The sequence below is a fragment of the Cibotium barometz genome, chromosome 5 (genome assembly GCF_041138505.1).
Source record: "Cibotium barometz isolate CiBa-2024 chromosome 5, ASM4113850v1, whole genome shotgun sequence".
Taxonomy (NCBI): domain Eukaryota; kingdom Viridiplantae; phylum Streptophyta; class Polypodiopsida; order Cyatheales; family Cibotiaceae; genus Cibotium; species Cibotium barometz.
Window position 1 is genome coordinate 13,777,174 of NC_141050.1, and position 144,179 is coordinate 13,921,352.

The window sequence follows — 144,179 nt, forward strand, 5'->3', positions numbered from 1 at the left end:
ATAGTTTGGTTAAGATACAATGATACGCTGATTTTAGGGGTGGTATTAGGTGTTGTGGGCCATCACACCTAGATCTTTTTAGCTTTCGGAGTTGTGCAAACAGTAAAGTTTTAGGGCCCAAATGGATAGGTTCCCTTCATAGAAGCCCCAAGCTTCTATGCTTGATGGAGATCCAATAAGGCTTGAAGTTTAGGTAGAACATTATGGCATGGGGCTCTTGTTTGGTGGATCTCCCTACTCCTCACGGTTGGGCTTTAGGCCAAATAGTGGCCCCGCTACGAAGTTTTTGCAAGGGCATTGTATTTTTCCTAGCTAGCCAGGGTACTCTTGGGTACCCATGCTTCTTGCTCAATTCCTTGAAGGGTTGCTAAGCTTGAGGTCAAGGTTTGTGTGGTGGTCTTCATCTTTAGCGCGACGAGGTTTTGGCTCTCCCATTGGGTTGGAGGGGGTGGTTGATGCAGTGAGGCAAGAATGAGGTGTAATGATAGAGGTTACTTACTATGTTAGTAGCATGTAAGTGGAGATGAGGCTTGGGATGTTAATAGTTTCGGGGTGACCTCATTCTCACCAGAGGTCTAGTAACCATTCCAAAGGGGATCTCGAGTGTCACGATCCTTCTTTGCCTGCTGTGATGATGTAATCCATGGGTGTGATCAATCCACTCCCAAGGATGATGCTCTCTTTTATTTAATGTACCTATGGGGATCACATAAAAAACTTGCACGATACAGGTTTGGATCCAATAAGAAAGTACGCTTCAAAACAATCAACAGTTAGAGTTGGGAATTGTTTACGATGGTAAGGTGTAGAGTGGGTGGCCTAACGAGGTCCATGTCTCTCCCAAGATAAAACATTGTGGTTAGTCCTCGTGTTAGCTAAGGTTGGCCACACTTGGCTACCATCTAATGTCTAAACCTAGGAACTCCTGGGTGCTCACCATAATGGCTATTCTGAATAGTGCACAAAGTCTTGTTTGTGCTTTCGTCGTGGTCATTTGCTTATGGGTAGTAGTGTGTTGACTTTATGTGCACCATAAGGAACCCCTTGTGCAAGAACTCTACCACTTCATTGATAAAATGTGTGCCACGTGATCGCTCACTATTTCTAGTGGGTTTAAAAAAATGGGTAATCACATTCTTGTAGAGAGGAACTTGGCGGCCCATCTGCCTTCTGCATTGCTTTGGCCTTTGCCCATTTTATGAAATAGTTTGTGGGGCAAGACAATGATAAAATGCGTCTAGGTTCCCTTAGAAAATGGGCTAATGGGACTCACCGAATCTAAACCCATTTCTCAAAGGGCTATTTCGAAACTACTAGGGTCAGGGGCATTTAAGGTCATTCTTGGCTACACCTCCAAAGAGTATAGGCCACTAAAGACTAGCCTAGAGAACCTTGTAATAAATATAAGCAATTGTGTCCCCCCTGGTAAAGTGTCCTCCATCTATGCTAGAATGGGATTGCTCAAGAACGGTGTGACAAAGTCATCTTCATGAACACACTTCCTCATGATGTTGTCTTGACCCTTCTTGTAAAGCATGTCCACTATCAATTGATAGGGGCCGCCTTCCTAATTTGGCTCTATCCTTTTTGATAGGATGGTTGATGGGAAATCTATTGGCCACCAGGAAGTGGGCCATGTCGTCACTCCATTCTAGTATGTGGTCAATGTGGAACAATGGAGCACCAGTAAGATCATCTTTCACCCCTAGAGCAGGATCTCTATTTAGAATTCTGGAAAGGTGGTTGGCATGGACATGCACAGACCCCTTTGGCACACGATGATGAAAAAATCAAACTCCAAAAGAATAATTAACCATCTGCTAGTGATGCCCCCTATGGTGCAAATACAGCAATTGTTGATGGTCAACAAATACAACAATGCTTGATGGTTAACAAAGAACACAAATGTGGTAGCCAGGTAATGCATGCATTTCTTCATGGCATATTCCATGTATAACCCCTCTCTTTTAGTGGTGGTTTTGAGTGGTGGTGTAGTTGTGCTCAACATCATTAAGTTGATAGCTAGCAAAGGCCATAGGGAAGCCCATCTTGTGCTCCGATTGTGCTAACACGCATCCAATAGCAAAGGCTAAAGTATCTATATGCACATGAAAAATTAGATCCCATTTGGGGGATCTTAGGATGGATGTGCTTGCTAAAGCCTTCTTCAATTTTTCATACACCTATTGGTGTTCATATGTCTATTTGAAGACAATACACAACTTACAGAAAGGTTTGGCATATATGGCATACATGAAGATGAATCTTCTATATAATACCCCTACATGTCCCATGAATCTGTGCACCCCCTTGTAGTTGGTAGGTGGTGTCAACTCTAAGATCATGCAAATCTTGTTTTTATCAGTGGAGATACCATTCTTGGAAAAATTTTATAACACCATGTTTAACCTAGAATTGACATTTGAGTGTGTTTAATAAGATGCGGTAAAGTCTGCACCTTTCGAAGAGATGCTCCTTCCACTTGGAGTGCACACATATGTCATCAATGAATATCTCTAAGATCTTTTGACAAAGATTATTGAAGGTTGTAGACATCAAGTGTTGAAAGGTGGCAGGGGCATTGGTCAGGCCGAATACATGATGTGTGTGTAGATTCCCCATTTTGTAGCAAATGTTGTCTTGTGTATTGGCTAGTTGGGTCTATCGTCACATGGTTGTAGACCTAGAGAATTCATCCGAGAAGTTATAAGCTTCTTCTTTGGGCAATTGTTTCTAGCATATGGTCTGTGTAGGGCAAGGGGTGATTATGAACTGTGGTAGCATTAACCTTTTTGAGGCTAACTATTAACCACATATTAGTTAACACATTCCTACGACAACTATGTTCGCACACTTATGTAATGGGCACTGTTACTATATTGTAAATCTTGTCATTTGATGAGGGAAACACCCTAAAGACTCTCCCAAGTATTGAGCTTTGAAGGACAGACAAGAGGATCTTGGTCAGTTGGCCAAACCATAGACAAAAGCCTTGTAACTATGTTTTGGGCGCCTCGGGGGGTCACTTACTCTCGGGCAGCCTAGTGGGAAAAGTCTTGGAACTATAAAAGCCAATTTCTTTTGTTTATAACTCATTCTTCCATTTGTGCAATAGAAGTGGAGTGTTCTCTCTCTCCGTCTCTCTTGCAACTCTAATGTAGCATGTGTGGTGTGCTTAGGATTAGGGTTTGAGAGTGATTAGTGCTAATCACTCGTTCTCTCTTGCTTCCCTCTTACTTGAGTGATTAGGCTATCATCGCAATCATCTTTTGTCGAGATCTCACACAATCTTCGGCGAGAGAGTTGCAGCACCCGTTGGATTAGAGCAACCGCCTCGGTGTGATAACGAGTGCGGGAGGCTACGAAGATAAACAGCTACGGTGGAGCTCTTGAGTCTAGCTCGAGCTCGACGGATAGGCAACTTACCACGACACGTTAGGATTCCTTAACATCTTTGTGTTGCTGCCTGGGAGCGCCAATCCGCTACTTAATTAAAGCCATCTTTGATTCGAATCCAACGGAGTCTCCATAGCTCGGTGCTAGGTAAGCTCTTTGGCATGCATATTTTTTTTAATTTTTTGATATATTTTGATGTTTTGTATGGTTGTTTTCGATGTTTTTGGTTGTGATTTATGCATAGCTTTGTGTTTAGAGTAGGATTACTACTTGTTTGAGTGAAAAAATTTGAGATTTGGGTGATTAGAGAGCCTAATCAAGAGGATCTTTACTTAAAGCTAGACTATTTTTCTTAATTTTTAGCTTAATCTTGTTTCTTTTACTTAATTTCTTTGCATAGCTAGGTTAGCATTGTTAGATAGTACCCTAATCTATCAAAAAACTCCCCAAAAAAACCATAAACTATCTCTTAATTTTTATTAATTATCAATAATCTACTAGTTAGTGTGATTAGTGAACTTAAAGAGAGCAAAAAATCAAAAAATTGAGCCTCATTGCTTGTAATTAGACTAATTAGAGTGACATTAGTGTTCTAAACACTTGTCTTGACCCAATTCCATGTTTAGTCCACTCCCATTAGGCCTTCATTAGTAATAATTAACACTAATTAGGTCTCATTTACCTAATTGAGTGGGTTAATTAGAGACCTATTTAGAGGGATTAATTAGGGGTGATCACAGCCTAAACATTGCCAATCCAGCTTCAAATCCCCATCCCTAAACTCCTCACCATTTAGGAGTAATTAGAGGGCAAAGAAGAGGGTTAAAAGGTGATTAATTATGGGATTAAGAAGATTAATCATTAGTTAAGTTAGATTGCCTCCAAATTAGTAAAAAACCACTAATTTAGAGGTAACCTCTAACTTTAGCCTTTTCACACATACCTTGCATTAACGAGGGGATCTTAGTTGTCTCCTACACTCACTTCCCTCCAAATTTGAAATTTAAATTCAAATTCAAATTTCAAACTTGCCACGACCGTTCACACCTAAGGCCACGAGCGTATGCTTCTAATAAGCGTACAACCATACCAACCCAAAAAAAAATTATGGCTGTACCTTCCTTAGCCACACGGTCGTACCAACCTTAGCGATAGGTGTAGCAACCTAAAGCATATGGCCATACCATCCTAAGCGTACGGATGTACCGTCCCCAAAAAATTTTAAAAATTGCCATGATCGTGCCTTCGTAAGTGTATGGTTGTACCTTCCTTAGCCATGATCGTGCCTTCGTAAGTGTACGGTTATACCTTCCTTAGCCATGACGGTACCAACCTTAGCCATAGGTGTACCAATCTAAAGTGTACGACCGTACCAACCTAATTGTACAGATGTATCAATTTTTTAAAAATAAAATAAAATAAAATTGTACCTTCGTAAGTGTACAGCCTAAGCGTACGGGCGTACCAACCTAAGCACGCACCGTTGAAGCTTTTCTAAGCTTCCCTGCACACCATGGACACCTTTTGGTCATGGTTACATGCCCCCAATGCCTCCATTCCATTCGACAGCACCCCCGGCCCAATTGCACATTCACATGTCGTCGCCACACCAAACATGTTTGGCTGTGAGGGCGAAACGATTTTTGAAGAGCCCTCATCTAGTGAGGCCCCTCCATACATGCACCCCAACGTGGATAGACGCTCTCTATCCACGGATCTATACCCTTCGCCCTTGCACCACCTCCCCTTGTGCCACAACTTGACATTCCGAGCTTAGCACAAGCTCTACGTAGGGGAGTGTCACAACACTTGCACCTAGAAACATCACATATAAAACCTATGTGGGCGAAAATTTTCAAACTTCTACCAAAATTCCCTAGAGTTGGAGACCCTGTATTCCACATAGAAGTCTTTAACCAAATCTGTCAAACATTTGAAATTTTTGACGATGTAACCAAGTCCATCTCCTTGGACTTAGCCTTGAGGGGGCAAGGCAGTGCAATGGTTCCAATCCTTGGACCCTCGGCACAAAGGCGCTTTCAAAAAAAGTAGTGAGAGAGGCCTTCATTCTTGGCTTTGCACCCTACGGGCCCAAATTGAGCCCCATCATCCAATTGTTCCAATTGGAACAAAAACCAGAGAAAACCTTACGCGACTACATCGCACATATCAAGTACCTTGATTCGCGTTGTGAAGAGAGGGAAAAATTTGAGTGACAAGCACTTAATGGACTATTTCCTCTTGGGCTTGCACAACCAAGACTACACGACCACATGTTGGTCAAGGACCCCTCCACCTTTGATCAGGCCTCCAAATGGGTGATCTTTCTCAAGATAACATGTGAGAAAGCTATTCCACGAAATTGGCCACTGTGCCAATGACAACCCAAAGCTCATTTGTAACATTACCTTCCTCTCCTCTTGGGCCCCAGGCCTTACTGGTGGCACCACCCCAAACTAATTACTCACACAAAGCGCCACCACGACCTTCTCCAGTGTCAATCTTTCCATTCCAACTGTTGCCTCTCCAAGCAAACCCTATTGTTCATGGAAAGATTCAAACCAGGTCCATTGCTAAACCTGTGGATCCCTTGTGCTCCACCACATCCTCCTCCTCCACGAGCGATGATTGTGTCGAACTGCCACTCCCCCATGCAACCCCCCAAAAACTCACAAAACGAAAAAAACGGCTCGCCGCATATCCCAATGCCATCCTTAAGAAGCAACGCCTTTAGGAGGCCCAAGCACTAGTAGAGCAATACCAGGTTCAACTTGAACTGCCACCTATTTTTGTAACCTCTGACCTAGTGCCTACGTGCGCGCCGTCCCCCATAGAACCTGAACGTTCGCACCAAGTAAGGCAAGAGCCCCCGCTTACGCTCAAGGCCGAGGACAATCCATTCGCCCAACATGACATTGACAAACGGCTATCTTTCCCCACATGTGTCTCCTACAGTGCCTACTATTCCACATGCAGCCAAGCCCAAATCCCACGTTCACATCGAACAACTCGATGCGAATAGTGACACAGAGTCCGACAGAGACTCGCGAGGTCCCCACACCAAATTTGCTGAGGTATTTTATCCTCCTATGGCAACCAAATCTTTACCTTCACCCTTTGTCAAATAAGGACCACAATGAACTTCCATATACTCTTGTTGGTCCACCTTATGATCAAGGCCTCATACCTGAGGAAGCTTGTGCGCTTTTGCCGCACGTGTTGGAGCTAGGGACTTGCCAAGCACCGTGTCAGAGCTAGGGACTTTCCAAGCATCGTGTGCGAGCCACGAATGGCTGTAAGCACACAACCAGGGAACCAGCAAGCTCAAAACACGGAGCAATGGTGTGTCACTCACCGCTCAGACCGCTGTCCTCGTGAAGGATTCTCGCGCCATGATGAAGAATGAGCCACCGCCGCCGCTGCTCTACCGCCTCGCCGCCGCCGTCGTGCCGGCACACAATGCTCGATCGCTACACACACACACACTCTCTCTCTCTCTCTCTCTCTCGCACACACACACACACACACACACGCTGAAGAAGGAGATGGAGAAGATAAAGCAAGAGCACTCCTTGTATTCAACACTTAGAGAATGAGAGGTTTTAGCTTACATTTGACTTTTATATGTGACCTGGCCGTTAACACATAGGTGCCCACACATGGCCGGCCGATCCTAACCCTTATCCTGATGATGAAATTCGAGGTGCGCCTCTCATCGGCGATCACCCAATCCCCTTACCCTTTACACGTGGTGCCGACAAGCCCGGCCCATGACTCAGAATATGTAAAATAATTATATGACGTAAAAAGTAATACGTCTCAATGTTCGCGATAGGTTAACATGCCCCCTTCTTGATGTAGATTCCGTCCTCGGAAGCTATGGTATGGTAAGCTCGATAGGGTTTGCTGTGGTAGGCTGTATCTGCAAAACAGGGAAGTAGAGTGAAAGCATGCTTGGTCCTCAAAAGATATAGAGTGTATCAAAAATAAAATCAAGCATGTTAGACCACAATGGAAGTATGTCATGAGAACCTAGTTTAAAAGGTCACATTAAGGAGCTAGCGTAGCAAATTAAGAGGAGTTTAAAACTATTGAAAGTAATTCAAGAGTTAGCAAGGTTTCGAAGGTTAATCAAGGTCTATAACTGGCCTAAGTCAAGGAAAATTATCAAGCTTAATAAATAAACAGATGACCACAATGTGTCTATTCTAAGAACAAGCTAATCCCAAGAGCCTAAGGACACAAGAAATATCAGAGTTATAGGAGCCTTTTGCTTTAATTTCTTTTATGCACGTGACAATTTTACAAACAATGGCGACCTCCCTAAAGCAAAACTAGAATCGATCCTGGTGCCATGTTTACCACAAGGCCTTCTCCAGGAATCTACTAGCTCACCTCAGGCAAGGCTACCCCCTACCAACCCAGGGCATCGGCGTGGAGTGGAATACTTCTTGCCTACCAAGTGTCAATAGGGCGATAGGCCGACATGAAAGCACATAACAGACATACATTGCCATTTTTTGTAGGCCTTTCTTTTTATTTTTTATTTATCTCTTTGGTTTTTTGCTCCCAAATTATCATGCGTTCTTACATCCTTTCGACAAAGGGATAGAAGCTATGTCTTAGAGGTCAACACACACGGCCAAGTTGTTCAAGCATTAAGATGGTTTTAACCCTAGACCTAAGACAACCAAGGTTAACTAAAGACATCATGCATTCCTAAGAATTTCTAAAATAAGGTTAAACTCAATTAATGATTTACACTAACACCTTAGGCAACTTTAAAAACTAAGCAGTGCTTGACAAATTCCAGGTGGTCATGCATTATAGTTCATGCAATTAATTGAATAGTAAAAATGAAAGAGAGTGGGCATGGAAGAATTACACCTGTATTTTGGAGATCTCCTTGATTCGATGAGAAATGCCCGTAATTTGATGTAGATATCCATGTATGAACATTGCGACAGTCCCAGGACTATGAAAGCGAACCCACCTCAAACTTTTCAACCTATACAATTAACTAACAAGCACTATACCTCTAGAGGCACATCAGTGGGAAAAAATAAGGACTCGTTTAAGGACACAAAACTAGAAACAACTTGAAAACACTAACCTACCTACTACTAGTCTCACCACACTAATACTGAGGATCAAGGTAAGAGAATGTTGTAGAGTCCTAGCTGTAGCCCTAAGGCTATAGCCAAGACACAAAACTAGAAACAACTTGAAAACACTAACCTACCTACTACCAGTCTCACCACACTAATACTAAGGATCAAGGTAAGAGGATGTTGTAGAGTCCTGGTTGTAGCCCTAAGGCTAAGCCTCTATCCGCATCATCCAAATAAATAAAATCAGCCTCGGTAGTGCCATGAGTCTCATCTGTCCATTCATCATCAGATATATCTTCTTCGTCCTCCCATTCACATAGGCTCATCAAGAATGTAACTATGTGAGGATAGTCATCCTGTGGAAAAGTAAGGACTTGGGCTATCGGGGATACGTCCTCTACAGAGTAGGGGTCAGTCGTGGTCAATAGGCGAATTAGCCATTCTAATTCCTCAACATTTCCCTCGCTGGCTAGTACATCTATATGACCCTATTCGGTTTTAATTACACGATAGCACATGTGAAATATCTGAGAAAGGTATAGATGATACCTCTCACCAAAGGTGGGAGTGGATGAAGTGTGTGATGCTCGTGCATTTGCCATATCTGCAAACACAGATATAGCATCAGTAGGTTCATGAAGACAGGTCAATCTTGTTTCTAATTGTGTGCAGATAACTCTCCTCTTAATGTGCTCTTGCTCTTTTTACTATATATTTTTTCTTTTCTTTTCTTTTTTGTGTATGAAGCTATATATATACATTCCCTCGAATTTGGAAGTTACATGGTCAGGGGAGAAGGTTAGGGAGGAGGCAATAGAATGTCAAACGTGAGTACATGCTCCCCCCTTCCTTGGGTAGATCATTTTTTTTTTGCAAATGATGTTGTAGCTCCTTGGAACCAATTTGTCCAGTGGGTTATAGGTGGTGATGTGGGCAGATAGCTTGCAGAGATGGTAGTGTACGCTCCCATGAACGAACGGAGGATATGGTTTTCGACGATACATTTACAAGGGGAGACGTAGACTCATTGGTTTCTTGGTGGGTATTGACAAGGGTAGGTGTAGAGCGTGCAGAAACTTCTATATCAACGTGTGAATGGCATGAGGAGCTAGAAGCTTCCCCCGTTCCTGAGCTAGGTGGTATCGATCGATATCGTTTGGGAATCCAAACTAGCTCTGGAGGAAGAAGTGATGTGGAGTACTCTGTTACCTTTCCCTTACCACGGTCTTGAATTGTCGTTGGGGTGGCAACATTTGGCTTACAAGATTTTACAGTCGATGCAGAGGAATTCAGCTTATGTTTAGGGACCCAAATCTGGTCATTTCCTTCGTAGTACCCTTGGGCTGCTAATAATATTTTAGGAATCCAACGTGATGTTACCTTGCCTTTTTTAGGGCGGGTAGCTACTTTCCTACTACGAGGCTTCTTGTCTGAATGAGATTGGGCAATAAAGGTAGCCGTTAACGAAGCTTTTGGGACCCATTTGTATGTACTCTTCGGTAAAGTAAGTGGAGCCTTGGGGACCACATTGCCTATCTCCACTCTTGGCGTTGAAGCGTTAGAGGGGTGGCAAACAATCAAAGATGGTGTAGCCACTTGACTTTGTGATTTTTCCTTATCTAGCATTTTGTCTAGAGTTGATGGCTTAGGTGCAGGACCCTGAGTGGTCAAGCTGAGAATTGGTTCTTGCATTGTAACTCGCCTAGTTGCCCAATCAATATTGCACTTGGAAGCTAACATCCATTTGCGCCCTAAGTTTACAGTTCCCTCCATGGTACTAACAGGCATAACCAAAAAGCATTGAACCACAGTCCCCTTGTCATAGGCAACAGGAGTGTGTAGAATTCCCGAGACAGTGGTTTTCTTCTTATTAATACCCTGAACTTGGATGGTACTCTTGGATAAGGGTGGTTTTCCAAGTTGACACCACACTCCATATGACTGCAAATTGTGTTGAGCTCCCGTATCCAATAATGCATTATATAGCACCTTCCCCCGTAAGGACTCTGTAGCTCAATTGGGTATCGTAGAGGCGGGTCAAATTCTAGTGAATCCTCTGCCTCCTCGAAAAATGTTTGCGTAATCCCCATGAATACGGCAAGGGGTAATGATCTCTTCTGGTGGCTGCATTAACCTTTTTGAGATCAATGCACACTCTGAGTTTCCCATTCTTCTTTGGTACAATGACTATCGGAGAAACCCATTCTGAGTGCTCAATAGGGTATATGAATCCACATTTTATAAGCTTTTCAATTTTCTCTTGTATAATCTGCATACTTAGGATTAGGATTCATTGGGTAGGGACGTTGCTGGACTGGTTTAGCAGTGCTAATCATTGGAATTGTGTGTTGCACCACATTGGGTGGAACACCCTTCATATCATGGTATGTCCAAGCAATTATGTCCTTGAATTCATTAAGAAGCATCTTAAGTGTAGCTTCTTCCGTCTTGGTGAGGTCTTGAGCAATAAAAACTAGTTTAGACTCTAGATTTAAAGACTTACACATACTCTCTTTTACCCCCCCCAGTCAGCTACTACAAAGAAAAGCTATTTAGAACTCTTGATCATGATGGAATAGTATGGCATCATTGTGGCGATTATTAAAGCTAAGCTCGCACTTTGATGGTTGTGAACCCTTAGAGCTAGTTTACCTACCAACACCCGGCATGCCCAAGGGATGGATCCCACGCCTTTACATCCTTATTTTGTTTGTGGGCTCAAAGCCATTTCCGAACAAGTTTATGTTCTATCCCAGCCAAGGTCCTCTTGATCGTTTCTTGTTTTGCAGAGACAAACTGCATTGGTTGGACTATACCTGGGGTTGTATGCCATTGGCACCCTTTGGGGGTTAGTTAGGATGGTTCCTTATGGTAAGGGGCCCTGACTGTACAACTCTTTGCATGAGCTTCTATCACCTCACCTAGGGTTAACCGTTAGGAGGTGAAAATGATTACCTAGACTGTCTTGGAGCTGGTAGCTTGGTCCCTTTTAGGTGGATCCTCTAGATGACCCCGTCTCATTATTCCAAATTTTTTGATCTAAGCTCTTTCATTCTCTTCCAAAAATTCTCTGATTTCCTCCTAGTGATTCGAGGTTGCCATTCTAGCTTTCATTGTGTGGTGTGCCAGGTCCCGCTATCTAAATCTTCTCATCTGCTTTATCCTTGGTTCTCATTAGGTCTATAAAATTAGTCTATTCTTTTCCTCCCTAAGTTCCCTAAGTCCATTCTGTATCTCTTGTTCTTTGGTGAACCACTCCTAAAATTTATTTTTCAATTCATCCTTAAGTTGTTGTATCTCTGTTTTTTTTTGGCCAGCCCCACCCGAACTCGTGTGAATTTGGCTGTTTGCTCCTTAGTAGCTTCTTTTTCCTTAGCATTTGTTCGGGACAACCTAGGTGGGTTGTCCTTTGACTTCTTTTTCAACTCTTTAATGGCCTATGTGTCTTTTCCTACTCTGCTTCTCTTGAAAAATCCACCCAGCTCCTCTTTGTGAGTTCAGAGTGCTTGTTCTTTGTTTATCTTCTCTTCTAGCCATCATGTGCTCCCTCGGCTCCTTCTCGAGTATGTTATCTATTAGGGTATCTATCCCCCCTGAGCATTAGCTTTTTCTCAGGTATGTTATCTATCGGGGTATCCCCTTACACTCCCTCCTGGAAGTCTTTTCCTATTGTAGGATTGCTTTTTTGCCTTCTGCTTTTAGATTCTAAAATTTGTCTTTCCAATCCAGCACTTCTTTCTATAGCTATTCATTCTGCTCTTTGAGACCATCAGGGTTTATGGACTCAGACCCTCCTTGGAGATTGGATGCTTGATTATGACCAAGTCCTTCTCCTACCTTGAAGTTCTCTCATTATGATGTCTCTCTTTGCTTGGCCTCCTTTGCTTTGGTAGTTGCCTCAACTAGGCCCTCCTTGATACACAATCACCTTGAGGCCAGCTAGCCCTTTGGTTATATTTTTGTTTCTTGCAACCTTGCTACTTGTGTTCCTTGAGATTTTTTCCTAGCCAGTTCAACCTTCGCCATTAGTAGTTCTGCTTACTATTCTTGAGCTCTTTTTCCTTCTATTGTAGGCTCATTTTGAGGTTGTGAAGCTCTCCAGTGCTTTATGTGCATATTTTTCATCATTGTGCTTAGAAATATAGAAGCCTTGGTGATGTCACCCACCACAGCTTCAGATGTTGTGCATGTTGGGAAGGGAATAGGTACTTACCTGGCCCTCTTGAGGGCCAAGAGTCCTTACACTATATCTAGTGATGGGGGTACCTCCCTCTCCTGTTATTGTATAGTTATTGTTCTACTTCCTGCTAGGTAACCTGGTTTCCTTATCTCTTTTAGGATTGTCTAGAGGAGGGATTCCCACCATAGTGGTGGCGACTGGAGATATCACCAATATGGGATCTAGTTGGGTTTTTTGCTAGTTGTCATGTTCCTCTGGTTGGACCTTCTTCTGTTTTTCTTACTCCCCTTCTCCCTGGGCGGCCTAGCTTCCTTCTCCCATGACCTCTTGATGTTCTTGGTCCGAATTGGGTATCCTATTTTTCTTGTTGTCCTTGTTGGTTCTCCGACTTAGTTGTTCATTGTGGAAGAGTTCTTTTTAATGAGCCCCTATCTTCATTTTGTTGCTGCTTTTCTTGCTACCCTTGTTGGTTCTCTGGCTCAGCTGGTCCTTGGAAGCGTGCTTTTCAATGAGCCCCTATCTTCGCTTTACTACTACTTTTCTTGAAGTTGGCTATTTCCTCTTTCAAGCTATTGCAAAGAACCTCTATCCATGTGATCTTGGCTCCTAACTCACCTACCTGGATGATATCATAGTCTCTCTTCGAGACATGCTAATAAGGTTTATGTACTAGGTTGATCATTTCTATTATAAACCTCATGTGCTTCTGCCTATCTTCGTCTGGGTTTCTTGTGATCTTGTATTCTTTTGATGTTTTTAATGCCCCAAATTGCCTCACCAACTCCCTTTCCTTTGTGGGTGGTATGTCTGTCATGCCCTCTGCATGGAGTTTGAATACTTCCATAACATAGTTAGCATGACGAATGGTAGCTTGGTGTTCTTCCTCTTCTACAGCCTCTCTGGCTTTTCATCTACTTGGAGATTGATTTGGAGTGGTGTTCTACAATCTCCTTCAGGCCAACTTGTTCCATGAATAAAGAAAACAAGTAGGGTATGTAGGAGGTGACATTGTAGAGAAAGCGGAAGTAGTTAGAAAGCACACAGTCACAATGAGGGGAATGGGTTTGTCCACTCACACTAGAAGGGGTTTTTTGATGTTGTTGAGACCGTTGGTCTTTGGGCTGTGTGCTAGCACTCAACACTTGGATTTCCATGATTGCCCACAATCTTTTCTTTGCTCGAGATTACTGCATAAATGGCACAAAAAGTTATGGAAGTAATGAGTGGATAGGGATGGGCATTAAATATTGATATTTCCTTCCCCACCCTCTGAGAAATTATGCATGCAGCCTCCCCTATTATTGGCGTTGCCAGTCTGACGGGCACTCGTCTCTTTTTGGGCTCTTTCTTCTTTTAGAAAATTTTCAATTTGGGTAGCATCTAAATTGGGGTTTTCGGTTCTCTTGTCTAGTACAAGACTGTGATGTGGCTTGAACCTATATCCATTAACTGGCTTGTTGAGGGTTACCCCATCCAATGTCTATAGCTCAAAGGTTCTTATCCCTAACTTCGTCTGGATTCTATATGGCCTGGTCCACCTCATCTTCAATTTGCCAAGATGTGGCCCCATTCTTGAGTTAAATAATAGGACTATGTCTCCTTCTATAAAACTTGTTGTTCTTATCTACTTGTAGCTTCCTCCTCTTTTGCACTATCTCAATGGTCCAGGCATTAAACAACCTTTCTTCATCCAGTTCTAGCAATTGCTGAATTCTATTTTTCTCAGTCTTTTGGACTTAATCTTTCCATGAATATCTATTTTGAGACTAGGCAATAAGAATTCCATGTGCACTACTGCCTCCAAACCATACACCACGCTGAAGGGTGTAAGGCCACTCGTGTTCTTGTAGGCTATCCGAAACGCCCACAATGCAGAGTGAAGTTTCTTGGCCCAGTCAGTCCTGTTCTCGTTCACTCCTTGATCAGAATTGCTTTCAAGATCTTGTTGGTTGACTCGGCCTGGCTATTTACATGTGGATAATATAATGTGGATTTCTTATATATGACCATGTGATATCCTATTAGTTTCCTTATTACTTCATTTAGGAAGTGGGTGCCGTGGTCATTTAATAGCTCAATTGGGTATCCATGATGACCTGATGTAGGAACTTGGCAACTAAGTGTGCGTTGCAATTCCTTTTGCCTTTACTTTCACCCATTTAATGCAATAATATATTTCTACTAAGATGTATTTGTTTCCTAATTTTTGAGCTCTATTTTTTGGGCTGTTGTAGGTTTGAATGGTCCTACTACAAAGTCCAAGCCCCACATTTGGAATGGTTTTAGAGGTAATATTGATTGATGAGGCATCATGTCTACCACTACATTGGGTTGTCCCACTCTCTACCCTCTAGCACATGTCACATTATTTTGTAAATGTGTGAGCATCCTTAAGGGCAGTGGTGGGCCACCATGGTTAAGTCAACAATAATCTATAACCTTGGTGGAAATCCACCAATCGTATGGTCAACCTAGAAAATATGAATTATAGGATGGCAAGTGTAAGATCTTGATGGGAATGTTGCTTGCAAGTCGGCCACCATTTTTCCATGTAACTCTATAGAGTGGAGTGTGTATATCCATTAATATATATGGGCTAACCCTCTTTTCTATGTAGTGCTAGTGGATAAAGGGACTAGTAGAGAGACTAGAGTGTAGAAGAGACTTTATCTTAACAAGTACCATGTCATACCACTCCCTCCACACCCACCAAACATCCTTTTGAACTCTTGAGGAGTCTTATGGGGACCTTCATCCCGAGGAGTCTATTGATGAGTACCTCCAAAGGAGTCTTGCAAGGAGTCTCCTTTTGAACTCTTGAGGAGTCTTATGGGGACCTTCATCCCGAGGAGTCTATTGATGAGTACCTCCAAAGGAGTCTCCTTGCAAGGAGTCTTGCAAGGAGTCTCCTTGTGAGGATGAGGACCCTCATTCCAAGGAGTCTATAACAATTTAGCTAACAGATGGTTAAAGATAACGTAGATACATTTGGTACACTGTCAAAAAAGATAGCATGCAAGTGTAAATTGATATCCCCATATCTAGCCACACTAAAGATTGAAAAAGGTATTCCTTTGATACCTCATCCTCATGTTGTAGATCTCAATTGGACATTTGGACATCAAGACAAGTCTAGATGGGCTTGGAAGTAATGTTTTTAATTGGGAAAAAATATCACTTTTTAGACTATGAAGCAATATCACATGTGGGGTCTTAGCTTTAATAATATCCCAAAATGTCTCCAATGTATATATGATCACCTAGGGTTGTTCTCAAATAGATATTTAGGCTATATGAGGTCACCAAACCCTCATTTCATTGGGTATAAAAAGTCTTGAATTTTAAAGATAATTATAACCCAAATGATGGAAACCTCTAAAAACTTGATAATGTACAAGGTGTAAGGTCACTTTAGCATTGCATGCTTTGGTTGGATTCATGAAATCTCATCATGCTACATGATTCAAAACAAATATTTAACTATATAATATTCTAGTGTGGCCTAAGACAGGAATGTTTAGAATATTTAGAAGGATCATTAAAGTAAGCTATCATTTTATTTAGAAAAAAAGTACTTTTTGGAAGTTGCACCAAGACCATAGGACTATATATCTTATGTGTAGTCTTACATAATCCAAAGTTGCTTGTTTTTTAATATTAGTCTCCATCTTTGTTCATATACAAGTTTTGCATGTGGAAAACTCTAGTGTTGTGTGGACCATAATATACAATTTCTTGCACACGAGAGGTTGCCTATCTAAGAGAAGATAGTGAAGTTTATTTGGATCATTGAACTACCCATCATCAAGTAAATGGGATTTTATCTTGGAAAAGCAATAGGGAAATGGTTTAGAAAAAGATAATTTGGATTGCTTCCATGCTGAAGGTTTTCATCGATTGTGGTTAAGTGAACTCATTGAAATTTGGAAACATTTTTAAATGTAAGGCTGAAAATTAGGCTAATTTGCATCAAATTGTGTTATTTTGGTTCAAAGAAAACTGATTTTATTTATTTTTTTGTTTGGATTGATTCAATTGGGGGTGTGAAGTACATGGATTGATTGGTTGAGTGTTATTGAATTGTGTCATTAGAACGTATATGAAAGTGAGTAAATAAGAATAAAAGAGTGCTCATGAATTGATTGGTTGAGTGTTATTGAATTGTGTCATTAGAACGTATATGAAAGTGAGTAAATGAGAATAAAAGAGTGCTCATGAATCAATGGAAACATTATTCCTTGTTTGTACAATAATTTGAAAGAGATATTAAGAAGGATATCCTCATAATAAGGGTTTATCCCCCAAAAAGGAATAATATAAGAATTATATTCATGTTCATAAAAAAGTGTAAAAGGATATCATAAACTCTTCTACAAGCTCTAGTAGATGCAACCAATCTCTTCTACAAACTCTACCCTTCTATGACAATCCATGGTAGAGGGCTCTCTCTCTCTCTCTCTCTCTCACACACACACACACACACACACATACACACACAGCCTATGGTGGGTGCCCTTATGTGACAATCCATGGGGGAGGACGAGATTGCCTGACAATAGTCAGAATATCTCAGGATTGGGACAGATCACATTGTATATTTCCCTGTCGGAGATCTCTCTCTCTCTCTCTCTCACACACACACACACACACTCACACACTCACTCACACACCCCATGCAAATGCATCAAAATCACTTATATACACGACAAAAACATGTCATTTGATAAAACATCAAAAGCATGTTATAGCATGTAACAAGCCTTTTTGAGATATATAAGAAAAACTTCATTGCTGCTTAACTTTGTACAAGGACTGAAAGTCTACATATACCTTGATCTCGGAAAAAACACCCCAGATTTGTGAAAGAAGTACTGCTATGCTGTATAGATTTATAAGATGTCCTTACCTTACTGTCCTGTTCAGATGAGTTGAGGTGGCCTCAATGACAGTACACTTAGGTTAAGCAATGTATGCAGAGATACAACAATGTTTTGAATAATTAGCTAAGCATCACTTGCTTCTTAAGCTCCTATGAGATCATATTATCAATACTAATTAGGGGATTCAGACAGTGCAAGAGGATGAAATGGCAGGATAATATTGGCACAAAAGGCCTTTCTTACTTTACCTTCCTCACACCCCAAAAGGCTGGGAAAGGGTTCTACAACATGTCCTTATTCATCTTCACAGGGCTCCATTATCACATGATTCACTCCCAAAATCACATACTAATCTTTGGTATATTTATATTGGTGACCTTCACATGGCTAAGCAAACCTCTACATCATGTGATTCATATCCAAAATCACATCCTCATGTGGGTCATTACAAATCATAATCATCATCACCATGTGATTCATCACATCCTGATGTGGGTTTTTGACACAATCAATCGGCAGCTTCATACTGAGGAAACACTACTCATGGAGCGTCTCTGAGATCTCATGTTGAACACTTGATAACACGGCTCAATCTCCTCATTGTGGCCACCGCCATCTCCGTCGTCTCTATCTTTCTCCACATCCACCACCAACACATCGCCATTGGGGTCATCAGAGTTGTGATCACTCTCTGTGCTTGTGCGACACCCAAAAGCCAGTGAGGTTAAGAGAGGCAGCCCCATTTCTTCACGGTCGCGAAGTGCCTGCCATGCCTTCTTCATGGTGGGGCGCGCCGCAGCATCCTCCTGCATGCAGCAGAAGGCCAGTTGGATCGAAACTCTGACCTCGTTGTGGTCAGCTTCAAGCAACAATCTGCCATCCAGTGCATCCTCATACATACCTTGCTTGGCTTGGAGATAAATCCACTCCAAGAAGATGGGGTCATTGGATGCAGTCAATGCATCAACAATGTTGCCCCTCCCAAGGACCAATGATAACAAGACAAGCCCAAAGCCATACACATCAGTAGCAGCTGATGCCTTGAAACTAGATAGCCAAATGGGTGACAAATCACCACCACCCTCATCCCTGGCATTCTTCCAAGCTATTATCCTCTCTCTTACACAGAGGTCAGCTAGCCCAAAATCTGCCAGCTTAGGGCACAAATCTTCACCTAGCAAGATGTTTTCCAGCTTCACATTGCCATGAGCCAGGCATTCTCCACACTCCTCATGCAAAAACTGCAATGTCTGGGCAACCTTCATTGCAATACCATACCTTGCATTCCAATCAAAGGCCTCTGCAGCTTTCAAGAGCACCATATCCAAGGACCCAGCTTCTACATACTCATGAACAAGCAGCATTTCAGCTCCTTCAAGGCAGAATCCAAGTAGTTTAACCAGGTTGGGGTGATTAACAGAGCTTGCTAGGTGCACAGATGCAAGGAAACCATCTCGCCCGCCGCCTTTGGCATCCACTTTCTTGACTGCAACTGGGGTGCCTTGAATCCACCCTTTAAAGATGGTGGAGTTGGGCTTCCTGCCGAGCTGCTGGCAGAAGTTGCAGGTGAAGGACTGCAGCTCTTTGAAGGTGAACCGTTGGAGGGGGAAACTGTTTCCTTGTAAGAGGCTGAAGGTGGGGAGCAGCTGGTTTTGTGTATGCCATCTTCTGACAAAGAAGCTAACAGCAGCCAGGAGAAGGATGCCTACAACGACAATGCAGGAGAAGGCACCCAACACAATGCTTGCGACAGGAAATTGCACATGAGGGGAAGATGACGAGAGGAGGTATGTGGGGGCTTGAGCCTGCTGTTGAGCGATCTTCTCCTGTGTCGGAAACGAGCAATTCTGCAACGGCTCACAAGCAAGGGCAACAGAGTGGAAAGAAGCCGAAATGAAGAAGCCTGCATAGGCCAGAGGCAGCAGCACTACCATCGGTTGCAGAAACATGGTGGGCTGCATGCATGCACAGCCCAAATGGATGGTTAAAGAGAACCCCATGCTTCGATGTGTGTGTGTGTGTGTGTGTGTTGGGCGGGGGGCAGTTTGCAAACGCGGACAACATTTAAGGATCTCTTTGATGAGTTATATACTCACACTTCTCACTCCCCCATTGCATATAAAAGCAACCCTATGTCATTGAGGCTCAATCATACCATTAAATGCCACCCTTGTGGGGTTTCTGGGTACATGCCTTCTCACACTCTTCCCTTGGTTGCCAACCCCTTTGGTAGTTGGTTGGGACCCTTTTTAGATTTTAAGTAGAGCAACCGAAGGTTCCGCTGCCCGAAACAAAAAAGTTGCCCATCCCACTGCCCATCGGTTTCCAACCGCAACCGGTTGGCAACAACTGCAAGTGTGTGAACAAGTGCCACACTGCTATTGCTTTCTCACACTCTTCCCTTGGTTTTGCCAACCCCCTTGGTAGTTGGTTGGGACCCTTTTTAGTTTTTAAGTAGAGCAACCGAAGGTTCCACAGCCCGAAACAAAAAAGTTGCCCATCCCATTGCCCATCGGTTTCCAACCGGTTGGCAACTGCAAGTGTGTGAACAAGTGCCACAGTGCTATTGCTGACCTTCTCACCATCTCTAGAATGCAAGTATTTTTTGGGTGACTAGATAGTTTCAAACAAACACTAAAAAATTAGGAGAGTCGCTGTGCCGCGAGGTGGAGGGGCTCACAAGGGGTGTCACCGTTTGTTTAGTTTCAAACAAACACTAAAAAATTAGGAGAGTCAGTGTGCCACAAGGTGGAGGGGCTCACAAGGGGTGTCACCGTTTGTTTAGTTTCAAACAAACACTAAAAAATTAGGAGAGTCATCAGTGTGTAAGTATTACAAAAAAGGGGATTTTCAATCACAAAAAAAAACCTCATGACAAATGGGATGATTAACCTACATAAGCCAATAGAAGAATAATCTATGTGTGCACGTGCATATGTGTCACAAACACGGGATATGGCAAAGGTGTGGCCACAAGGAGAGAGAGAGAGAGAGAGAGAGAGAGAGAGAGAGAGAGAGAGAGAGAGAGAGAGAGAGAGAGAAGATTTAGCTATACACAATAACAATTTGAGAATAATTTTCAAAAAGCTTCAATAAACTTTCAATAAAATGTAACATGAGTAGTAACCACTTGTGTTACTATCACAATTGTCTTTACAAAACAAAATAGAAAAATTGCAAACTTGGTTGCTCCAAAGCAATTCAAACTTATATTCTTTTTCCTCCCAAAGCACCACAAGCATTTTGTTTTGAAATAATCCTTTTTTTGCTTCACAATGCCAATGAAATTGCTAACAAACAATGGTTTGTGTGGCAATGTTTGAAAGAAAAAATTTGTTGAACCTTACATCAATCCTTCTAAGTATAGGTATAAAGAGGAAATGGGTGAATTTGAATAAGTATTTTATTCATGAATCAACTGATTATTACAACTATTTCTTTGAAATTGATATTGCTTCTCCTCTCAATTTGAGATGGATTTTTCATGAGTTGAATTGGCTCTAGGATAAGCAAGCCAATCTTTTCTCGGGTGTGCATCTTTCTTTAGTAAAAGTACTCATAAGAAATAATGCCTATAACCGAAGGCCAATGACATTGCCAATATAAAGTGAAGTGCATTTGAAAGTGTGGGTCCAATAATACAGCAAATGCCTAGATAAAGTGAAGTGCATTTTAAAGTGTGGGTCCAAGAATACAACAAATGCCAAACATTACTATGTTATATTGTTGTTGCTCATCCCCTCCTTAATGGCGAGAAATGAGCTTCTAACCACTTGAACTAAGTATTGAGTGCCACTTGTGGTTGAATTGGGCATACCTTTTCGTAGAATCATATTTAATCCTCCCTTTATGTTTGCACATGTGTGCATGTGCCTATGGTGTTAAAAATCTTTCTTTTGCACCTTCCCTTTGCTAGGAAGGCATGAAGAAGCACACCGTCAAATCGAATGCCTAGCTAAATTTCTTTTAAGCCATTTGAAAGGCTTGCCATGGTACGATTCATTTTTGCACTTGTTTTCATTTAGGTTTCAACATGTGGGTTGGCTTTATTAGTACTTTTAATGAAAGCTTTGGGGAATATGTGTTGGCTTGACTAATACTCTTGATAAGGCTTTCTTATTAGCACCCAATAAATAAAATAATGAAGAAACTTGAAGCTTTCCCTAAGCCTTGTAATTATACTTTTGTTGTCTTGTGATGGGTGTTTCAATGAGTGCTAATATATAGGGCTTGGCCTTTTTTATCCCATGAGAAGTACTTTCTCCTTTTGATTAGTTTACATTCTTTCTGAAAAAGACCTATCATCTTTTTTCTTAGGGAAAAATAAAAGCTTCAAGATAGGAATAATGTGGTTGAATGGGTGGGTGGGTGATGATTTGAAAGAGGCCTCTCTAGTTGTAGAGAATTCTCTAAACATAGATAACTAACTTTAATTTTTGGATAGGTTGAACCTTCCCAACTAATTGGTTCTTTGAATTGGATCTTTGCCCAATGCCCAAAACTTGGATCATCCCAGCGAATTTTAATTTTCAGATAGATTGAACCTTCCCAAGTGATTGGTTCTTTGAATTGGATCTTTTCCCAATGCTAAAAAATTGTCATTTATTACCAAACATTGAATCTCCTTGCTCTTTATGGATGATGGGTTGTTGGTTACTTAGAATTATGAGTTTGAATACTATCATGAGATTTTTTATGTTTTTTATTATTTTTTGCTCACTTTATTTTTTGGCAATCATAAGAAGGATTACAATAATGTTTATTTATGAGGTTAGCGAGAAGAATCTAAGGCATGTTAGAAATGGAGGAGAAGAGATGGGGGTCCTAAGGAATTTGGAAACAATCATCAAAATGAGAGTGTGAAACTCAATTCCTCATTTGATACATTGAGACGTTAGTTTCTTGGTTGCATGCTCTTGTGGTCGGATGATTGTTAATGAGCTTGAGGATAACTTGTCCCTGCATTCTTCTTCTATCACATCGCCATAGCCACCACCACAGCTCAAGAGGGCAAGGATATCTAGTCACCACCTAGCCATAGAGAAGAATGTGGATAACACCACACTCCATGGCACTTATAGGGGCCTGCCCGCCGCCCATAAGCCTGCCCGGTTGTCCAAGTGCTCCAACTTGGGTGCCTCACCCCTAGACCCTGGATGCACCCGCCATCCACACTCCGGTGTTCGAGCTATGCATCCAGTTGAGCTCCTACGCGCCGTTATAGGCTACGTGACATTACCCCCCTTCTAAAGAGTTTTCATCTGAAAACAAACTAGGAAAGTTGTATATATAGTTGTTCTCACTTGAGACCTTTTCTAGTTTATCCTCTCACTTAACAAGTGTCTAATGATACACAGTAAACCTCGTGTTCCGATCTCTCAACCAGAATTTCAAGGCAAACTACGTGCCCTGGTTTTTGCATGCCACTAGCACAAAGTTAGATATACTTGAGATTTCTCCAGGAACTCAAGTTTGTAGACTACACTACCAACCACTCGTAGACTACACTGCTAAATATTTGTAGACTACACTACCAACTTTTGACTCTTCTCCTTGTATAGCTCTACGGGGCCATAGGAGATCTAGACTAGAGTCCATAAAACAACGTAAATGGAGCAAATCTAGTCATGAACAACAAAAAATAGATTCCAAAGGTGAGAGGTACTCCTCTCCACTCCCTCAATCTGTAGATGGTTGACCTCACTCTTACTTATAGTGATATTTATCCTTTGAAGATTTTCCTTCAAAGATGACTATCAAACTTTCTATCTCTATCCAGCACTATATTGTGGGCACAGGCTATATAGTTTGTAGAGATATTTGACAAAGAGCCTAGTGAGCTCAAATGTTTTCATATCTTTTTAGTTGGAAGAAACTTTGTCAACCTATTTACTCTTTCCTTCAAGAAGAGTTTTTGTTTGCACATTTCAGAAAGTTGTAAACAAGTGTCTATGTGTAGGCCATATGGTCATCTACGCTTGTAACTTCCCTTGATAAGGAAAGAAAGGCACAGATCACATATTTTCCTTAAATACTACGACCAAGGAAACATGCAACACTCGTGTTTCATCTGGAACACTAAACCATAGTTGCCACTTGCACCTATGAAAGATGTTAATAAAACACAAATTGTTACTAAGGCATTGAATAACATCATGCCTTTCGTATATGCCAGAAGTTCCCAAATCCTCAAGAACTTCATAATGAATGTGCTTCAACATTCAAGGAATTCCTATTCATGTTCTATGACATCAAAGATGTTTTTCTCTTGTGGTTAGAAACCACATGGACTTTAACTCGACAAATTTGCACAACTGTTACAAGTTTTAGCACATTGTTCTATAAAGTTGACCTTACACATAGTCTAAGGAAACCTACACTTTCCTCTCTCCAAAAGTTCTTGTGTTCTTCCAAGAACAGTTTACACATCTTGCAACAAAGATGATTTCCACATAGACAGTGTCTATGTGAAGTATAGTGTCTATGCACTACTAGAAAATCAAGAGCAACATGCACCAATCAGAGTACCACTTTCATCCCACGAGTAGATACATGCCTATCCACATGTCTACTCCTGCAACCACTTTGGTTGCTTGGCAATACATGTCTATGTCTCTGCGGCCAACCATGTCTCCTACGAACATGTTTATCAGCTATCTATGGTCATATCCAAAAGCTAATAGCACCATCCAGACACACCTCTACAAGTGTGGTCTCACTGGACACCTCTTTTAGATGAAATAATATCGTAAACCATTTTAATTATGGGAAATGATTTACTATAAAGCAATAAATGAGAAATACTTACCACTTACCCAATACGTATATACATATGCTACAATATGTGGATTCGGTATGTCTCCAACACACCTATACTTTGAGACTATTTTGACATGAAAAACACAACCTCCAATTTATGTTCAATTCCAATATGAAGTTCAACATATAACAAATTTTGTTGCCTCTCATTATAGTGGCACTGCACTATCTACCCATAGGTGGCAATCTACTACCCAATTATAATTGATGACAACAAAAATCAATGGGTCCTTATAAGCACTTCATAAATATATTACAAAACACAAATGTATATAATTATATTCTTTTTCCTAGCAAAGTAAAGAGGAATAATGTCCACTTTACCCTGTCTATCAAAACACCAAATCTCTCCCTCGATTTGTTCGAGTAACTTCATACATTTCTATTAGTAACTTCGTGCTCATAGATATACTCTTCTTGGTTGAAATATCCAAAAGAGCCATTTCTTTTTACAAGATGGCTGAGCCACTTACTACTACGAAGTTCTCACCTCAATTGAAGTAAAAACTTTGGCACTACGGCACAAAGTTAGGGGCATTTCAACACCCAGTCTTTGTTGATCCAATGATATGTAATCAACAACTATGCCAATCTCTGAACTCTACGGTTCAATATTTAGTTTATGAGTCCTCCTAGGTAGTGATAGTAGTGATACTCTAAACTTTCAGTGTGAATAAAAATAGCAAAGTTCTTCAAAAACTTGCCCAAAATATTTTGTGAATCCACCACAACATGGTTACCTGCCATGCTTGAGCATAGTGTAAAAACATTGCCACACCTACCCAACTACAACTAAACACTCTTGGCATTTTGGCCACACCAAATTGACAAGTTTAGGGCTTTATCTAGAATAACAAGCACCTTAGGTATGTGACTTTCCATAAAATTTGAGCTCATTGAAAGTCAACACCCAATATTGATTAAAATACACTATCACTTTTTCCTGATAAATTTTAACACCTCCATTTGACACAAGGTTAAGTGGGCATGAAGGGTCCACCTTTGAGCACTCTGTGGTCTCAGTATATAACCCAAGAGACTCGTCTAATGGCTTTGGATCAACACTCACTCTTCTTCTCGTAGAAACCTCAGCTAATCTCTCTAGATTAACACTCCTTTCTAACAAGGAAGTTGATGATTGGTGGAAAGTGTGTGCACATATAGTTGTATCATGCCTAAGTATAACAAATGATCAAGACAACTCTACTGAGCACCCATGCTAATATTAAGATCAAGATTTGCATAATGTAATCACTCTGGATTATCACCAAATCTATGCAATTTGTCTCTAATCTCTCTAGATCAACTCCAAACTTGGAGTTTTCAATATTCTAATATCCATGTCAAGAGATCTATCTGATCACCCCGGATCAGTATCCTACTTGACATAGTAGACAACCACCAGTAGTCAATCAAATAACATAGATTGTGTGGACATAATCTATGTAGTGACTATGCCACAAAAATCAAAATCCAGGAAAGTTCATTCCTAGTGTTTGCCTTGGTGTCCCATACCACCAAGGTCACAAGAGTTTGTGTAGAGCAATTGATGTGACACAAAAAAAAATGAACCTTCTTTCTTTTGGTTGGATGATTCCACATCCCCAAATCTCAAGAGTGATCCAAAATATCACCATTTGTATAAAGCACAACTTTAACCATGTGTTCACCGTTTAGGAGATTAAAACTCTAATCTCTAAATTCTATAATACTCACTACGGAGTATACTTATAGATGAATCCGATAAATCTTGGGCTACATGTAACTCCAACCACTTGGATGCCAAATTTTATGGGGTTACAAAACAATCATGAGGAAATTCACCACTGATATTTCCCAAGATGACATTGCATGTCATGTACTTCCCAAATTTATCGAACAGATAGAATCTAACCCTATTCCACCTAAACAGGAGCAACTACATACTCAACTTAAGCACAGTAAACCCCAAATAGTTAATGTCATTTTACTTGAGTTATACTTAAATGAAATCCCCTGATTTCGAGCCTAGGATTACTGCGAACCCTCGAATTTAAGATCACCACAAATCTTTAAATCTACTTGACCCACACATCTTTGCAATAAAAGATTTGTTCCACATTGGATCCATGTTCAATTTTTGAACACATTTCACGTTTCTTTTGCAAAACATAAACTGTTTGGCATGTGAGAAGCCACACAAGAGGGTATGAGTCTCTATGGACCACACACACGAGCGCTTGCATCTCTACAGACCAAGTTTACAACACAACACTCAGTTGTCAAACAACAAAACATTGTGCTATACTCCCAAGATGCTTATTTGTTGTCTAGAGATAAGATATCTAACAAGCATAAGACCACTATGTGCACATGTGTTTAGTAACACTACGACTACTCACAAAAAGTGATGTGTAAACATGTATCTGAAAGCATGTGCATCTATGTATACTCGACAATTGCAAATTGCATCACATTTTGCATATTCATAGGAGAATTATGTGGATGTATCCATGCATACACACAACCATGATGGGTATATCTCGAGTTCTATCAAGAATTTCCAAAGTATGTACAAATGGAGAATGGCATTCTTGCCAGAGAACCCATGCATAAGGATGTGCATCCTATGTCCCGCATAAGGGTTTGCGTCTCTATGGACCAAGCGAAGAACACTCTAGTTGACACAACACTACGGTTGCTAAATGACACAATGCCACTATTGTTAATGTACCCAAAGATGCTTTCACGTCATTGTCTAATAGGAATAGTAGGTTTGTTTTGGTCTATGGTGAACCTTGCAAACACATGCAAAGCAACCTTACTTAGGTCCAAGCAGGCACATTCCCTCGGCCATAATTTAGATCCATACAAGCACATTTTCTTGGCCATAATATTTGTAAAAAATAAAAACTAATTGACAAAACTATCTTAGAATAAAGAGACTAAAAGTGCACTAGGATATCCATCCTTCAATTTGTGGAATCTAGGTCCACATACACAAAATTGTAATAAGTCACATACATTTTTTGGAGTAGACCTATTATCCATAGAAGAGCAACGACAATTTCAAAGTGCTAATGCCCACCCAAAGGTGTCGACCGTTGTCGTGGATGTTGTGGGTGAGTTACGGCCCCACTAAAATCTTTCAGTCTATGTCAAAAACTTGCACTTGCTCGCTCGTATTTTCCTGGATACTCGAATGCATGCACATGGGAGGCATGAGTACTCACATCCCACTCAAACCTCGCCAATGCTCGACTGCGTGTGCACGAGTAATAGCCAAGATATGAAAAATTCAATCGTGTGCATGTACACCCACATACACACACGATTCAAACGAGCATGGAAAGCTTGTTTGGGCAACGTGTGGGAAACTCCCCAAATTAAAATTTAATTTTCTAAAAAAAAAGTCAAAATTTTGTAAGGTTTGGATAAGTGATTTTGGGGATTTTGAAGATGAGGAGCTCTCAATTTGCTCTGTTAAGGCAACCACCTCAGCAACCCTATCTTTTTGGCTAGGCTGCGGGGCAACTATTGTTGTTACGTCTACTAGGCAAAGAGAACAGCTTCTACTAGTACCGACTGTTGGTGTACACTCTTGTTCTCCTCTTCTTTGATTTATAGATGCACCCTTGCTTACACGTTTCCTCCATAATCAAAGAATAGTGAAATATAGGAAAAGAGAGAATAATTAAACAAATTGGATAAGGCTTATCTGTTTCATAGCTTGTTCACATTGGGAGAAGAGAGAGAGAGAGAGAGAGAGAGAGAGAGAGAGAGAGAGAGAGAGAGAGAGGAACAATTCTCCGCTCTCATACCAATGTCACATTGCCATAGTCACCACCATAGCTCAAGAGGGCAAGGAGCTCTAGTCACCACCACCCAGCCATAGAGGAGAATGTGGATAACACCATACTCTCGGGCACTTACAGGGGCCTGCCCACCCATAAGCCTGCTTGGCCGTCCAAGTGCTCTGACTTGGGTGCCCTCACCCCTAGACCCCGGATACACTCACCGTTCACACTTCGATGTTCAAGCTCCGCATTTGGTTGAGCTCCCACGCGTTGTTACAGTCTACGTGACATCTTCCCATGCACTTTTTTAATCTTTTAGGTGCACTTAAGTACTCTTACAAGAAGACATACAATGAAGTACATGAAAGTGAGTAACTTAGACTCCTTGCATTCTTATTCCCATGCATTTTTTAAAATCGTTTAAGTGCACTTCAATACTCTTAACCGAAGACATACAATGAAGTCCATAAAGTGAGTTAATTAGACTCTTTGATGTAATAGATGTTGTAGTCGAAACCATTGGAGAGGCACGAAAGAATTAAGTTAACTTTTGAGACTAATGCAAAACATCTTCACCTTCTTGAGAGAGGAATGTGGGGCTCTTATGTGTGAAGAGGTGATTATTGAGGGGCCTCCATTCGGTGAGATTTTAGGTGTCAACAACAAATAGGATATAAATGAATAGTGTCATTGAGGATAACGTATTGTGCTTGCACCTTTCAAGGGAAATATAGGCAATGGTTCATACCATGGACCAACATACTTTTTCCCAATATGCCCTCCCCCCAAATCCAGAGATGCACGTGGAAGAATTTCAATGGACAAGCTATGGTGCATACAAATTTTACACTATTTTATGCATGTGAGTGAGTATATACATGTGTTCATTCACGAAGTAACTATTATAATAGTTAGCCAAATTGAAATAACGTGGTAAGCCATATCACTGCTTATTTATCGTATTGATGGGATGTAGATGATTTAGGAGCTTTGTTGATTGTTGACTTTGATTTGCTCTTGTTTAGGGAGGTTCTTATGGAATTCTACACTTTTTTTTCCAAGCAATATTGCTCCCTTGTTGTGATTTTCACCTCCTTTTGTGAGCAACATGTTCTTGTGTCTACCCTCTTTTTTTGAGAGAGCAAGTCCTTATGAGCAACATGTTCTTGTGTATACTCTCTTTGCTTGAGAGTGCAAATCCTTATGAGAAACGTGTTCTTGTGTCTACCCTCTTTTCTTAACACTTTTTTGTCCAAGCAATTTTTTGTAGCTTCTACATTGTTACGAGAGGGTTCTTCTAGTTTTGTTGTTGTTGCTTTGGCCTACACACCATGTGAGACTTCGGTGCTCTCCTTGTAATTGAAGTTGGTGGTGAGGTGTTAATTTTTCTAATTTTTATTCAGGCACCCATATGATGGAATTTCCATCATAATACCCTTGATCATGGAGTAGGTGCATAAGCACCTAGCTTTTTTGGAGATTGTGGATTGGGAGTTGGTGCCTATCCTATTGATGTTTCTTCCTTTGTGCAGGCTTAGGGGGTCTTGGGGGTTTTTTGAATCCACACTTCCTTTGTGCAAGCTTAGGGGGTCTTGGGGGTTTTTTGAATCCACACTTCAGCATTACCTTTATAGTATCATTGAGCTTGCAATAAGCTTTTGGAACCACGAATTTTTTTTGGGGGGAAAAGAGACTTGTATTAAGTATGAAAAAATATTCAAAAGAAAGACTTCTATTAAGTATGAAAAAATATATAAATGAAAGATTCCAAACCAAACAAGGGAGAAATCTCAACCAATTTGGTATCTTATGCTACCACAAGGTCCCATATGAGGAGTGGGAGTGAAAAAGACTGAGACACTAGAGGGTAACATGTTGGCCGATTGGTTGTTTATTCTTAAAAAACTAGAAGAAGAAATATAAATTGCTATGTAGAATATGTTAACAGAAAATGATTGACGACAAAAGTGTTTGATAATAATCTCAAGGATAAGGAAATCAAGGAGGGAGACCTTGTACTTATGTATCTGCAAACAACAAAAAGAAGAAACTAAAATATACCAATAAAGGACCATTTTGAGTCTACAAAATAACACCTCAAGGTACTATGAATGTTGAAACCCTTGATGGGGTCAAAATTGTCAGCTTCCTTTAGTAAATTCAAAATTATTATGGTCCTCTTACCAAGGAAGCCTTATGGGTTGCACATGATAAGAAGGGCACAAAGGAAAAATCAGAATTAAAGAAAGCTCAAGCTTGACATGAGGCTAAAGAAAAGAAAATCCAACAACAACAGCAATGAGAAGCTATCCTTGGATCTGCACAAGCCTTTGTGGGAGAGGTTGAAGGAGACATAGAGGAGCACATAGCACCTTTAGGAAAACCCATTCAATTGCCTAGCCCTTATGGTAAAGTGCTTCATAATGCATTGCTTGATATGGGGGCAAGTCACAATCTAATTTCATTCAATGCATGGAACTAGTTGGGAAAACCCCAACTCGTAGATACCTCTTTAAAAATGAAAGGTATCTATGGTAGGAATACCAAGGTTCTTAGGCTACTACAAAAACCCTGTGATGACGAGACATGGTAAAGCTTCTATATCACAAAATGTTACAAAACCATTGTTGGCTATCCAAGCTCCAGCCCCAACCCCATTGGTTTCCCTAGAGCGACCCACTAGTACGCAAGTACAAATTGCCTTACCAAGTGTCAACTCCATATCTCATCTATAATAAGGGAGAATCCATAAGCTCGATCTGGTCTTATGAGAGCACTTTACCGCCATTAAAGCTGGACATTAACATGCCACAACAAGTAACAAAGGGCGCTCTTAACCAACAAACACTGACGGAGCATAGTTGGAAGGGATAGTTACAAAAAACCTACAATACCTTTCACGAGGTCAAGGTATGATGGAAAGCAAGAAGGGGGGACTTATGCTAATATCATTACTTTTACCCTCCACGTTTTTCTCCCCAACAAAGTTCACCCAACAAAGTTCATGTCTATATCAAGAGGGAGTTGTTGGAAAAAGCTAGCCCACGACAATATAGCTTGCACCATCATGTACAGCAATTGCACATGTCAAAATAAGAGAATAAATTACGACTCTGCTGTGACTACAAGCCGAGCATGGACTTTTTGTGGATTGATATGAGTGACCCTATCCTGGACCTAGATTGCCTGGAACGGTACTATCAAGGGCAACTAAGTATTCCTCCTTTCCAAACCCATTCACACTATTTTTATGCACCACTAGGGGACGATGTTGTGGATCCACCTTTGTGGACCTATTTGACCTACAGTTTCATCCCCTTGCACCATGTTTTACTTGTGAGCATTACATGTTGTACACAACGTCCTACTTATGTTAGTACTATAGAACCTATTTTAGGCACTATGGGATAGGACTATTATAGCCCATGGTAGGAGAGACACCACAATGACACGTTGATGTAAGTGTACTTTACCCATTGGGAGGACCCTATCAACTAAGAAATGCACATGAAGAGCTTGTAGAGCAGGGGAGGAGAGAAAGAACTTATGGACTTACACCGTCATTCTATGAAATAATGTTACCGACTCCTTGTCTCTTCTAGAGCATGGTGGGTGATTTCCTAGATAGCTTAGCTCACGGTAGCTATTTAGCTCACTTACCTATAGTACCCATGCCATATCAGAGTGAGGATGCACTCAGACCATTGCCTCGTATACCAAAGGAGACATATATTAGAAGCAAACCCAAGTGAGGGGGAAAATCAACCTAGCGATGTCGAATCGGAGCATGCTTACAAGCGATGGCTATCGATGATGAGCTTGCTAGATGATTTTTATTTACAGGTTATTGAGGTGTAGTCATGCAGACCACATCTAGATTTCCAACTTACAGTGGTTGGACATGCAACCTTGATATGGACCGGATTTTCCCACTTGCCTAGGAGTATTCTAAACCCATGCTCAACTATTGCTATTGTTTTCAATTTCAATCTTTTTTATGATTCTCAATTTATAGTTCTAGTTCAATCCTTTCTGAGATCAACCTTTGAGTATGCCAAAGGAGTATGCCAAGTACTCCACCTTCCTTAGTGTGCCCTCTTTAGTTAGAATAGAGCCTTCTAGAGATGAATTGTGAAAGTGAAACTAGTCTAAACAAAAAATAAACAACAAACCAAAAATACCAAAAAAAACACATAAGAAGATAACCATCACCATACGTGATCTAGGTAGGACTTTTGGCTCTTAGTGATGGAGCCTTGGGACCATAGCCTTGATCTCCATGGGATATGACCTTGTGGCTAAAAACCTATCAATAAAGGGCTTTTTAAAAAAAATCATCGCTATAGAGGTACTTAATGGTTCTTAGATACTCTTGTATGAGGTCTGTGGGACATTACTTGGGTCTCTACAGGGTGGTGCCCTACTTTTATAATTTTATCTTCTTATTAAATAAAAAATAAAAACAAAAGAATCAAACCGAATGCATGTAATAATCACTTAGCAGTTTCATTTATTAGGCTGGATAATAGCTAAGATGGTTTCACCAAAGTGATAGTGTGTAGAGACTAAGGTCATACCCTAAGGCATGCTTTTTGCTTCATTTTAGTTTAGATCAAAATTGCACTAGCCCTTAATATTACCTTTATCTTTCTAATTGTGTGCGGATAACTCTCCTCTCAATGTGCTCTTGCTCTTTTTACTTTTTCTTCTTTTCTTTTTTGTGTATGAAGCTATATATATACATTCCCTCGGATTTGGAAGTTACATGGTCATGGGAGAAGGTTAGGGAGGAAGCAATAGAATGTGGAACGTGAGTACATGCTCCCCCCTTCCTTGGGTAGATCATTTTTTTTTGCAATGATGTTGTAGCCCCTTGGAACCAATTTGTCCAGTGGTGGTGGGTTATAGGTGGTGATGTGGGCAGATAGCTTTTTATGACCCTTGTGGCCACATCAACTTGCAGAGATGGTAGTGTACACTCCCATGAACGAATGGAGGATATGGTTTCCGACGATACATTTACAAGGGAAGACGTAGACTCATTGGTTTCTTGGGGGTAGGTGTAGAGCGTGCAGAAACTTCTATATCAACGTGTGAATGGCATGAGGAGCTAGAAGCTTCCTGTGAGTCCCCCCTTCCTAAGCTAGGTGGTATCGATCGATATCATTTGGGAATCCAAACTAGCTCTGGAAGAAGTGGTGTGGGGTACTCCGTTACCTTTCCCTTACCACGGTCTTGAATTATCGTTGGGGTGGCAGCATTTGGCTTACAAGATTTTACAGGCAATGCAGAGGAATTCAGCATTTTAGGAATCCAACGTGATATTACCTTGCCTTTTCTAGGGCGGGTAGCTGCTTTCCTACTACGAGGCTTCTTGTCTGAACGAGATTGAGCAGTAGAGGTAGCCGTTAATGAAGCTTTTGGGACCCATTTGTATGTACTCTTCGGTAAAGTAAGCGGAGCCTTGGAGACCACACTGCCTACCTCCACTCTTGGCGTTGAAGCATTAGAGGGGTGGCAAACAATCAAAGATAGTGTAGCCACTTGACTTTGTGATTTTTCCTTATCTAGCATTTTGTCCAGAGTTGATGGCTTAGGTGCGGGACCCTGAGTGGTCAGGCTGAGAACTGGTTCTTGCATTGTAACTCGCCTGGTTGCCCAATCAATATTGCACTTGGAAGCTAACATCCATTTGCGCCCTAAGTTTACAGTTCCCTCCATGGTACCAACAGGCATAACCAAAAAGCATTAGACCACAGTCCCCTTGTCATACGCAACAAGAGTGTGCAGAATTCCTGAGACAGTGGTTTTATTCTTATTGATACCCTTAACTTGGATGGTACTCTTGGATAAGGGTGGTTTTCCAAGTTGACACCACACTCCATATGACAGCAAATTGTGTTGAGCTCCCGTATCCAATAATGCATTATATAGCACCTTCTCGTAAGGACTCTATAGCTCAATTGGGTATCATAGAGGCGGGTCAGATTCTAGTGAATCCTCCTCTGCCTCCTCGAAAAATGCTTGCATAATCCCCAAGTTGGCCTCTCATTGGCACCTAACACGCTGCTGGCATTCTTTAGCTTCAACTCTCGCTTGTATTTTCTTAAGCTTAGCCTGTTCTTTAGCTGCCTTCTTCTGATGGATTGCATGTAATTCCTCTTGGCTTAGGGGGTCATAGTATCTTTTGAATTTACTCCCATTGAGGAATCCAACGGTTTCAACTCCGTCGTCTAGAGTCTCCACACTCGGATGGTACCTTGCGAGGTACTTTCACATACTCTGTACGATCCCTTACCAGCATATTTTAGCTTCTTCTTTTCGTTACCCACTCCATACATCAAGAATTTATCCCCAACTTTGATGTCCTTGTTTTTCAAGTGGCGATCAAACCATTTCTTCCTTCTATCCTTCTCTACAAGGGCATTGTACACCGCTAATTGTCTTTCTTCGTCTAACCGCTCAAGGATATACAAACGCTCTACTAAGAGATTACCATTCCAGCCCTCTTGTAGCAATACGAAGACTAGGAATAACAAATTCTCACGGCATGACTGCTTCTTGGCCATATACCATCTTGAATGGTGTGCAATTAGTAGCCACTGTGTACGCAGTACGATAGGCCCATAAAGCTGACGTAAGCTTTAGATCCCAATCCGTGCGATGAGCCTCAACTATCTTTGTCAGAATAGAGATTAAGGTCTTGTTGGTACTCTCGGCTTGGCCATTCACTTTTGCGGATAATAGGGAGTATATTTATAATGGGATATCATGAAATTTGTTGTGTCCTTAATCACTTCATTTATAAAATGCGTACCCTTGTCGCTCACAAGTTAAGCGTGTGATTATATTTTCAAAGAGGAACTTGGCTGTTGTCGCTTCAACCCATTTGGTCACATAGTCAATGGCCACAATAATATAGCAAGATTGTGTGTTACAGGCCGCTGGGCTAATTGGATCAACAAAGTCTAAACCCCACTTTTCAAATGGTGGTTGGTTTACTTTAATTGGATGTAGGGACATCTGATATTTCTGCTGGGGTTTCTTGTAGCGTTGGCATTCATCACAACCCTTCACAAAAAGTGATGCATCTTGGAACATAGTGGGCCACCAATACCCTGATTGCAATATCTTTTGCACAGTTAAGTCTCCTGAAAAGTGACCACCAGCTATGCCCATATGTGCCTCTTGCAAAATATATAGATACTCATTCTCTCGGGCGCAACGCCTTAAGAACACCATCCTTTCCTCTTTTATAAAGAGTCCCGGCCATTAGGCAATAGGGTTCGCATTCCTTGATCAGCTTTCGAGCTAGATCTTTACGAAGCTCTTTGGGTGGAAAACCATTAACCAAGAAGTTAACAATCTTCTCACTCCATTCAGGCATTGTCTCCACCATGAACAAGGAAGTGTCAGGTAAGTCATCATCAACTCCCGTAGGAGCTTCACCATTAGGTATGCAAGACAAATGATCAGCCACCATGACATGTTTTTTGCCAGGTCTCACAACAATAGTGAAATCAAACTCAAGAAGAATCAACAACCATCGTGTGATTCTTCCTGTGGAGCATGGTTTGTTCACCAGATACAACAATGCTTGATGATCCACATAGAAAACAAACTTGGTGGCAAGAAGGTAATAAGGAAATTTCTTTACTGCATATATCATTGCAAACCCTTCTCGCTCCGTAGTGGTGTAGTTCATTTCAGCATCGTTCAACTGGCGACGACTGGCAAAGCTAATGGGGGGTAGTCTAGTTTATGTTCTCCAGGTTGAGTTAGTACACACCCACCAATAGCAAAGTTTGATGCATCAATATGCACATGGAAGATTAAATCCCAGTTAGGCATTCGCAAGATTGGAGTAGCCTTCTTTAATAACTCATATGCATGGTCACAATCTTCGGTCCAAATAAACTCGATGAGAATCTTGTACAATGGTCGAGCTATCTCAGCGAAGAATAAAATAAACCTTCGATATAATAACCCACATGGCCCATAAAGCGCTGGACTCCCTTATAGTTGGTGGGTGGGGGCGATTCCAAAATGACATTGATTTTACTTTCGTCGATGGAAATCCCGCTTTTGGACACTATATGCCCTAGAATAACTCCGTGTTTAATCCAGAATTGGCATTTGAAAGGATTCAATGAGATGCGATATAATCTACACCTTTCAAATACTTTTCGTAAACACATCAAGTGCTCGTCCCAAGAGGAATGAACACAAAGATCATCTAAGAAGGCTTCACAAAAGTCCCTTAGATATTCCTTAAAGGCTGTGTTTATCAATTGTTGGAATGTTGCAGGTGCATTCGTTAAGCCAAAGGCCATGACGCGAAAGGCATCTTAAGTGTAGATTCTTCCGTCTTGGTGAGGTCTAAGCAATAAAAACTGGTTTAGACTCCTCACCTGGATCTGCTAGTTCTATCTCCTTAACTACCGCCGGGCCATCGTAGACACTGCTACTCCCATTGGTAGGCGTTCGTTGGGCTTTTGTGTAGACGACTTTACGTTCCCCTATGGTAAAAGATTTGAAATGCTCGGGTGCGGGGTGTAAGTCTACCGGTTCTTATTGTGCCATGCTTTTTTCTTTAATTTCCGCTTCCTTTTGTTGTTGAGCTAACTCTCAGTTTTGATGCCTTCTCGTAGTAGGACTTAGTTTCGGCTTCTCTTCGATTTCTAATTGGGCGATGTCATGAGGTTGCGGACTACACCACATGACACTTTGGAGGTATTCTCCCCAATTATCCACTAACTTCCGATGAGCGTCATATGCTCCTACATAACTAAGCCATTCTCTACAGTGGATTGTTTATTCTAGCTCGTACATTAGCTCGATAGCATTGTCGCTTATGTCTCATCTTCTTCTTACCTAGTTTTTGATTTTTGTTTATATCAGATTCAGACTCACTTGATCGATCTTCACTTGTGCCCCCCTCACTCTTGGATGATCTGCAAAGGTTACGGTCCTAGGCCTTGAGCACGTGGCTTCCACACTTGGGTGAATATTCAATTCATACCCCCTATCAGGCTCAGATTCAGTTTCTTCTTGAGATTTAGACTCGGAGTCGCATTGGTTAGACTTTTCGCTACTTTTAGTGTCAAGGGAGTTTGCCACTTTCTTGCCATCAGAAGTCAAGTGCATAACACCTATCATGTTTACTAGCACTAATGGTGGCATATCTTGCCCCTCAGGTGTTACCCAACTTGTGCCTCTATTTCCCCATGTAGTTGTCGCTAGGTGTATCCAATGTACGTTATCTCACTCAGTCATGCCCGGTAGGACATCCATATAAGGAGAATCTTTCCCATCATCAGTCTCCTTTTTGCATGTATAGCAATACTTTAATGGGGCTGAGTGAATAGTGGTATCCGATCGATTATCAATGATAACCTTGCTTCCTAAAGGATGCGCGCAACCATTTTCAAGATCAACTCAAATGATAGAGTCCTAGAATTGTAAGTAGACATGGTTTTTTGACCAGTCATGCACCATTTGTGCTTCCCTCATGAAAGGACGTCCTAAGATCATTTGATATGACATAGGATGCTTAGAAAAATCCATTACAATGAAGGTATGCCTTACCTTGTATCCCAGAACCTTGATCTTAAGGTCCCTTAGCATTCCAATAGGTTTAGCTATAGTTCCGTTTGCCATCTTAACCACTATGTTTGTGACTTCTAGGTGAGGTCTTCCCATAGATTCCCAGCAGTTTTAAGTCACAATGCTCACTCCAACACCACCATTAAGGATTCCCTTTAGAGTTAATCCCTTGGTAGTAATGGGGAGGGTTGCATTAGATTCGTCACCTTCAAAGTACTGTCCAACTTGTTAACAGGTATTTCAACGACCGAGTCTTCATCTAGGTTGGGCTGTAGATCCAAATGTTCCTCCTCATCTTGAAGCGTGTCGGGTCTATCCATATTTGCAAATTGTGATAACCTCGCCTTCAGTTCTCCATTGAGAAATGCCTGAAGAGCTAAGAATAGCTCTCGATCTTTGTATAACTTGGATATGATCGTGGTTCTGATTTCAGAGGACATGAAATCCATTACTATGGACACATTCAATGGTACTTTTTGAGATATCGACCCTTGACTAGGGACTGGTGAAGATGGAATCACTTCCTCTTCGATGGGGTCAGGAATTCCCTCACTAACCATTCTTCAAGAAAGAAGGGTGTCTGCCCACTTCCTGATGTCCTATCCTCACTTTCTTCCCCAAATGATACTAGGTATAGCTAACTGTTTATGGCTCCTGTGAGGCTGAAGTCGTGTGAAACACTGTGTCTGGGATCTTGATTTTTCTAGGTTCTGGCTCCAGTTCTCTTTGTGTTTCTTCCACCAAACCCCTTAAGTGTTGCACTCGTTCAATCTCCTCTACTGGATTTGGGTAAGTCCCAATCTTTTTCTTTGAGGGTTTTTGGCCCACGTGGCTTGTCTTTGAGAGTCTCAGTCAGTCTGGGTAGTCGAGAGGGTATTGGCTGACTTGGTTGTGGGGCAGGAGGAGTTTCTTTTTGTTTCCCCCGATTTATGTCTTTGCTTGATTCTCCTTCGTTGCGCTCCCGAGTGGGTTTCTCCCTTAAAGTAGTGACTTTGGTCTCCATGGTCTCTATTGAATCAGAATCATCTTCAGGATCATTCATACACATAGGGTCCTCTCTCTTGTCCCTATATTAGTCTTTGAACTAGGTTTGGAGCTTGTGGCATTAAGCGATCTCTTTCGTCGCGTTTTCTTTTTCTTTGCTCGAGCAATTGATGCAGTATCCCTCTCTTCAAGAATGTAGTTTTGATTTTGAAGCATTGACCGTGTGACTACATTTGTGGGTACAACAGGTGTGGCTCCTAGTGCCTCATTGGTGACCTCAACCAAATTCAATGGCGTAATCTTGGGTGCACTTGGATTATGTGGACATTGAGCAATCAAATTATCTATGCCACAACAACGATTACATGTAAGTACCGGCATTCCCAACGTGCTCCCTTGATTTGGTTGCATTTGAGTAGCGATCTTCTGTAGCCTATTAGGGCACTCTGCTACACGATGCGGTCCACCACAATCGTAGCATTGAAGAGGTGGTCTCCTAGCAAAGGTATTAAGGTTTTTCCCTCTTGTGGTGAGAGTAGCCGCTTGATATACAAGCTTGACTTGCCCGAAATGATCCTCCATGTAATACTAGTCATTTCAAACGTATCAATCCCATATGGAACAGTGGGGTCTATATCCTCTTCATAATCCCTACACGCACTATGTGACTCAACCCATCTGGTTTATAGGGGTAACCCTCGGATGCAGAGGTTGTGGTCCTAGCACTGGCGGTGGTAACAGCACAGACTGGACTAAATTTGGGTTCCTTGGAACTATGTGTTGTGACAGTTGCTCGACAGGTGGTGTAGGCATCAGTGCGGGTACTTGAGGAAGTCCCATTGAATTTAACTCTGAATGTGGGACATTCACTCGTGCTATGTGGTCCTAAGCAAACCGAACACCATTGTTGCTCTCTTCTTAGGTACATATGGCTATTTTGAGGAGCTCGATTACCCCTAAAGTATTCTTGGAGAGCCTTAGTAAGGTCAGCTATAGACATTTCGGATATCTTGGGCTCCTTGGCAATAGGTTTTACAATCATTGGCTCGTGCCCAGATACTTGCGAACTAACAGACTTTGTCTCCGAAGACACCTTTTTACCTGCAATCATCAAGTTGTCTTCTAACTGGATTGCATTGGCAGTGACTGCTTCCCACGTCGTAAGACCTCTAATGACTAGGCCATTGTATATGTCCTCGTGGCGCAATCCTCGGATGAATCTATCAAGAAGTTGCTTGTTATTAAAGTGCTCATCGTCGTCGGGAATACAGCAAGAATTTAGATGCGTTAGTCGACTTATAAAGTCTCACTGACTCTCCTTCCTCGCGTTCAGCTTTTTGGAGTTGAGATGCTACACCCCAAAGCACACCCTCACGTATATATTCTTTCAAGAACAATCTCTTGAGAGTGGGATAGTGAGTACGCTCTTCAACCCTTAAAGTTCGATACCAATCTCTGGCTTTTCCACTCAAGGTTAGGCCTAAGGATTTACACTACTTATGTAGCTCATTGTGCTCTTCCAAGGAATCGCACACGTGTTCAAAAACTTCAATGTGCTTCCTAACATCTTCGTTACGAAACTAAAGTTCTGAGTGAGCTTGGCAACTTGTACCGCCTTGCTTCTAGGCTCTCTCTCAAGTATGCCATGCATGTTTTCCGCAATAGATTGTCTGATCGTTTGAGAAAACACTGCTAGATCACCTAAGTGAGCAGGCATAGCTGGTGGAGGCACTTCTGGGATGGCTTGGTTGATAGGAATTGGCATTGGTCTTGGTATGTATGCAGTTGACGCAGGATAAAATATGTGACTAGCGTTAGCTCCTCTTGGATAAGGGTTCTGATAAGGCATTCGTGGAGCATACGCCATTGGCATAACAGGAGGCATAGGAGCTACATGAGCATGAGTAGCGATAGGTACATACGGTCGATATGCACTAGTATGCATTGTTGTAGGTAATGTATGTGAGATCCCTCTGCCCCCTCCGTGCATCGGCCCGGTAGCTGACAGTGGAAGCAACACCCTCATGCGCGGGGCACGGTTTCTCACTCGGGGCCTCGCCCACGAATGTCCGGGCACGAGACTAGGCTAGTGGTGGTCACTCCGAGAACCGAAACCGGGAAATTTTTCCATGCCCGGAAAGCAGGGACGATTCCACCTTTTTGAATTTTCTTAACGAATTTTCTAACGTGATCAATTCTAAGCTATCCTTCAACTGAATAAACCAGATAGAAGGAAACTATCACTGATATAATTTGATCATTTTAGTAAATTCAACGCTTTTTTCTTGATCAAGATCAGGCACAGCCGTTGATCCACTCATTTAAGAAATTTATCAGGGAATTGAGACTAGCTACTCGAATCCTAGCGTAATCCTAAGATTTTTCAGTTTGATTATTAAAACTCCACTGATTCCAGCCTAACCCCATCTGGCCCATGGGTTAGCCACCACCCTACCACTGGAATCGGCGGTGGAACCGAACAAGTACTCACCCACCCATAATTGAAATGCCATTCTTAACTTTAGCTTTAGAAAACAGATACGCACACACTCCTCTTTAAAACTTTAATCTATAAAACAATCCATTGATAAACAATTTACTGGTTACACATGTCATACTTCAAAATTTCCATTGAGTCTTTGTTTCTCACAAAACAGTATCACTCTGAACTCTCCGTTGAGACCAGCGAGTCAACAACGAGATCCAGTGAGATAGATTACAATAACCATAGGTCCATCATATAATATCTTCCTCGACATACACATGGATGTCCTCGGCACCGCGAGCCCGTGCATCTCCTGGTCAGAACCCTCCAGGATCCTCCTTAGGTGTCCTCAGGGACCGCTTCGTCGGCCCTCGTCCATCGTACCGGAAGCGCACCATTTTAACCATACCGAGGCTGGTCAGGACCTGGGCAGGCTTTGCCGCGTGAGCTATCCCTTGAACACTCCCCGCCAGCTGTTGCAACCGAACTTCCCTTAGATAAACATATATGCCAAATGCTCCCTCCAACATTCTGGCGTAAGACAGTCCTTTAAGAAAACAGGGTTTCTTTACAAGTTTTTAGTTTTGATTTTGTTTGAATACCATGAATAAATCTTAAATCCGTATCCCAATACTTCTAGATCCATGTCTGAATTCCAAACAGAATTCCTCGAATTCTGTTAACTTGATCCTTAGATCAAAATCAAAAGTCTTAACTAGTTTCAGATTCGGTGGGTGTTTTGAGTGCATTTTTCCTAAACTGATCACATCATCATTGACGAAGGAATTAGGTCTTGGTCAATAGTCTGAATCAGAGTTTGGGTCTGGAAAGGTTCTTCCTAAACTATCTTTCTCGAAAGGTACTATTTCAATTTCTCTTTTTCTAAATTTCGTTCGACGAATATTTGCTTACACATTTCTAAAACATGGATTTCTTAAGAGGAATAAAATAATCATTTATCTCGATCTCCGACTTCGATAGTTTAATTGAATTTTCTCATTACCATCTTAGTGAATATGAAATGGTAGAATTTCCTCTCACATATTATCTACCTATTTATTTTTCTAATTTTTACGAAAATTAACAGAAGATTAAAGAGAACCCTTATTTAATTATAAAGATTCTATATGCATCTAATTATGCATAAAATCCAATTCTGATGAAAGTCACACTTTTATCATCATAAAAATCATTTATGATGAAAATCACTCTTTTAACATGAAAGAATTTCTTTTATGCATATATTTTTGCATACAAATCATTTATGATGAAAATCACACTTTTAATATAAAATATATATCTTCTATGCATATGTTTATGCATAAAAAGTTTATGCATAAAAATCTTTTATGATAATCACACTTTTAATTTAAAAAAAAAACTTTTATGTACCCATTTATGCATAAAAATCATTTATGATAAAAGTAACACTTTTATAATAAAAATAATAATCTTTTATACATACTTTTATGCATGAAAATCAATTATGGAAAAGTAACACTTTTATAATAAAAATAATAATCTTTTATACATACTTTTATGCATGAAAATCAATTATGATAAAAGTAACACTTTTATAAGAAAAAATAATCTTTTATGCATACTTTTATGCATGAAAATCAATTATGATAAAAGTAACACTTTTATAATAATAAAAATTCTTTTATGCACAAAAATCCATTTTGATGAAAGTAACACTTTCATAATAAAAGAAAATTATTCCTTTATGCATAAAAATCTATTTTGATGAAAGTAACACTTTCATAAAAAGAAAATTATTTCTTTATGCATAAAAATCTATTTTGATGAAAGTAACACTTTCATAATAAAAAGAAAATTGTTCCTTTATCCATAAAAATCTATTTTGATGAAAGTAACACTTTCATAAAAAGAAAATTATTCCTTTATGCATAAAAATCTATTTTGATGAAAGTAACACTTTCATAATAAAAAGAAAATTATTCCTTTATGCATAAAAATCTATTTTGATGAAGTAACACTTTCATAATAAAAAGATTATTCTTTTATGTATAAATAATAATAATAATCAATATGCATCGTCTATGCATGAAAATGACACTTTTAGAGTATAGAATTGATAGGAATTACTCTTTTAGCATAATAAAAGATAATTCTTATTTCCAAAAATTTTACAATAACCTCCTTTGTATGGCTGACCATTTTTTAAATTTTTCTACTTAATTTTGTCTTAAAAATTAACTCTAATTGATAATAAACAATATGCATCTTCTATGCATGAAAATGACACTTTTAGAGTATAGAAATGATAGGGAATACTCTTTTAGCATAATAAAAGATAATACTTATTTCCAAAAAAATTCACCATAACCTCCTTTGTATGGCGGACCATTTTTTTAAATTTTTCTACTTAATTTGTCTTAAAAATTAACTCTAATTGATTTAAAGTAATCTATATTAATCAAAATTCACTTATAAAAGAGAAAACATTATAAAAAGTTTAATTCCAATAATTATCACTTAACTAGGATAAAGAAGGATTGATTCTAAGAAGAGAGAGGGAAAAACCCTTTCGATCAAGGCATAGCATCCATTTATCACTTCAAACAATCATAAACATTAGAAAAACATAAAATCAATAAAGAAAATTACAAGAATCTCTACTTACATAATTTCTTGGAGCTTTCCTTTGGCTTGATGGTTTGAGGGTTCAACTCTTGTTTGTAACAAGAGTGGCCACCAATCTTTGGAAGAGGAAAATGTCAAAAACTAGTGAATTATTAATAAATTCACAATTCTCAGCTTGGGAGGAGTAGAGTAACAGTGCATAAACACTATTGTTTTTCAACAAAGAGAGAGGCTTCTATTTATAGAAAAAATTGAGCTCCTAACCAAACAAACTCATTCTAGAATTTTTCAAATCAGTTTGGTCAATTTTTGACCATTTTCAGTGAGCTAACTTTTTGAAACTAGACTTGAATTAGAGGAGAGATGAAATATCTCAATTTTTGAAGATTTAAAACTCAATTGCACATGTGAAGTAGGTGCCTCATTCATGAGGGGGGGAATCCCCATGCAGAGGTGTCAAAAATGCATCATTACTTCTAAATATCTCCCCTTTTTAACTATTAACCTTGTTCTTAGTCAACTCTTCATCTTATGTGAGTATTTACTCATTTTTGGGAGATTTTTCTTTTATTTCTTCATTTATCTCCTCCCTACATTTGGATGAATCTTATTGGTCCATAGGAACCTTAATTTAAAATTTCGAAAAAATCTTCACCTCAAGATAATGCCTCTTGAACAGATTATACTTAATTTCTAATTCACCTTCTCAAAATCTTTTTGAATTTCTGTTTCGAGAAAACTTATTTTAATAAGGAGAGTTATTTTTCCATCCAAAAATATTCAAAATCTGAATATTCTCTCTCTAGAATATTTTCTCTCTCTAGGCTAAAACATGTAGAAACAAGATCTTTTATATTTCTGAAGAGGAAATTGATTACAGGGGAAGATGCTAGACATCTTGAGAGGCTGGGGAGGAATCTTACATTCTCTCCCACTTGAAAAACGCGAGATGTCCTCATCTCGCAAACTGGGGGTAATCTCGTAATAACAGATCGGCTTCTTTCTCCCAGGTGGCATCTTCAAAAGGATAGAACTTCCATTTGACCAATAATTCTCTCAGAATTCTGTTCCTAAGAATCTTTCTCGAACATCAAGGATTACTTCAGGTTGGAGTTCCATCTGCCCTTGGGTTGAAGAAGTTAAGATTTCATCATCAAGCACATGATTTGGGCTTGGTATATACTTTTTAAGAAGGCTGACATGAAATACATTATGTACTTTAAGATGAGGAGGCAGAAGAAGCTCGTAGGCTAAGTCACCTACTTTCTTTGTAATCAGATATGGCCCACAATATTTGGGGGATAACTTCTTATACTTCCCAAGAGATAGAGAATTTCTTTTGGGGCGTACTCGAATGAAGACCATATCTGCTTCTTTGAATTCTTTGTTTGTCCTCTTCTTATCTGCATATTGCTTCTGTCGATCCTGGGTAGCTTTAATATCTTTACGAATTGCCTGCATCTGCTGTTCCATGTCGTCAAGCATCTGTCTGGACATCTCGACCTAATCAATGAGTTAGACCAAGTTAATGGAGTTAAGCAATCTTGTCCATATAGAGCTTTAAAAGGGCTCATCCCGATACTTCGATGATAAGAAGCATTGTAGGCGAACTCGACTAGGTGCAGATAGCTTAGCCACTTCTTGGGTTCCCTGCCATAGCATGACTGAAGTATATCTTCGATTACTTGGTTTATGACCATCGGTCTCAGGGTGATAAGCTGTGCTGAGATCCAGGAAAGTTTCCACTGCTTCGAAAAATGTAGTCCAGAACCTTGAAGTAAATTTGGGATCTCGATCACTTATTATTCTCCTGGGTAGGCCATGCAATCTGAAGATTTCCTTAAGGAACACTCTGGCCACATCCACTGCAGTGTAGGTTTCTTTTACTGGAATCAGATGGGCAACTTTGGTTAGTCTGTCAACTACCATGAAGATGGAGTTGTAACCTGATTGCACTGAAGGTAATCCAGTAATGAAGTCCATATTGATACATTCCCACTTCATCTGGGGGATGTCCAATGGATGTAACTTCCCAAGCATTTTTACTCTTTCAGCTTTGACTTTCTGGCATGTTAGACATTGATGTACATGATTCAGTACATCCTTTTTCAGACCAGGCCAAAAGAAGCTTTTCTTTACAGACATGTAGGTTTTGATGAAACCTGGATGTCCTGCAATAAGGCTGTCATGGGCTTCATTCAGAATTTGTCCCTTGGTTCCCTCATCATTGGGAATGCATAGCCTGCGATTATAATACATAATTCCATCATCCAGGCTGTACCCTTGAGCTCGGTTCAACTCCTGTGGAGTTTTGCTTTCCTGCATAAGTAGGGTAGCAATAGGGCCAAAGAATCTATCCTGCATGATCTTCTCTCTTGCTTCAATAATCAAAGGATTTGACACTATAGTAATTGCAAGCAAGGAGGTTTTCCTGCTGAGGGCATCTACTACCACATTTTCTTTGCCTGGGCGATACCTGATTTCAAAATCAAATTCCTGCAGGGTCTGCATCCACCTTCTTTGGCGCATGTTGAGATCCTTCTGAGTGAAGATCCACTTTAAGCTCTGATGATCAGTCATCAAAGTGAATCTTTGACCTAGTAGGTAATGTCTCCACAATTTTAGAGCATATACTACTGAAAGTAGTTCCAAGTCATGGACAGCATAATTCCTTTCATGCGTTCTGAGTTTTCGGGATTCATAGGCCACTGCATGACCTTCCTGCATGAGTGCACCTCCCAGGGCAAAACCACTAGCATCAGTTACTACCTCAAAGGGTAGAGAGAAATCTGGCAGCTTCAGAACGGGATTGGTTACCAAGGTAGGCTTTAGCTTATCAAAAGCACTCTATCACCTGGCAGACCATTGAAATGGAATATTCTTCTTGAGAAGATTAGTCAGGGGGAAGCTATGAGAGCATACTTTGGTATAAAAATTCTATACCAACCAGTCAATCCCAAGAATCCTCTGACTTCTTTCACTGTCTTTGGTTCAGGCCAATCTATGACTGCTTGGACTTTTGCAAAATCTGGAGAAATTCCATCTTTTGATACCAGAAAGCCCAAGTATTCAACATGGTCGGCAGAGAAAGTGCATTTGCTCTTTTTGGCAACGAGTTAGTGCTTCCTTAGAATCTCAAGAACTTTTCTGACATGAGCTTCATGGTCAGCTACATTCTTTGAGTAAATCAGAATATCATCAAAGAAAACAAGAACAAAATCATCCAAGTATTCTCTGAGAATGTCCTGCATTAAGCGATTGAATGTAGCTGGGGCATTTGTCAATCCAAACGGCATGACAGTGAATTCATAATGCCCATACTGAGTATTGATGGCTGTCTTCGAGATATCTTGCTCATTAATCCTGATCTGATAATACCCTGATTTGAGATCTATCTTTGTGAAGATCTGGACTCCACTTAGCCTGTCCAGAAGCTCATCAATTCTGGGGATAGGATACTTATTCTTAACTGTCAGTTGATTTAGACCTCTGTAGTCCACACAAAGTCTTAGCGTTCCATCTTTCTTTTTCTGAAAGAGAACTGGCGCACCCCAAGGTGAAACACTGGGTCTTACAAACCCTTGTTCCAACAGCTGTCTAAGTTGTTCCTTGAGTTTGATGGCTTCAGGAACTGGCATTTTGTACGTGCGCATGGCTACTGTGGCTGAGCTCCTAGGGTCAATTCTATCATATGATCTACTTCCCATATTGGAGGCATCTCTGTTAGCTCTGCTGGTTGGGAATAAATCATCATATTCACTTAACCATTCAGGTTCTTTAGCTTTTAACTTTGAGTCTACCGGATTCATTTTGACAAGATAAATGCGCTGTTTCTTTCTAAGTCCTTTTAGTAACTTAGAAGCCTTTACTAACTGCAAACTTGGGGATCCTGAAATTCCGGTTCCTTGAACTTTGTTTTCGTGAAGGTCACAGAAGGAAATGGTTCCATTATGACAGTGAATGTCAGCTTGATTTTTGTAGAGCCAATCCATTCCAAGGATCCCATCAAAAACTCCCAAAGGTATAACTCTGAACTGACAGTCAGTTAAATTCCCATCTAGATGGAACTAAATACGATTTGTCTCAAGGTGAGTGAAATGAATCTTCCCACTTGCCAATTCAACTTGCATAGATTTTCCTGATTTTTGATCTAAGACTAGCTTATGCAAGCATCCAGGGGAAATGAAAGAATGAGTACTGCCTAAATCAATCAAAAGCTTAAAAGGCTTACCCTGATACTCAGCTGGAGTATTGATCACGGAGAACTGACGATTTGGCCCTTGATTTTCAATTGCTGCATAAATCTGGCCTCTTTCTTCTTCCACTACTTCTGCTATTGTGACTGCTTGGTTGCTGCAGTCTGAGAGGTGAAATTCTTTCTCTTTCGTTGCCCCAATTCTGGGAAGGAGTTCTGAGGCTACTCTGGACAGAGGCAGATGGCTGAGTTGGAGTTCTCCTAGGATTTCCCTGATTCTGGCACAATAAGAAGGAGTCCGTCTCGGAACTCTGGGACCCTGGCTTCCTTGGCCCACAGAAGGAGATGGGCAGTCCTTGAGCTGGTGTCCACCAAGACCTTGACATCCCAAGCATCTGTTCTCGCTTCGAAGGTCTTCTCTTTGCATTTTGGAGAGAGCCGGAGTTCCGGAGAATGTACTTCGGGGGAAAGGTCTCCCTTCATTTCTAAAGCTTCCCGTCTCCACATTCTGGTTAGGACCTTGGAGTCTCTTTGGAGGCAGAAAGTTGGAAGAACTTCCCGGTGTCTGAAATCTCTTGAAGGATAAGGGAGCTGGCTTTGGCGGAACTTTTACGTGATGAAGGCTTTGGCAAAGTCCTTCGCCATTCTGAGAGCTTCAGCCACCATGGACACTGGCTTGGCATTTTTGACCAATGTGTTGTTCATTCCCTGAATGAACCTCGCCATGAGTTGCTCTTTAAGAGGTGGTGAATATTTGAGTAGAAGAGCAAAGGCGTGGTGATATTCCTCGATGGTTTTGCTCCCCTGCTTTAGCTCTAAGAATTCGTTCATTTTGGTTTCCAAAAATCCAAGGGGACAAAATCTCTTTCTCAAATAGGTTTTTAGGTCGGTCCAGGACTGAGTATTTTTGTCCAGACGGTTGGTGTCATAGTGGTTCCTCCATGCTACTCGGGCTGTTTCCACTATTTTCAGCCTAGCAAGAGCCATTTTTCTCCTCTCATTATAACCTGTGACATCAAAATATTCTTCCATGGCTTCCACCCATTTCTCCACAGCCTCACCTAGGTTCTCCCTTCTCCTTCCTGGCTGAGTCCTATGAAGAGCCTTATGAACATCAGGGTCAAGCTCGTCATCTTCAGAGAGAGGGTCTGGCTGACGGCCACGGTTTCCTCGTCTCATGATTCTGCCAAAAATTATATATTATTAAATTTTTATATTGATATCGTCATGAGATCCTAAGACTTAAGAGGTTCGGAAATCAATTTCTTAAACAAGACAATGATCTTATTGGAGATCTATGACATATGTCCGATAACAGATTTTTCTTTATCAGATCGTCTATAAACAATCACTTATACAACAGGGAATTTTTTCTCCAAAAAAACATTTCTTTATTTATATATAAGTTGCAACTTTCCAATGTGCAATTGGAATTAACTGGAATTGGGTATAAAGGACCTTAGCCTAAGGGTCTAGATTTTTAGAAATTTTTAGAATATGGTCCAATTAAGGTTCTTGTGGGCCAATAGGATCAATCCATGTGTGGGGAGGAGATAAATCCAATTTTGTAAAAGAAGATACCCAAAAATGAGTAAATGCTCACATAAGATGAAGAGTTGAATATGTACAAGGTTTATTAGTAAGAAACTATGAGTAATATTAAAAATATGAGATATTTTGGATATAATGATTCCATTTTGACACATGTGTAAGGAAGGGGAGTCCCTTCAATGCTCACATAAGGTGAAGAGTTGAATATGTACAAGGTTTATTAGTAAGAAACTATGAGTGATATTAAAAATATGAGATATTTTGGGTATAATGATTCCATTTTGACACATATGTAAGGAAGGGGAGTCCCTTCAATGCTCACATAAGGGGAAGAGTTGAATATGTACAAGGTTTATTAGTAAGAAACTATGAGTAATATCAAAAATATGAGATATTTTAGGTATAATGATGCCATTTTGACACATATGTAAATAAGGGGGAGAGCATTTAATGAGGCGCTACTTCACATGCTTGATTGAGTTTTAAATCATCATAAATTGAGATATTTCATCTCTCCTCTCTCCTAATTCAAGTCTAGTTCCAAAAAGTTAGCTCAAATGACCTAAAAAATGGTCAAAAATTAACCAAACTGGATTGGAAAATTCTAGAATCAGTTTGTTTGGTTAGGAGCTCACTTTTCCTATAAATAGAGGCCTTCCCCTTTGTTGAAACTCAATAATGTTTATGCATTGTTACTCTATTCCACCCAAGCCAAGAACTGTGAATTCATTAATAATTCACTAGTTTTTGACATTTCCCTCTTCCAAAGATAGGTGGCCACTCTTGTTCAATCAAGAGTTGAACCCTCAAACCCTCAAGCCAAAGGAAAGCTATTAAAGTCTTTAGTAAGTTGGTGACTCTTCTTTTTTTTTCACTTATTTCATGGTTTTTATAATTCAAATGATTTTTTATGCTTCATGTCTTCTCTAAAAATGTTATGGCTCATTACAGAAAGGCATTCCCCTCTCTTCTCTAGCAAAACCAACCATTCTCTATCCTTGGTAAATGGTTAATGATTAATTGTCAAGTTTTTATAATGTTGTTTACTTTAGGATAAATTCAATACTTTTGGTGTACTTTTAGAGACTTAGAAATTTGAAAAATGGTCAGCCATACAAAGGAGGTTATGGCAAAAAATTTGAAATTAGTGAAATAAAATTCTTCTTTTATTATAATCCTTATGGTTTCTATATTCCAAAGTATCATTTTCATGCATAGAAGTATGCATAAAGAATAAAAAAAAATTTATATCAAAAGTGTTACTTTTATCATTTTTTATTGCATAGAAGTATGCATAAAGAATAAATTTTTTTATTTCAAAAGTGTTACTTTTATCATTTTTTATTGCATAGAAGTATGCATAAAGAATAATTTTTTTTATCAAAAGTGTTACTTTTATCATTTTTATTGCATAGAAGTATGCATAAAGAATAAATTTTTTATATCAAAAGTGTTACTTTTATCATTTTTATTGCATAGAAGTATGCATAAAGAATAATTTTTTTTATATATTAAAAGTGTTACTTTTATCATTTTTTTATTACATAGAAGTATGCATAAAGAATAAATTTTTTTATATCAAAAGTGTTACTTTTATCATTTTTATTTTCATGCATAGGAGTATGCATAAAGGATAAATTTTTATTATAAAAGTGTTACTTTTATCATATTTGATTTAATGCATAGAAGTATGCATAAAAGATAAATTTTATTATAAAAGTGTTACTTTTATCATAATTGATTTTAATGCATAGAAGTATGCATAAAAGATAAATTTTTATTATAAAAGTGTTACTTTTATCATATTTGATTTTAATGCATAGAAGTATGCATAAAAGATAAATTTTTATTATAAAAGTGTTACTTTTATCATAATTGATTTTAATGCATAGAAGTATGCATAAAAGATAAATTTTAATCGGAGATCGACGTAAATGAATATTCCTCGAGAAATCCATGTTTTTGAATTTGTAAACAAATATTCATCGAAAGAAATTTTAGAAAAAGAGAAACTGAGATAGTACCTTTCAAGAAGATAATTTTAGAAAGAACCCTTCAGACCTAAACTCTGACCAAGACCTAATTCCTTCGTCAGTTTCAATCAATGACGATGTGCCCAGTTCAGGGAAAATATATTCAATCACCCACCGAATCTAAAACTAAGTTAAGACTTGTGACTTTGATCTAAGGATCAAGTTAACAGAATTTGAAGAATTCTGTTTGGAATTGAAAATTGGATCTAGAAGTATTGAGATAGGGATTTACGATATACTCATGGTATTCAAACAAAAATCAAAACTGTAAACTTGCATAGAAACCCTACCTTCTTAAAAGACTATCTTACGCCAGAATGCTGAAGGGAGCATTTGGCATATATGTTTATCTAAGGAAAGTTCGGTTGAAACAGCTGGCGGGGAGTGTTCGAGGGATAGCTCACATGGCAAAACCTACCGAGGTCTTGACCAGCCTCGGTATGGTTAAAATGGTGCGCTTCCGGTACGATGGACGAGGGCCGACGAAGCGGTCCCTGAGTGAAGTGCCAGGACACCTAAGGAGGATCCTGGAGGGTTCTAACCAGGTGATGCACGGGCTCGCGGTGCCGAGGACATCCATGCGTATGTCGAGGAAGATATTATATGATGGACCTATGTTTTTATAATCTATCACTGGATCTCGTTGTTGACTTGCTAGTCTCAATGGAGAGTCTAGAGTGATACTGTTTTGTTGAGAAACAAAGACTCAATAAAAATTTTGAAGTATGACATGTATAATCCGTAAATTGTTTATCAAGATGTTGTTTTTATTAAAGTTTTAATAAAGAGGAGTGTGTGCGTATCTGTTACCCACCACCCTACCACTGGAATCGGTGGAACCAAACAAGTACTCACCCACCCATAATTTTGAAGTATGACATGTGTAACCAGTAAATTGTTTATCAATGGATTGTTTTATAGATTAAAGTTTTAAAGAGGAGTGTGTGCGTATCTGTTTTCTAAAGCTAAAGTTAAGAATGGCATTTCAATTATGGGTGGGTGAGTACTTGTTTGGTTCCACCGATTCCAGTGGTAGGGTGGTGGCTAACCCATGGGCCGGATGGGGTTAGGCTGGAATCAGTGGAGTTTTAATAATCAAACTGCAAAATCTTAGGATTACGCTAAGATTCGAGTAGTTAGACAATTCCCTGATAAATTTTTCAATAAGTGGATCAATGGCTGTGCCTGACCTGGATCAGGAAAAAGCATTGAATTTACTAAAATGATCAAATTATATCAGTGATAGTTTGTTGTTGATGGTTCGAGTCTCTTGCAGAGTGGTGGTTTGCTGATGTGGAGGCTTTTGAGCATGCAACCCCTCTTTTGGCGAGGTTGGTTGATGAAGAGAAAGAAGTTTCCTCTGGGGCTTTTCCCTTGACTTCCTTCTTTGAGATAGATGGTTTCAGTTGGGGATCTTCTTTAGGCATAGCGGTTGATTGCGTGGTTTTGGAATTAGACTTTGTTGGTGAGGATAGAGTGGAAGGGTAGATGCTTTGTCTGAGTTGGTCATTAATGCATATGGTAGGTCATTGTGTACAGGGGCTTCTATGAAGAGGCTTGTAACTTTTTGCGTTTAGCATCATAGAAATCCATTAGGGTTGGATTCTCTTCCATGCAATATGGTATTGTCAACTATGTGTCATTGACCATCATGATGACCCTATCGCTAGCAAAGGAGAGTGGTGCTTGGGTAGCAATAGTCCATTTATGTCCCAAAATCAAAACACATAACCACAAAAACCTTGCAACAAGTAAGGGGGTTAGTTTTAATATACATTGTATGTTCAAAGTACCCCAGACATGGCATGCTCAAGTCCTATGTAAATGGAATTCTTTCAGGATGAGCCATGAGTGTTGGTTGACCTAACAAATCCCATAACTCGAGGGTCATGAGATTCTACTCTCATGTTGGGTAAAGTTGTGCTTGAATTGTGGTTATTTTATTGGAAAGTTCCAATCCAACCATAATTCTTGGGATATTCTCAATAAGATATGTTGGAAGTTCCAACTTCTCCAAGGTCTCTTCCTCCCGTAAGATCAATTGCACAATGCCTGCACAGGAGTGTTCAAGGTGACTGTTTGCATAGATTTATCAAGTGAATATACAACGAGTCACATATCCAAGTTCCACCAAGCACGACATCATACTAAAGGGAATCTAGGATAACATGGAATCTAAATTCCACATCTCCACTGATTGTTTGAGTAGCATAGCTAAAGTAACATGGAACTTCAATGTTTTGTCCATTGGCCTCTTGCAAGACCATTGTCTTTAGGGATGAGTTTAGGTTGCCCCTATCTGGTTTATTCAGTTGAATGATAGCTTAGAATTGATCACGTTAGAAAAATTCGTTAAAAATTTTCATAAAGGTGGAATCGTCCCCGCTTTCCGGGCATGGGAATTTTTCCCGGTTTCGGTTTTTGGAGTGATCACTAGCCTAGTCTCGTGCCCGGACATTCGAGGGCGAGGCCCCGAGTGAGAAACCCTGCCCCACGTATGAGGGGGCAGAGGGATCTCACATTTAACTTTTATATGTGACCTAGCCGTTCACACATGGGCGCCCACACATGGCCGGCCAATCCTAACCCTTATCCTAATGAAATTCAAGGTGCCCCTCTCATCGGTGATCACCCAATCCCCTTACCCTTTACATGTGGTGCCGACAAGCCCGGCCCTACGTAAAATAATTATATGACGTAAAAAGTAATACGTCTCAATGTCTGCCATAGGTTAACGCAAACCAAACCTCCTTGTATCAAAACACAAACCTCCTCAAGCTCACCAAGACTTCGATCACTAAAAGACCAACATTCAGCAGCCAGGTAAGAAGGCTAGACTTCGTATCCACCTCAAGTGAGCAGCTTTGGGAAGAAATGAGCCAATGAAACATAGACGTGAGTGGAGAAACATTGGAACACCTAGAAACATGTGGAAATAGGAGCCGCCATGATCCTCTGAACTCTAAATTCACCAACTGGCTTTTTAAACATCACCTTAAATTTTTAACCACCTTAGTGAAGGTGTGGGAGTAGGACGAGAAACCTTAAAATGCTCTCCCACAGGAAGCAGTCAAACCATGTTAGACACCACGGTGTCTCAATCATATAGTGTTGATCTTGAGCAAACATCACCAGCAAATAGCCCAACAATCGATACGATGAATGAGACATGTCTTTTTCGCTATACCACCAAGGATAAATATTCCACAATACACATAACAGGCACACATAGTGCAAGCAGGAGTCCCGCTCTTTACAGAAAACCATTATAGAAATGCCTTTACCATGAAACCAAGTTCTAGTTCTTCTCCGTTTAGATGAGGAACACATAACAAGAAATGCAAGGAAGGGTAAAGAGCCAATGTAAGGGACTGCCTCCTTACAAAGTGGTCTACAAAGAACATTCATAGAACATGTCCGTGATGACTGCACAATGAGCCAACAACCACAAAGCCGTTTGGACAAGGAACAAGGAATGTGACGAAGGGTAAAGAGACAGTGTTAGGGAATACCTCCTTAGAAAGCAAGATCACTCACTCACAGAACATGTCCTCAGCCATATAGAGGGCCAACAGCCACAAAGCTAGGCTAGCAAGAGGATAAGTGTGGAAACTATGCAGGGCAAGAGATCTCGTACCCTAAAACATATAATCTCGTGTAACCACCTCCTTACATTCCACTACCATGTGAATATGCAAAAAACATGTCGAGGATAACAATCAAAATGGGAAGGGGGGTTGTAACCAACCTAACACCTAGAGACTTTGAGTTGAGCAAAATCAAGCCACTCCACATCTCAAGGATGATGTGACAAAATTTGATGAAACACAAGATCCCATTCATTACCTAGAGAAGTTGGATCAAATTTTGAGGTCATGGGATCCCACCAAGATCTGCTCATTTACACTTTGCCTTGAAGGAAAAGTAGGCCAGTGGCTTAGGTCACTAAATTGACTTAAAAAATCTAGATACAAGGTCTTGAGAATAAATTTCATGGTGGGATTCTCTCCCAGTGGTGGGGAGCGAGATGGAGCCCAATTGCATAAATCTATAACCTCAAGTAGGAGGAAGCAAAAATGATGTAGGACTACATGTATCTCCACATGAGATGTGGCACCTGTGAAAGACTAAATAACTTATCTCTCATTGATTGATTTATGTTTACTCTTAATAGCAAGAGGCTTCATGACCATCTCTATAGGTATAGGCACTACATCTTTAATGAGTGCTATCGTGAGGCAATAGACCTAGTAGATAACCTACAAGACAAGCATGTAGAAGTCATCCACCCAAGCCAAGAGAAAGGGGACACATCATCCAAAGCCTCATATCGACCAAGGATGCCTATCCAACACAATCTAGAGTCCTAGTTAAGGACATGAGCATGGATGAGTTGGCAAAGAATCTGCTTAGCCGTTTAGGCCAATAGTGGTAGAGCCAATCCTAAGGGCAACCTCAAGGTCAAGCCCAGCCCAGCAACTCAAGCAGGACACCCACATATATTCCCATGAAGAGATAATTTTGGTGAGTAATTTTCTACCAAAATCATATAACTACAGAGTGTTCAATGATAAGGCCTAGACAACAATAATATTATGCTCATTGCTAATGCCACAAGAACAATGGCATTACCAGTGCCACGGGAACAATGGCATGCTCATTGTTGATACCAAGGAAACTTAGTAAGGTGGACTCCGACACCATGAAATATGCTCCCTACACCAAGGCAACCAATGGCCTTACTAGCCCCACTAGTCACTACTCAATGTCAAGCTCTCGTGCCTACATATCCAAACCCTTTGCATTACCCATAGTCATTTAGCCAAGAAAAAGGAAACCATATAGGAAGCCTAAGAAGTATCTTTTTCTCAGGGAGATGGATCTTCACTGGCTTTGCTATCTCAAGGCCGTGGATTCACATGAAACCCACACCCAACAGTGGGAAGTCGACTTAAACAAGGTCATGATTCAGACCAAGATAGTGGTCTATAAAAGTGACAAGGATTTATGTACAAGATCGAGCACATCAAGTGGGTGTCACAAATAGTGATCATTCCCAAAAGTAATCAAAAGCTTACAGTGTGCATTAACCTCAAAAAGGTTAATGTTGCCACAATAATTCGTGATCACTACCCCTTGCCCTACATAGACCATATGCTAGAGAGAGTTGCTAGAGCAGAAGCTTATAGCTATGGAATATCGTAGTATTGGGGGTCCCATTATCTATGCAGGACTACGAGGCTCCGCTTGACTTTCAGGTCATGCACTTAGCCAGAGTAGACGTATATCTAGGCAGGGAGTGGCTGTATGGCTTGGGCCCTACTCTAGCTCGGAATTACTTACATAATACGCTATGTTTTGAGCACGGAGGTAGAGTCATTACCCTGCAGGGCGACCGTACTGTCCCTACCACACCACTTATTTCCTCCATGGAGCTGTGTACAGCGGTCCGCAGAGACCAGATAGCAGAGGTATATGCTTGTTACCCTCTTTTGAATTCTGTTTTCGTAGATGAAACGATAAATGATGTTTGCGTAGACAAACAAGGAAAACAAGATAGCCTTGGACGAGACCCACTGTTTGAAAACCCTGTTTGGCATGTATGTGATTCAAACAAGAAAAAATCCAAGGTGAATGAGACATTAAAGAAAAAGTACGTAGATACTTTAATGAATTTATTAGAGGAATTTCAGGACGTTTTTCCTGATGATTTACCAGATGGTTTACCACCATCTAGAGAAGTAGACCATGGCATCGAAGTTATGCCAGGATCAAAACCTATAAGCAAACCTGCTTATAGATTAAGCCACTCTGAAGCACAGGAGGTGGAAAAACAATTGACGGAATATTTGAACAAAGGCTTTATTCGGCCTAGTTCAAGTCCGTGGGCATCGCCTATTCTTCTGGTAAAGAAGAAAGACGGATCTATGCGGATGTGCATAGACTATAGGGCTCTTAATCAAATAACGATTAAGAACAAGTATCTGATGCCACGCATGGATGAGTTGTTTGATCAACTCTATGGATCGAGATACTTTACAAAAATAGACCTGAGATCTGGGTATCATCAGGTTAGAATAAAAGCAGAACATGTTGCGAAGACAGCATTTAGGACCCGTTTCAGGCATTTTGAGTTTTTAGTTATGCCATTTGGGCTAACCAATGCTCCAGCGACGTTTATGACGTTGATGGACAGCATTTTACGTCCATATCTGGGAAAATTCGTAGTAGTTTTCCTAGATGATATTCTTGTGTACAGTAAGACACAGAAAGAACACATAGAGCATTTGCGTCTAGTGTTCGAGTTGTTGCGAAAGCACAAACTATTTGCAAAGAAGAGCAAATGTGAATTTTTTGAAACAGAAATTCACTACCTTGGCCATATTATATCCGTCGATGGTACGTGGATGGAGCCAGAAAAAGTAGAGGCTATTCTTAAATGGCCAGCGCCGAAGAATCTCGTGTCGAGGGTTCTACCGACAGTATGTAAAGGACTACGCGAAGATCGCAATCCCATTGACTGACCAGTTACGGTCAAAAACTAAAAACATTAGTTGGGGGGACGCCCAACAGAAGAGCTTTGATAAGCTCAAGGTGACCGTTGCAGCTACACCTGTTTTGACTATTGTCGATCCAAATGAGCCGTTTGTTTTGGAAACAGACGCTAGTAATGAGGCCATTGGGGCCGTACTTATACAAAGGGGACGCCCAATTGCATTTGAGAGTAAAAAGTTAGATCGTGCGCAGCGTAACTACTCGGCTTACGAGCGAGAGTTACTAGCGATAGTTCATGCACTGAAAAAGTGGAGACACTATTTATATGGTGCTATTTTTGAGGTCCGGATGAACCATGAAAGTCTGAAATGGCTTTCAAGTCAAAATGAAGTGAAGGGTAGAAAAGCTCGGTGGGCGGAGATTCTACAGGAGTTTGACCTTCAGATACGTTACCAGAAAGGTAAGTATAACGTGGTGATAGATGCACTTAGTCGCATGCCACAGATTAATGAACTTAGTTTCACAGTCTTCAAGAATGATTTCTTGGAGTCACTACGTGGTTTATGTGAGCATGATCCATCTTTTACAGAGGTCTGGCGCGCTGTATGCATACGCACTTCTTCACAGACACGACCACCTCCCTCGTTGTTGGCACGTATTGCTAGTCCGGGGAGACTGGCCGAAGGTGCAACGAGAAGGGAAGCGAGAGTTAGTCCGAAGAGACTAGCCGTGTCTTCTGGGTATAGTTTGGAACCGGAGAGCTCTGATGTAGGCCCTTCATCACCTTTGACTGCCACGACTTCAAAGGGGAGTGATAAACTTCGTCGAGGGGGGAAAAATGCTAATTACTCCGTTGACGACAGGTACTTACTCTACAAGGGTAGAGTATGTGTACCAACTATTGGTGATTTTCGGGCCCAAATTCTTAAAGAAAGTCATGATAGTCCAAGTGCGGGTCATCCTGGGATTCAGAAGACCTATGCACTAGTAAAAAGACAGTTTTATAGGCCTAGTTTGTTTAAGGACGTCCAAACTTATGTGCTGAAATGCAATAAGTGCCAGGTCAATAAACATGAACGTCTTAAGGTTGGAGGACTACTCCATCCGCTGGAGATTCCTCAAGGGAAATGGGAAAGCATTTCCATGGATTTCATTACCGGTTTACCCAAGACGAGTCGAGGGAATGACTCGGCGTGGGTGTGGTAGTGGACAGGTTAACTAAAATGGCAAAGTTTATCGCCACGAAGAAAACTGTTAAAACGCTAGAGTTGGCAAAACTCTTTATTGAACGTCTCTACAAACTATATGGCCTGCCCGCAGATATAGTGTCGGATAGAGATAGAAAGTTCAACAGTCATTTTTCGAGGGAAGTCTTCAAAAAGTTGGATACTATGAGTATGAGTACGGCAGATCATCCGGAGTCTGATGGTCAAACTGAAAGAGTTAACCAAATTCTAGAGGATATGTTGCGTTCTTATGTTAGTAAGAAGCAATCTAATTGGGAAGAGTACTTGCCCTTATTGGAGTTTGCCTATAACAGCTCCAAACACTCAGCGAGACTGGATTTACACCATTCATGTTAATGTATGGATTCCAACCAAGATCTCCGATGGCTGTAGGCCTAGAAAAGGAGAAGATTCAATCTGTCAAGGATTTCCTTGAAGATATGAATGATATGCTCAGAGCTGCACGTGAGAGCATTCGTAGCGCTCAGGATCGCGCTAAAACTTATGTGGATAAAGGACGTAGAAAGGTGACCTTTGCAGAAGGTGACTTTGTATTCCTCAAGGTTCCTGCGCAATCAAAAACCATGAAAACGGGAAAGTGTAATAAACTTTCTCCGAGATATTGTGGTCCTTTTAAAGTCCTTAAGAAGATTGGGGACGTAGCATATAAACTTGAGTTACCGGAGAGTTCTCAAGTCCATCCTGTCTTCCATGTCAGTAAACTGAAGAAATTAGTTCACGGGTTAGAGAACGCAGTTTCTCCAGATATTTTGGTGGACTTGATAAAGCCACCAAAGATACCACATGAACCTGAAAAGATTCTACAATATCGTGACAGACAAACCCGACATAAAGTGTACCTGGAGGTACTTGTTAAATGGATAGATAGGGATGAGGAGGTAGCTACCTGGGAACGCCGTAGTGCAATTTCCAAAAGGTTTCCCCAGTTTGTTTTCGAGGACGAAAACTCTTCTTAAGGGGGGGTAATGTCACGTAGGCTGTAACACCTATGAATGATCGACGGCGGGCAGACCGGATGGCCATGTCCGGGGTTCAGTGGGAGAGGACGCCCATGCGAAGTCATGGGCGGCCAGGCTAGTGTGGATGGCAGGCCACACACTATATAGCCTGGGGGATGAGGGGCAATCCTCATTCTTCCTCTATGGCTGGGTGGTGAGCCAGAGGCCGTTCCCTCCTGTGGTAACGCCCGTAGCGACGTTACAGGTATCTAACACTGGTATCGTGACCGGAGCCCACTCAATGGTTTTCAACCATTCATCTTCTCATCCTTATCTCCGCAATGGAGTGTGTGGAGGGAGGCGGCCATTTTGAAGGGAAGAATTCTCTCTCTCTCTCTCTCTCTCTCTCTCTCTCTCTCTCTCTCTCTCTCTCTCTCTCTCTCTCTCTCTCTCTCTCTCTCTCTCTCTCTCTCGGCACACACCAAAGCGAAACGGCAGCAGGTAAGCATTTCGTTTTTTCTACGTTGAAGCTTGTCTGCGAAGCATTTTCGTTTGGTAGAGAGAAAGTCGCCTAGTGAAACGTTGAAGCTATCTACGAAAGACGTTTTTTTTTTCTTTTACGTTGAAGCTGTCTGCGAAAGACGTTTCGTTTTGGTGAAAAGAGAGATGTTTTGGGTGTAAAGAGAGGTCATCTAAGGCGAAGCGAGAGAACAATACTAGCCTACGTTGTGCAGAAACAACACCACAACGGTCGCTTTCTCTCTCTCTCTCTCTTGACTGTGAGACACCGGCTGCGGCAGCCATGCCATACCCGGCCAGCCAGGCTAGCCAGGCGGCGGCGGCGGCCAGCCAGGGGGCGACGGCGCGTATAAATTGACGCCGTCCGCATCCCGCCGATTGAACCACATGGTCCGCACGATTTAACCACATGCTCCACACGCGGTCCCTCTGTTTTCAATACGTGCCCCATCGTAGTTCGCATATCAAATTGAAGGCTGAAAATAAAGCCTTCAATTTATTTTTCAAAGCTTGAAAAATAAAGCCTTCAATTTATTGGCGGCAACCGGGCGACGGCAGCAGCCAGGCCAGGTGGTGACGGCCACCAGAGCAGCCAGCGGCCAGCGCAGCCAGCGCTACCAGCCAGGCCAGGCGGCGACCAGCCAACCAGCGCAGCAGGCGGCCACTAGAGGAGAAGAAGAAGAAGTTAAAAAAATCATTTATTTTTTTATATTTTAATTATTCATTTTTAATAAAAATTAAAAATGAAACTAAATTCAAATGGATCCTCTCTCTCAGTTGGGGAGGGATAATCCAAGCAAGGGATAACCGACTGTTTCAGGCACAGCCTCCTGAACAAATTTATTTTTCTTATGAGTTGCAGGCATTTTTTCTCTCGGATCAGAGCATCCCGGAGAAGCGGCGCTGTCTGGAGGCTCGCAGCGCAACACAAATCGACAGGCGACCGTAAAGGGGGGTGACTATTCTCTCTCCACCATTGCTCATTTTAATAGCGTTTTTTTTGTAATTTTTGAGTTCTCGCATTGTTTTTTTGCAAGAATTAAAGATGTCTACTAGGCGTAGTGTGTCTCCACCGCCTTCTACTTCTCTAGGTTTTTCAAGTCTCTTGTCCTTGGTCATGGGTTTGACCCCGACCGAATTGTCAGGCCATACACGCCCGACCGTTGTCCGGTCCGGAGTGCGCTTGTCGATCACGCGTGATCCGCTAGCGCCCTCCTCGTCTATTGACCCTGCCTTAGGACCCAGCGAGCCTACAGTGGCCGCATTGACAGATGACCCCTTTCTGGCCGATGAGCCAGAGGACATGAACACCGACGTCGTCGAGGGGACCGAGGAGGACCTCTTGGATTATGACGATGACGATTATGACCTATTGGACCCTACTGACGTCCTGACAGAGACGGAGCTCTCTAGTGGACTGTTTAAATATCTTAATGCCAAACTGACCAATATGTATAAAGTCCAGGCTGATTTAGTCACGATGCTACAGAGCATCTCCACACGGTTAGATGCACTGATGACAGCCGCCTCGGCTAGTACTCCGACTCCTCGTGGTAGCCGAGCTCCTGTGACACGGGTGAGCGTAGCCTCGCCAGTGGTTGCAAGAGTACAGGCCGATGCGCCTATGGGGCCGTCCGTAGCGACAGCTTCGTCGTTATTAAAAGACTTAAAGCCGCCTAGTTTTAGTGGCGAGGAGAAGGAGAGAAACAAGGACTCGATCAATATGTTTCTAGCGAAGTGGTCGGATTTGCACGCGCGCTGCGACAGCAGCCTAGCTGGATACAGCCCGTAGAGGCTAGCCTCTCATTAACCGGCAAAGCCTCTCATTAACCGGCAAAGCGTACAAGTGGTGGATGAGTTTGACAACTCGCCCTACCACTTGGACGGAGTTTGAAACGATGTTTCGAAAAGAATTTTTGCCTGTTAATGAGGCAGAGAGAAGCTGGGAGTTATGGGACAAGTGCTCGATGGAGAACAAATCCCTAACTCAGTACATCTCAGACTATAGGGAGATAGTACTCAAGCTAAAGGGAATCGATGCATTCCAGACATTGCAAGGCTTTAAAAGAGGCCTCAAAGACGATTACCTTGAGTACATAGAGCCCTTACAGCCTAAAGACTTAGCAGAGGCAATTAAATATGCGCAGATATTTGATGACATCAAGCGCCATAGTGCGCGTGGTGGTTCTAACAGGGCCGAGGGTAGTGAAAAGAGGACGTCAGGCCTTAAAAGAAAAGGGTTCCGCAGTGATAAACAAGGGGATAGGACGGACCAGGAAGGACAGGGTGGTCATTGGTCTAAAAAACCGCGACCATCCAGGAAAAAAAGAGACAGCGAAATCCAAAAGAAAGAGCAGTATATTAAAGCACGAAAGGAAAATCGCTGCTTTAATTGCAATAATGTAGGGCACACGAAGGCTGAGTACTCGTCCAAAGCCTAAAGCCAGCTCGAGTGGCAATGAGCCCAAAAAAGATGGTAAATCTTCTAGGCAGTTGCATACAGTGCAAAGACTCCCTCTCAGTTCCGCAGAGTTCAGAGAGGTGACAGTGTGTCATTGTGATGAGCATCACGGTTGTTCAGTGATACCAGCGATGTGGCAGCCTGCTGTAGGTCCGCATGACATGGTGCGCATGTATGGCACCATAGGTGGCCGTAGAGTCACAGTTTTTATTGATGATGGAGCTAGCCACAACTTCTTGAACTACTCGTTAGTCAAGAAGTTGGGGTTGACTGAGACCCGGAGTGATCATGAGTAGCCAACAGATATGACAAAACGGTATGGAATACCGTAGTATTGGGGGTCCCATTATCTATGTAGGACTACGAGGCTCCGCTTGACTTTCAAGTCATGCACTTAGCCAGAGCAGACGTATATCTAGGCAGGGAGTGGCTGTATGGCTTGGGCCCTAGTCTAGCTCGGAACTACTTACATAATACGCTATGTTTTGAGCACGAAGGTAGAGTCATTACCCTGCAGGGCGACCGTACTGTCCCTGCCACACCACTTATTTCCCCCATGGAGCTGTGTACAGCGGTCCGCAGAGACCAGATAGCAGAGGTATATGCTTGTTACCCTCTTTTGAATTCTGTTTTCGTAGATGAAATGATAAATGATGTTTGCGTAGACAAACAAGGAAAACAAGATAGCCTTGGACGAGACCCGCTGTTTGAAAACCCTGTTTGGCATGCATGTGATTCAAACAAGAAAAAATCCAAGATGAATGAGACATTAAAGAAAAAGTACGTAGATACTTTAATGAATTTACTAGAGGAATTTCAGGATGTTTTTCCTGATGATTTACCAGATGGTTTACCACCATCTAGAGAAGTAGACCATGGCATCGAAGTTATGCCAGGATCAAAACCTATAAGCAAACCTGCTTATAGATTAAGCCACTCTGAAGCACAGGAGGTGGAAAAACAATTGACGGAATATTTGAACAAAGGCTTTATTCGGCCTAGTTCAAGTCCGTGGGCATCGCCTATTCTTCTGGTAAAGAAGAAAGACGGATCTATGCGGATGTGCATAGACTATAGGGCTCTTAATCAGATAACGATTAAGAACAAGTATCCGATGCCACGCATGGATGAGTTGTTTGATCAACTCTATGGATCGAGATACTTCAAAAAAATAGACCTCAGATACATCTTCAAGGGCCATGATGTAAGGTTTCAATCACACTACATGAAGGTTTGGATGGTTTTGGTGGCGAAGTCATTGATGAAATTGAAAGGTGTCTAGATGCATGATATGTCTTTGCATTGGAGGCTAGCTGAAGACTATTTAAGTTTGACTAGAATGATGAGAAGCCAAATATGCATTGGTTGCATGTGCATACACCTAGAGGTCACAATGTCACGTTTCAAGATGATGATAGTGTTATTGAGGTTGTTCAAAGGTAAAGTGAGGAAACAAGCACACTTACTAAATGGTTTACATGCAATGCACAATATCCTGATGCAACGACACATTATACACTAATTTCCCTCAATATTGGGTTTGGAAAGAAATGGACTAAAAGCAAAATGTGGAAACCCCATAGGTCGTATGTATTTGCAGTGCCTTCTTAGGGCAAACAACACTATGCAAATTTACTCCCAACTATATGTAAAGGATACAAGTCATCCATTCATTCAGTGGTTGTGTCTTCCCTACATTCAAGGTAGCATCATGTATTGCTAGAGGAATACTAGAGGATGATGGAGAATGGGTTTCATGCATGGAAGAAGCAATTCTCTACAATCAGGTTTGCAATTGGGGTATCTATTTATAACAATGTTGTTGTCTTGTGAGCCATCTTCTCCCCAAATATTATGGGAGAGATTTTTGGGGTTAATGGTTGAGGAGTTCTTGCATAGTCTAACAATAAGCATGGGTCTATTTATTGGAATCCAATCTTTTATTGAAAATTATCCATTGCTACATTTAGAAGAAATGCTTCGTGCATTGGGATGGACATTGGCTGACTTTCCTAAAATGCCTCGGCCTAACACAAAATATTTGAAGAGATAACTTTTGACATGATTGAACAATTGAATTTATCTCATGCAATGGAGGCAACATTAGGACCTTCAAGGGAACACGTTGCTCCATTTCCAATAGGTTGTGCCTTTCATAATGCGTTGCAAGTAATTATTTTGGGTGCAGGTGAGGTTTGCTTCCTCGATGACCCAGGAGGATCAGGAAACATATTTGTATAATTGCATATTGGCATGATTACGTGGGGAAGGGCATGTCGCTCTAGCTACTATATCCCCAAGCATTTTTGCTCTAGTCTTGGTGGTTAATGGTCAAACAACACACTCAAGGTTCAATTGGAGAATTATTCAACTTGCAACATCCCTGTGCATGAGATTTTGAGGATTTGTAAGCTAATTATTTGGGATGATGCTCCCATGATGCATCAATATGATTTTAAAGCACTTGATAGAACCTTAGAGATATAATGTGTTTGGATAAGCCATTTGGGATGAGGCTCTCATAATGCATCAATATGATTTTAAAGCACTTGATAGAACCTTAAGAGATATAATGTGTTTGGATAAGCCATTTGGTTAAAAAGTCGTTTATTTAGGCATATTTTGCCTGATGAAGGGCATACGGGTGGATGTGACATCGTGTCATTCCTTCTTCTATAATTATGTAAAGGTTTTGAAATTGATTTTTGAAACATGCGAATAGCCATATGACAGAATGATGCAATAAGTCCAATGAATGGATCATGAATATTGGCAACAATGGAACAAATTGTGGTTGTGATAAAATAACATTGTAGAGCTACCAAAAGATATGGTTTTACAAAGCTTATGAGTGAAAGACTTGATCTATTTGGTATACTTAGAGGTGAGTATCACATCAAATTATGCTACATATTTTAATGAGTGTGCCATCTTGTCTCCTAGAAATAGTGAGGTTGATATTTCAGTGAGTGTGCCATCTTGGCCCCTAGAAATAGTGAGGTTGATATTGTGAGGAATACTACATTGGATGCTATGGTCAGGCTACACAATATTTTACTGTTGATTTAGTTGAGAACTCTTTTCTTTACTCTATTGAGTTCTTAAACACCCTCAACCTTGGGGAAGGTTCTCCACCCCATTTCTTAGACTTAAAACTTGAAGCCCCTATTATATTCCTTTGTAACTTTAATTTGATCCAAGGCAAGGGCTATGTAATGGTACTACTCGACTGATATGCAAGGCACTTCACCTGAAGGTGTTGGCAGCAAAAATCATCACATGTAGTAAAGTTAGGGAGAGAGTTTTTCTTCCTCAAATTACATTTATATGTTTTACATGCCATTCAACATGAGACGTAGGCGATTTCTAGTGTGTTTAGCATTTAGAACGACTATAAATAAGGCACAATGACAAACACTAAGTGTGATGGGGTTGTATTTGGCCACTCCTATTTTTACATATGGGCAACTGTATGTTGCATTATCATGGGCACAAACTTTCCAAGGAGTGAAGATTTTTCTTGTAGACGATTATTTGACAGGAAGATCTTCTTCTAAAAGTGATATGCTCATGAGACGAGTAAGATTGTTTATAAATAGATCTTAGATGATACTAGGTGATAAAGTCAGGTACATATTTTGTTTCTATTTTCATTATGTTGGTAGATATTGTGTATGTGTATTTGTATGGTAATTGGTTGGCAACATAATTGGCATGTGGATGGATATATCAAAACATGATTATATATGTGGTATGGATTTAGAAGGTGTGGGTGTATGGATATTAAGGTATGTAAAGATTTATCTTTTTCCATGAGTATGTTTAATGTATAGTTTTTTGATACATAACATTATCTATATATCTATCTATTAACAAAGGATGGAGAGTGCCATGTGGCATCTCCCAGCTACTCCACATGGTAGCTCCTGCTAGTCTACCTACCACATGGTGGCTCCCCCAGGTGCTCCTCACACTTTGCACGCCCAGGTGATCATGCCATATCAAATCACATCACACTCTCTTCACGCTTCAAATGTTGCCCTTAGTTGAGTGCTCTTGAAAGCATAAACTAGATTATGCTTCTCGCAGTTAGATTAATACTTTTATGACTTAGACATTGATTATTTACCTCTTTCATTTCTTAAACTATAGATATATATGTGATACATTGCCCTTAGTTGAGTGCTCTTGAAAGCATAAACTAGATTATGCTTCTCGCAGTTAGATTAATACTTTTATGACTTAGACATTGATTATTTACCTCTTTCATTTCTTAAACTATAGATATATATTTATTTATCTTTTATGACTTGGAACATTGACTATTTACCCCTTTCATTTTTTGAACTATAGATATATATTTATTTATTTATTGGCTTCGAAGCATGTATGCAGAGTGCTCTCAAAAGTGCACACTACATTATGCTACTAGCAATTAGATTGATCCTTTCATAAGTTATAACATTGACTACATAGCTCTTTTGTTTATAAGGAAAATATCATCATATCATGGGTTTGGTTTGAAGATGAGCTTTATCATTATTTTTGTTAGAAGATATTGTTCATACATGTTTTTGTGGAGAGAGAGAGAGAGAGAGAGAGAGAGAGAGAGAGTATGTGTGTATGTTTTGAGAGTTCACAATTATAATTGAGAAATTCCTTCACAATTATACTGCACGGGTATAATTTCATAGGGTTACTTTTAAAATGCACAAGAAATCCTATGTGTGGGTCATATATCTCTACTTCTATTACCCACGTGGCAACTCCTCAGCCCCCCACTGAAGCGTGATGGGGAGCTGCGACTTTAGCTTCTTCTTCTTCGCGTTACTGTGCATAGCTTCTACTTCGCGTTATTGCGTATTATGTCTAATGCTCTCGGCACCCAACTCTTGACTCCTTGCCTCCTCCTCCTATGACCTTTGGAGAGAGGGTTTGGTCCCATGCCTTCGTCTTCGCTAAAAGCAGAAGGCCTTTGGATTTTTCTCCTTTCGAATTAAGGTTTTGCCTGGCTTTGACATTATGGAGAAGGTTGCATGGGTTACCTGTGCCCTCAAATTTGTAAGTTCCTGCGTAACCCTAACTTTGTTTGAAGGCGAGCTTTGCTTGCATTTATTTGAAGCCTTTCTTAGGTCAGCTCCAATCTCTTCACTTCTCCCTCTTAAATACATTTTCTTTGAATAAAGATTAATTGGCATTATTCACATATCTTTATAGAGAGAAAGAGAGATAAAAATAAGAAATAGAGAAAGTTCATTTTTAAAAAGGCAATATAGTACAAAACAGATACCTAAAGGGAGAGATCGATGAGCTTTGTTTGAGTAAGAAGTCTTTTTAGAAGTTGCAAACAATAATGCTGCAGCAACACGCGTTGACAATTATTAGTTTTAATAGGGATTGAGATTCTATCCTAAATTTGGTCATTATCTACATGCATGCAAGGTATTATTGGTGATATATTTTGCATGACAAATAAACATTAAATTAAAACCAATATTAACTATATGGGCAAGTGTAATATTGACTAAATTTGGGCATTATCTACATGCATGCAAGATATTATTGGTGACATATTTTGCATGACAAATAAAGAAACATTAAATTAAAATCAATATTCACTATATGGGCAAGTGTAATAGAAGTGTTGCTTTCATAGTCCAATTTTCCATGCTAAGGGAAACATAGATTTTAGTAAACTTATATGTGTTTTTTGTTATCGATGCCGCTCTAAAAGAACTTATATAGCAAACGATGATCATTACAAGAAAATTACCCTTTTTATGGCATTGCAACTCTTCAAGATCAATGGGTTTTCAAACGAGATCTTGAAAACTGATGCTATTAATCAACTTTTGAACTTAACACATGAATGCTAGTGAATGGAAACTTTACAAGGCATTTTGAAGAATAAAAATGAGTTCCTCTAAAAATAAACATCAATAATGGCTTTGCATGCCAAGGGATGCATTAAACAACTCATTAAAGAGATCAACTATGTCATTAATAGTTGATGATTAATAATAAATCTAAACTTGGTAGGTTTTAATCATCACCTTTGAACATGGTAGTTTTTTATCATCACCGCATATAATTTTTTAGGTTAAGATATAAACAAGAACACAACTATCACAATAGAACCTACTTTGCAATCTTCTAATAAATAAATAAATATTTATAAAGACGTGAGATTCACTTAGCATTACCTCTATTAAAGCATTGTGAAATATATTTTAATATACATGCATAATAAATATAAAATTTACATGCACATGTGAGAGACAAAAAGTGTAATTGCATAAAGCCTAGGTTTGTTACTCAGAGACAGGTAAAAATAATTAAAATTTACATACACATGTGAGACAAAAAGTGTAATTGCATAAACCCTAAGTTTACTACTTAGAGACATGTAAAAATAATTATGAAAACATGCAAACAAAATATGAATCTTTTATTATTTCCAATTCACAAGTTTTGAGGCATTTAAGCTATACTAGCTACTACAAATCCTTTAAAAAATTTTATAAATACATCCTAGGAGCCTTTTAAGTTGTACTACTTACAAAATTTTCAACACCTTTTAAGTTGTAATACCTGTAAAATTCTCAATGCCTAAAATAAAAAATGGCCAATACACCTTAAGTGTATTACTTTCCTGTCAACACACACGTGTGATACGCACAAACACATAGACATTCTCTCTCCTTCCCTCTCTCTCTCTCTCTCTCTCTCTCACACACACACACACACACACACACACACACATCATCGTCGTCGTCGTCGTCATCTCTTACATCATAATTACATGCTTATTTCATTTTTGTTTTGGAATGACAACCATGTAGTGCTGAAGCTATCTCTCAGCTATCTTGTCCATGTAGTGCTGAAGCTATCTCTCAGCTATCTTGTCCATGTGTGCATGCATGTATGTGCGTGTGGTCGAGTATTTGCTTGCTGATTATGCTATAAAACCTTCCATTGGTTATTACCTTTTTTTCAAGCCCTTCCATTGGTAATTGCCTTTTTTCCAAGGCCTGCATTGCCCAATGGTTGAATAAAACTTAGTGTTTGTGTGCTAATTAAGTCCATAAAATTGATCAATGACCATCATGCAAAAATACAAACAAAGACCACAAAATCAATCAATCACCATCATGCAAAAAATGCAAATAAAGACCACATTAGGGATTGCTTGCTAGTTCATTGCCAAGCTAAACACTATTGATAGTACCTTCGAGCATGAGGCTAGACTTACAAGGACCACTACCATCACCCAAACCTTGATGTGTGATATCACTATAGCTCACTTTCAAAGTGTTTAACTCCGGCTTACTCAATGCATGATTTGGATGTTGATTTCCAAGGAATCCTCCCTATTAAAGATGCCTAATTATTATGAGTAATCCACTCGCTTACAAATGCTTGAAGTTAGTAGTAAAAGCAATAGGTTGCTAAGCCATTTTACAATGAGCCACACAAGAACTATAAACATGATAAAATTCATAAAGCTATTCTTGCCTTTTTTACTCTCTCATGTGAAAAGAGTTTACGTAAATCTTGAACTTGCAAGTTTTCAAACATAGAAAAAGTTGGTAGGGTAGAAAGGTCAATTTCTTTGCCACTAGCTATTCAAGAATAAACATTTGAGGATTTAAGAAAAACTTTGATCTTCCTTGAGTGGGTAGATTTTTCCTTTTGCAGGACATCATGGACAGTGGGAGAATTTTGTGAGTCCTCGATAATCTTTGTGATCTAGTGGTTGTAAAATTTTATGTTTTTTTCCCTCTCTCATGTGAGAATAATCTATGCTGTAAAACTTAAACCTATAAGTTTTTAAACATAGAAAAGGTTGCGAGGTCTAGAGGTCAATTTCTTTACACCCTCTAATACTCTTACATTGGATATTAAAGGACAAACATTTGAGGATGCTTGAGTGGGTAAATTTTACGAATTCAACACCATAATGTCCTGGCTTTTGCAGGACATCGTGGGGGAGAGTGGGTGAAAACTTCTTTGGATCGATAATCTTTGTGATCCAATGGTTGTAAATTTTTATGTTATTTTTTCCAATTATGTTTTTAGGGATTTTGGATATATTTTAGATATGTTTTTAATGTCATTTATTTTCCCTTGTTGTGTTTTCAAAAGGTTAACATTATTTTATAGAAGTATAATGTCATAGATTTAATGAATTATATGAATAATTTTATCCTCTAACGAGATGCCAATGTTTGAAAACGATTACAACAACTGGGTGCAATTGTATTAATAAATTTATATTATATTGAAATGACATCTCTTAAAAATGATTATAGCTCGTGCAACTATAATAATAAATTTATATTCTATTGAAATGACTGCTCTTGAAAATGATTACAATTGGTGCAACTATATTAATGATCCTTGAAACCCCAAAAAGCTAAAAGTAAAAGTGAAGCCCATAAATTATAGGCAGTATTTTGAGTTTTTTCTTAAATGCTATTATTTTAATACTGCTATTTTTTGGGTTTAATGATATTGTGTATTGAAGTAGTATTTACAAATTTGTACAAAGCTTATCAAAAACAAAAGGAGGCTTTTACCTTTGGTTATACAAATGTAGGTGCCTATCATTGTTAAAATATTTATCATTTTATTGGACATAACGGTTAACATTTTTTCTCTTTAACATGACTACATTATGTCGTGTTCTAATGGTTTGAGGTCAATACTTCATTAGTATGTATGAAAGTGTGTATTTTAAATTTGCACACATGTACCAACCTCCTACGACAAGGACGATTGCGTATTATCCTCTTGGAGAAGAGAAAAAGATTAAAGAAAAGGGCTTATTGAAAGGCATGAAGGAGGGCTCAAGAGTGCCTAACAAGGTATACCAAGAAGGGGAGGGTATACGAGTTATGACCCGCCAAGAAGGTGTGAAGGAGGGCTCAAGAGTTCCTAACAAGGTGTACTAAGAAGAAGGAGAGGGTATACGAGTTATCCACCAAGTGTAAGCGATGTTGATTGTGCCTACAACGCCAAGCACATTTGAGATGCTCAATGGTGGAGTAAGGCATAACATAGAAGACGGAGAGGGTATACGAGTTATGATCCACCAAGTGTAAGCGATGTTGATTGTGCCTACAATGCCAAGAACAATTGAGATGCTCAATGGTAGAGTAAGGCATAACATAGAAGACGGAGAGGGTATACAAGTTATGAACCACCAAGTGTAAGAAATGTTAATTGCGCCTACAACGCCAAGCACAATTGAGATGCTCAATGGTGGAGTAAGGCATAACACAGAAGACGGAGAGGGTAACTTTGCTAACCTTCTACCCATAACGTATGGAGTCATGGTAAAAACAATACCAATATAAGAAGCCAAGCATAACAACCCACATGATTCATGGGGTAGACGATCTCTTTTCTTTAACACGTAAGAGGAAGCACAATGTTTCTATCATAGAGTGTAGCTCCAAAATAAAGGTGCATGCTTAAAAAAGTTGCATTAAATGTTGTTTCATATTGAGTTGTTTGTGGTCATCATCATCAAAATCGAGGAAACCCTTCCACATACTTTTTCCCCGCATATTATTTTGAAAGGCTATATATAGAAGCTTGGTTTTCGTCAAAGAAACACAGCTTTTTGAAGCTTTTTCTCGACAACTCTGGCTTTTAGATATGTCAATCTATGGATTTTGGATAGGTTGTTACTTTATGCAATCAGGGGAGGAGCAAGGATCTTCACTTGCCACACCTGTGGGAAGCCAGGACACATGGCTAGAGACTGCTAACAAAAAAGAGATTTTAATTTCGCTTCATCTAATTCATGCAACTAATCATTTGTCTATTTTTGTTAATTATACATAGAGCTAATTGATAAACTTTACAAATTATGTTTTTTTAATATTTAAGCAACTAATTTCAATATGTAATAATTATTAGATGAACACCATTTGCAAATGGCTATTTGCAACTTGTTACCTTTTGTAGGACATTATAGTGAGTGGGTGATTTTTTCCGACTCTAACTTCTTTGGGCAATTAATATTGTGATCCAACAGTTGTAATTTTAGGTTTTCATGTCATTTTTTTCTCTTTTGGATCTTGGATATGTTTTATATACAATTTTAAGATAATTTATTTTCCTTATTTATTTCAAAGGCTAAAAATATTTTACAAAAGCATATTGTCATAGATTTAATGAATTATACGTATATTTTTATCTTATATTAAAACGATGGCTCGTGATAATCATTACAGCTGGTGTAACCGCATTAATGATTCTTGAAAAAGTTAAAAGTAAAACTGAAGCTCATAAGTTATAAGCATTATTTTTGAGGTTGTTTTTAAAATGTCAAGGCTCATATTTTCATATATTTGCAAATTTTCCTTTAATGCCATTGTGCACTTAAGTAGTGTCGTGAATAATATTTCCAAATTTTTGTAGAACTTGTGAGTAACAACATAAGGCTTTTGCCGTTGGTTATGAATTTAGGTACTTATCATCAATAAAATATTTAACATTACCACCTTATGGTACTTGGGTGTGTGCATACGTGTAGAAGTATGGGTGAAATTCCCTTTGCCCATAGGTAAGACTTAGGACTCTATCTAAAATTAATTAAATTTTTAAATGTCTAATGGCTAACAATTTTTACACGAGCTGCCCACTATCTGTGAGATGTCCTCTGCTTGGTTGAGGGGTTGAGAAAGGTAAAATTTTTTAGCGTGGTAGTAGCTATCTTTGAAGTGGAATGTGACCAAATCTATTCTTGCCACCAAAATTTTCACATGCTTCCAACGCTCGCATTTAACCGTGCCTATAGTCTTAAGGTGAATGCTACTAGCTTGATTGATCACCATGAAAAAATCCCCTCATATGGTCTAAGGAGTGGTGCCATGAACATAAAATAAAACCAAGTTTTTGAATCATTATTATGAAAGCTAAGAAAAACAAGTTGCAAATATTCCTTTGCAAAAGGGTGTCTTACCACTATACCACGATATAGTGTTTTTTTTGGGAACAATAATTTATTATTAATACATTAAAGATAGCAAACTTTACAAAAGACTTTCAACCTCCCTTAGTCCTATTTCCTATTTAACAACTAGTGTTTTTATTATAAACAATAACTACAAGTACATAAACAATAAATGTTAATTAAAACGTATCCACACCAAATCAAAAGTTTTGAAAAACAAAATTGAATGAACAAAGCTTGACCCTTGGATTGCTTGATGATGGACTTTTTATTATTAACAATAACTTTACTTACATAAACAATAAATGATAATCAAAACATATCTACACTTCATTAAAAAAATTTTGAAAACTAAATTACAAAATTAACCTCCATCCTAAGATCACTTATGTGTGACTTTGATGGAACAATTTCCCCCTTATTCCTCACAATGTCTAGCATAAGGCAAGACCAAATAAAAAGGTGTTAGTTTAGCTGGCCTAATTAAATGAAGCCCCATGACCTAAGGTAAATAAGGACATGCATAGTAAGAGATTTTTGTATTTAAGTGTAACTAAAATGCTCAAAAGATGGCTATTGTTAGCATTCTACCTTTGTATTTAAGTGCAATTAAAATGCTCAGAAAATGCATAGTGCTTTAGTATTCTACCCAAAGGTTGTGATTCAAACCCTTTACAGTTCAAACCTCTCCCAAAAAGGAAATAAAAATGGATGTTATTTCAATCTCCTCCTCAGCTACCTGTCCATCCTTTGCCAACCTGTCTTTCTGAATCCGGCTAAGATTGAGCTGGAATTCTTCCTTGGCTTCCTCCATCAACTTGTCTTTTTGAATTTGGAATTCTTCCTTGGCTTCCTCCATCAACCTGTCTTTGTGAATCCGCCGGCTAAGCTTGAGCTGGAATTCTTCCTTTGTGGAGCATTTTATATAGGTCATTCAAATGGCATAAGATGGAAGTTATGCTTCTTCTAATAAAAAGCATTACTTTTTGTAACCATGTAATTGGTTCCTTTACCCTACAATATAATTCTGGGCTTCATATATATATATATAAAGAAATTCATTTGCTCGTGCAATTATATTAAAAGCTGCTGGACTCATTGATGTGGGGTGTTGGTATTACCATCAAATTTCGAGTGTGTACTGATGGGGGGCTTTATCTTTTACTGCTAATCATTCTATCAACCCCTGTCTGCCATAGCTAATGCCTAGCTGTAAAATTTGGCTTGCAGCTGGGCTACTACCTAGCTATTTAGCAATAGTGATGTCCTCCTCCTCCACTACTCATCAGTGGGTACTCACTACTACTTTTCCCCCTCTTAGATCTCTCTCTCTCTCTCTCTCTCTCTCTCTAACATCCTCGATTTCTGCTTCGCGTGCTGTCTTTCCCGAGGCTGTTCTCTCTCTCTCTCTCTCTCTCTCTCTCTCTCTCTTCTTCCTCTTTTCACTGTCTCTGCCGATCTCAGCTCTCTTTTACTCCTCATTAACTTTACTCCGCCCCCTTAATACAGCCCATTACTGCCCACCATCGCTTCCCCCCCGAGCTTTTCTCTTTTCGACAAATTGGGTTTTCTTCCCTGGCCAAGAAAACAATTGGGTCCTCCCCGCTGCACACACCCTTGTGGGTCGCTAGCATCGCTGCGTTTTTCCTGTCTACCAGCACGGCAACTCAGAAATGCCCCATCAGGGATTTGTTGATGCCAATCTCGGGGTCTTCAGCAGACGATCTGTGCCCGCATGCTTGAAACTTGCCGCATTCTTGCTCTCTTTCCCCTTTGGGAGTGTAATTGCCCCATCAGGCGTGGTGATTTTTTGATGCCAATTCGGGCTCTTTAGCAGACGACCGAGTGTACAGCCAGGTTACTTTAGGGCTGCAGAGGCGAAATTCTCCCTCTTTTTCTTTACATTATTTGTACCTCTTTTACTTACACTAGGGTTACACAGGAGTTTTCCGCCTTCTTCACGTGTTCAGGTGGGTGAAGAACAGGCTTGCCGTGCAAAGATCTTAGCAGCAAAAGCGATCTTTAGCTCGCAAAAGGCTAGTCTCGCCATAGCTGGACCTTCATGTTTGCAGAAACTTACTGGGTCCCATCACTTGAAGACCAAAAGGGAAGCCCTTGCATCAAGCATTCATGGATGGAGAACATGGAGGAGCCTTAGTAGGCAGAAGCAGTTTATCACAGCACCACATACATGGTCCATTTATATCTGCTAACTTTTTTATCATCCTTCTTATCTCTTCTGGCCTGGAAAAAGGGCAGTTATTTTACATTTTCGCTATTTTATGAGAATGGGCGTGAACTTGTTTTAGCAAGGTTTAGGTCAGTATTCTATGAATCTTGGTACACAAGGCATGTTAGAATATTGAAACATGCCCCTCAAATGGCAGCTTTACCTTAAGCTGGCTTTACCAGCACAGCGTCTGGGTTAGTAAAGAGTTCTACAAGCGCACTGAAACGGGCAATAATTGATCACATGAAGGCACCATTTTTCTGCCATCATAGATATCTTCATTTTGAGCCCTTACATTAGGTTGTCTTCACACCCAGCTCCCAACAAGTCCCATTTTCTGCAATTTCAGTATCCCCAGCACTGTCTGCAAATGCCGATGTTTCACTCGTTTTTCAGGCGTACCAAGGACTCAAAGAAGAAAGGAATCAGTGACAGTGTCAAGGATGCATCCCTGAGTAACAGTGACAGGTCAAGCCACAGGACGGAACATGATCCGTCCGTTATAAACTCCCCCAGGTTAGTGAGGTCTGGAAACGTTCGAGGTCAGAGGCGCTCAGAAGATGATAGTGTTGATGCATCAAGAAGCTCACTGTACAGCATTGATCACTCGACAGAGGTGGTTTCTGGATCAACATGGGGTTCACAGTCACCATCACCTTCCAACCCAGTTTCCCGATGTCCAAGTAACCTAGATAGACTAATGCCATTACCCCTTCCTCCTCGTTCATTAGTGCAACCAAGTGGTCAACCGTTTGTTCCACTTCCCTCTCCACGACCTTGGCCTGGGGATATCAGGGATGCAGAAGGGGCATCAGGGTATCTGACCGACTCGCCCTCGAGTGATTGCTCATCAGAATGTGGTCTTGGTCATGAGATGTTTTCTTCTTACAGGAGGGTTTCTGAAGGGGAAGCATTCAGGCCACATCAGTCCATAGGTTCTGAGTAAGAGAGCTTCTTTTCTTCTGCTATTCTTCAATTTGGCTTTTCAACTAGATTTTTTGCATCTTCAAAGAATTTATTTGATTGTGGGTCTTATAATAAGGTTTTATTTACTCTTGGCATAACCTTACTCTTGGTCTACAAGCTTGTTGACTTAATCTTGATAAAGTCCATAGATTTATTGGTGTTATCAATTCTAGGTTTTTTACTATATCTTAGGCTTGATAATCGGGAGTGATGCGATCTTCTACACTCTCTAGTTCAAAATGGCCTCTACAAGTTCAGAGTCTTAGATGCCTAATTAGAGGTACATTTAGTGGGGTCGTTACAAGTTTGTGCAAGCATAGTATCCATTGCATTGTCTTGTGTGAATGCTACAAAATAGCAGGGAGTCTTAAGGCCCATTTCCACGCTCATTAAAATTCACAACCGGTTGTGAGCTGAACATTTCCAAATCCTATGGGTTCACCTCACAACCACAAGTTGAGCTTAGAGGGCTTGTCTTCTTCTTCATTAATTTCTGAGAAGTGAACACTGTAAACCAGTTGCCAACCAAGCCCGGCGTGGAAACAGGCCTTTAGAGTGGGGATTCACAGGTGCCTGCACTCTGTACGGACACCCTCCCTGCCTGTGTGGCAAAAACTGATTCACAGATGCAGAAATCCGTCCGGTGTGGTCAAGCTGGACAATCAGCAGACACTTAACGCAGTGGGGTCAACCAAGATAATTGAGGATCTCTGCCTGTACAGCATCACCACCTAAACAACATCCATCCGCCTCTTGTGAAAAGGTAGGTGAACACCTGCACCTGTTCGGCGGTGATTCTTCTGGAGAATGTAGCGTGGGTGCTTCACCTGTATGTGAACAGGTGTGAAGCCTTCCTTGGTAGCACTGCTCTTTCAAGGTCATGGCACTCATAAATGCAGAGCAGAAGGTATTAGATTTAGTTGCCAGGATCATAGGGGCATGTGGTTTTATTTTCTTCTTATAATAAAGTTTTAGCCAAGAGTAAGGATATGCCTCAAAGGTAATGACAAAGTCTTCTCTTTGTCCTTGTCAAGAACTGATGAATTTGTAATGCTTCATTTTTTTCTTGTGGCTTTGTAGAGATCCACAAAGGTTGCCTGCACAGTTTCCCATTCAGTCATCTGCAAGAGTTGATGGGACGCAGCCCGGAAGTCCTGTTGGAGCAGTTGCTTCGCAAAGGTTGGCAATCAGAAACGGCCAGGGGGAAGGAGGTGATCTTCACATTCATATACACGTCAATGGTGTTCAAAACAGTGCTTCAAACAGCACATTCTCCAGTCCAGTGCCAAGCCCGCGAGCGTTGGGCCCTCCAGAACCACCGTGGCTTTGGAATCCTGCATCTAACCATCTGCAACAGGCCTCTAGTCCCACATCTGGTCATAATTCTGGGCACAATTCAATATCGAATGATTTTCCATTGCAACAAAGAAGGCCAAGTTCAGATTTGAGTCCGAGGGCACAAAGCAGGGCTGTCTCTCCTCGCCATCCTCTGTCCAGTGGCACGGGTTATGATTCATTGTCTTGGACTGACGTACATCCCTTGCCCCGTCCTCCAACATCGGGCACGGCTACTGCTTCGTCTTCCACTCCGCTGTCACCCCGCTCTTCCGCAGTACCACCTCGGAGTCCTAGTAAAGCAGAGTCAGGGGCTTCAGGTGGGAAATGGCAGAAAGGGCGCTTGTTAGGAAGTGGGTCTTTTGGCAAAGTCTATAAAGGAATCCATAGGTAATAATTTCACTTTTAAAAACTGGCCACATGAAGGGGTTCTCAGTTCTATCGGTTAGTTAAATGCCTTCTCTTTTGGCAGTGAAACTGGTGAATTTTGTGCCATTAAAGAGGTGGAGTTTATTCGGGATGATCCTAAGTCAAAAGAGTCAGCCAAGCAGCTTGCGCAGGTGCTGCAATAATGCATTACACTCTCCTCCTTTCTCTTGGACCCTCTTTTATGCCTTCTTTGAAATAAAGCCCTTGGTTACAGTGTGGCTGAGGACTCTTCTGGTATGTATGGTTGGTGGCTTGTGTTTCTTATTACAAGTTCTCATTGTGTTTACCCTTGATTTGCAGGAGATTGTGCTTTTGAGTTCCTTGCGTCATCCGAACATTGTCCATTATAAAGGAAGTGAGATGGTAATACATCCTTTATGCTACCTCTGGATTCTCCTTTTTGTGCTTTTATTTTGCATGATACTGCAGCATGTGTTTTCCTGTCTTACATGGTCTATCTTGTTTGTTCAGTTGGGTGGAAATCTGTACATATACTTAGAACTTGTTTCTGGAGGTTCAATACACAAGCTGTATCAAGAATTCAAGAAATTCGAAGAGCCTGTTATACGGCGCTACACACGACAGATTCTGCAGGGGTTGCATTTCCTACACAGCATGAATACTGTTCATAGGTATACATTATCTAATGGTTGAAAAAACTGTAGCCATGATTTCGTGTGTGTGTGTGTGTGTTCCATTATCCATGAGTTACCTATCCTGGAGCAGCTGATCATGTACCCTTGATTGCACTTGCCTCATCCATGCAGCTTGCAAGAACCAGAATTGGGAGCTAATAAGGATTACTAGATGGCTCCCCTCTCGATGCTAATGGACATCCTCCTGCTTTATATTGTCAGGACATGAATCAGCCACCTCAAATGTAGTTTTACAAGGACCGTTCCTTCAGATTACCAAGGATCATTCCCGGGTATTTGCAGAGAGGCACATGCCACATGGGGCTGAGGATTGCAGGTGGTCCGGTCAGAGTGTCTGAAAGCAAGTTAGCTCTAGACAAGTTTCAGAGTCTTACGGGGGGCTTGCAGCAGTTCCCAACTAAGCAAGATGGGGGAGATTGAGACAGCCCTGGCATGTAGGATTTAGATATAAACATTTCTGGCTACTTTGTAGCAAGGAATTGCCATTTTGGGTTTCTTTCTTTTGTTTTTCTCTGTTACATGCCATTGTGCCCCCGTCCTCAGAGACCCAGGCCATCTTCTTAGCAGCTTCAGATCCAGGATATATTATGGCACCATAGAGCAACACCACCACACGAGGTGGACATTGACATTATGTACCCTGAGGCTGGAGAGGATGACACATGATGAGCTCTCCTCGATTCATTGTGCATGCAGGACCCACGTAGCACACTGGCCTGTTTTATTTGGCAGATAGGTCTTTTCTTGTTTCTATGTTTCATGATTTTAGTTTACACATGGATCATATACACCACATTCTTGGTCTCATAGACCCATTGGGTCTGTAGTGGACATTAATACTCTCTTCTCTCTTTCTCTCTCTCTCTCTCTCAGAGGTGGCAGTATCCTTGGTTTTTTGGCCGTTTCAGTCGTTTGAGGGGGTAATGGTGCGTTTCCACCATTCCCGGAAAACAGCTGCTGTTTCCCTTGCAAAATCCCAATTTCAAGGCAATATTAGCTACTCTTTTGTTCTTTTTTCTCTCTGATCTCCTTTTCCCTAGTTTCAATTCATACTCTCCTATTTTCTTGCATCTCTATGTATTTCTGTGCGTTTCCCTGTTTCAATCCCCTCAAAATTGCCGTTTTCCTTTTCCGTTTTTGTTTCTCCTTTACCCCATGTCACGGTCTATGTGGTGGTCCTCTGTTAGATAACATGATTCTAGTGAGAATAGACAAAAACATATCAAACAACTCAACCTTGTTCATGCAGAGTCCAGACTAGATAGATATTGTCTGCTGGGGCCAAATTTGACTCATGGAACTAATTTACAATGTGGAGCGTACAAAAGTCTCTTACTCTTCCCTTGCAAAATCATTGCAGCTCTGACATTCTGCTGCTCAGTTGTTTTGTTTGCAGGGTCTCACTGTGCAGTGTGAAGCACCCCCCTCCAACCGACTTGATGCCTGCTTTGCCGCTGGTGGATGCCTCTACTGGCATCCACGTTTGGAAGGGTTTCTGAGAAGAGAGTGGTTTGTTCTACTGGGCTGTTGGCACCATGGTTGCTGTGGGCGATAGTCACATGCATCAGTCCTTAGATGCATGTGCCTAGACAACTGAGGACTTTTAGGAGGAGTTAGGGTGTAGCAGACCTTTTCTGAGCCCAAACGAAGGGATGTGGTTGACTAAGTGACTGAGTAAATCAGGGTTTTCACACACAAGGTAGTGGTGGGTGCACACCAATGATGGGGGCAGCCAACCAGAGGCAATTGGACATTTGGAGATGGACAAGCAAGGAACTCTAGAAGATAGACGGAAGCCAGAACTGGGATGCTGGATGCTCTGTGGGGATGTGTGGAAAGTCTAGAGTGATTTGCAAGACAAGATTAGAAGAACTAGAGGAAAAAGGAGATGAAAACCAGAAAAGCCAAAAAAAAAATAGAAGACCAAAGATTCTGATAAACATTGTGGTCAGAAATGAAGAAAGCACAAGTGTCTCACCCATTAAGCAAATGCCTTGCATTTGTAGGGACTTTCAAAGGCCATGGAGGAGCCTTGGGGTGCCTTGAAACAGCCCCTTGGAACCCAAAGTGGCCAGGGCAGAGTCGACGGGTGAACACTCCCTCATAAGTGTTGGAGAATGCCCAGGCGGAAGCATAAACTGAACAAGAGAGAGAGTAGAGAGAGCTTGTGGACAAGATCACCTTTTATAATAGCAAACATCTTTACAACGGCAATAGCCAGCAAGAGGTGTTTAACAATATCAAGGGACTGGATGATGAAGTGTACAATGGGAGACCTCCTTTTATAGTGCAGTATGGGAGCTGGCCGACAGCTCCCATGACTCCCTAAAATAGGAGTGAATGAATAAAATACTACTGAGATGCACTAATTCTAACACCCCCTCTGCAGCTCATAGTGTGCAAGAGCCTGAAGAAGATAAGTTGATGAAGATGCAACCATGGACCCTCCAACACCGCGAATACTGGAATCACCTCGGAGAGAGCACCCACCAACCTGTTTCCTCGAAACAAAATACCACCACGAACAGCAAGGAACTTTGCTTGGGTACGAATTCCCACACAAGTGTGCAGCGAACTCGAAGAATAGATGATGAGTTGCTCGACACACCGTGCCCATAATCCCCAACAGTGGACGGAAAACCTATCATGTCCCAAAAGCCTCGAACAATGAACTCGGAACAAATCCTGTTCATAATTTTTGCTACACCAAAGATAACCATGCCCTGCCAAATGTCTAATGCTTGGAACTCTGAATCACGGTTCCCATGCACCAGTAAGTGGAGTTGCAATCAACGCCCTCTCCCGCCTACAAGCCATGGAGGAAATTGCATGTATACTAGAGAAGTACACCATTTGGGTCGTCTTGAGCCGGAAGCGCCTTGGGAGCTCTAGATGTGTTACTAGAGGAATCTGTATCACTATCGTTTGTCGTGTCTTTGCCCTTTTTCTGAGATGAAGACTTGCCATTGGTCTTGTCCTTCTTCCTGGACAAACAATCCTTGGACTTCCTGGATAAACAATCCTTGGATTGATGTCCTCTTTTCCCACAAGAGAAGCAGCGGCTCTGACCTTTCTTTTGAACTAAAGTAAGTGCCTAATCAGAATTGTTAAGAGACACCTTTATCTTACCCTAAGAAACGAGGACAGACTCTTCCTCCAAGTGTAAGGACCTAAGATCATCAAAATCCAACTGAGTGGTTGTGACCTGGCACCGCAAAGCTCGAGAAACCACATCATACTCTGGGGGAAGCTTGGTGAGGATAAGTGCAGCCAGCTGAGCAGAGGACAAAGCAACATCCATTGCCAGTAACTGGTCATGGATAACTTTGGCCTTCATGAGGAACGACTACATAGAACTGCCTACAGGAAATAACAAAACGTAGAGTGGTCCTTGCAAGGTAACTGTCCTCATCGACAAATCTCGAGCAAAGAGATCCTCCAATTTAGACCATACCTGATGAGCACTGGTGAGAGTTTGCACGGCAAGTGAGACCTCCTGTATGATGGTCCGCACAAGCACGGAATGACTGAATGTGCCTTCGAATCGTGATTCTCCCAGTCTTGTAATTCCGCAAGGAATTCATCCTCTTGATCCAGAGTCCTCCTCCTAGAGTTCTAAGGACACTCAGGCTTTTCTCATTGCCCTGAACAATATCCTACAAACCCTTGTGGATGAACCAGATCCGCATTTGCAGCTTCCAATGAGCATAGTTGGGTCCGTTCAACTTGTCATCCTTGTTCGTACTGGGGGGGGGGGGGGGGGGGAAGGGGGGGGGGGGAGAGCCGTAGAGAAAGAGATTGGACAACAGCAAAACAGTCCTAGAACCACTGGGAACCTCCTATCGGAAGGGCAAAGACTCGTGGAGGAAGAAGAAGATGTAGAGCCACTTGTCTCGCAACACCACATGCAAGAAACTCACCACCAATTGATGCCAGAGCAGAAAACGCAGCCACAACTCCTCAACTTGCTTCTGTAGAACAAAACACAGCCAGAAAGGGCTGGCCGACAGCAAGAGGCTGGCTGGACCAGAAAACGCAGCAGGATACAAGGAAAATGCAGCAACTGTTATCACCTATCAGCAGCCGGGAGAAGCTATGGAAGAAAGCGCAAGGCACATATGATGAAATGGTGAGCAGATTGCAGAAATATGGAGCAGCCTGAACCTAAGCGAATGATACCATGTTGGAGAATGCACAGGCGGAAGCATAAACTGAACAAGAGAGAGAGTAGAGAGAGCCTGTGGACAAGATCACCTTTTATAGTAGCAAACAGCTTTACAATGGCAATAGCTAGCAAGAGATGTTGAACAATGTGCAAGGGACTGGGTGATGAAGTGCACAATGGGAGGCCTCCTTTTATAGTGTGGTGTGGGAGCTGGCCGAGTCCCGACAGCTCCATGACTCCCTAAAATAGGAGTAAATGAATAAAATACCCAAAATGGGTAGAGCCCATAAATACATTGAGATGCACTAATTCTAACAGTAAGGGGCCAAATGGGGTAATTTCCCCCATTTGTAGTCCAAGACCAGCAGGTCGACTGGCCAACAGCATGATGGGGACGAATTCAGCCTATAAAAAAAGGCAGCCCAGCTCCCTAGTTTATCATATCTCATTCTTGCTTCCCTTTTTCATTAGCAAGTGCAGCAGCACAGAGCACAGAGCACATAACACAGAGCAGCCCAGTGGACGGAAAACAGGAGTATTTTGGAGATGGATGGATGGAACCCAACAGAAGGAGTCTTGCGACAATGGAGGGAAGCAGATAGACAGTAGTAGCCGGATGGAATGAATGGAACTGGATGTAGCTTGGGAATCTTTCACATGTTCACGGTTTGGTAATTGTGAGAGCACAAGTTAGGTTTTAAGTGACATCAGCCCTTGTATTTCCATTTTTGTATCAGTAAAGCAAATACTCGGTGGGGGACAGGCTGTCCTGGCCATTGAAACCTAGTAGAGTGTCTTGTGCATGTGGAACTTTGAGCTGTGGGTGCTGGACGGAGGAAAAGAAAATGTTCAAACAGGGGATCTTCTTTTGGCTTTGTGGATTATCTTGGAGCTTACATGTTACTGTTCACTGTTTTGGTTTGGAGCAACAATCATCCTGAATCTTTTATATTTTTCTTATGATCTAAGGGACATCAAGGGGGCAAATATACTCGTGGATCAAGACGGGACAGTAAAATTGGCTGACTTTGGGATGGCAAAACACGTAAGTTTCATTGCAAGGCCTCCTTTCTATGGCTAGGTTTGAGTAGCATGCAACATACAGTCTCCGAATTTTTTGGTATAGATTATGACAATGTATTGGATACACTCAGTAACACCTGCCTTGCGGTATTGTTGGATAAGCTTAGCAACATCTGGTTTACTGCTTGTTGTGATTGTAAAACGATGTTTTTGAGCACGTCACGCTGTGGTTCTGTTTCTATGCTCATTTACACAAAATGGCCAATGGAATCAGGGTGCATTGGAGCCGGTGCAAGCAATTCTTCTGCTCCATGCAGTGGGGTTAAAGCCCTTTCCCAATGCTTGCCGTGAGAACAAGATTGTGCATATCTGATAAGGGCCTTACACTTGGTTTACAGCTGGCCTCTGGACACCTCACTTTTTTGCAAAAAATGGGCCTTACGCTGGGCTTGGAACACCTCCCGTTTTCCTAAAGATGTGTGAATGGATTTGGGTAAAGAGCTGTCTGCAGTTCCTTCACAGAAAGAACCTCCTTAACTCTCATGTTTGTAAAATAACCTGGGGTTGCATGTTTATAACTTTTCTTGTGTGGGAGATACGAGTGCCAAAAAAAGCCAAAGGCCTACATGATAATGTGCAGGTCAGGAACAATGTGAGAAAAATGGACAACAATGGCAGCTTGGAATTAAGCATAAAAGAGTTGGGCAGGCTTTGTGTAGGTTTGAATAGCATCTGGAGGGCTATTTACAGCCTGCGGGCAGCCCAGAACCAGCCCGGGCAGGTGACGCAATATAGTAGAAGAGACACCACAGAGAGCTGTGTACAGATTGTGCGTCCTGTTGGCTCCAATTTATTCTTTACAAGGGTCGATAAAAATGTACTCGACATAAAAGTTTTTAAAGTCCAAGCATTGGCTTTTCAATTCTGAGGGGGTCCGTGTAATGCTTTGATCTCAGTGGGGTGTTAGGGTTATGACTGTTTGTGTAACTGCTTAATGATGCTTTAAGGAGTCCAGAGTTTTGATTTGAACCTTGTTGTTGAAAATCTGATGCAGATAAAGGAGCAAGGAGTTCCTTTATCTTTCAAGGGCAGCCCTTATTGGATGGCTCCAGAGGTATGTGTGTGTTTTTGCTTTTCTTTTTGGACCTCGTAAGATGCTTTTAGAAGGATGTTCTTTTGTGTCCGGTCTTGCTTCTGTTATTCTGTATATCAATGTGGATGTGTCTATGACAGCTTTACTTAGGTCCACTATGGCTTGCTGCCCTTCACTCTCTTCCTGGACCACTTAACAGGGAGGAGTCACAGGAGTAAGAACAACTATTGTCTGCTTTATGGGAAGTTAAGGCTGCTGCTTCTGGTGGTTTTGTTTTTCTTTTTTTGGGGGGGGGGGGGGGGGGGGGGAATGGGCACTTCTCTCCGATGCTAATTTGTCTGATGCTGGTACAGACTCATGGAGATGGCTGTTGGTGCAGTTCCTAGATGAATACCACTTTTTCTTTTACCTCCTCTGAGTATCTTTAGTGTTGGAGTGAGCAGTCCTGCTGGAGGGTTTCCTTTTGAAAAACCTTGTAGACATTGATGGACATAGACCCTAATTGATACTGGGATTTAGGAGCACGTCTGCTAGAGCTCAAAGCACTTCAGATATTTTCATGTGTCAGGGCTGATATGTAAGCTATGAGCATTGGCCACAAAAGGTATCTTTTCCATGGATGTCTTATAATAGCAAACTTCTTGACCTAGAAGGGTATCTCATTTGGCTTTGTGAAAGATCAAGACTACGTACTGTACCTTGACTACAACCTCACTATGTTGAAGGGTGAAGCATAGGCTCAATTTACGTGGAGGTCATGTTTGGATGCTTTCGTTCATGAGGCGACTTCAATGATTCTCCATCAAAACCATTGGCCAAGATTGCAAATGTCACATGCACCCATGCACTGAGGTGCCATATGACACATTGGCTCATCATCAGAGTCGGTACATTTTTTAGGATTATTTGTTGTATGCCATGACCCCAGTGTGAACCCAGTCCAGGCACATGTTAGGCATGAGCTTACGTAGGTTGTCCCAAGCCTTAGGTGTCAGTCTGTCACTTAACCCACTTGGAGAACAGTTAGTTCGTGTAAGTTATCCTAGCATAGCAAGCATATAGAAGCATGTCGAAGTTGTTTAGCAAAGGGATTCAAGGCTCTAGGCTAGCCCTATGGCCAGCCTATGAGCCTTGCTTGTGGGCTACCATGGGCCATACCAAAAGGGGCATACAAGAGTCCTACACCCAGTTGGCAGCCTTACAATGGCTGGGACAGCTAGTGGGCCAGCAGCCAGGACAGTACGCGTGTGAAATGATTACTTGAAAGCGTAGCATTTAATGCTATACTATCCACGCTATGCATGATAGAGTTGATGAACCTACACCTCATGTTCGGACAGACATTGGAGTTAAATGGTTGCACTTTTGAGTCGAAGTCTTTTTTAAAGTTTAGCTTAATGTTTGGTTCTAGCTCTTAGTGCTTTAGGTCTAGAGTTTACAGTTCTCTGTTTTGCTATTTTGTTTTGTTTTTGGTTGTTTTTTTTTTGGGTTAATGTCTTAATTAAAAGTCTTCGTTTGATATTATGTTTTGATTTCCTCTCCTTAGTAGCTAGGTTTGTTAGTTTATTTATTTTTGATCTTTCAAATGCTTTGTTTTTGTCTTTGTCCTTCTTCACTGTTATTTCTTTCTCAAATCTCTCAATTCGTAAGTTAAGATTTTTCTGACCTTATGAATATATAGCATTTAATGCTAATGGCAGCAGTTGTGAGCATTTTAACAAGCCGACAACAGTGTAGAATCTAGATGACTGACCAGCAGCGAATCGTCATATATAAGAAGTTTGCCTAAATCATCTCATTCTTTTATAGATTCAGCAGTAAACCATTGTAGAAGTATATGTGTGCTTGAGTCTTTGGACTTGTGCATACATCAATTCAGCCCAGCACTCCATTGTGCTACAGACCAAGACAGTCCAAAGCTATCTTCAGCATTCAGCCTTTAGTATTGCATCTCTCTCAGGAGATCTGGGTGTGCACAAAAAGCTCTCCAAAGTGGCTTCATAGTGTCTTCAACCCGTTTGATGGTTCAACATACGTTTGGTGTACATCATCCTTGTGTTTGGCAATTCTCAGCCAATTGTCTTCAGTAAGTTTTCTGCATTGTAAAGAAGTTCTGCAAAGCAATAAAAGCAAATACTCCTACTTGCAGGAGGGGGCCCTTAAGTGGGTAAATTGGGACGACCCAATCTGGTGTCGTCTCTACATTATCTCTCTCTTCAGCTCTATCTCCGGTGGATAAAGATTAAAGTGGATTGCTTCATGCTCACTAACATAAAAACATAAAGGTCGTCTTGTTGTGCATTACAGGATCATAATGGTTGCATGTTACATTGGTATCAGGGCTTCTGGTTGTGACCTAGCTTGACTACCTACGATGAGCGCATTCCGTGAATGGTAAAACTGAGGTCAGGCCATAGTCAGAGGAAACGGCTGTTTCAGTCCCTAGAAGCACGTTTCTCTGTTTTAGGACCCCATCCGTTTCCATGGCCGTTTCTCGTTTTCCAAGTCATAGTGTCATAGGAAACAGCCGTTTCCACCCCTAAAAACTCCTTTCCCCGTTTCCATTCCTCGGAACGTTTCCGTTCCCGTTTCTCGTTTCTGGTGACTATGGGTCAAGCAAAACTACCTAGCTAGTCACCATGTCAAGAGAAGAAGAAAGAAGCTTCAAAGAAGGCATCACCGCAAAAGAAAGTGTCCACGAGGACACCACTGCAGAAGAAAGTGTCCACGAAGACAAAGCACCAACATTTTCCTTTTAAGAGCTGATTGAATAAAAGAGGCTACTAAAGTTACAAATACAGCAGGTGAAAGAAGCAAAAAAGCATTATAGAGCAGGGTTCTCAAAATTTTGAATACATGCTTCTTCTCATGGAGCAGCAAAGACGACGGGAAGTTGCCGAGGAGATTGAAAGATAGAGAAAGCCAATCAGAGGAATGTTGAAGACCAGATGCTAGGCTGAACGCGTGGTGTTGGAGTATGAACATAAGCTCGATTGAGAAGCCATGCAACTCCAACATTAGCAGTTACTGGCAACCTTATAGGCCAGGCTGATGGCCACACTTTCCAAGCTGGCACCTGGTCCTAGTTCCTCCATCACCGTACAACCAAAAAATTGTTGTTTCTTTTGCCATCAAGTAGGCCATGGTAAGAAGGATTGCACCAAGTGGCAGGTTGAGAAAGCCACCAAAGCATCGTCCTCTATAGTGTCCACCACCGAAGCTACCCCCACCCCTCCACCCTCGAATGCGAATGCTGTTTAGCTATTGCTCTTTTTGAATCTAGTACCTCCAGCGGTATTTGACGATAAGCAAGAGGGCAAGGCTAAGGGGCAGACAAAAGCTCTAATCCGTGCCTATGAGACAACGAAGAGCCATCAGTTCATTATCCTTTTCGACATGGGCAGCTCTGAGGATGTCAACTCTCCACAGTTGGCTACTAAGATGGGCCGTACCTTGGTGTCACACCATCTGGTTGTGGATGGGTTCACACCTGCTTTCCTCACACATTATTTACAAAGCTCAATAGTTTGAGTTTTAGGTTCAAAAGGCCACATTTCAATGAGATTTCATTGTTTCACCACTTTTGGGGTGTGACATGATTTTCGGCATCCAGTGGTTCCGAGAGCATGCGTCTTTTCTTGATTGGCGGTAGGACACCTTACCATTGTTGACGGTTTACTTGAGCCGACAGTATTTGTGGGGAGATTTATGTCCTATGTCCATCGAGCAATCAAAAAAGAAGCTGAGAGTGTGCTGATTTATGTCTGCACCCAAGTGTTTGCTGTTTAACCAGTAGCACCCTTGGAGAAAAAGTTGGTAGGTCTTTCACGGTTCGAAGACATCATGTTGATGGACGAACTCCCACCCATTGTTTTGAGGAGGATCATGGCATTGAGTGGTCCCTGCGATTGAGCCACTCAGTAAGTTTCCTACTGCCTATCTAAGGCACTGGAGGGCGAACTAGAGTAGTAGTTATCTCAATTACTGCAGGTTGGTTTTATCTGCCCATTATCCTCGCAATTCGTTGCACATCTTATTCTTGCAAAAGAAAGACGAGACAATATGTTTATGTGTGGACTATAGGACATTGAATAATCTCACCACCATCAAAAAAAGTTCCCAATACTCAAGATCGAGTACATTTAGGAGTGTCTCGATGGTGCTAAGTATTTTTCAAAAATAGACCTCAAGAGTGGTTACCATAAGGTTTGGATTTGTATGGTTTACATTCGAAAGACAGCTTTTCGGACCAAACGTGGCCATTATGAGTTCGTGGTGATGTCGTTCTATCTTACCAATGCACCAATGGCATTCAATAAAATGATGTCTTTGGTATTCATAGAGCTGATTGAAAAGTGTGTATTCATCTTCTTGGTTGATTTATTGATCTTTTTTGCCATTGCAGAGCAGCATGAGCGGGATGTGGAGAGGGTCTTGCAACTTTTGCGGGACAATGAGCACTAGACTAGTCACCAATGAAAGAAGAGTGCATTTGGCCTATCAGAGGTCCATTATCCGGGATACGCGATCAATGCTTCTGATATTCGTGTTGTTCGTGAAAAGGTGCAGGCTAAATTGGATTGGATGTTTTCAAGGTTGCTCAAGAGATCAGATCATTTTTGGGTCTTTGCTAGGCCTACAACACCCATATGGACAACTTTCTTGACCTTGAGGCACCTCACAGATGTGCTCAAGGGCGTGAAGACACGTCGTCTAAAAGTGTCCATTACAGACAAGTCTCTTGAGGCCTTCCATGCATTGAAGAAAGTGGCCTTAGAAGCACCTATTCTTAAGTTGGCATCATGGGACGGCCCATTTGAGGTTATCACTGACGCTAGCTATCTTGCCATCTGTGCTGTTTTATAGCAAGAGGGCATACGAGTGGCTTATTTTACAGTCGCAAGCTGAATGACGAAAAATTATTCACTGTATGACAAGGAGCTATAAGGGGTGATCACAACTCTCAAGCATTGGAAACCTTTCTTTTATGGGTGGGAATTCACAGTGAAGACGGATCATTCGACACTTTAATGGTTGCAGACTATGCCTAGTGCCCAATGGAGTGATAGGTAAGCTGGGTGGAGTTAAATCTTCCAACCGTTTGGAGGTATGATTGAGTATGTCCCTGGCAAGAATAACCGTGTTGCTGATGCTCTTAGTCTAATGTCCACCATTCAGACATTGCAGGGGTCCACTATGTTAGAAAATCAAGGCAAAGATTTGGATAATATGAAAGCATCAAATGAAAATTCTGTAGAATTTTGGACTCCATACAATTTGGCCCTCAGTTTCGAACTAGGTCATTATATAGTTCAAGAAGGATTGTTGTCCTACTAAAACTGGCTATGTATTAAGGTAGAAAAGATAGGCACTACTTGATGATGGCCATGATTCTCTTGTTGGGGGTCATCGTGGTATTAATAATACCTTGGAGAAGCTAGAGTGGCTATTCTGTTTGCCAATAGGATGTCTACCAATATACGTCCAGGCATGCCAAGTTTGCTAAAAAGTGAAGGTTCCACATTTGAAGCAGGCCGGGTTGCTTCAACCTTTTCATTGTGCTACAATCCAAGGTAGTCCGAAGCTATCTTCAGCATTCAGCCTTGAGTATTGCATCTCCCTCAGCAGATTGCGTGTGCATAAGGCTCTCTGAAGTGGCTTCACAATGTCTTCACAACCTGTTTGATGGTTTAGCAGACGTTTGGTCTACATCATCCTTGCGTTTGGCAATCCTTGGTCAACCGTTTGCAGTAAGTTTTCTGCATTGTAAAGAAGTTCTCCAAAGCAATAAAAGTAAATAGTCTTGCTTGCGGGATCCAATATGGTGTCGTCTCTACATTCTCTCTTTTCAGCTCTATCTCCTGGGAATACGATTAAAGTGGATTACTTCATGCTCACTAACATAAAGGTATAAAGAAGGTCTTGTTGTGCGTTACATGATCATACCGGTTGCATGTTGCAGCAAAGATTTTTGAAGGAAAAACCTGTGAAACTCATCACAAAGCACGGCTAGGAGCCGCATCTTCAATCAACAAGTCCATGCTCTAACCTGTGGGCGAGCGTGGAGCTGCGAGCTCCCTCAGCGAACTTCTGTGCTGCATGCGTCCCCCCTTCGTTGCCACCTCTCATCTGCTGCCTGCATGCACCCCCACCTTTCGCCTGCGCACCTTCTCGCCCTTCCCGACTGCGGCCCCTCTTTCTGCCTGCATACCTCCCCCCTCCCCCACCCACCCCCCACGCCCTGCCCCCCCCCCCCCCCCCCCCCCTTCTTCTCGCCCCCTCTCGCAATCTTTGGAGTTTTTGCTATAGAGAATATCAAACAATTCTTGCTCACTTTTTGCAACAAAATCTTGTTTATTGTGGCAAACAGGACGTCTATATTCCCTCTCTGTGTCGCTGGCCTGTGGATGATGATGATGGAGTTACTCATTCCTCTTTTGGTGTAGAGCCTTATGTTCCTCAATGTACCATCCATTCTCTGGGTGGGGGCCTTCTGGTGCTTTCTTAGTTGTGACTTCACTGACAGTAAAGAGAATCTCTGTTGGGCTGCAGCATGAGTGAATGGCTAAGAGGGAGCTTTGTGGGAGGGTGTTGATAGAGGCAATTAGAGTAGACTGGTTGATGTTTGTAGCTTATGTCATGCTTACGGGAGAAGTTATTGTGGCATAATAAGAAGAAACTGTCGTTTCCTAGTTAAAAATGTGGAACTGCTGTCTCTCAGGGTGTCATTTCTATTTCTGTTTCCTCTCTCAAGGTTTTATGGCAAAATTTTCCTTGTAAGTTTTGACTTTTTTCAGATTTTCTTACCATCTTCTCCAAAGTATGATCCACCCCATGTTTCTCCTCTATTTCTCTCATTGTTCTCCATGATTTCTATTTAATTTTACAATTTTGCCTTTAATGTGTACTATGTGAAGTTATATTCCGAAAGAGAGAGAGAGAATTGTATTTTCAGTATATTATATAGGAAGTAAAGCTGTGCATAGGACTATACAAATCTGTGGCCCTTGGCCTTCCAAAAGAGGTTAAATCTAGACCTAAAAAGCCCTCACTCTTGACCTGCCCCAAGAGGCGCTCAAATGGTCTTCTACTATCTAGCCTAGCCTTTTTATAGGCTCTCTACATGCCCACCAACTGGCTGATCTGCTGTCAGCCAGAAGCAAGGACAAAAACACACAAAATACAAGATAAATCCCGACTTCATCTGCATGCTCCTGTCTACAATGCCGACTGTTGTCCTGACCTCATAGGGATTCTTCTACATGCTCCTGAGCCTTGCTAGTGTCGTAAACCTACTGTTTATCTGCTGCCTAATCAGGGATTAGCGTGGAAAACAGCCATGTCCATTTGTGCACATGACATCCCCTCTTGCTAAACTTGATGAAAGGATTCCAACCCATGACCTTGGATGACTGTCATCATCCCTTTGTCTCCTCCCTGGCAAACTTTTCGATGAAAACCTTGCCATGTCTCTCACTCCACTCCAGATCTAGGTTTGAGATCTTTGCATCTGTTTCCACTTTGTCCCCTTGCCTTCATGCCTTGTCCGTGAACACTACAATGGTCTCCTTCCTTGATCATGGCATCCTTGCTCCACCCCCTTGGAACCGTTTTCCTAAGAGCCTTACTCAGTATGCCCCAAATGGCATCTGACTCTCAAGGCTGCCAATCCCTCGGGTTTTACTGACACCGACCAGCCCCATGGGACTTCTACCCTGGGTGTGTGTAACCGCTCCCTATAGGAGGCCTGCAAATCGAAAGACAAAATACACATTTTTAGATCACTTAACTAATTCTAACAATGGACATTATTAACAACATTAAAATTGTAAATGACCTGTCACACCACCACCACCAAGAACACTTGACACCAACACTAGGGCCGGAAATGGCAGGCTCTCCCCTCAATGCATTTGTATTTCTTGGAGTATTTATATGTACAAGTGTTATGGGCCAATAGGCCAGATTTCTCCTCACATGGAGTGAATACATCTCAAACAATTGGGTACTTGTCGATGAAGTCTGGAGTCACAGGCACACTCCCACCTTCACTGGGTGCACACCTGCCTTTCAGTGGTCTTTCGGGACTGTGCTCCAATAGGCACGCTTGTACTAGCACAGACAAAGGGGTACACCGTGGAGGGAACATTGCCTGGTTCTCCCAGATAAGCTTTGCTCCCGGACTCCCTAGTGTTTCTAACCTTCACTGGCTCTCAGAATTTTGAGGGCGCGGTTAGCACTACCACTCAGGGAAAAACAAACCAAACTAGGAAAGTTTCCTGAGTATGGTTAGCATAAACATGTTTTGTTCCTGCACTGCACAAAACTTAAAGAAATCTTTGAACTTAATGTAGTAAATTTTAGTCTTACACAAATAAGAAATACAAGGCACCTGGTATAGCTTGTAGCAAGAGTCAATGGAGATGCATTCCTTTTACCACGCAGTCAGGTCTACCTGGTACAGTAAGTACATGCTTGGTATAGCAAGTACAGGCTTGGTACAACAAGTATAGGCTTGGTACAACAGCAACAAATCGGGTACAGGGCAAGTACAACAGTCAGGTGTTGTACAGCAGGCGGGTACAGTAGCTGCAGGCGTGTACATGGCAGGTACAACACACATAAAGTAGTTGGGTATTGTTTGCAGGTAGGTACAGTAGGCATACAATAGTCGGGTACTATTTGCAGGCAGGTACAACAGGCGTACAACAATCGGGTACTGTTTTGCAGGTAGGTACAACAGGTGTACAGTAGGCGGGTGTAATCAAAACTTCCCAAAAATCAGCTCTTGTAGTCGCCTACTTTTCATCAACCATTCTCCCTCCATATCTTCCGTGTGGGGAAAGAGAAGTTACCCATGCAATACTTGTTTTAAGTATTATTAAACCTTAATTAATGATTAGTCCATCGGCACCCACATTAAAAATTATCCGGCCATTATTTAAATGTGTGAAAACCCAACCTTATAAATATTAAGGCTTGGATTACTTTATAGATTTTACATTAGAAAAAGGCCAAAAAAACAATACTTACCACCTGTTCACATGCCACACCAATGTGTCAGCAAGCAGCGCTCCCACGGTACACTGGGGGGCGTCCCTGTCCAGTGTACTGGCACACGGCAAAACATGCAAACACATGCAAACAAGTCATGCGAAAACAAGTTTATGCATGCAATCATAAATGCATGTGCACATGTAATGGATGAAATCTCCCTTTCATGAAACTTGTACAAAAACTTCCTGTCGGGTACAAAACTGGTGCGATAGAAATATGAATGTATGTCATGGTCTTCCTATGGAGTGACAATCCCATAGGTAAGATGCCATCCTGGCCATACATGGGTGGCACCAATAGGCTCCCATCCATACAGCACGAAGTAGGATACACACGGGTGGCACAAAATTGGTTCCCGTCCATGTGATGCAGTACTGTTTATTCGCGGGTGGCACGAATTTGGCTCCCATCCATGTGACACCAAAAGATTGGCCCTTTCACATGGGACACCGGCCTGGCCCCATGTGAACATGGCACAAATCTGGCCGCTCTATGGAGTAACAATCCCAGAAGAGTGGCTCCAGACATGGAGATGGACCAAATGGTGACATCCCCCCAGTCTTCTAAACAGTTGTCCTCAACTGAAAAGCCTCAAGATATGCCTGCAAAAGCTGAGGATAGTCAACAAAATAATCCTCGTCTACCTACTTTGCATCAATTGGCAAATAATTTTTAAATTTTACAAGATATCTCCTGGAAAGCTTCCCATGTGGTAGCTTTCTCTCCTTGTGAAAAACAATCTGCTCTGGCTGGAGGATTTCCTCTAGCTCATCAACCAGAAGAGTGGCTCCAGACATGGAGATGGACCAAATGGTGACATCCCCCCGGGCTTCTAAACAGTTGTCCTCAACAGAAAAGCCTCAAGATATGCCTGCAAAAACTGAGGATAGTCAGCAAAATAATCCTCGTCTATCTACTTTGCATCAATTGACAAATAATTTTTAAATTTCACAAGGTATCTCCCGGAAAGCTTCCCATGTGGCAACTTTCTCTTCTTGTGAAATACAATCTGCTCTGGCTGGAGGATTTCCTCCTCTAGCTCATTAATCTCGGGCGGATCTTTTGTGACAGGCTCTTCTGGATCTGGCCCCACATACTTCCGCAAAAGACTCACGTGAAAAGCATTGTGAATCTTCCAATGACTGGGTAAAGTAAGCCTGTAGGACACTTCATTGATCCCACTTTGAAGGGTCCATAATATCGGGTAGAAAGCTTTGGATATGATCCCTCTTGTCTTGGCCTCTTCCGAAGCTCACCTTCCTTGACTTGCATGTCCCTTCTATGCTTGTCGGCCCTCTTATGCTTGTCTTGTGACCTTGCAATGGTTGTCCGCACCTGAGCAAAGGCGACATCCAAGTCACGCACATACTCATCGGTTGCAAAAATCTCATCCTTTGTACAAAGGATGGGTGGCAAGATCACTCTGCTATAAATAATCTCAAACGGGGCCTTTCCCATGGAGGCATGTATTGTGTTGTTGTAGGCAAACTCTACAAGTGGAAGATACTTCTCCCAGGTACTGTTTTGATCTGCAAAATAACACTTCAAAAAATCCAACACAGCAGAATTTGCAGCCTCCTTTGACCATCTGTTTGGGGGTGATAAGCAGATGAGAACTCAAGCTTAGTGCCCATGTTATCAAATAAAGCTCTCCAAAAGAGGCTCGTAGTCTTGGGATCTCTATCCCCAACAATGGACTTAGGCATACCATGATGTTTGAAGATGTGAGCAAGAAAAAGCTTCACCATATGATCAACTTTAATGGTTTTTTTGACAGGCAAGAAGTGAGCTTGCTTGCTAAACCTGCCAATTATGGTCCAAATAGCATCATTCCCATGCTGGGATCTAGGCAAATCCATAATGAAGTCCATAGTAATGCTTTCCCATGGCTGCGAGGGAATAGGAAATGGTTGAAGCAAGCCTGGAGGCTTTTGCCTATCAAATTTCACCTTGTGGCAAGTAATACATGCGCGTACATATGCCTCAATGTCTCTACACATGCTTGGCCAAAAGAAATATCTTTTGATCATGCGTGTCCTAGGTAAAATACCTCTATGACCAGCATAAGGTGGAGCGTGACATTCCTCCATAACCTTTGAACACATATCCTTCACCACACGTAAGCAGTTAGCCCTCATAAGGTAACCCTCTTTGATCACATAAGAGGCATGCGAGTGACCAGCCATCAAATCAGTTCATATATGGGAAAAATCATCATCCGAATGATACAAATCACGCATGGTAGATAAGTCCCCATGAGAGGCCACTGAAACTGCAGCTATATAAGGCTTCCTGGACAAAGCAGCTGCCACCAAATTCTTCTTTCCCGGAGTATGTACAATCTGAAAATGAAACATGGAAAGAAAGTTTGCCATTCTCATTTGCTTCTCTGAAAGCTTTGTTTGAGATAGAAAATATCTCAAGCTTTGATGATCAGTCTTGACTACAAATTTAGCCCCAAGAAGATAATGCTTCCATATCTTTAAGGCATGAATTACAGCCAAGAACTCTTTTTCATAAATGTCCATATGGATCTTAGCATCATGCAATCGGCGGCTTTCATAAGCAACTACATGACCCTCTTGATTTAGGACAGCCCCTATACAATCACATTCCACCGTGAATGGCTTTTGCAAATCGGGAACAATCAACACGGACCCACAAATGATAGCATTTTTGAGTTGCAAGAAGGTATCTTGCTCATTCGAAGTCCATTTGAAGATGGCTTTCTTCTTTGTAAAATCATGTAATGGCGAGGCAATGTTGGCAAAATGCCTGATGAATCGCATATAGTATGACCATAACCCCAGAAAGCTACGCACTTGACATTTTGCAACTCTGGCCAATTTCGAATGGTTTCAATTTTAGCAGGATCCATTCTTACATCCTCTTTGGATACGATGTGTCCCAAATAGTGTATCTCTGGACATCCTGGGGTACGACACGAATCTGGTGGTAACCACTCTTCAAATCTATACGGTTGAAACAAGCCAAACCATCAAGCTTATCCAAGATGTCGTCTATGCGTGGGATTGGAAACCTGTTCTTGATGTGAGCTTGTTTAGAGCTCGATAATCCACGCACATGCGGAAAGATCCATCCTTCTTTTGCACAAGAAGTACAGGAGAACAAAAGGGTGAGAAGCTTGGCTGAACCAAACCCTTTCTAGGAGCTCATTAACGTGCTTCATAATCTCCTCTTGTTGTGCAGCACTCACACGATATGCGGGTTTGTTAGGTGGGGAACTACTTGACACAAGATCTATGCGATGATCCTCAGGCCTATTAGGTGGTAGTTCTCCCGGGAATGCATCGGCAAAACAATCTTTATATGCGTTAAGAAAATTCAGTCTATCTTGAGTCAATACATCCACATTCACATTACTTTGTTCAATTTTGTCACGAACAAAACCAAGTACGCGGAAAGACTCTTTTTCATTGCCTTATTAATTTGGATGTGAGATACAACTCGGATGGAATCCCCTTCCTTACCCGCATCAATAACATGCATGTGGTCTCTATGCATAAATGTGATCCTGTTGGTTTTATATTCTTTGTGAGGCTCAAGCCAATGATGCCAAGGCTTGCCAAGTAATACATCACATCCATGGAGTGGGGCAATCAAGAAATGCTCATGATCCAAATAAGCCTGTATATGAATGCGCAACTTTCCAATAAGAGGCGTGACGTGCCAACAAAAGCTGCCTCTGCTTCAATTTGGGGTCCTAACATACGGATCAAATCATTAGGCCAAAAGCCTATTGAACTGAATTTACAATTTATGTAGGAACTATGTTCCAAAACATAGGTATCAATGGAAGTAATCTTAGGGTTATCTTCACTTGTGCCACCTTGGTACCACTTTGTGCTCAACCACAATTGGCCTTCATGTGGCCATTTTGACCTCAAGTACCGAAGTATCTGAAGTTTCTTTGTTACGGTCTTCTTAGGAGTGAGTTCAGTCTGGTCTTGGATAAGCCTTCCCAAGTTTAAGCTTTTGTTTACACTTGTGTGTCGAATCAATAGTAGTGGTGGTCTGAGGATTCTTCGAGACATTCATGCTCGGGCCGGCCATTGCTATCATGAAAGATAGCAAAATGGATGGCATCCTCCAAACACCTCGAGTGTATGGTGCTTTTGGGACAAAAAGTATGGATAAAGAATCCACACAATGTGTGTGCAAATCGTGTGTTGCATAAGCAATAAGTTCTCTAAACTGATTTAAACAAGTGTCATAGGGCATATTCTTTATGAACTTTGTGAACTTTTGGATGATATCAAACTCATCTTTCATCCTACAAGATTTCAGCCCAAAACTAGGACTCAAAATCAGCCCACGAAGTAGGTTTTTGCCTCATATCCCTCTTGCAAGTCAAGGTCTTCTCTTTGAGGAAACCTCTAACCATGTGAATTTTCCGGTCTGGAACACAAAGTGAATGTTACCCAAGAGTCGACAAACTCTTGGGTCTGCTACTTATCACCCACAAAGATATCCGGAGTGAAAAAGGGGCAATCGAGCTAGGGGTCACAGAAAGAGGTTGGTCCACCACAGCCCGCTGCAAGAGCATGAGCTCTTCTCTCATAAAGATGAAGACATTTGTCGAGGACTATGTGGTGAAACGTTCTTAGTGCTAGGTAAATAGGGTTGAGCACCTTAGAGATGAAGGATTGTTACATCCTTTGGAAATCCCGGATAGTAAGTGGACTTCATAGTGGGACTACAAACCAATAGAGAACATGATTTCAATTGGGTAGTTGTTGATGTGTTAGGCCGAGTTGGAGATTAAAATAGGATGAGCACTTGAGTAACAGATGGGATTAGGGATTACTCACAAGATGATTAAATAAATGCACGAGATTGGATGGAAAGATTAGCATACTTTGCATTATATAAGTAATGATCCTTTTTATAGGAGTGACCTCATTATACAAGGTGTGTGTATATGTTGCCACCACACATGCCACATATCTAGGCATGATGCCGAGTGTCCCTAAGAGGTGTCACCTGAACACATCATTGCTTACATAAGAACCTTCCAAGGGATGTTCCCACACATAAATGAACCTACACATTAGTAGTTGTTCAAACTTCACACACACTTGAACCGCTTTATTTAGTAAGTTATTAAATGCTAGTTTACACAACCACCTAGCACCTACTTATTCCCATGTTAATCATTACGAAGGGCTTTGTGTGAATATATGCTCTTATGTGTGTGTGTGTGTGTGTGTGTGTGTGGAGTGCATGTGTGAGAGCATATCTTGATACAGAGTTCTACACCCACTATTGGGCACTGATGACGTTAGTGGGGATGTTGTAGTATCTAGTTCATACTATGCATAATAGAGTTGATAGTTATATAGTCTTGTGGGTTGACTACCATGAGTATATAACATGCACGTTCCTAAAAGGTGAATTTGGGCATGTTCCTCGATTCATCTAGGTATATGTATATATATATATATCAATATTTAACATTCTCCCCATAGTGATAATGTTACTAGAAAGCCCTCTCATCATGGGCTAGGTTTGCTTCTTCTTCTAGCTGCTGCTTCTTGTTGTTGGAGGTAGAGGTTGTAGAGTTTGCCGAATCGTCATGAGCTTTTAACTTAGCAAGTCTCTTCCGACACTCTTCGATGTTCCCCGTCTTGTGGTGGCTGTAATGACACTTTCCTTTCTTTTTCTTGGTGTCACCTTGTGATGTGTCCACGTACCTTTGCCACTGGAGTAGAAGGCTTGGTCCCCTCTAACGGCATCACCTTTGGATACATTCTTCCTTTTTTGCTCCTCATGTAGGAGTAATCCAACCAGCTTCTCAAAGGTAATAGGATTGCTGCCTCCTCTCATAGAGAAATTCAAAGAAGTGTGAAAACTTTGGCAGGACTCAAGTAAGGAATTGAGAATAGTGGTGATCAATTTTCTGTTATCAACTACCTCATTAATATTCAACAGCTGTTCCTCCACGTCTGTTACCTTGGTAAGGTGATCCGATATGGAATTTACCTCATTCATGTTCTGGTTGTCAAGCTCGTGCACCCAGGTACATGATTTGTGCTTCATTACGGGATTGGAACATGGTCTCGAGGACCACCCAGGCAGCCCTTGCAGAGCTGCAGGAGCGGATGTGAGGAATAACCAAGCATCCATTGTCTTTGATCTTTAGTGAGTGGAGGTGGTTGTGTTGGAGTTCTTGCCACCACTTGAGCTGTAGTTTGGGTCCCTTTCTTGTTGTGGTTGATGTTACCGAAGAGGTTGTGGTGGCCAATGTTGCAGGACGAGGCTCTTGTTCCATAACAATCTCCCACAGCCACTTGGTTAGCAAAAGACTCTTCATCACTCATGAAGCTCCACAGTGAGAAGTTGGGACTGTTAAGACAGTCTTTGATTGTCATGAATCTACTAAACCCAGAAAGGTTAGAAATTGGTGCTCTTTGCGACTCACAATACAGGATTTCCCAAAGTAGTATGAGGAGCAACGAACAAGAAAGCCCCCCTTGGATGAGAACTTTTGTGCACTCAAAGCTTATAGGAAACACAAGAAAACAGGAGCGTGCACACACGGCACACCGGGAAATGACGAGATAGAAGATGTGATCTCGAAAATACCAATTACAGGATGTATAATTGAGTGAGTAGAACAAAGCTATGAGATATGTGCACAAGAATTAGAGCACCTATAGATGCCCAATCCTCACAAGATAAACTAAAAATCTCTCAGAGAAAGCCCAAGCAAGAATCCCAAAGTACCTGTTGCAAAAGAACCTTTGTTGTGAATGTCCTGACCTCCAATGCTGTAGTAGAAGTCCTCTCTGATGGTTGTGCCTTGTGAAGAACTGTTAGGATGGATGAGTGGGTACGCCTTGTTGGTAATGGTGCTACATGGTTGAGCCGCTTGGTGGTGGCTGTGTGACTGAGCGAGCACATGCGGAGATGTTGGATGGGCAGACGAAATGGTGGGTGCGCACAAAGGTGGTGGGATAGCTAGGCAAAGCAGGGGAGAGTTGGCGGGATAGCTTTGATACTAGTTCTAGGCCCAGTTGGAGATAAACGCAAGATTAGCACTTGATTAACAAGATGGGATTAGGGGATTAATCACAAGATAATTAAGCAAGGACACGAGATTAGATGGAATGATTAGGCATACAAACCTGCACCTACTCTTGGGCACTGATGACGTGAGTAGGGATGTCATAGCTTATTGTCCACGCTATGCATGATAGAGGTGATGAACCTACACTTCATGTTCGGACAAACATTGGAGTTAATGGTTGCACTTTTGAGTCGAAGTCTTTTTTAAAGTTTAGCTTAATGTTTGGTTCTGGCTCTTAGTGCTTTAGGTCTAGAGTTTACAGTTCTCTGTTTTGCTATTTGTTTTTTGTTTTTTTGTTTTTTTGTTTTTTTGGGGTTTTTTTTTTGTGTTTTTGGTTAATATCTTAATTAAAAGTCTTCGTTTGATATTATCTTTTGATTTCCTCTCCTTAGTAGCTAGGTTTGTTAGTTTATATATTTTTGATCTTTCAAATGCTTTGTTTTTGTCTTTGTTCTTCTTTACTATTATTTCTTTCTCAAATCTCTCAATTCATAAGTTCAGATTTTTCTGACCTTATGAAGGTATATACTTTGCGTTATAATAATGGTCCTTTTCATAGGAGGGACCCCCTTATACAAGGTATGTTACCACCACACATGGCACATGTGAAGGCATGATGCTAAGTGACCCAAGAGGTCACCTTTACACATCATTGCTTACATAAGATCCTTCTAAGCGGTTTTTCCCACACATAAATGAACCTACACTAGCCGTTGTTTCACATACACTAAACGGTTGTTTCACCTACACACTAGTGGTTGTTTCACATACACTAGACGCGTTTTTAAAAAGCCTAGAATACTAAATTAGTAAGGGTCAATTTACACAACCACCTAGCACCTATTTATTCCCACATTAATCATTATTAATATTTAATAGTTGATCGACTAACCAAGATGGCTAGATTTTTATCGACTAGGTCAAGTGTTAAGGCATCTTAATTGGCATAGCAGTTTATTGGCTGGCTTTTCAGATTGTATGATTTACTTGTCTTCGTGATGTTGTTGAAGGCTTGAATGGCCTATGAGACAAAATTATTGGCTAGCTTTTCAAATTGTATGGTTTACTTGTCTCTATGACGTTGAAGGCTTGAATGGCCTATGAGACAAAAGTGGTGCAAAGTGTTCACAATGTGTAAAAAGAAGGGATGCCTATAGGATTCCCTAGAGCTATTATGACAAAAGATGACAATGAAATGGAATGTGTGAGAGAAAGATGACAATCAAATAGAATGTGTCATGCATCAATTTGGTTGGTGGTGCTTGACCACAATGTATATCCAAGTTGGAGAGAGAGAGAGAGAGAGAGAGAGAGAGAGAGAGAGAGAGAGAGAGAAAAGAAAGTTATATTTATCGTCTTCAAAAGATCCATAGGGCCTATGAGACCAAAAGATTACATCATAGTCTATGTTATATCTCACCATGGAACAAAAGAAAGAGAAAATGAAAATGAAACTGCATATAACTGACTAATGAAAAACGAAAGACAACTGCTGCCTAGAAACTGCCATGAAAATACATCATCATCAGTGCTAGTACGATCATCCCCCCAGGGGGGTAGTCTAGGATATCTAGCATGGGTGATACCAGTAGATCAGATATCCAGTGGGTTGCAAAGGGCTGGTTGGTGTCGGTGAAGCATATCCCGTATCTGCAGTTGACAGGTAGATGGTAGGCTTCTAGCCTGCTGTAAAGTATCGGCTTGGGCGAGGATGACTCCCCGTGGCAGTGTGGGATTTGTATTAGGAAGGACTCGAGCTGTTGGTTGTGATGTGAGATCCAGCCTCTCATCATTCAAAGCCTGTCTCTGAAAGGGCTGTTGCCGAGGTCCAGGGGGTGCTCGTGGGCGAGGCTCTCTGAGAAGGGAGACTTTGTGTATGCGAAGCTCAAGTAGAAAGAGCCCCGACCATTGCTGGTCAGAGTAATCAATGATTAGAGTCAGTGGACTGAATCCCTCTCTAAAGAGGCAACAGAATCTCCCTCGTATCTCATAATAAACCAGAATGGCAGATATGGTGCTCCTCAGTCTCGACTCTAGTGAGGTAGAGTCTGCAAATCTGGTTCTCCCTAGGTATGCCCACTTCTCTACCAGTCTCCACTCTGAGGTGGTGGGAAGCGACACGTAGCTGGCCAATCGCTATTCTCATAACATGTGACATGTGAACATCGAGGTAGCGTGCTCTCTGTAAAATCCCATCATGTGTGAGCCTCAAGAAGCAATCTCTGTAGAACTCCATCTTCGTAGGTGACTCTGAAGGTGCAATCCTTGTAGCATGAATGTGCAAACCGAGGATATCTATCCTGATCACCCGGTTCGTCTCCTCATGTGAGACGGAATGTCAGTGCATCGAGTTTGTACGCAGTGGTGGGAGGCACTCCATCTGAAGCCCATGTGCAGAGAACCATGTAGTGACCCTCTAGAACCAAGCTTGGCTCTCCCCCTGAGCTGCCAACTCCCATGCTAGTCTTGGTAGCCTCTGCCGATCCATGTCCTTGATACGGTGAATGTAAGCAATCGTCTGATAAAGGGCATCAATCACTATGGGGCCTGCAGAAAATTCTTTCTGGATAATGGCATGCGGAAAAGATGGCTTGCTTCGGATCATACGCGAGAACATGTTTCAAATTGAAACGAAACATGTTGAATTGAAACACCATTTCGTCCAATTCATTCCAAATTTGATTCTTAAAAAAAAAAAGAAATACTTTTTCTTCTCCCTTACTTTCTCCTCCTCTCCCTCTCAATTTTCTTATAAAAAACCCGTAACAAAACGTTTCTTGTGACTATGTGTAACAATCCCCAAATTTGACTTCTTGGTCAATTTCACCCTAGCTCTTTAGTTTCTCACTTTCCCCCAATTTGTATTCCCAATTTCATACTTTCAACCTCAATGTTCGAAACACTGGTTTACTCAAATTCAAGTTTCAATTTCACCTAATTTGACATCCATTTGTTTAAATTTCCTTGAAGTGTTTCACTAGCTCTTTAATTTCCCACTTTCTTTCAATTTATAAATTCCAATTTCATACTTCTGCCCCTATCGGACGTAGTTTCACACCCAATTGTTGAGATTTCTTACTTTCCCCCAATTTATAAATCCCAATTTCTTACTTTCAACCTCAATCGCATCTAATTTCACATCTAATTGTTGAAATTTCCTACGTTTTTCTTGATTTCTCATTTTTTCCCAATTCGATTTGACAAGTCACACTTCGAAACCGCTTTGTTTCGTCCATGGAGACCAAACAAAATGCATTGAAACAACGAAACGATGTAACAGACGAAATGTTTCTTGTGACTATGGTTGGATTCAAGTCTAGATCTTAGATCACCTTTGTATATGTTCATCCGGCCTTGGCACCCCTTTGATAATAAAATCAGCAAGATCATATGACTCCAAAACTGACTCCATCATGACCTTCCAGATGCCGTAATTGGACCCGTCCAACTGCCGATCCACTGGGAACGTGGGGAGAGTCGGAATCTTCACGTGCTTCTCAGCCATTGACAATGTACAAGAGATTAGGAAGCATTAAGTGATAAGTGTTACTAGCTCTTAATCAATGTTTGATAAGCATTAATTTAGCATGCTTGCACAAGCATCCAACACATCCATTGTCTTTGGTGGAGTACTTTTGTGTCTTTGAAGGATATCTCGTATCTCGAGTTGCCGTGTGACGGATTGCCTTGACTCAATGGGCTTTGACATCTAGGGGGCTGTAAACGCAGTGCTCTCTAGTGTAACCCTTGGGAGGCATGGTGGTTAGGGTTGCGCCGGTACTGCGAATGGGTGTTGCTTAGTTTGTGTGGTGAGGTCATCTGAATCTGGGGGCCCTTGTGATTGTCTCTGAGTGTCTCCATCTTTGAGACCAATTGAAAGGAACTGGTGATGGGTGGCTGTGAACTGTTGGGGGCTTGATGCTGGGCCTCTACATAGGTAGTCTTTAGGTGAGTGAAGCTACATCATATAGAGTCCAAGCCTCTACATGGGTGGTCTATATGTCAGTGCAGCTCCATTATTAACATTAGGGTTTGCGGGTAAACCATAAAAAGAAGCATAAATGACTTGATAATAATAATCCTAATCTAATAGAGCAAAAATACATGAAAGGCTACATCTTGTTTAATGTGTTGTATTAAACATGAAATGATAGTCCTTTTATAGGAGACAACCCCTTTACATATTCTAAAGCATATGTTGAAACATATGCCTCATGCCAAATATGATGCCAAGTGTCCTTGATAGATGTCACATGCTCACATAATATCTCAAGGGGTGGAACCTACACAATAGATATCTTTACAAGGGGTTGTTCCCACACAACACACACTTTATACAAATCTCCTTTAACATTGACTTTCCATAACAATCCCTCCCTCAATGAAAAGGAGGCATGAGCCAAAGATAGGCTAACAAAGTGGTGGTAGCTATTAGATGTCAAGCCGCACGAACAATCTCCAAGAGTAGCCTCGAACAGAATCTTCCTTTTGCACCGATCTTCGAATGTGCCATTGATGAAAATGAGGCTATGAGCAGAGCCCTCCCAAAACTAGATCTTCATAGAAGAGTATGAGGGCGGAGAGGATGAACTAGATGATTTTACTTGCTCCATCAAAAGAAAGGGAAATTACATGGAGTGATAATAGCAAATGTGTACAGACTTGACCCTTGCAAAGTATAAAAGCATACCAGATAAGCCTAAAACCCAATAAAATCTTAACCTGTGAAGCTTAACCTCAAATCTCAAAAGCATTTACATAGCTAGCAGTGATAAAGGTTAAGTTCTCTAGATGAGTCTTCGGGATCAGTGTATAAGAGTGGCGAGATCCAGAGCCAACAAACTAGTAGAGGTACGAGATCTAGATCAAAACAAGAGTTGGAGCATCAAGTCAAGATTGGTTGCTTTCCATCACCTCAATATGTTGGGAGATTGATGAGATTGCAACAGAACCAGTAGGTGGACAAGATTGCTATGCTGAGCTGGGAGGAGACAGAAACCAACAAATTGCGTCTTTGTAAGCTTCACCATCCATGGAGCCAAACAAGAGCCACCAAGCCAAACTGAACTGTTGTAGAACCAAATTGACTTGATTGGAACCTCAAGGTTGCAAGCAAAGAGGATAGACTTGTAGGGCTACTATAGAAATACATTGAAAAGCACAAAGACAAGCTGGATTGCCTGAAGATGGATTGGCAAGCTGAAAACAAAAAATTTGGTGAATAGAGATGAGAGGTCACAAACAGGAGCCTTTAAGTGGGGCAAGAGCGTAAAGAGTGAAACCCTAGTAGCAACAAGATTGACAGAGTGCAGAGAGTAACTATGAAAATGCTCACGAGCTTCTCCTTTTATGCTTGGTAAAAGTGTTTTACTAAATGACTCCTGTAATTGCTAAAACAGCCTTAGGAAATTTAGCACATGTTTGGACATTATTTCTAACACCCTCCCATGAACCAAACATGGGTACAAAGCTGGAGATACAATGGTTATGATGACCAAGGTGAGTTTGGCATACACAAAGGTGGCTATCTCACTAAGCTAGATGCCCATATAAAAGATGGTACATCAGATAAAAAAACTCTTGGTTTACAATGCCATAAAAAGAGTATCTAAGCTTAAATAAAAGATGTGAGAGTAGAATGGGCCAAATCCATGACCATCAACAGGCATAATCATAGTCATCAAAGCAAAGGTTGGTCTCATGGGTGGCCTTCAATGGAGAGTCTTCTTCTTTCTTCTCTTCGGTAAGATAGGTTTTTTGGGCCTTTTTCTTTGCAAAACAAAACTCCTCAAGATGTCCTTGTTTTCCACAAAAGTTGCACTTGAAGGTCTTCTTGGTTTGGGGAGTGGCTCTCGAGGATGAGGCTTGTCCTTTGATAAAATAAGCACCATCAACATGGTACTCACTCTTCTTTAGAATCCTCTCCTCTTCTTCCAAGAGAGAAACTTCAATGTCGATGAGGAATGGAGTAGGAAGATGTAAAAGAGTGGTGACAAGGGTTGAATATTCATCAAGATGTGCCACTCTTAAGTAACACAATAATTTTATCATCATGTTCTATTTTCTTCTTGATTCCTATGGGTTGTGTTAAGAGGCTTTTAAAATCATTAATGTCGGCAAGCATAGTAGTTGTGGAGTCCTTTTGAAGCCCATAGAAATTCACTAGGAGACTAATCTTGGAGTGTTTACAAGTAGTACCAAATAATTTATCTCGGGTTTTCCATGCATCTTGTGATGTATCACAAGTGTAAATGTGATGTACAAAAGTGTCATCCAAGTGTTTCCCTATAATGCCTAGTGCCTTATCATTTTTTAAATTCCATTGTGCACTACTCTCTCTAGTAGTAATTCTTTCCTCTTTTCCTTGAACAATGTTCCACAAGCCCTTTTTCATGAGATTAAACTTCACCTTGGTTTGCCAAGTGTGAAAGTTCTTCCGTCTAAACTTTTCTCTCACGTCACTAGGAGCCATAGCAAAGTCTTACCTTCTACGAGAGCAAGGGCGGTGTCTAATGCTTCACAAATTTGGCTCAAAAGACACAAGTGTTAAAATAAATAACTATAACCACTTAAAGTAATCCCCACAAGAAAGTTAATAACCCATATGTTCTTTCATATCCCCTGTCCCATACAAATGAAGGTTTGATGCAAAATGAAGGTTTGATGCAAGATAAGGACCAAAACCCATTTTAATGCCTTCTTTATAATACCAAGTTTTTTTTTTTTTGGATTCCACAGTTTTCTAGAAGCTCTATTAATTCTTCTTGTAATGGGTAGCTTCTCTCTCCTAGAGGTGTTCAGTGGAGTAATATTATATTAGTAGGGTTGGTTGACTGAAGATAATGATGAGTTTTCACTTTCAGAATACAGAATGTTAATGATTTCAGCCACACTCTCGCTACTAGTGGACATTACTTATAAGTCATGAAGAAAGCCAAGGCGGGTTCGGAATCAGCAGGATTGTTCAGAATCAGCAGGTTCGGAATCAGCTAGACGGAACCAACTTGATGGAATCAGCTAGTCGGAGTCAGCTAGATTGAATCAGCTGGACGGAATAAGCAGGACATGTCGGATTCAGCGGGGGCAGCCGTAATCAACAAGACATCCTAGAATCAGTAGAATAAGTTGAAATCGGCAAGACATTTGGAATCAGCTTGTTGAGGAAGACTTGAAGAGATGAAAACTCCTTGCCCAATAGTTTGGCCACTTGAGAGCACCATGAGGACTGAAAAACGTGATGACGTCGGCTGTGAGCTGCAACTATGCAAAAGCGGCAAGCTAACGTCGGATGTTGAACTTCGACGTGTGTTGATGCACTGCCTCAGAGGATGTTGCTGATCGCTGATGGCATGGGCTACTGAAGAGAAGCACAGTTGAAGAAGAGCGTTGAACACCAGATCGAAACGATAGTGGTGTTATGAAGCGACAGTGGCACAAACGGGCGGGCTGTGGTAATTGTAGTAGTTGAAGGCAATAATTTTGATGCTGTTTACTGGTCAGTAGGTGATGGTAGAGAGTAGCAAAGTAGAAGCGGTGTCTCGCTTTGATACCATTTATTGAAAAGTACGGTGGATCAAAATTTCATGGTGATAATGAAAGCATGATTAGGGATACGAGATCAACAAAATCAATAATGAGACAGAATGATAGTCAACAAAAACACGCTTACTTTGCTTTGTATTAGATCCGCCTTGATATAGGCAAAAGGTTCAAGTGGTTCACATTATCGATCAGATGTGTAGGTTGCATATTCTCCTCCATAATCTTCTCCACTAAATTAGCTCCTTGATTCTCTCAATCAAACTAGATGCTCACGAGCTTCCCCTTTTATGCTTGGGAAAATTGTTTTACTAAATGACTCCTATAATTGCTAAAACAATCTTAGGAAATTTAGCACATGGTTGGGCATTATTCCTAACATGAGTATATAGTCTTGTGGGTTGACTACCATGAGTATATTACATGCACGTTCCTAAAAGGTAAATTTGGGCATGTTCCTGGATTCATCTAGGTATATGTATTATTCCTAACAGAGAAGACCTCTAGAGCAAAGCAGTGTGTATTGACAAGAGACATCCAAAACACGAGAGGCAAGATTGCTTCTTTCAGGCAAGGAGCAAGAATAGGACGCATGCCCTTTGTGTGCCGGGAGGTACAGTTCATGATCGGGACTATGAGCAAGACCATGCACATGTGGAGAGTACCAACAAACGGAAGGCGCATGTGCGCAAAGCTACAGGATCGACCGACAAAAGAGCACCAGCAAAGGAGCAAGGCTACAACGTTGTAGGGCGGCCCAAAAAAGCAATGACAAATGAAGGCAACAGGGCTGATGTGGGGACGGAAGTGGGCTGTGATGCCGAATGTGTTGGCCACCCATGGGCCGAGTGGGGTGATGGTGCGAATGTGGGGCCCTTTGCCTCTCCCGACGATGACGGGCTGCGCCGCTTGACACGGACGAATTTCGTACAGCCTTTGTTAAAAAAATAAAATCAGACACCCCCCTCTGGGTGATGTTGTCGGGGTCGGTCGGACCTGCGCACTAAGTTGGGCGCCAAGGTTAGGCAAACTCACCTCAGTGCCTTCCAGGGCCCGCATCGATGTGACCAGCTCCAACAGCGGGCGGTGCAAAGCTGGACCTCCAATGGTTGAATTTGAGCTGATGCAACGTGGTTGAGCTGATGGGCTGCTGATGCCTGGGACACGAACTGGGCAGTGCTGTGACAGGAGAAAAGAGGGTTATCGAAACCAAACAGGAAGGCTCTGATACCAATTATTAACATTAGGGTTTGGGCATAAACCATAAAAAGAAGCATAAATGGCTTGATAATAATAATCCTAATCTAATAGAGGCAGAACACATGAAAGGCTACATCTTGTTTAATGTGTTGTATTAAACATGAAATGATAGTCCTTTTATAGGAGACAACCCCTTTACATATTCTAAAGCATATGCTGCCACATATGCCTTATGCCAAATATGATGCCAAGTGTCCTCAATAGATGTCACATGCTCACATAATATCTCAAGGGACTAGTGGACAAACCCTTCTTGCATTGCATCTCAGCTTGTCTAGCTGCTTAGAACAGATGGTGCATATGGCGCAGCTCTTGGCAATTGGATGTTGACAGCTTAATTTTTTGAGGGTTTGGGTTCCCGAGACTGAGTGGAGCAACAATAAATCACTTCTGTAGGGATGTTGTCTCCCCAAGGAGAATGACCATCACTTGGGGGGGATTTCACAAAATATAGGCATGGGCTTCGTGTCCGTCGGCTCTCAGATGTGCTGTAAGAACATAGTCTGACTCCACCATTGACTAGAATGTCAGTAATGTTATAAAGATTATCATGAAACTTTGATTGCAGTTTGCTGATGTCAGTTCAGTTTATTGATACTTGATTCCTTGCCAACCTTGTAGGTCATCATGCAGAAAAACACTGGGTACGAGTTTGCAGTTGACATTTGGAGTCTTGGATGCACTGTCATAGAGATGGTTACTGGAAAACCACCATGGAGCGAGTATGAAGGGGTAAGTCATTTTGGAATTGGTGGCGTGCGTGTGTCCATGTGTGTATGCATCTATATGCAACATGCATGCATTGATGTACAATCTACTGTCTACATCAGCTATACCACATGGTTACTTGTTTGTTATTCAGGTAGCAGCCATGTTCAAGGTCACCAGAGCAGAGACTCCTCCCATCCCGGAGAGCCTCTCGCCAGAAGGACAATCCTTCATCAGACTTTGCTTGCAAAGAAACCCAGCAGATCGTCCTCCTGTAGCTTTACTGCTGGAACATCCCTTTGTGCAAATTCCAAATGATGGCCCTGATCCCATAATGCATGCTATCAACATACTGGATTTCTTGGTAGAGCCTTTTACATTGGTGGAATGGTATTTAGATCAATGTGCCTTGATTACTGAAAGTTGTTTTTTGGGCAGTCACCGGATATAGGAGACAGGAGTATGCGGCAAGAAAACGATGGCAGCTCAAGAGGATTGCTAAGAAGAGGTGCACCTCAAACATCAAATGTCAGGTAAGGGTAAGCTTATTATCTAATCCCAAAATTTCACATAGAGACTGGGAACACAAAGTGAACTTCTGTTTATGTTTTTTTGTGGGGTTGGCGGGGGACTGTAGTGAATCTTCCTATGCTGCATCACGGCCTGGTATATATCCCTCTTTGAGTGCCCCCGTCTCACCGCGGTCATCGTATCAAGCTCTTGGTGGATTGACTCCGACGCGGTCAGCTGGTCTGCTGCCTGGATTCTCAACACCACCAACAGGTGGTCCAGGAGGCTTGTCTGCCACAGGATTCAACTTGTATACAAATTTTGGGAATCACTCAAATGTGGCTCACAGAAGGTCAGGAAGACCATCACATGTAAGGCATGAGACCCCAGCCTCACTTCATGTAACGGTTAATGGACCCGATTCTCAGTGGGACATAGTCTCTGAGAGTAGGCGAATGCCCCAGAATTATACTCCAAGAAGCAATGGCCTTTACTCCTCGTCAGGGAATGCCAGGCCATCCAGAGAAGTAGAGCAGGAACATACAAGGAAGCCTAATCGAGCTCGGCAAAGAATGGATGAGAAAGTAACTCAGGTGCTTCTTGAGAGATCACCTGATCATAGCCTAAGGTATAATGGACGAGGATTGCCAATAGGCTCAACTGGAATCAGCCGAACCGGCAGCCATGAACTGAACCTGTAGAGTTCAAGCTGACATTTAATGAAGCTATTGAAGCACTACAGCATCTCTACTGACTAGCAACACCACAGGAATATGCTAACTGCAATCGTCATCAGAGTGATTCCTTTGAGAAAGGTAGCTCATGGCATCTCAGAACTAACTTGGCATAACTGCAAGTGGACATAGAACCTGGTTGAAGAGGATCTGTGTGGCTACCACAGATCTGGAGCTATCTGTATTTCTCATTTTATTCACAGGAGATGGTTCACAACCATCAAAGTACACGATGGAATGATGGAAAGCAGGCTGCCTGCTTTCTTGAAGTTTTGGAGCAAATCCTGTTGTACTTTTCGGTACAGTTTGATGTATCTGTGCACCAAGATCCTCCCCACAATACCTACCGGCATTCCCTTCTCGTGCATTCCTTTTTGCAAATATTGTACCTTGGCCCCATTTGTGTAGCAGACACATACGCTTCTGAAGGTGGAAGCTTTTCCAGCACGGGTGTATTCTAGCATTCACCATGGTAGTAGTCATGCATGGTGAGTTCAAAATGTTACAGTTATCCAACTCTGGAGCCCTTCTAGAGAAGGGCTGCTAAAATATTGTATAACAAAGTTTGTCAATGTGACCTTTTGTAACTTAAAGAAGTCTTGCCATCACAACTTAGGAAACTGTTCTCATATATATATATATATATATATATATAGAGAGAGAGAGAGAGAGAGAGAGAGAGAGAGCATCTACTAAAGACCCAATGGGTGTATGAGACCAGAGTGATACAATAATATCCATGGCATATCTCATTATGGAATGGAAAATAAAATAGAACAAATCAAAACAATCTCATTGGAGTACCAAGAAATCTCATCATGGAATACCAAGAACATGAGACACAAGACATGAGAGGAGCCCCAGTCCCCTATAGATGGTATGCCACTCTCTAAAATATCAAGCATGGGGCTAATGAGCATGGCTGAGAGGTCTCCCTCATCAATGCCATGTGGAAAGGTAGTTTGATGGCGATGGAGCATGTCTTGGATTTGGAGTTGATGAGAGGATTATGGCCGAAGTTCGAGGGCTGGGTCGTGGGGCATGTTGGAATGCGGAAGCGGGGATCGGTAACTTCTCTCAGGTAAGGTGTGTCCATAGCAACCCAAGGTGGGTCGAGAGGATCCATTGGATGGGTGTTCTCCTCCTCTTGGGTTATGAACATGTCGGTGATGGTTGGATGGTGGGGGAGGGGTTGGGGTGGTTGGGGCCAAAGGTCTCTCAAGACAGTGGAACGTCCCATTGATCTCATAGTATATTGGGTAGCGACATACGTAATGCTCCTCTATCTCAACCTCTGTGGCATAATCAATAGATCCCTCCTCCCTTGGACTTTGTATGAGCTCCATCTGAAGATGTGCTCAGCTCGTCTCCACTTTGAGGCAGTGGGATGAAACTTGTAGTATCTAGCCAATCATACTCGCATGGCATAGGCATAAGACATGTGAATACTCAGGTAGTAGGATAAACCCATCCTTAGTGAGCCCGAGGAAGTGCATCTTCGGTGGGAGCTCTGAACATGTGATCCACGTACAATGGGTGTAGAGGCTTAGAAGATCTATCGGATATGGTGTCTTCACGAGAGAGTTGGAGAAAAGGGAAGTCCAAACTGTAAGGAAGGGGTGAGAGGCGGTCCATGCGGAGTCCATATCTTGAGAACCAAGTGGAAACTCGGGCATCCCATACTTTAGGGTGGCCCTTGAGTGCTAATTGTCTCTCGAGGACTCCGGAGCAAGCCTTGGGTACCTGTGGGGATCCATCTGACTGATGCAATGGAGGTATGTGATTGTTTGGAAGAGTGCATCAATTGCTGTCGGGGTTGCAACAAACTTTGCTTGGATGAGCTGGTGTGGGAATGATGGTTTGTTGCAGATCATGTAGGAGAACATCATTACTTGAGGCCTCTCAACTCCTTGCCAATCCCCATCAGGTAAATTTGGCCCTCAGAATGTTGCTCCATATAGCAAGGTTGGTGTGATGAGGGTGTCAAAAAGCCAAGTCTTCATCTTGGGTTGGTGGAAAGGCACTCGGAAGCACTGGCGCTCAAGTAAACTTACGGCTGCATATCCCCATGTCACTTTGGTGTGTGTTGCGTGGGCCATTGAAAGTAACACCAAGGTAGACATATATTTTCCTTTTAATTTCAATTGTACATTGGAAAATTCTTTTTGAATTTCTGTTTCAGGGGAACTTATTTTAATAGGATGAGTTATTTTTCTATCCAAAAATATTCATAATCTGAATATTCTCTCTCTAGAATAATTTTCTCTCTCTAGGCTAAAACACTTAAAAATAAGATTTTTTTATATTTCTGAAGAGGGATTTGATTACATGGGAAGATGATGGACATCTTGAGAGGCTGGGGAGGAATCTTACATTCTCTTCCACTTGAAAAACGCGAGATGTCCTCATCTCGCAAACTGGGAATAATCCCTGAACAGATCGGCTTCATTCTCCCAGGTGGCATCTTCAAAAGGATAGAACTTCCATTTTACTAATAATTCTCTGAGAATTCTGTTCCTGAGAATCTTTTCTCGAACATCGAGAATTTCTTCAGGTTGGAGTTCCATCTGTCCTTGGGTTGAAGAGGTTAGGATTTCATCATCAAGCATATGATTTGAGTTTGGCACATATTCCTTTAGAAGGCTTACATGAAATACATTATGAATTTTGAGATGAGGAGGCAGAAGAAGCTCGTAGGCTAAGTCACCTACTTTCTTTGTAATCAGATATGGCCTACAATATCTGGGTGATAACTTCTTGTACTTCCCAAGAGATAAGGAACTTCTTTTGGGCCGTACTCGAATGAAGACCATATCTGCTTCTTTGAATTCTCTATTTGTCCTCTTCTTATCCGCATATTGCTTCTGTCTATCCTGGGCAGCTTTAATATCTTTACGAATTGACTGCATCTGTTGCTCCATGTCGTCAAGCATCTGTCTGGACATCTCGACCTTAATCAATGGGTCAGACCAAGTTAATGGAGTTAAGCAATCTTGTCCATACAGAGCTTTAAAAGGGCTCATCTCGATACTTCGGTGATAAGAAGCATTGTAGGCGAACTCGACTAGATGCAGATAGCTTAGCCACTTCTTGGGTTCCCTGCCACAGCATGTCCGAAGTATATCTTCAATTACTTGGTTTACCCTTTCAGTTTGACCATCGGTCTCAGGGTGATAAGCTGTGATGGCTAACTTACAAGAAACACCTCTCAAGAATGATCACCACCATTTAGCAATGAAGGAAAGTACAGTCTCTATAACTTTAAGATGAAGTTAATTATGAGTTGTAGAAGACATGTACTTAAGTATGTCAAGGGAAATATTAGAGATAGATACTAGGGTGAATATGAGTTCATAGGAAATATGATGTAAAAGGGCAATATCAAATAAGCTAATCTCAATGCAAATGATTCCCACTTGACCCTCTACTTGTTTTCGCATGGAGAAAAAGGGATGCAAAGACTTTATCTTCTATTGTGACACTAATTCAGCATGCATATGTTTGTCTATTTCCAAGGAGATATGTGACCATTCATAAGGATTTAGAACCTTCAGAATCATCTTACCTTGGGGATATTTTTAATGAAGAAGCAATAGGGAAATTCATCATAGGATTAAGAACCTACACGATCAAATGTCGGCATTGGGATGACAATGACAACCTAAGATCTTGTACATAATGGTCCTACCCTAAAAGTATGATGGTCTTGTCCCTTAATTAAAGACACAAATTGTGGATTATCCTCTTATCTATTAGAAGTTCAATTATCTACTTTTAAAGAAGAAGATAATTCAAAAGATGTAGAAGAAGATCGTGGGGATGTGTTATTCTCTTCTAACACAAATAAGTTCAACATTCTACTTTTAGAAAAGAAGATGCTTCAAAATATGCAGAAGAAAATGCTGGGATGCACTTTTCTCTTCTAGCACAAAGAAAGGCAAGGCTAAAGGCTCAACACTCCAGTAACCCCTTTTTGATAAAAGAAAATAAGAAAAGAAAATTAAAATCATTTTACAAAAGTAAATGTGTTTATTTTTTAAAAAAATGAATGCAAGAAGAGTATCAGAAAAATGGCACTTTGAAGCCTACCAAGAAAATTGAATGCAAGAAGAGGGGAAAGTAGATGAAAAAATGGCACTCTAAAGCCTACTAACAACAAGGAAAATGAATCCAAGAAGAGGGGGAAGCATATGATAAAAACGGCACTCTAAAGCGTACTAAGAAAAGGAGCCTAGAAACAATGCCATTTTTTTTCTTTGATCTCTTTGTGGGGATTGAAGAAATCTATAAAAAGGATGACCATTAAATTACACCTAATGGATCTTGAATCATTGATAAAAGGAGCTTCTCAACACATGACTAGTTAAAATGACTAATATACATCTCTATAGCCAGTAGTAGGAAATGTCACCCTTATAGTGGTAAAAAATGATATCAAATTCCAAAACAAAGGCATAAATATTATCCCTTTTATTTCAAATAATGGTGTTATTAATATTTTCAATAAGTACCAAACATCAAAAGGGCTTGTTAAACATTGTGGCCATCAATGACCATGACTTAAAAGTTCACTTTTGATTATATGGTGCAATAATCTTGGATGTTAGTCATAATGTCATTAGAATAACAAGTAGGTTAAATACTTCCAATGAATAATAAGTTTTTCTTCCCAAGCTAAATGTAAGCACAAGTAAGCTATGGCATGAGTGATTGGACACCCGAGGTTTGCAATCCTATCAATATTTTTAGAGTTACCACATGCATGTGAAAATTGTGCATTGATCACAATTTTTGCAAGAGTCTAGCTATAGAGAAAAGTTCCTTCTTTAGCTTGTCCATGCTAATCTTTGTGAGAGATTCTAGCCCACCTCTTAGTGGTTCTTCCTAATTCATCTGCTATATTAACTATAGTAGGAAGATGTGGGTGTATTTTCTAAAGAATAAGGCTCAGGATTTTGAAAATTTAAAATATGTTTATTAATTTAAAACACTTTTATCAATTGTTAACAATAAGATGAAGAAATAACCTAAAGTTCTAAGCATATTAGGATGGAGAATTCACATTTGCAACAAGGAGCAAGGAATAAAAACATATTTGACCATTTCCCATACACACCACCTAAGCAAAATGGTGTTCCAAAATGTAAAAATTGCATAGTTATGGAGATGGCTTGTAGTATGTCAAGGGGTATGGATTGCCAAATACCTTTTGGGATGGGGAAGTTAGTATTATAGCACACATTCTCTAAGCAATCCTTAGAGACGACAAGAATACACTCGCCATTATTGATGACTTGCCTAGTACACTGAATCAAAGACGATGGCGGAGTAAAAGAGGGCCCAATCTAACATTTTCAATCATGTGATCATGGTAGAGATGATCAAGGTTCAGGAGTCCATGAGTTTAGATTAGGTGCAAGGAGTTCCAATTGGTGGGGGCTGTACAATCAAAGTATGGCTCCATCGTGAAGAACCACACATAGGACCTTTTGGAGTGACCAAAAAAATGCAAGGTCACTGGCTCCAAGTGAGTGTATAAAGCCAAATAAACATTCAATATATCATTAGCAAGCAAAGTATAAGTCCCAACTAGTGGAAAAGGTATTCACACTAGTCAAGGGATTCAATTTTCAGAGACATTTGCCCCATCAGGATCTCAAACACACTGCTTGGGAGGCAGATATAGGTAGACATGGTGAGGTTCAACGGCACAAAACGATATTTGCGATTCAAACGATATTAGAGTTAAGGAACCCGAAATGGCTATCAACCAGGGTTCAAAGCTGAGGACTCTTGACGTAGTTCGACAGCACGATGGGCTCAAATCCGGACTTAGAGTCTGGCCTTGCAACGGGTCCAAGAGCAAGGTAGCCTTGTCATATCACTATGAAACTCGCAACATTTACCTTGGTTAACTAACTCGGGTGGCTAGACCACCTCAGAATTGGGTAATGAAAAACTCCAAACCAACCGGAGGAGCTACGATCGAGCTGCCTGTAGTACCGGGAAGCTACCGCTATTTATTAATACCACTATCAAAGATTTCAGAATCATAGAAAAGATTATGTGTGGCAAGATGTAGAGATTTCTAAAGCCGCTTCTTGAGTTTGAAAAGAAAGCTCTTGAATATTGATTCTCTGTGCCTTTCCCCATAACCAAATTAACCACAAATTGTGCACTTTTGGTCTTAGCTATACATGAGGGGTGGCTAGTCATGCAAATGTATATGGAGAAGGCACCAAAATTTCTGAAGGTGTATGTGGAGAAGGCATCAAGATTTGTGATTTCTAGCCTAGAAATAAGTTTGGCAATCTCCAAAAGGTAGTGTATAGGTTAAAATAGACCCTTGGAGAATGGCACTAGCAAATTAACTAGTTGCATATTTTAAAACTTTTGGAAGTGACTATTTTGTGCATGTTCCACACTGAAACAAGGCTAAGTGGGATACAAAATTGCATCTTTTTAGGGTATAATATGGAGTCAAAGGGAAACTAACTCTATAACCCTCATGCAAGAAAGATTGTGAGTTGTTATATTGTGTTTTTGGAATAACCCCATCAAGTGAAGGAGGAGGCTCCCTCCCCTTTATCTATTAATAAGGAAATCACTACCTATCAAGTGAAGGAGGAGGTTCCCTCCGGAGAATTTATCTATTAATAAGGAAATCACTACCCATCAAGTGAAGGAGGAGGCTTCATCTGTCTTAAGGAAATCACTCCCCAAGTGAAGGAGGAGGCTACCAACAAACATAACCATCAATTGAAAACCCTTAGCCTTTCTCTCTTTAAAGTTAAAAAGGCACCTGTAAACTTTCAAGAAGAGGTGAAATTTGAGGATGCAAATAACATGCTTACATAACCATAAAACAAGTGTAATGAAATTCATAGATGAATCCACTGGCCAACCAATCAATAGGAGAAAACAAGGCCTAAGCTAACATTGTCTGTCATGAACTCATGGTAGAGATGATAAAGTTTTGGTAGCCCATGAGTTTAGAGGAGGTGCAAGCAGATCCAAATTTGGTAAGGGCCTTGTGATTCTCAACATTCATGAAGATCCATCATGAATAACCACACATAGAACCTTGTGGAGTAATTGCAAAGTCATTGGCTACAGAAAGTTGTACAAAACCAAAAATAGATTTAATGGCTCATTAGAGAAGTACATAAACTGACAAAAAAAATCCTTATCTTGGCTACACGTGGCTAGTCATGTGAATATATATAAAATTGTGAAATTATATTTTTTAAACAAACATCTCAAGGAGGCAGTAAAAGGCACGAAGATTTGTGATTCTCACTTGGAAAATAAAGATGTCAAACTTGAAAAGATAATGCACTAGCTGAAACATGCCTTTTGAGCATGGTACTAGCAAACTAAAAATTACTTTATAAGTATTAGTAATTAAAAAACCCATCAGATGAAAATTTGTATGTTTTCTATGAGTAGGAGATGTGCTCGATCATTTTCCCTTACATGGATGACCTCATTTTTTTAAAAGATCTCACAAAGAAAATAGTTGTTGGGCAAAGAGTTTTAAATGGTAGACCTTGGGTTCATGAAATGGTCTATAGACCTTAAGCTGATGAATTTATTTTTTATCCTGAGGATGTAATGTTTTCATATTGTTCTCTCTCTCACTCCCTCTCACTCTCTCTCTCTCTCCCTCTCTCAAATAATTATGTTATGACTCTCTCACTCCCTCTCTCCCTCTCTCTCTCTCAAATTATTATGTTATGACTCTCTTTCTCTCTCTTTCCCACTCTCCTTGCTCCTCTCTCTCTTGATGGAGGGGGGAGGGAATCTCTTTATTTCAAAAAAGCGACTGGGATTGGGGGGAGAGAGAGAGAGAGAGAGAGAGAGAGAGAGAGAGAGAGAGAGAGAGAGAGAGAGAGAGAGAGAGATGAAGCGAGGGCGGGAAAGGGAGAAATAGTGGGAGAGAGGGAAGGAGAGATGATGCATAGGAAGGATGAGGGAAAGGGAAGGAGAGATTATGCCTAGGAAGAGTGAGGGAGAGGGAAGGAGAGAAGAGTGAAACGAAGGAGAGAGGGAAGAGGCTGGGAGAAGGGGGAGAGAGGGAAGAGGCTGGGAGAAGGGGGAGAGAGAGGGAGAAAGAAAGGATGAGGGTGAGAGGAGGAGAGAGGGAAGAGGGGGAGAGAAAGGATGAGGGTGAGGGTGAGAGGAGGAGAGAGGGAAGGCCAATTGGCCATGTTGAGGGTAGTGGACCGTGTCTATGCCAAGTGGTGTAACCACCGCCTACATTGTATACATGCATTTAACCATGAGTTGCATAAATATATTAGGCATCTAACAGCTTGATCATAAGTGGTTATATCAAATGGTTCACCAGCATCCTATAGACTAGGTTTTACACCATGTTCCATTGGTATAGATAGAGACTGGTTTGTAACTTTTTCATGTTAATCCTCTTGAGCAGTGCCTTGATGTACTTGGATTGTTTAATAACTACGCCATCATCTTGCTATAGAAACTACGTACCCAAATAGTAGTGTAAAAGACCAAGATCTAACATCTCAAAATTTGATGCAAGGTTGGTCTTAATGGTTGTAATGAAATCCTCATTGGTGCCTATCACTAGCATGTCATCGACATAGAGAACATAGAGAATGCAAGTAAGTCCTATTTGGATATGTAGAAACTACATATCCAAAGAGGAGAGTAAAAGACCAAGATTTAACATCTCGAAATTTGAGGCAAGGTCGGTCTATAAGGTTGTAATGAAATCCTCATTGGTGCCTATCACTAGCATGTCATCTACATAGAGAACATAGAGAAGGCTAGTAAGCAAATCCTACTTGTCCTTTTTCACATATAAAGTGCTTTTCGTAGGAATATTTTGAAATCCATGTCAAATCAAATAGACATGAATATTCTGGTACCAAGTTGTGGCAAGTGGGCTGTATATAGATATGGTAGGGTAATTATCATTGAGCGTCATCCCAAACAAGGACACGATTAGTAATATGGAACTGCAATGGCACCATATGGTTAAATCGAGTAGGTTTGAGCGAGATTCTCATAGACAAGGATGTCATTTTCTATACAAAGACTCATAAAATTCCTGAGAGAGGGGTTTACCATACGTATCCGAGTATGAGTGGGAGTTAGCTTTTTGATGTGTTACCCACACATCAGAAGGAGAACGTGGTTCACGGAGGATTAGCTACCGTTTTAAGACCCCACCTATGACAAGTTCTCAGCATCATCTAGAAGGATGAGGATGGACAACATCTTTGGGTGTAGCTATAGCTTACTAGAGGGACAAAGTCATCCACATTGATGTGTGTTATTTTGCACCGAGCCACTCCCCTTATGCCGCACAACATGCATGGCCAGTCACTGCACTTACCGTTATATGGGGATATTATGGAGTGCTCACAGTTGGGGGAAGTCCTCCTGCTCGAGGACTTCAACGCCACGATAGGGAGTCAATAGGTCCCGCTACTTGATCTAGACAACCGTATCAAACTATAGGTGTTGGACATCATTAACACAGAATTACAGAGATCCTCAAAGGACCATGAGGAGATCACGGTGTATGGGAGACATTTCTTAGAGCTGGGAGTTGCACATGGTCTTGTTACCTATAACGTGATGTATCGATGGCCCTCCTCTGACACCCTCACCTCCCTCCCTTACTCAGGAGGTATCAGCAACCGTGGACTACATGATGGGATCTTCGGCTTTGGGACATCTTCTCCTTGGCTTCTCCATCCTGCCACCCCCCTTTGAAGTTGACCATGCCTACCTCTCTTTCACTCTTTTACTTGACTCCACCCGTCCCCCCGCCACCACCCCCCTCACATTATACCTAGGTCCATTTTGATCACAAGCTTGACCACAACTATAGCCAAGTCCACGATGTAGATCCTATTGTCCCCCTACCTGCCCTCATGCCACAACTCACCACCATACTCCACACATGCCACCACTTCTTTCATCTACACACGGCGGTCTACCGCCAAGCCACCTTGCGGTTCCATGCCCCAGATCTGTCGGTATGATGACGAATGCCGAGCCACACTCCCATCTTAAGCATTGGGCAAATCACGAAACGCTACAAGCGCAATAGATTTCTCAACGCCTCACCCAACACAAGAAACGAGAGTTTTACGATTGAAAAGAGGATAAGTTATAACAACTCTTCTTAGGTCAGACTGTAAAGAGGCTTGGAGGAAACTCCAAGAACATCACCTTCCACACCTATCACCTACCCAAACACGTGGCACTCCGATTCATGCTCCCTCTTATCATATCCCCCATCATCCACCTCTACCCCCACCACCTCCACCTTCTTCACAAGGGGCATGATCCTCAAGGCCATCCGTAGACTACGTAATGTGTGGACCTAGGATCACGAGACTCATTGCCAAGTACATCTCATATGTCGATGATACTTTGGTGCCCCTACTCACCTACATGTTCAATGCAACCCTTTGTGAATGATTTCCACCCTCTTCGTCCAACTCCTTCACCCCCGTCCTCAAAGCCAAAGATCCACTTGATCCTAATAATTACAGGATGATCATAATTGGCCACACATTGGCCAAACTCTATGGATCGGTGCTAGTGGCGGAGCTTTGTTCATTTGCAAAGGGACAGGGATGCAGAGCCTTAGGACAAGTAGGCTTTTGGAGGAGCTACTCTACCCTTCACCACATCTTCACCCTCTCTGCCATCATCAAGGAGGGTACAGCATGACATTAGAGGATTTACTGCTACTTTGTGGATAAGCTTTTGATATTGTACCCCAAGCCCACCTCCTACAGCCTCTACAAGAGATAGGAGTTCCATCTGACATGGTTTGGAGCATCATCACCCTCTATGAGTCCATCTCACCAGACGAGTGAGAGCTCCAAGAGGTATATTGCTAGAGATTTCTAGCAATATTGGGGTGAAACAAGGCTACCCTCTTATCACTGACTCTTTTTTGCCTCTACATTGACAAGATCCCGAGCTTCATTGATAGATTAGGCGGGGCTACACGCATATTGATCTCCGTACTACTTTACGCAGATGACATCATCCTCCTTCAGATTAAGCCAAGTGGCTTCAAAGACATTTTAATGCCTAGCAAGATTTTTGCACTCAACGGGACCTCACTATTAACCTTGGTAAAACTAAGGTAATGGTCGTCAATACCACTCGCCCCTTCACATCGAGATTGAGCTTCACATATAGAGGGGATCCTGTGGAGATTGTCCCATCCGGTATAAAGGACCTTAGTCTAAGGGTCTAGATTTTCAGAAATTTTTGGATTATGGTCCAATTAAGGTTCATATGGGCCAATAGCATCAATCCATGTGTAGGGAGGAGATAAATCCAATTTGTAAAAGAAGATACCCAAAAATGAGTAAATGCTCACATAAGATGAAGAGTTGAAAATGTACAAGGTTTATTAGTAAAAAACTATGAGCAATATTAAAAATATGAGATATTTTGGGTATCCAAAAATGAGTAAATGCTCACATAAGATGAAGAGTTGAAAATGTACAAGGTTTATTAGTACAAAAAACTATGAGCAATATTAAAATGATTCCATTATGACACATATGTAAGGAAGGGGAGTTCTTTAAAGGAGGTGCATATTTCACATAAGATGAAGAGTTGAAAATGTACAAGGTTTATTAGTAAAAAAATTATGAGCAATATTAAAATGATTCCATTATGACACATATGTAAGGAAGGGGAGTTCTTTAAAGGAGGTGCATATTTCACATGCTTGAATGAGTTTTAAACTCATAAAAATTGAGATATTTCATCTCTCCTCTCTCCTAATTCAAGTCTAGTTCCAAAAAGTTAGCTTAACTGACCTAAAAATGGTCAAAAATTGACCAAACTGATTTGGAAAATTCTAGAATCAGTTTGTTTGGTTAGGAGCTCAATTTTTCCTATAAATAGAAGCCTCCCCCTTGTTGAAAAATATATAGTGTTTATGCATCGTTACTCTACTCCACCTAAGCCAAGAAATGTGAATTCATTTAATAATTCACTAGTTTTTGGAGCTTCCCTCTTTCTTCAATCCCCATTAGTGGCTCCATTAACATACTTAACCAATTGATTGGTTGGGGGCCTCTACCGTGAACAAAGAATCAAGCAATTTGTAAGGTAATTAGTGAATATTGATTTTTTCTATAATTTCTCAATGTTTCTCTCTTCTCAATCCCTCTCAAGCTTGAGAAGCTTAATTGGTATGTTTTTTTTAAATGCTATTGAAGTTAATTGTTGAATAGTAGTGAAGAGTTACATAATGTAATAAATGCTATTGAAGTTAATTTCTATTTATGTTTAAATTCTAATGATTTTTATGTAATTTCTCTCTCTCACTCAAGAAATGGTCATACTCATGACCCATTCTCAATCCAAATCAAGCTTTTCATAAAGCTTTTCCTTAACCCAAGATTAAGCTATGCTTGAGGCCAAATTAATGGCTTTTTTCTATACTTTTAGTTTATGTATATTGATGATTCAATCCATTATGGATTTATGATCCAATTAGAGATCATTTTAATTATTTCCTTAATGATAAGCTTTATCCCTTAGAAAAAATTGAGATTTATCAGTCATAGTAGCAGAGCTATGGCAAAATTTTTATAAAAATTATGCATAAAATAATTCCATTCAAAGCATAAAAAGAGGACTTCCTACCATATTCTAGGAATTATCATCCTAGATTAATTGAAAGAATTTTATTATAATCATGGAGAAATTGAATTTTAATATCATGCATAAAGGATAATTTTTTATATCAAAAGTGTTATTTTTACCATTTTTATTTCATGCATAGAAGTATGCATAATGGTTAAATTTTTATATCAAAAGTGTTACTTTTACCATTTTTATTTTCATGCATAAAAGTATGCATAATGGATAAATTTTTATATTAAAAGTGTTATTTTTATCAATTTTTATTTTCATGCATAGAAGTATGCATAAAGGATAATTTTTTATATCAAAAGTGTTATTTTTACCATTTTTATTTCATGCATAGAAGTATGCATAATGGTTAAATTTTTATATCAAAAGTGTTACTTTTACCATTTTTATTTTCATGCATAAAAGTATGCATAATGGATGAATTTTTATATCAAAAGTGTTATTTTTATCAATTTTTATTTTCATGCATACAAGTAAGCATAAAGGATAAATTTTTATATCAAAAGTGTTATTTTTATCAATGTTTATTTTCATGCATAGAAGTATGCATAAAGGATAAATTTTTATATCAAAAGTGTTATTTTTATCAATTTTTATTTTCATGCATAGAAGTATGCATAAAGGATAAATTTTTAAACCAAAAGAGTTATTTTTACCATTTTTATTTCATGCATAGAAGTATGCATAATGGTTAAATTTTTATATCAAAAGTGTTACTTTTACCATTTTTATTTTCATGCATAGAAATATGCATAAAGGATAAATTTTTATATCAAAAGTGTTATTTTTATCAATTTTTATTTTCATGCATAGAAGTATGCATAAAGGATAAATTTTTATATCAAAAGTGTTATTTTTATCATTTTTATTTTCAAGCATAGAAGTATGCATAAAGGATAAATTTTTATATCAAAAGTGTTACTTTTATCATTTTTATTTCATGCATAGAAGTATGCATAATGGTTAAATTTTTATATCAAAAGTGTTACTTTTATCATTTTTATGCATATGAGTATGTATAAAGATATATTTTTATTATAAAAGTGTTACTTTTATAAAAATTGATTTTAATGTATAGAGGTATAAAAAAAAAGATAAATTTTAATCGGAGATCGACGTAAATGAATATTCCTCGAGAAATCCATGTTTTGAAATTGTAAACAAATATTCATCGTAGGAAATTTTAGAAAAAGAGAAACTGAGATAGTACCTTTCGAGAAGATAAATTTAGAGAGAACCTTTCAGACCTAAACTCGGACTCAGATTATTGATCAAGACCTAATTCCTTCGTGAGTTTCAATCAATGACGATGTGCCCAGTTCAGGGAAAATGTATTCAATCACATCGAATCAAAAACTAAGTTAAGACTTGTGACTTTGATCTAAGAATCAAGTTAACAGAATTTGAAGAATTCTGTTTGGAATTGAAAATTGGATCTAGGGATTTATGATATACTCATGGTATTCAAACAAAAATCAAAACTGTAAACTTGCATAGAAACCCTGCCTTCTTAAAAGACTGTCTTACGCCAGAATGCCGGAGGGAGCATTTGGCATATATGTTTATCTAAGGGAAGTTCGGTTGCAACAGCTGGCGGGGAGTGCTCGAGGGACAGCTCACGCGGCAAGGCTTGCCGAGGTCTTGACCAGCCTCGGTATGGTTAAAATGGTGCGCTTCCGGTACGATGGACGAGGGCCGACGAAGCGGTCCCTGAGTGAAGTGCCAGGACACCTAAGGAGGATCCTGGAGGGTTCTGACCAGGCGATGCACGGGCTCGCGCTGCCGAGGACATCCATGCGTATGTCGAGGAAGATATTATATGATGGACCTATGTTTTTTTTTATAATCTATCACTGGATCTCGTTGTTGACTTGCTGGTCTCAACGGAGAGTCCAGAGTGATACTGTTTTGTTGAGAAACAAGGACTCAATGAAAATTTTGAAGTATGACATGTATAAATCGTAAATTGTTTATCAAGGATTGTTTTTATTAAAGTTTTAATAAAGAGGAGTGCGTGCGTATCTGTTTTCTAAAGCTAAAGTTAAGAAAGGCAATTCAATTATGGGTGGGTGAGTACTTAATTGGTTCCACCGATTCCAGTGGTAGGGTGGTGGCTAACCGATGGGCCGGATGGGGTTAGGCTGGAATCAGTGGAGTTTTAATAATCAAATTTTAAAATCTTAGGATTACGCTAAGATTCAAGTAGTTAGATAATCTCCTGATAAATTTTTCAATAAGTAGATCAACGGCTGTGCCTGACCTGGATCAGGAAAAAAGCGTTGAATTTACTAAAATGATCAAATTATATCAGTGATAGTTTCCTTCTATTTGTTTTATCCAGTTGAAGGATAGCTTAGAATTGATCACATTAGAAAAATTTGTTTTTAAAAAAAAAATAATTCATAATGGCGAAATCGCCCCCGCTTTCCGAGCATGGGAATTTTTCCCAGTTTCGGTTTTTGGAGTGACCTCCAGCTTAGTCTCGTGCCCGGACATTCGAGAGCGAGACCCCGAGTGAGAAACCCCGCCCCGCACATGAGGGGACTGCTTCCATTGTTCGGCTACCGAGAGTCCGCGGCGCGCGAAGGAGGCGGAGGGATCTCACAGAGGGTCTATTTATAGGTGAGGGTGGCCACTAGCCAAGTCCAACTAGGTTCTCGAGGCTTCCAGCTTTAGTTTGACCCAATTTGGACAAGTTTTGGACCAATTTGGCTCCCTTTTTGATCCAGTTTGCATGAGGAGAGATAAAATATCTTAATTTTTTAAATCTAGTTTGGCTCCCTTTTTGATCCAGTTTGCATTAGGAGAGAGGAGAGATAAAATATCTTAATTTTTTTGAATTGAAAATGTCAAGCAATGAGGATAAAAAAGGCGCCTCCTCAAGTGGCTTTCCCTCTTTGAGGTGTCAAAAATGCATCATTTTACCAAAATATCCCATTTTTTTAACTAATATACCTTAATTTTTAACTAATAAACCCTCTACTCAGTCAACTCTTCATCTTATGTGAGCATTTACTCATTTTTACGGCATTTTCTTTTATTCCCAACAATTGGATTAATCCTATTGGCCCTTTGGAACCTTATTTGAACCTTAATCCAATTTTTGGACCCTTAGCTTATTGGAAAGTTTATTTTGAACTTCTATTTCAGGGGAATTCATTTTAGATCTCAAGAGAATTTTTGTATCCAAAAATATCTCAAATTTGTATTACCTCTCTTTAGAACATTCTCTCTCTCTAGGCCAAAACAGGGTAAAACAAGATCTTTTTCTATTTCTGAGGGGGGATAATTACAAGAGATTGAAGGGAAGGTTCTTACACCTTTACATCTCAAAAGTTGGAGGGAGGAATCTTACATCCTACCCCACTTAAAAAATGCGAGATGTCCTCATCTCGTAGTTGGAGGATAATCTCTTTCATCTCATTTTTCTTCTATCACCTCCAGCGTTACTACCTTGGAAGTGGATAGCTGGTTTGGGAACTTCTCTCTTTGATTTCCCCAGTGCATAGTTTGAGGTCTTACATTACTTTGCATTGAAACTAAGGGTTGGTTAGAGGGTCTACCTCTGGGGTTTCCCTGATTTTGACAAAAAGCACCCTGATTACTCTGGAAGGAAGGAGTTGGAGTCTGGAATCTTGGTCCCTGACTTCCCTGCTCCAAAAACCTTGATCCAAAAGGAGTTGGGTAATCCATACTGCGAAGTTCGCATCCTTGTTGTTAAAGCATTTAACTTCTTTGTTCAAAGGTGGAACTTCTGAAGTTGAATTCCAGGGGATTGTGTTTCGAAAAAAAGACCTTTCTTCCATTCTGGAACTTCCCCTATCCTGAGTTTGACCTTGTTGTCTCTTAGGAGAGGCAGAAAGTTGGAATCACCTTCCGGAGCTAGAAATCTTTTGAAAGATGATGGTGTTGGCTTTGGCAAAACCTTCACAACAAAGGCATTGGCAAAATCCTTCGCCATCCGTACTGCTTTAGCCATGGAAACTGGCTTGGCATTCTTTACCAGGGTATCCAAAGGTTCGTTCATTCCCCGAATGAACCTGGGCATAAACTGTTCTTCATCCAGTGGTGGTGAGTATTTGAGGAGGAGAGCTAATTCTTGGTGATACTCTTCAATATGCTCCCCTTGTTAACTCTAAGAATTCGTTCATCTTGGTTTCCAAAAAGCCAGGAGGTCAGAATCTCTTACTAAGGTAAATCTTGAGATCATTCCATGTCTGGGTGTTTCGATCTAGATGGTTTGTCTCACAGTGGTTTCTCCATGTAACTCTGGGTGTTTCTACTATCTTGAGCCTTGCAAGAGCCATTTTACTCTTCTCATTGTATCTAGTGACATCGAAGTATTCTTCCATTGCTTCGATCCACTTCTCCATAGCCTCGCCCAAGTTTCCCCCTTCACCCTTGAAAGGTCTAGGCTGTGATCTATGAAGAGTTTTACGAACATTTGGGGCAAGCTCTTCCTCATCGAGTTGGGGGTTAACATTCCTACCACGACAACCTCGATCCACGATCCTATCAATATGAAAATTCTTGTTAAGTCCCTTTTTCTAATTTAACCAAGATGCTCAGGTGAAAAGACCACTTTATTTATAATTCGAATCTAACTTTAGATCCAACTGATTCTGGGGTTCCTTAAGGTCTGGTCAACCCTCATAGAATCCTGGGATAAAGATCCCTTCTACAAGAAGAACATACAGAACTCATTATCAATTCATTCATATCCTTGACACAATAATGGTCCATCATACCAGAAATTCCATCTGAACATTTTCCATGGAAATTTCAGTTATACACGTTCTCAATTTGTCATTCCTTAACTAGGTCCACTAGGTGAATAGACAACAAACAATCTGTCAGCACGATCCACTAATCTCATAGTGATATGTTGGAAAGTCTTAATTGTCATCCAGGTTACTAACATCATTACTAGGATTCTCTCCATTCATCCTCATTGTGGCTTTATTCAACTTATCTTCTTTCAACCAGAATTTGAAAATCATCATCTTTCAATTAGAATCCAAATCAATTCATCAATGCTCAACCAAAATTCTAAAATCATATCAACTAACATTCGAATTCATCATTTGGGATAGCATTTTTGCTTATAACTTCAAGTTCTTAGATTCACTCGTATATATTGTCAGTAAAGAGCTGCAATTATACCCATGGTATATATGGGTAATCATGGTCCTTGGAGCTATAAGGTAAATACCATCATATCTAGACCTCAAGCAAGTCAGGGATTCCACACAATTGTGGTACTTCCATCTGAAGACCCAATTCCCAATTTTTGAATCTTCATTCTGAATATCAATGTGTATGAATTTCATCACACAATTACAAACTTTTACTGGTAACTCATAAATGTTTGACATTTCTTGCTTCTTGGTTTATCAATTTCAACTAATTCGCTATGATACCAGCAGTAGCTGAAAGATCCCTACCCCAACTCCCTACCCCAACTGTGCATCGAGTTCAGGAGTGCTAGCAACGGAAGTAGCAACTTCATGCGCAGGGCAGAGACTCCCACTCGGGACCTCGCCCACGGATGTCTGGGGACAAGAGATTAATCCCTCGGTTCTCCCAAAACCAAACCTGGAAAAACTTCCCTCGCCCAGAAGGCATAGGCGATTCCTTTGGGAAAATTTATTCTAACGTAGTTAAGAGCCTTAATTTACCCTTCTTCATTTTGACTGAACCCGTAGGTCACATGGCCGGATCAAGGGAGGAACTTGCACTTGGATCATAAAGACGTTTTTTTCCTCGTTAAGAGGGACAGTCATTGATTCTTTTCCATAGAACAAGGATTATCCGTAATTTACTTCAACTATCATAATTTAGATGATAGAATTGAATCTTATTTTAGGAATCCATCAGTCTAGCCAAACCCTATGCAATCCCATGGGTTAGCTAACCGCCCAACCAGTGTATTGATAGGATCCATTTAGAAATTTGGTTATGTTTTGTCCTTGGTACCAGGGAAAAGAGTTCCCAGGTCCCCTAGCTAGATTCATGCAAAATACATTTTAGACATACCACTTACACACCCACTTACACACCCAATATGAAATTGCCTTTCAGAGATTCGGCTATCTTTAAAGCAAACTTTTAATGAAACCATAGTATCACTGATTATAATCCTCCAAAATATCTAGCTTGAAGTCCAATTTTCAATCATTCATTCATCGGTGTACCTATGGCATCATTGGCAACCAGAACGCTCACCACCTGCTCACTCAGGGGCCTTTTCAATATTTCCTAGCTCATAGTACCTGGGAATATAATCACATAAAAAATCCAGATGGGCTCTCCGTTGAAGATCAACTAGATTAATCAACAAGATCCATATAAAAGGGTCATGAACTCATCCGGTTGGAGACCAGCAAGGTCAATCAACCAGATCCATGCCAATGTTCAGAAAACAACTCCAACTCATTTTCTTCCTCGATGCACGAGTGGATATTTTCGACGACCCCCAGAGCCCGAGCACCGTATGGTCAGCACCCTCTAGGCTCTTCGCGCAGGTCAACTAGCACTTCACTCATAGGCCGCCGCTTCCTTGGTCCCTCATTCACCGGATCGTAAGTTCACCATTTTAATCGAACCGAGGCTGGTCAAGACCTCGGTCGACCTTGCGACACGAGACGTCCTTCATTGACTCTCCGTCAGCTGTTTTTGCAACCTTTTCACTTAGGTCCTCTCACGACCTTAGTCGAGAAGATAGTCAAAATGCTTCCCCAACATTCTTGACATAAAACAGTCTTTTAAAAATAGATTTTATATACAAATACAGTTTCCAAGGAACTCTTATCTTTCCACATCGTTCCACGTCATTTCTCATTATTTGACATTCTTCTACATTAATTCACATCACATCATTCCTCATCCATTCATGTCTATTCACATTGCATCATCCCACATCCATTCGCATCATTCTATATCCATTCACATCATCCTACATCCATTCACATCATTCCACATCCAATCACATCCATTCACATCGTCCTACATCCATTCACATCATTTCACATCCACTCAGATCATAACACATCCATTCACATCCACTCAGATCATAACACATCCATTCACATCCATTCAGATCCATTCTCATCATATCACATCCATTCATATTCATTCACATCCATTCACATCCATTCACATTCATTCACATCCATTCACATCCATTCACATCTATCCAGATCCACATCACATCATGTCACATCCATTCACATCTATCCAGATCCACATCACATCATGTCACATCCATTTACATCTATCTAGATCCACATCACATCACGTCACATCCATTTACATCTATCCAGATCCACATCACATCACGTCACATCATATCACATCATTTTACATCCATTCAACTTAGGTTGAAAGTACAGTTACTCTACTCTCGATACTGATAGAACTTTTTTTTAAGTTTTTACCAACTGCTTGGCTTAGTTAAAGATAACTTTTTCTCGATTCTATTGAATCTGAGTATTGGAGTGTTGTTGAAGGTTTAAAAAGGAAAAATGAACTTTATTAGAAATTTATAGTAAAAAATCAGGAAGAGCATTCACGTATTGTGATTTCATTTCATTTACTAAGCGTGTTTCTGGTCTTTTTCTGTGAAGTCCTTTTCTCGTTTAGAAAGTACTCCAAGATTCTATCTTCCAAGAATCTAGACGTATACTTCGAATTTCCAAAGGTTAAAAGTATTCAAAATTCCTTTTCTAATTAAGAATTATCCAAGTTTTCCCGATGAATATTTTCACATTCTTTCTCAAATTTCTCAAAATAAGATATACTCAATATTCTTCTTTTTGAATAAAAGATTCATGGGATTTACAAAATCAATTATACCCATATTTCTTCTTTCAGTATAAACACTAATCAAATTATTTAAATGAATCATTTCCATAATTCTCATAAATTGAATGATTCTAGAAAATTTGTGCATACCCTTCTTTACTTTTTCTGACAACTGAATAATGCTCAAAACTCCTCTTTTTGCATAAAATTTATTTCGCATAAATTTATTCCCATAAAATGATAATACTCAAAATTCCACTTTTGATAAATAAATAAAAATACTCATATTTTGAAATATGCCAAAAATTCCTATTTTAACATTTAAATGTTTGAATCTAGAATATCATGGAAATTCCTCTTTTAAATAAATATATCAAAAATTTATCTTTTCTCTAATTAAATAAATATGCATAAATACTATAAAAGTATTTTCCATAAAAATGATAAAAATGATAAAAATCATTCTTTTTGTATAAAAATATCTCTACCTAGAATATGATAGGAATTCCTCTTTTTGAATTATTTAAAATTATGCATAAAAATAAGATTTATCTCTTTTCTGAAAAATTTTGCCAGAGCTTTGGTGCATATACTAGAAATGTTCAACATTCTAATTTTAAAATGAAAACTTGTAATGAAAATATGATAGGAACTCTTCTTTTAGAAAAAAATTAAATTATGCATACATAACATAATTATAATCATAATTATAAGTATAATTATGAATAAATCTCTTGATTATTCTAAAATAACCATTTCTCATTTCTAAAAATGTTAGCATAACCCTCTTTCAATTTAGAATGAATTAATATGATTTTTCTTACTCATAATCAAGACTTAATCATCATTTTTACTAGATTAAAAATCATAAAAATAACTAATCCTTTTCTCTAGCTTGTCAATCCTAGAGATTAGTTTAAGATAATGAAATTATGAATGAGAACCATCCTTCTACCAAGGACCTAACCATAAAGATGGTTAATCTTTCCAAAAGACAGATTGATTAACAAAAAGCATGTATTATTAAGCATAAAAATTAGCATTAAAACATTTAAGCATTATGAATCATTGGAGAGCTTGATTTCAGGAGAAAACCATTCAATTGAAAGCTTCTCAAGAATTAGAGGGGTTGAGAAGAAGAAAATCATTGAGAGAATTGAAAAAAACCCATTAAATTAGGTTTACCTTTGAATTTAGCTTGATTCTTTGGCTAGAAGTGAAGCCCACAAGAAAGTCCTTGGTGGCCACCAAGAGGGGGAGGGTAATCTCCAAGAGTGGATGGAGAATAGAGAAGCTTAAGAGGCAAAATAGAAGAATAATATAAATATGATAATTTAGAGATAATAGTGGCATGGTATTACTTAAAGATGAAAATACAAAGGAATGAGGGTCTTTTTATAGATGAGGGAGGCCACTAACCAAGTCCAACTGGGTTCTAGAGGCTTCGAGCTTTAGTTTGATCCAATTTCGACAAGTTTGAGACCAGTTTGGCTCCCTTTTTTATCCAGTTTGCATCAGGAGAGAGGAGAGAGGAGAGAAAGTATCTTGATTTTTTTGAATTAAAAATGTCAAGCAATGATGATAAAAAAGGTGCCTACCTCAAGTGGATTTCCCTCCTTATTGAGGTGTAAAAAATGCATCATTTTACCAAAATATCCTTTTTTTTTAACTAATATACCTTAATTTTTAGTTAATAAACCCTGTACTCACAGCCAACTCTTCATCTTATGTGAGCATTTACTCATTTTTGGGGTATTTTATTTTATTCTTTGCATTTTTGTCATCCCAACACTTGGATTAATCCTATTGGCCCTTTGGAACCTGCTTTGGACCTTAATCCATTTTTTTTGAAAATGTAGACCCCTAGGCTAAGGTCTCTTATACACATATTCAATTAATTCCTAGGAAAGTTCATTTTGAACTTCTATTTCAGGGGAATTCATTTTAGATCTCAGGAGAATTTTTGTATCCAAAAATATCTCAAATTTGTATTATCTCTCTCTAGAACATTCTCTCTCTCTAGGCCAAAACAGGGTAAAACAAGTTTTTTTCCCATTTCTGAGGGGGAATGATTACAAGAGACTAAAGGGGAGGTACCTACACCTTTACATCTCAAAAGCTGGAGGGAGGAATCTTACAAAGGGAATGACTGTCTATTGCTTATTTTCAAAAATGACTTATACACATAAGTGACTAGTTTTCACAGTAGATAGACAAAACTTAAAAATGGTATGGCCTATATTACTAGTCTTAAGCAAGCATGTACAAGGTAAGACTGCTTTATATGTTTGGAGCACCGTCTTACAAAAGGTAAGTGCCTCTTTGAGTAGATATCTTCACTTATCTAGGTTTTTATAACTCATTTATAAAAACATAACTGTCTAACCAATTTAATTTACTAGCTGTCTTCCACTAGTCATCGTCCCATCTCCTCTGCAATGTTGATGAAATCTTGTTCCCTAATGAAATGTGAGGAACCAACTTCTTGCACTAGCATTGTTTCCACCATCATGGTTTCTTTTTACACACACATTTGTAACTTTCTTGTCATGGCATTGCGATCTTGTTGATGGTGGACACCAATGTGTATCATTAATCGGCTCATTGTCTTATCGAAGGCAATCACATAATAGATGTACAAATTTCATGTGGCAATGCACATCACCATCACTTAGCAATAATGGCAAAGGAGCTTTCAAGATGAATTGCTCTGCACTCCTCGCCTAGTGGGTCGATGCCTTTAGCATCCTTCCAGTAAAATGTGACGTGCTTGAGATCTTATGGTTCTTTAAGCATGGACAAAGCTCATTCACACACTTCAAACTACATAGGCAATGGCTTCCTTTTTGTGACACACTTCAAGGAAGGCAATGTTGGAGGTTTACGGCTTTGACCACCAGTGGGGATTATACTTATGCTCCATGGAGTCTATTCTTGCACATGATCCCATGGTTGGTGGGAACTCAAATGTAATATCACCATTATATTGCCTAGGAATCTCCATGACCTTGATAACCTTTTTGACATATATATACATATATGTATATATATACATATATATATATATATATATGTATATGTGTGTGTGTGTGTTTAAGATGATGTATATTTGTTCTTGGAAGCTTGGCCCTAGGGCCAGGAGAATCGAGATCTGATTTCATGGTGAACATGATCTGCCAGAATCTCTTCCATTCCCACGTGAATATACCAAAAAAACAGGAGATTGAATGAAATCAAAGTGAAAACATTGGTTATGAGAATAATTAGGACTAAATAGGCTTTAGTACTTCTTTGGGTAATGCTATATTTAAAACGTACAAAGTTTTAGAAATGCCCGACTGCGAATGCGGGTCGGCAAGCTCCTTCAACTTTCTTTGGACATATGTATATATATATGTATACATATATGTATATACATACATACATACATACATACACACACACACACACACACACACACACACATATATATATATGTATACATACATACATACATACATATGTATGTTTACATACATATATGTATGTATATATATACATACATACATACATATATATGTATACATACATACATACATACATACATACATATATATATATGTATGTATGTATGTATGTATGTATGTATGTATGTACATGTACATGTGGTGCACCACGTATACTACCCCTACACGTGTAGTACACGTGGCATGCCATGTGTAATGCCTGAATATGGGCATTACATGTGGCACATACCACGTGTAATGCCTGAGTTTGGGCAATACATGTGGCATGGCTACGTGTAATGGATTACACATGGCATGGTGTGGCCATGCCATGTGTAATGCCTAAACACGGGTATAAAATGTGGCACACCATCTATAATGCCCACGTAAGGACATTACAAGTGGCACATACTTGTGAGTATGTGCCACGTGTAATGCTGTTCTTGGGCACTACATGTGGCACATACTAATTAGTGCCACATGCAATGCCTTTCTTGGGCATTACATATAACACATAGTGATTGGTGCCACATGTAGTGCTGTTGTGCTCGGGCATTACACGTGGCACATATACTAATTGGTGCCATGTGTAATGCCATGCTCGTGCTACACGTGGCACATAGATTGATTGGTGCCATGTGTAAGTTTGTGCTCGAGCATTACACGTGGCACCAATGAGTATGTACCACATGTAATGCTCGAATGCGGGCATTACATGTGGCGTCAACATGGCACTCCCATGTGTTTGGGCAATACACATGGTAGCACAGTGTGTTACGCATGCAACACACCTGCGCCTGCTGTGAGACAATGGAAGTCGTCGTTAGATAGCCTATCTAACAGCTTCTTAAACTCGTCACCCCGCTCCCTGAACTTGCTCTCTCATGGCCAACACGCCCCTTATGATCTCTCTCCCTCAAATTGCCCCTCACACGCCCCTTATGATCTCCTTAAATTGTGCTTCACATGCCCCTCGTGCTCTCTTTTCCTCAAATCGCCCCTCACAAGTGCCTCACATGCCCCTCAAGCCTCTCCCTCCCCTCACTCTTGTCATCTCAACCCCTCACAAAATGCTTCCATGGACGCATTTACAATCCAAGGGCTTCATAAAAAACCCAGAGGATATTGTAGTATCATAGGATGTGGGCATGTCACACAAGTTGCCGCATCTAGCGAGGTAACCAATACATCTAGATTACACTTGGGTGCAAGGCCTACTATTACAATGCCCACAAAAAATCATGTTTCTAGTAGTGGTGCCACAATTGCCAAAGAAGATGTTAAAACCCTAAAGATCTCTCTAGCTATTAACCATGCATAAACATGTAGAAAACAAAGGCATATACTCATCCACCCAACCACCCCCAAGCCCAAGGGTGCACACATCAATACAGTGAAGTATCACATACCTAACCTTGATTTCCCATACCACCAAGAGATATGACTTCAATCCAACAGCACATAGCTCTAGCATGAAATGGCAAGAGAGTAGATACAATGGTCTACACAAGAGAACATCCCTTGAGAGTTCCCCATGCCCTATTATATAGGAGGGCCCTGAAGTGTGACTCTTGACTCTCCATTTCCATGTGTGACCCTTGGTTGCTTGACCCTAACCTCAACCCAATGTTAGACCTAACCCTTGCCCCACTAGAGCATGTTCCCATGCTCCCATGTTCACATGCCTAGCCTAGTATATGCACATATAATGTGCACATAACATACTTCCCCTCTCTCAAAACATTGCACTCTTGCAATGAAAAGAAGGGTAACCTGTGCTGAATGTTCTCAATTGCTTCCCAAGTCGAATCCTCAATTTCCCTATCTTTCCACTTAATTTTAACCTCAGGGATTAAGTGACTATGAAGTTTCTTGGATGAACTCTGGCATCATGTGGAGGTAGTTTTAGCTCATACACAGTCGTGCCAATCTGACATATAACTCGAAATGGAGCACAATATATGGGAGATAATTTTGAGCACTTTCCTGTTGACAAAGTCTGAGAATCTTTAGGAACTTTCAAATAAACCAATGTGCTTGGCTCAAAAGACCGAGGTGAGCGTCTCCTATCAGCATAAAACTATGCTTTATCCTAAGCACTCCTGATAGAATCCTGAGCTTGGGTCAACATTTCTTGCATATCACACAAGACATCCATGATGCATCAAGAAATGTCCTTAAGACCGACATCAACAGGTGCCCTGGGTTGATACCCATACATAAGCATGAAACGAACTATAACCAGTAGCCGAATGCTTAGGACTATTATAGGCAAATTCCATTATTGGAAGATATTTTTTCCAACTCGATGGTTTTTTAGAGAAATATGCATGAAGCACATCCTCTACAATTTGATTCATACGCTCTGTTTGCCATCAGACTGCAGGTGATCAGAGGAACTCATACTCAAAGTAGTTTCCAATTTCTTGAAAACTTCCTGTTAAAAATGAGCCGTGAACTTAGAGTCCCTATTTCTGACAATATCAGAAGGTAGACCATGCAGTCTAAACAGTTGCTCGACAAATTGGTAAGCCAATTTTGACGCTTTAACCGTTGTCTTTGTGGGTAAAAACCTAGCCATCTTTGTTAATCTATCCATGACTAACCAAATGGCATCGTGACCCCTATTGGTACGTGGAAGTCTCGTAATGAAATACATGGAAATACTTTTCCACTTTCGAGACGGAATATCCAAATGATGTAATAACCCAATAGATTTAAGGTGCTCTACCTTATTAATCTGATACTCATGACACTTGACCACATAATTCTGAACGAAATCCTTCATTTTTTGCCAATAAAATGTCCTTCTAACCAAAGCCAAGGTACGCTGTATGCCAAGATGTCCAGTTGATGGTGCATTGTGGCACTCAAATAGGATCCTCACTTTAATTTTCGGCACATCTGGCACGCAAACCTTATCATTTCAGAAAAAAAGACAATTCTGAATAAAAATTGGTTGGCTTTTCTATCATTCACCAGGTTTTGATCTACCTCAGAGTTGGACCCTGATTTTGCCAAATTCTAATATTTTCCAAAGAAAATATATGTACTGCATTTTCCCCTCTGTGAATCGTACAAGCTAGAAATAATTTTCGTGAAGCTAAGTTTGTTAACTTCACCAATTTGACTCAACGCATCAGCAATGCGATTTAAGCTACCTTTCTTGTATTTAATCATGAAATCAAAATCCTGCATCAACTCAGCCCATATGGCCTTTCTACCTTTCAAGCTCGGTTGATCACAAATGAACTGCAAAGACTGGTGATATATCAAGACCATAAACTGAGACCCGTGGTGATACTGTCTCCATGCCTTTAAAGCATAAATGATCGCATACAGCTCTTCCTTCTGAAATAGGTACCTAGTCTATGCATCATTGAGTTTCTTAATCTCAAAGGCCATAGACTTCCCATCCTAGAACAAAGCTCCACCTACCTCAAAATCACTAGCATTAGTCTCAACAATGTAAGTCCTACTAGGATCTGGCAAGCCTAACACAGGTGGCATCTCGAACTTTATTTTTCAAAGTATCGAAAGTTCCTTAAATCTTCTCATTCCACTCAATGAGAGATTTGGTGTAGCTTCTCATTCCACTTAATGAGACATTTGGACTTCTTATTTTTACCCTTAACAAGAAGGTTGGTAAAAGGCACTGTTAGCTTTGCATAATCCTTGATAGATTTTCGAAGAAATACCATGAAACCTAAGAAAGATCTTAACTGCTTGACCATACACGGAACTGGCCATTCCAAAACCTTTTGAATCCGATCCAAATCTATACTTAAGCCATCTTGAGAGATTTTATGACCCAAGTATAACATATCCTTCTTGAAGAAATCACAGTTAGATAATTTACAATGTAGTTTCTCCTTCCCAAGCCTTCCTAGAGCCTCTTTAAGATGATCCTCATACTTAGCTAAAGTTTTATTGTATATCAAAATATCATCTAAGAAAACCACCACACATTTTCCTAATAGATCCCGAAATAAATCATTCATCATCTGTTGGAAATTTGCTGGTGCATTAGTGAGACCAAAAGGTAATATAAAAATTCATACTGGCCATAACGAGTCCTAAAAGCTGTTTTAGGAACATCTTCCTCTGTAATACGGATCTAATGATATCCGCTTTGATCCATAGCCAATTGGAAAAGTTCATAGGTTAAAAAGATTTTCCATTAACTCAAGCTTAGTAATAAAAGTTTCCTTAGGTACAACAATGTTTCCCTTAAGAGTAACAAGGTTTCCATTGTGATGGAAAGATATCAAATGTTTGACCTAATCAACAGAAAAATCCTTATTTTTTTGATGAAACCATTCCATCCCTAAAATAATGTCTACATGACCCAAGCTCATGACATGAAATTCAAGTCTATCTGAGTACAATTGGATGTCTAATGGTAGTTTTGACACCTTCTTGTCCTAGAATTGGACTTGTCCTCCAGCCATCCTGACCTTGTACATGTGATCATTATGTGTGGTTTCGAGCTTCATCCTCTGTACCACAACGTTGTAAATAAAATTGTGAGTACTACCAGGGTCAAACAAAATATGAACATGATGTCTTTTTATTGATCCATAAACACAAAATAATTCATTTGGACCAAAAACGTCTTTACTAAAAGTATAGTTTGAACATTGGCTTTCTTCAAGATGCATAATATTGACTTGAGAAAATTTACCTTGAAGTTCTGTAATGGCATAAATTTCTTTGGTATAAACTTCTTCGGTGCCGCCTTTTGCCTAAGCACCGAAGGTGTTGTAGCTCCATTCAAAGGACATAATTTCTTCATGTGGCCTGTTTCCTTGCATTTGAAACATGTGATGTTATCCTTATTTACAAATTTCTACTTCTTGTAGGCGTCAAAATTTTTTAGTTTTGGTGAAAACCAACTTTCTTTTTTGTCCACTATTTGAAAAAGTGAACGTGGATTTCCTTTCATTAGACGATGGTTTTGAAGTGTTACACACCGCCATAGTCTTATGAAAAACCTGAGCTTCCTGAATAGCTCCCTCAACTGTTTTGACCTTACATTTCTTAGTCATGAGCTAGAACATTGATGAAAATCCCACACAAGGTATGATCATCTAACTTGGCTTTGGCAGCCAATTGTCTAAATTTTTGCACATAATTATCAAAATACTGATTTCCCATGATATTTTTTACAAGCTTGGTAATTATTTCGAATCCATCCTCTGGTTGGACAAACTCTTTTTTGAAAGCTTCTTCAAAATTATGCCAAGTGGTAGGAATGGAATCATCTTTGAGATCCTTCCACCAAGTTAATGCCTTCCCCTTCAATAATCCTTGCGCCATCTGCAGCTTTTGCACATGTGTGAATGTATGAAAGGCAAAATGTGTAGTCCACCTATTGAGCCATGCATCTACACATTCTTGAGTCCTCTTTTTTCTCACCCGTCGTACACATTTGGTGCAAAAGATGGAGCAACTGTTCTGGTAGGAGTAGGAGACACCGCTAAAAGAGCCTTTTGTAGAGTCAAAATCTACATCTTCAGCGACTCCATCTCGTCATTGCATTTGGCAATAGTTGCTTCTAGATGCTATGTCACTTCCATAAATTCACTCTTTCCAATAGCCTCCTCTTCTTCAACTTGGAATTTAAGATCTTCCCTTCCTGAGTCGGCATGATCACACATCTCATCGACGTTATCATTGACTGAGAAGTCAATATGAGCCATGGTAATAATGATCTCTAAAAATCACGATTTACACTTCCCTTTGACCACCCTTGACCAAATTCTCTAGCAAATTAATTCACTAGAATCGATTACACATAAGAAAAAATGCTTTAATTAGCATTTGGTGGCTAAACAATGGCAAAAAATCACGAAAACACCGTCTAGAATCAATCCAAACAAAAATAACTATTAATACAAGGCATAATCACATTAATAATATCCGAATAACCTGCATCTATATAATGTGAGCACGTGATAACGTACTACAATACCAAATAACCCTCGAAAATAATAAATTCTTGAGAAACAAAATTTATCATGATTTTTTTCTAAATTTTTCTAATTTTCAAGGGTTTCAAAATTTTCTAATTTTGAACTCCACCAAATTCTATCCTCCTATGGCACTCTAAATCTAAAATTTTCCAGAAACTTTTAGGAATGAAATTTACCAAAATATAAATGATATTTCAAAAATACCAATTTCTAGGATTTCAAAACCAATATCTAGAATTTTCCTAATTTTTGGTAGTTATAAAATGAAATTACCTCGAGAATCCCATCGATCTGAAAATTTTCAATTTTGCCCAACAATTCTCAAATCCAATCAAAATTTGTAATTTCAATGGATTTACTAATTTTGTGGGCAAAAAATAGATTTTTTAAGGAATTTGAACGGTCATGGGTGCCCGAATGGACACACCACATGCCGGTCACCAAACCCGGATATTCCAAAAATTTGAAATAACTTTTGTCTAATTTTCCACAAATTTTCGAAAATGTTTCAAAAATTTTAATACACCCGAACGCATTAGAATAGGAATGGTAAAAAAAATTTCGAAACCCAAAAGGTCATCCCGGAATACAGAAAGTCAAGGGTTGAGAAAAAAATGAAGAGATAAAGAAAACTCAAAATTTAGAAGGTCAAAGAATTCCAGAATTCAAAAAATGAAAGGTCTCAAGAGATTTTAAAAAAAAAAATCTTAGAAAAGAAAAAATTTAAATTCTCTTTAAAAAAAAGAAGAAGCTTTAATCAAAAGCATTGTAAAGCTTTTTTATTTTAAAAAAATGTTGAATCGTGGGGGGGGAAAACAGCCGCGGATGGGAAAAAAACTCCCCCATGCGATGTGTGATTTGGAGTGGGAGAGGGGAGCGGGGAGAGTCAAGCTCCTCCACCACGTTCCCCTTCTCCATCAATTTCTTCTTCCACTTCTTCATCGTTTTTCTTCTACTTCAATTATAATAAATAATAGTAAAAAATCTCCTCATAAGAGGTTCCCACGTAGAAAAGAGGAAAGAGAAGAAAATCTTGACGGAGGAGAGAAAAAGAACCCCGTGCACATGGGAAAGAACCCAACAGTGCATACATGCATCAGAGAAATTTAATTCTTTAATTTCTAGTAGGAAATTATATTTTCCAACCCACACGCTTGTGGGAAAAACTCGTAAAAACACATTAAAAATGCCTAA

The 144,179-nt window shown here is 40.5% G+C and overlaps 2 protein-coding genes and 1 pseudogene across 3 annotated transcripts; 1 reads left to right on the forward strand and 2 right to left on the reverse strand.

Annotated features, from left to right (window-relative positions):
* Positions 1 to 17,771: 17,771 nt before the first annotated feature.
* Positions 17,772 to 19,619, reverse strand: LOC147638091 (cysteine-rich receptor-like protein kinase 43). Its single transcript, XM_086797989.1, has one exon. It carries the CDS (start codon positions 19,565 to 19,567, stop codon positions 18,089 to 18,091), a length of 1,479 nt encoding a protein of 492 aa, XP_086654115.1. The 5' UTR covers positions 19,568 to 19,619; the 3' UTR covers positions 17,772 to 18,088.
* A 17,482-nt stretch (positions 19,620 to 37,101) lies between these two features.
* LOC147638092 (uncharacterized) lies at positions 37,102 to 75,108 on the reverse strand (annotated as a pseudogene).
* A 418-nt stretch (positions 75,109 to 75,526) lies between these two features.
* On the forward strand, positions 75,527 to 113,637 carry LOC147638093 (mitogen-activated protein kinase kinase kinase YODA-like). Of its 2 annotated transcripts, none has more exons than XM_086797992.1 (11): positions 75,527 to 77,421; positions 78,526 to 79,170; positions 79,253 to 79,340; positions 79,510 to 79,572; positions 79,681 to 79,841; positions 85,000 to 85,075; positions 86,108 to 86,167; positions 111,714 to 111,824; positions 111,955 to 112,164; positions 112,239 to 112,339; positions 112,438 to 113,637. In XM_086797992.1, the coding sequence occupies exons 1-10, from the start codon at positions 76,850 to 76,852 to the stop codon at positions 112,335 to 112,337; spliced, it is 2,085 nt and encodes a 694-aa protein (XP_086654118.1). In that variant the 5' UTR covers positions 75,527 to 76,849; the 3' UTR covers positions 112,338 to 112,339; positions 112,438 to 113,637. The 2 variants fall into 2 exon arrangements, with proteins under 2 accessions (XP_086654118.1, XP_086654117.1); XM_086797991.1 differs by having other exon boundaries at positions 112,239 to 112,333.
* The last annotated feature ends 30,542 nt before the right edge of the window (positions 113,638 to 144,179 follow it).

Bases quoted from the DNA above. Each gene is read 5' to 3' on its own strand.
- LOC147638093 (XM_086797991.1), top strand. From the start codon at position 76,850: ATGCCGATGTTTCACTCGTTTTTCAGGCGTACCAAGGACTCAAAGAAG. The intron at 77,422-78,525 runs GTAAGAGAGCTT...GTGGCTTTGTAG, and splicing joins CATCAGTCCATAGGTTCTGA to AGATCCACAAAGGTTGCCTG. The intron at 111,825-111,954 runs GTAAGTCATTTT...TTTGTTATTCAG, and splicing joins CATGGAGCGAGTATGAAGGG to GTAGCAGCCATGTTCAAGGT.
- LOC147638091 (XM_086797989.1), bottom strand. From the start codon at position 19,567: ATGGGGTTCTCTTTAACCATCCATTTGGGCTGTGCATGCATGCAGCCC.